The 144179-nt window shown below is 44.2% G+C and overlaps 2 protein-coding genes across 3 annotated transcripts in view; both read left to right on the top strand.

Moving 5' to 3' along the window:
- The window catches only part of ATP6V1C1 (ATPase H+ transporting V1 subunit C1), a 38189-nt gene extending 34161 nt beyond the window's left edge, over positions 1-4028 (top strand). For both annotated transcript variants that reach the window (XM_024756610.1, XM_024756611.1), the window contains 3 exons: positions 181-278; positions 1485-1611; positions 3397-4028. In XM_024756610.1, the coding sequence (XP_024612378.1) occupies positions 181-278; positions 1485-1611; positions 3397-3492 (321 nt within the window). In that variant the 3' untranslated portion in view covers positions 3493-4028. The remainder of the gene's footprint in view (positions 1-180; positions 279-1484; positions 1612-3396) is intronic.
- A 49566-nt stretch (positions 4029-53594) lies between these two features.
- On the top strand, positions 53595-142924 carry BAALC (BAALC binder of MAP3K1 and KLF4). Its single transcript, XM_024756596.1, has 3 exons — positions 53595-53754; positions 126849-127015; positions 141651-142924. Exons 1-3 carry the CDS (start codon positions 53595-53597, stop codon positions 141759-141761), a joined length of 438 nt encoding a protein of 145 aa, XP_024612364.1. The 3' UTR covers positions 141762-142924.
- Positions 142925-144179: the final 1255 nt, after the last annotated feature.

The following is a 144179-nucleotide window of genomic DNA, read 5'->3' as shown; positions in this document are numbered from 1 at the left end:
AAAGTATCCAAGATAATGAGAATAATGAAACATTTTTAAAGTGAATTATAATGTGATTTAATGCTCCTAAAGATTCTTACTGGATAGTTGCTCCTTTAAAAATACTTGATTTATCTGATTTCTAACTGCCATTTTCAGGACAAATTTTTGGTGATTTTTTTTTTTTCTCTCTCTCTCTAGGGACCACTTGTACGGTGGCTGAAAGTGAATTTCAGTGAGGCGTTTATTGCGTGGATTCATGTAAAAGCGTTGAGGGTTTTTGTTGAGTCTGTTTTGAGGTAAAGGAAGTTAATTGAGAAACTTGGAACTAAAGAATTTATAGATCCCTTTACATTGGACCTCTTTATTAAAACACACAGTCTACTAATAGGAAATTGATTTGGAGAAACCAAAGGGCCAGTTGTGAGGGAGAGATTGTCAGTGTCATACTGCTTATTACGTGCATGTTGGTCTTGTCCCTTAATACCGGGTTTGAAGAAAGAGATCACGCTGCTGTGCTCTCTGATTCTTCTCTTATTATGTACTTAAGTTAAATGTAGATTATGAAATATTAGCCAGTGTTTGTTTAAAAGAAGATCATTCACATATTTTTTATGTAGTTTGGTACGCAGTATACCTAACGATGCCTTATTTGAAGTCCTCATTTCAGTTAACCTAAAATATTTTTTTATCTTGAGGTACTTAAAATCTCAATCATCTTGTGATCCTCTGTACATGTTGCTCATATTAGAAATATATCAAAATGTTTATCTGCAGTCATGCTCACTATTTGTAAATTTCTTTGAATTTTCATAGTAGATACGGGTAGTAATCTCATGTTGTTTATTATCATGAAAGCCCTCCATGTTCTTGGGTTCCGAATCCATGGATTCAAACAACCGTAGGTTGAAAATATTCGAAAAAGAAGCTCCAGAAAGTTCCAAAAGGCAAAACTTGAATTTACTGAGCACTAGCAACGATTTACATAGCATTTGCATTTTACTTACAACTAATTACATAGCATTTACATTGTATTATAGGTAATCTAGAGATGATTTTAAAGTATACTGGAGGATATGTGTAGGTTATATGCAAACACTACACCATTTTATTTAAGGGACTTGAGCATCCGTGGATTTTGGTATCCATAGGGGTCCTGGAGGCAATTCCCTGCAGATACCTAGAGACACTGTACTAAGTTTACAGATTACCACTGTCTGCTGAGGGTATTCATAGATTACCTTAAAAATTGAAGAGTAATTAAAAGTAATTCCTAGTAGACAGTTGGCTCTCATCCTAAAGAAAGATTTCTAATGGACATTGAGGACCAGAGAAGGTTTGAGTTTCTGTGTATATTAGTTGAACTTGTAAACATGGTCATTAAAGTGAGGTACCCTTTCCCCATTAACTGTGATTAAAGAAGAGTATGAGAGTATTTGCTTTAAAAAGAAAATCTCTGCATATGTTTGCTTGTGTTACATCCTGTATTTCTGCTTATTTATAAGGTATGGCTTGCCAGTGAACTTCCAAGCAATGCTCCTTCAGCCCAATAAGAAAACAATGAAGAAACTAAGAGAAGTATTATATGAATTGTATAAACATCTAGATAGCAGTGCAGCAGCTATTATTGATGTAAGTATTTATTAGACAACCTGGTAGAAGAGGAACTGGATGAATTTCAGAAAAAATTATTGGAAGAAGATAAGAGGTTATTTAACCTTTTGAAAGTTGCTTTAAGATTCTCAATTTGTTAGTAATTAATTTACCTGATAGCTTAGCAAATAATTTACCTTGTTTACCCCATTTTACTAGTTGCTTCTTGGTATTTCTAAAAGCCAGTTGTTACCTTGCTGTAGATCCGATGTTTTTTTGTGTTTTGGGTTTTTTTTTGGCTGTACGCGGGCCTCTCGCAGATCCGATGTTTATATCTGCAGAAATACACACACAACCAGTGATACTAGTTATTACAAAAGTTATAAATTGCAGAGAGCAAGAAAATAAGTAGTCATTGTAACTTTATTTGGTAGAAGTAGTGGAGTCAATAGATGAGCATTTTAAAGGGAACTATCATTTCTCTAAAATGGTATGTGTTTATGTGTTCTTTTTAAACAGAAAGATACAAATAGTATGTGTGCTTTTCGTTGTTGCTGTTGTTTAAAATTGTAATAGGCTTTTATGTTTTTGTTTTCCAATATCTTGCTGATTTTTTTCTCTTTAGTTTAGGACGGCAGTATTTCACATGTGCATTAGTTAGAACCCATGAAAAAAATCAGGGTTTCTTGATAGAAGAAAATGCAGGAAATGACTCTGCATTTTGTAGAGTTGATAATATGTGAAGTCTAACTGTTCGATACGTAATTTCCTACCAGTAAATTCTTACAACATGCATAGGTAATAAGTGGTATCTGTAAAAATCACACTTGGTTTATTTTTATCCAGCATTTTATAAGCCATGTGTCTCCTAAACTCAGTACACCAAGCCTGAGATTAAAGAAGTAATTTTATACAGTATGCATAAGAAAGGATGGTGGGGTGATGGTTAAACACACACAGGCTTTGAGGGCAGAGAGTGCTTCAATCTGGCTTTACTATTCACTCTGTTTCCTAGGGCAAGTCAGCCTTTATTTATTTATTTATTTTTAAAGATTTATTTATTATTTATTTATTTTTAAAATTTTATTTTTGGCCGCGTCAGGTCTTAGTTGTGGCATGCGGGATCTTCCTTGAGGCATGCAGGATCTTTCGTTGTGGCACGCGGATTTTCTCTTCTCTAGTTGTGGCGCGAAGGCTCCAGGGCCCGTGAGCTCAGTAGTTGTGACACACGGGCTTAGTTGCTCCGTGGCATGTGGGATCCTTAGTTCGAGGATCGAACCCGCATCCTCTGCATTGTAAGGTGGATTCTTTACCACTGGACCACCAGGGAGGTCTCAAGTCAGCCTTTCAGAGATTGTTTTCTCATTTGCAAAATGGAGTTAGCAATGCCAAACTCAGATTAGATTAGCAAAAATATATAAACTTAGCCCAGAGTAGATGTTCATTAAGAAGGTACAGGCATACCTTGTTTTGCTGTGCTTCACTTTATTGAAATTTACAGATAATGCACTTTTCAATTTACAAATTGAAGGTTTGTGGCAACCCTGCATTGTCAGATGATGGTTTGCATTTTTTAGCAATAAAGTATTTTTGAATTAAGGTGTATGTACATTGTTTTTCAAGACATAATGCTGTTGCACACTTAATAGACTGTAGTATAGTGTAAACATAACTTTTATATGCACTGGGAAACCACTCGCTTTACTGTGGTGGTCTGGAACAGAACCTGCAATATCTCCAAGGTATGCCTATGAATGGTAATACTTTTTTTCTTGTTTAATTTCTTTAAGTACTTAGTTGAATAATCATCTGATTTTTCAATAGGCTCCTATGGATATTCCAGGCTTAAACCTGAGTCAACAGGAATATTACCCCTATGTGTACTACAAGATCGATTGCAACTTGCTGGAATTCAAGTAAAATGAGCCCCCCAGATAGCCCTGCCCTCATGTCGGTGTCGGTGTTTGCTAACAGACATAGGTTGTAGTATGGCTGTACTTTTAACTCTCTCTTACCCCTTGCTTGCTTCTCACCCCCTTTCCTATTCGCGTTCTCTCGTAGTGGTCCATTTGTCAACATTTTGTTTTTAAAAGGAAACTATATGTCTTGTTTCTTTTTATTGATCAGGTCTGTAAATGTGTACTAAAAAAAAAAATCAGAGTTTATTTATAAACAGAATAGTTTATTTAAAAAGAAGGTCTAACTTCATCGATATTGTGGTATGCATTAATTCCATTTGTTGCTGTTGTGACAGAAGCCTTGTGTACAAGGGAATGGTGTAAACAGTTATACCATTTTGTTCACTGTATTTAGTAGACATAATTGTTTAATAGTTATTGAATCGTGATGTAAAGAAATGTGACAATATTCAGGTATGTGCTTTCTGAATGTTTCAAATTACAATCTGTGAGCACTTGACACCCACAGGAGAGAATAAAATTACCTGTGCAAAGGTGGATTGTGGTGTGTGTAACTTCCATAGATTACGGTTCAAGTTTGAAGATTATTTTTGAACACATGGTGGGTATTTACATTTGGACACTAGACTTTCAGGTCTCTCAATTAGGAGGTAGGGCCAATTTTTGAATAAAGTATAGTAGAACTCTGCAGTTTTAGTCATTTGTTTTGTCTAAGTATTTTACATGGTTCCTTTTTAAGATTGTTAATTTTGCCTTCATCTTGACATTGATGTCATTTCTGATGTAGTCTGAAAAGAGGCATTGCTAACCTTACAAACCTCTGAAATGAGACTTAGGTTAGCATCCCGAGTGAGCTTTTAGAAGAGGATTTTGTGGCAGTGCTCCCCTTCCTGTGCCCTCCCAGGCTTGTAAATGGGAGAAAGAAATTTACGTTTTAAGGGCATTTCTAAACTACCGTATTCCACCTAGAAAATTAGCCTCTCAAATCTGTTTTATTTCAAAATTGTATACTGTTATGTCAAAAGTAATTGTTAACTTCAAACAAATCCAGACTTCTATGAAGTAAAACATGAGAGACGAGCCCTCTTAGCCCCTAAGTTTTTTCTTCGCAAGGAAGTTACATAGTTTTTCAGGCCTTCTCCTGTATCTCTACAACATATATATCCACACAGTTTATTTTTAAATAAAAATAGGATCATATCACACATATTCTGTCACTTGCTTTTTTTGCTTACTAGTATAGCCAGGGTATCTTGTCAGTGTGTCTAGAGCTACCTCATTCTTTTAACTGGCTACAGTGGTTTTCTATCATGTATTTGTGTCACAGTGTAGCTAACTGGATGGATATTCACCTTGTTTTTGGTTTTGCTCTTACAACCGCTGATGCGGTAAACATCCTTGTCTTTGTTTATTCGTAGTAGTATTTCTGTAAGAAAGATCCTGGAAGTAGGGTTGGTAGGTCATAGGGTATATATATTTAAAGTTTTGACATAACTGCCAAGTTATTGTCAGAATTCTCAGTTCAAGACATGATTGGAATGCAGTTTTATTTTCAGTTTTTCTTTGGATAAGAGGAAGCTGAAAAGTTTTGGTCTTGATGTCAACAAATTCTGGTTTTGTCTTCTTTTGCAAGTGTTCTTTGAGTCTTAGTGTTTGTAAAACGGGTATAATCTCTATCATGGGGGGATGTGTTTTGATGATTAAAAGATTGTTAGGCCCACACGATGACTGGAAGGTTTTCCTTAGTCTTTAAGTATTATTGTGATAGGAGTAGGTGGGGATTGTGTCAGGTTTAAAATTCCAGCATATGTTTGGAACTATGGGACTTTGATTATCATTTCTCTCTGGGACACAGAGCAGCTGCGTGAGTAGCTCTGCAGCCAGACTCCAGCTCTGCTACCAGTTAGCCCTGTGGTCTCAGCGCTCGCGCCCTCCTTGGTGGAATGGGGTAGGTAGAGTGCCCACCTCATAGTCTGTCGGGTTGAGTATCCAGCGGCCCATCCAGTGCTTGGAGTGGTGCACGAGGAGAGCTTGATTCATGGGCGGACGGTCCTAGAAGAGGGCCAGTAGCTCCTTTTCCACTTGTGTTTAACCTGGGAATTTCAAGGCGTGAGTCATTGTGGAGTCTGAAGGTTAGAAAGAAGTAGTGATGTGTGTGTGTGCGCGTGTGTGTGTGTGTGTGTGTGTGTGTGTGTGGTGGGGTAAGGAATACAGTCTGTGTCTGTAGCGCAGCGTTAAAGCAGTTTGAGAGTCTCCGAGCTGCAGTCCGTGTTGATGGCAGCTGTCATTTCTGGGAGGGCCTGCTCCTGTTGCTTGCCTTGCTTTGTTTGCTCTGGAGTCTGCTGATTCTCCTCTAGGATGGAGCTCAGGTAACTCTGAGAGTCATTAAACATTTATCGAGTGTCTGACAGAGACCATTCTGCTGGTGCTCTCACACCCATTACCTCCTCCCTCCCCCATGGTGTTGGTGCTGGGAGGACCAGCAGTCCCCGTGGTACTAGGAGAGGCTTAGGGTCAAAGAAGTTTAAGTGATTTCTTCATTAAAACTCACAAATTTTGAGTTGGAGTCAGAATTTGAACCTAAGATTTCTGATTGCTGGGCTCTTTCCTTCCTGTCGTCTCTCCCATCTTTACTAGGCGCTGAACAAGTGAGGCAAACATATTCCTTAACCTTAGGCCAAGACAGACAGTGATGTAGAAAAGGCATGGGGTGTGGGTCATCAGATACCGAATTGTGTCACTGTTTGTCCCAGAACATTTTGTTAGTGAGCGGTGACGATGTGTCCAGGTATTCCGTGCTAGTTTCTGTAGACTACGTTATTCAACCTAGAAGATTTTCCTACATGCTGGAGTTGCTCTTAAACAGGCACCGTGTGTTCTGGGTAGAGCACGCTCCATGCAGCTTTTTGAATGAGCACATATCAAGTAGTACCTTTAAAGTAATACTTTGTATGTAACGAACACTCGGCAGACGTGAACTTTTCCTTGCTCTCACTTTAAAATTAAATAGTCCCAAGTGTTGGAAATAAAAGAAATTGATCTAGATATGAGCTTATTCTCCTTCATTCTTGGCTGCCTCTTTAAAAAAAAAAAAAAGACAAAATTAAGGTAACATGCACAAGGTTAAAAACCGTATACACAAATATTATGAAACAGCTTATAATGAAAACCTTGCTGACCTTTAGAAAAAAATGTGGTTATTGTTTCCTGTTAACATCAGTAAGAGATGGTTTGTCCTAGAAAGTCTGTAATAGTATTATGTTCTAGAGGAAACGTGTTGAAAACTTTCCTAATTTAGTTCTTGTCTCTAAATTGAAGTTTACCCATTTCTGTAATATAAACTTATTTATGGTTTTTATTTTTCTAGCATAAATAGCTTTAGATTAATATATGAATGTAATTCTAGCTTTTTTAAAAAGTAATATGACACATCAGAACTATTTTATTTACTGGCGGATTATCCTTAGAATATTCTTAGATCCGGGCCCAATGACTTGTGAGAGAAAAAGGAAACAGAATAAAACCATGGAAGTGATTAGCAGTAGAGAATACCCCCTGGGATTGTTTAGCTAGAGAAGAAAATGAAACTGAGGAGAAACAGGACAACACGCTTCATACCAAGAATGGTCAAAATAATGGGAGATGAAAAAAGTTTACAAGTCCTGTTTGTGTTTGCTTGAAGCAAAAGGCAGTCAGCAAACACAAACAGGACATTTCCTGACAGCTGCTCAGTATTGAAATTGATTATATCCACAGTAGTTCTTTACTTGCAGAATTAAAAAAAAATGCAAATTCATTGCTAAACTGTATAGAGCTGTGGTTTACATTCTTGAGTACATCTGAGGAATACTGTATAAGAACAAACACCCAGGAGGCTCAGATGCTAGTGTCAGCCAATTGCAATCTGAGACTGCCTTTTAAAGATCCTTCTTCCTGCCTCCCGCCCCCATATGGGGTTGCTGACAGAATTTTTGAGCATCTTGATGTCTTATTCAGATAGTGATTCTTCTCTATTTCACACGGACCACACTTAATAGGATCATCATGGATAAGTCAGTTTTTCCTACCCTGTCACCGAAAGAAGCATCCTACATCATTGATCAGTAGAACCAGAAAGTTCTGCCTTGGCTGGAACTGACCAATGTAGGTGTCCTTTACCCCTGCAAGGCCATAGAATATCAGGTTGAAATTTGCAAAAGCCATCTAAAATGATCAAAGTCACATTTTTATCTTTTAATTGAAAACCCACTTTGGGTGTGATTTATCACTGCCTATAAAGTGTAAAAGCACAGCCATAACACAGAGGTTTTTTTTTTTCTTCAGGTTTTTATTATCTGTTTTATGCATATTAGTGTATACATGTCAATCCCAATCTCCCAGTTCATCCCACCACCCCCACCCCTCCCCCCGCTTTCCCTCCTTGGTGTCCATATGTTTGTTCCCTACATCTGTGTCTCTATTTCTGCCTTGCAAACCGGTTCATCTGTACCGTTTTTCTAGATTCCACATATATGCGTTAATATATGGTATTTGTTTTTCTGTTTCTGACTTACTTCACTCTGTATGACAGTCTCTAGGTCCATCCACGTCTACAAATGACCCAATTTCGTTCCTTTTTATGGCTGAGTAATATTCCATTGTATATACGTACCACATCTTTATCTGTTTGTCTGTCGATGGGCATTTAGATTGTTTCCATGACCTGGCTATTGTAAATAGTGCTGCAATGAACATTGGGATGCATGTGTCTTTTGGAATTATGGTTTTCTCTGGGTATATGCCCAGTAGTGGGATTGCTGGGTCAAATGGTAATTCTATTTTTAGTTTTTTAAGAACCTCTGTACTGTTCTCCATAGTGTCTGTATCAATTTACATTCCCACTAACAGTGCAAGAGGGTTCCGTTTTCTCCACACCCCTCCAGCATTTGTTGTTTGTAGATTTTCTGATGATGCCCATTCTAACTGGTGTGAGGTGATACCTCATTGTAGTTTAGATTTTCATTTCTCTAATAATTAGTAATGTTGAGCAGCTTTTCATGTGCTTCTTGGCCCTCTGTATGTCTTCTTTGGAGAAATGTCTATTTAGGTCTTATGCCCATTTTTTGATTGGGTTGTTTCTTTTTTTGATATTGAGCTGCATGAGCTGTTTATATATTTTGGAGATTAATCCTTTGTCCAACACAGAGTTTTAAAGAATGGTTTGTATGAGGAAACAACAGAAAAAGGATATTAATATAAAAGTGGAAAATCAGTTGGATGTGGCAAAGATTATTGTTCATGTTAGACCAAAAGAGGAATAAACTGTATGTACAACACTGCCTTGAACTTGAAAGTAGGGTTTTTTTTAAAACCAGAGGATAAACAGAAACTCCAGAATGTCAAATCCAAAGAGCAGTGCTCATGACACTGTTTCCTAGGTATGTGGATGACTCCGTTGGATAGTTCTGTGATAAATCAGTCTTAATTATCTTTTTCACAAACACAACTTGCCAGATTTTACAGTTAACTACTGGCATACATATTTGGGCTGATTCTCAGAGTAATTACAGGTCAATACAGGTTTTAATGTGTTACTAGAAATGTAAAGTAACTTGTTTTTTAAAATAAAAATTGTGACCACACAGGTACTTCCTTTTACCACAAGAGGGCACTCTGGTGCCTTTGAAAAGCAAACAGTTTCTTCCCCTCACTCCACCCATGGTTGGTTATGAAATATACAATTTAGAGAAGCTCATTGTGATTTGTAATATTTTGTTACAAGTGTTTATTAACTTAATCCAGCCTCGTGTGTGTGTGTGTGTGTGTGTGTGTGTGTGTGTGTGTGTGTGTGTGTGTTTGTAGAACCCAAACACCTTTCAGGTGACTGGTGCCAGTCAGTGACAAAGTTTTCACCAAAAATAAAATGAAAAAAATAAGTATGTCTATGTGTGCATGTATAATCACTTATCTAGCAAATAATTATTGAGCACATACTATGAACCAGGCATTGTTTTAGGTACAGGGGATATGATGCTGGGCAGTAAAAAGGCACGATGTGTGCCGTGATGGGCCTTACAGGCTAGTAATCTGGTGGCAGCCTTACTTGACAAAATGTTAACTTGGCGACCCCAAATGAGAAAAAGTATTTTACTGATCTGTCAAATCCAGAGTCTGAAAACATACTTAAGGATATCTGTCCAGAAAAGTCAACCTATAATATCAGTCAGTGGGTGCAGAATAGAGCCATGTTTTTTCAGATCTGACCACATGGCTGGTCTGGCTCAGCACTGTCAGAGATTTTTCTATGGTGATGGATAGTCTGTATCTCTGCCGCCCCGTGTAGCCTCTGCCACATGTGGCCATAGATCACTTGAAATGTGGCCGGTGTGAGTAAGGGGTTGCATTTTTAATCTTACTTAATATTGATTAACGTGGATAGCTACAGGTGGCTTAGTGGTTACCACACTGGACAGCGCGTGTCTGGTTGGACACATTGGAGTAATGAACTGTTCTGCCCTTAAGTTTCCAGTATGCCGCATACCCTTTGGCTCTCTTTGTTTCTTAACTGGCAGAGCCAGCCTAGCTTCTTTTCACTTTGATTGCCAGATTTAATTTCCCAGGAGAGGAAAGGATTGCTTTCTGAATCATTGTTGATGGGCCTCAGATTGCTGCACAGACAGCTTTCTCTTTGATCACAAAAGACAACTACATATACTTTGTGCCTTTATGTGCACGAGGGTAAACCAGTTGCAATATTGAAACACCACAAGCTGTTTCTGATGGGAAATATTGAATCAGCGGAATTGAAAACACAGCTGTGTGGCGCTAATGGGAATGTAATTTCTTCTGTCAGTCAGTGCTCTCTTAGTGTTCATTGTGTGCAGGGCAGTCACCATGCCACACTCTGCAGGGAGACTTCAAGGGGATGATCAGTACATGTTCTTGAATGACACTTTCTGTCTCTATTGACTCTTTTAGGAATTTAAGAGGTTCATAAAATAGTGAACAGTTCAGGTCTCCAGCGAGAAGTCTAGCACTTTACAGAGCAGCCTTGGAAAGAGGCAAGTTGTGTACGAACGGGAGGGCACCCTGTACGTGGGTGGTTTTCATCAGTGATGTGTTGGCAAGGATCTTGACTCATCCTTGAGCCCAGTGGCAGGACCGCTGGCCGCAGGAGGTAGGGGTGACACCCAGAGCCAAGCTCCTCCCTGCCCCAGCCTCGTGCGCACACCTCTGCTCTCTGCTCCTTGTCTCTCTCATCCTTTGCATCCAGGCACTCCAGCATTCTCGAAGTTTCTCTTCCTCCTCCACTCCCAGCCCTCCCTTTCCCCAGCCTGCTTTGACAGCCTCCTAACTGGCCTTGTCCCCAGCCCTGCTCACCCTCAGTCCACCTGAGCACCGCTGCCAGAGGAATGTCCACTCACCGCTCACAGACCTGAAGAGCTCACATACCCACAGAATAATGTCCCTTTGTGCAAACTGGATGTTTCCTTCTTCTTAATTTAGCTTCTCTACGTGTTTTCCAAAAGCAGAATATTGTTTAATGTTTGTTTTTTTAATTTGACCCGAGTCTCTTTGATGGGGAATTTAGACCATGGGTGCTGGTGAGGAATGTTCCAGTGGTCTGCTGTCTCTGCTGGCCCCTCGGAGCCAGACACACCTGCCACGTTCAGATCTGTGCTCCCTTCTTGAGTGATCTTGGGGAGCCTGACATCCTGGGGTCTGAACCCATTTCTTCATCTGTAGGAGAGAGATAATTATAACACTGTAGGATTATTGTGAGGATTAAACCTCATGGTATGTACCAATTTCCTAGCGAGATACATGGCACAGAGGAGGGCGCATGGCAACATGTTAACTGCTCTTTTTATTGTTAGTATTATCCTTTTTTTAAAAAAAATAGTATTTGATGTTTGTTTCCTTTTTGTTTCTTCTAATGTGAATTGAAATCAGTTTCTCTTTAGCTACATCTATTTATTTTTAAAGTACATTGCTCTTTTTTTATGTTTTTTAAAATTTATTTATTTTTGGCTGCGTTGGGTCTTTGTTGCTGCGTGCGGGCTTTCTCTAGTTGTGGTGCACGGGGGCTACTCTTCGTCGCAGTGCGTGGGCTTCTCATTGTGGCTTCTCTCGTTGCCGAGCATGGGCTCTAGGCACACAGGCTTCAGTAGTTGTGGCACGCGGGCTCAGTAGTTGTGCCTTGTGAGGTCTAGAGCGCAGGCTCAGTAGTTGTGGTGCATGGGCTTAGTTGCTCTGTGGCACGTGGGATCTTCCCAGATAAGGGCTTGAACCCGTGTCCTTTGCATTGGCAGGCAGATTCTTAACCACTGCGCCACCAGGGAAGCCTGCTACATCTATTTTGAAGCAAATTCCCCCATTAAAAACCCACCAGGATCATGTGACTGGCAATTCTACTCCAAGGTACAATCCCCAGAGCACTGAAAACATACATCCTCACAAAAACCTGTACACGAAGGTCCATAGCAGCATTATTTATAACAGCCAGAAAGTGGACACAACCCAAGTGTCCCTCAACTTATGATGGATGAGTGGATAAACAAATAGTGGTATACCTACCCAATGGAATATTACTCAGCCATAAAAAGGAACAAAAAGCCATAACATGGATGAAACTTGAAAACATTATGCTAAATGAAAGAAGGCAGACACAAAAGGTCATATATTTTATGATTCCATTTATATGAAATGTCAGGAATAGGCAAAGCCAAAGGTACAGAAAGATTGATGGTTGGCAAGGACCAGGGAGAGGGAGGGGTTAGGGTTTAGGGTTAGGGAGGGGTTTGGGACTGTCTGCTATTGGGTATAGGGTTTCTTTGTTTGGGTTTCTTTTTTGGATTAGATAATGGTGATGGTTGCATAGCTTTGTGAATATACCAAAACCCACTGAATTATACATTTTAAAAAGGTGCATTTTATGATATAGGTATTATTTCTCAATTTAAAAAACCTGCCAAGATTTCTTAAATTTTCTACAAATTCTTTGAATTGTCTGCTCATGTGTTTATATCAATGTAGTTTAAAAAACTTACTTTGAATTCCGCTTAATGAAAGACGTGGAGTTTTGCACTTCAGGTTTTTATTCCTTTCAGTACTCTTGCTATTTATTCTGAGGTCAGTGTCTTTATTTTTTGTGCTTTCCTTTGTTCCACTCATCATCCCAGTTGCACTTAGCTGCAGAGGCAGCAGACCCCACCTCCATTTCCGGGGCTGTCGCACATCTGTTTCAGGGAACTCTGATATCACCAGTTGTCAGGACCACAGTCAGCACTCCTTCCTAGCAGTCTCTGAGGAGAAGGTAGACTGTGTGAGACTTGACTGATCTGATGATCTCTCTCTCTCGGTTTAGTATATAAGTCACTGACAACTCCTCTAGATAAGATCATCCTTAGTTCATTCATTCACTCAGCAACCATTCACTGAGGGCACACATTACAAGTTCCTTGAAGGCGGAATGTTTATTAGGTGTGAATACATGGCTGGGGCAAAGAGGTTGAATGAGAAGGACCCTCCCCACCTGGAGCTGACCTGCTCTGACCTGCTCTGGTGGAAAGGCAATAAACCCATCATAAACAAGTATGATCTCTCACCTCTGACCTTGTGAGGTGATAGTGACCTGGGCTGGGAGGGGGTGAGGAGAGCTGCTTTGGATGGGGTGGTGACCTGCCCTAGAAGACGCCAGGCACCCGAAGAACTACGGAAAGGCTATCCCAGGCTGAAGAAACAGCAGGTGCAAAGGCCTCTACAGGGAACTAGCTCAGAGGGTTTGAATAGCAGAAGGTCAGTGCAGCTTCTGACCAATAGCTTAGCGAGTGAGGGCCAGTCCACCATTATAAGCCAGGAAGGGTCTTACAGACCATGGTGAAGAACTTAGATTTGGTTCTAATAACAGAGGGAACCCGCTGTGGGCTCTGAATTATATTTTTCAAGAACCTCCCAGCAGTGTTCTTACGCATGTGTTTGTGACCTCCATTTCTTACATGGTGTTTGGCAGTCGTCAGCACTGGGTTCATCCAGTGCGTGCATTTATTGAGAACATTCTATGCCAGCAAGTATGCCAGACTGTGCACCCCAAAGCTGTCCACCCCGTCACTCTTTAAGAGTGCTCTGCAAAAAAAAAAAAAAAAAAAAAAGTGCTCTGCAAAGAGACTCGGTGCTCTCCTGCAAAAGTCCACGAAGATCCAGGCAGAATTTAGTAATTTGTAAACTTTATGACTAACGTCTCTCACAGCTGCCCTGATTTCTTCGAACTCCTAGTCATCACGTGTTCATAAAGTTAGTTGGCAGTTTAAATCCTGTTTGATACATAAGGAGCACACTCCGCAGCCCTTTATCAGTAGCCAATAGATGGCAACAGGGGTCTTGAGGGGAGTGGGAGGCCCTCTGGTTTTCTTCTCATTTCCCCAGTATGTCTGTATGGCTCATTTCCACATTCATGACGGGGGAAAGTTGTCCTTTTGCTTCAAGCTGTTACAGCCTTTTGCTGGGAGACAAGAAGCTATGATCACCGCTCATTAATTTATTAGATAAATCTATCATATAGATTGTTGCTACTCTCACTTCTCTCTTGCCCTCTGCCTCTTGTCAGTTAAGGTATTCATTTGGCTCAGCTGTTATCGAATTCCTGACATTCTTTCAGGAGCAGTACTGTAACTTTGGAGAGGTGTGACCATTGGGATATATGAATTGATTGCTTGAGAAGTGCTAGTGTTAGTTCTGGAATGGGGCCTGTCTAATTAGGTACTCAAGTTGAAAGGAAGTGTCAAGTTTTCCACAAAGCTTTACAGATTTTAATGGGCTGCTTGCCCCTCGTGTCAGAATTTCTTTTCTGAAATAAATGATTTGGAAAGGTCTTATCTTTGCACTCAGGCACACAGCTTCAGTTCCTCCTGTCTGGGAAAGTTAACTCTCCTGTTCAGTCAGTCTCCCACAACTCCTCAAATCCCACATTGAAATTGTAAGGCCACAGTAACGTTTATTAGACTTCTCCTTTTTTTTTTCCTTCTTTGATGCCTTTGCTTGTCTTTCATGCCTTATTTTGTTTGGTCACAATCTTTTAACATTCTGGATCCCTTTTGACTGTTTCACCTTGGTGATTCTTACGTTTTTTTTTTTTTTAGGAGTTAATTATTATTATTTTTTTGCTGTGTTGGGTCTTCGTTTCTGTGCGAGGGCTTTCTCTAGTTGTGGCAAGCGGGGGCCACTCTTCATTGCGGTGCGCGGGCCTCTCACTATCACGGCCTCTCTTGTTGCAGAGCACAGGCTCCAGACGCGCAGGCTCAGTAGCTGTGGCTCACGGGCCTACTTGCTCCATGGCATGTGGGATCCTCCCAGACCAGGGCTCGAACCCGTGTCCCCTGCATTAGCAGGCAGATTCTCAACCACTGCGCCACTAGGGAAGCCCGATTCTTCTGTTTTTTATTTTGTCTTCCTTTTTTCTCCATTTCAGCACCCCTTTCCAATGAACCTGCTTTATTCTTCTGTAAGGACTGCAGTTTGCAAGTTGAAAGGCTTACTTGCCTGAAACTTCATGATGCTAAGCGGCCATTTCAGATCCTCTCTGAAGCTGAGGCGGATGAATGGTAAAATCATGCAGTGAGGCAATGGAGTAGTTGGGATTCTCCAGAGAAACAGAACCAATAGGATACTCACATAGATACTCTGTGAAGAGATTTATTATAATGAATTGGCTCACACAATTATGGAGGCTGGAAAGTCCCAGATCTCCAGAGCTGATGTCCTAGTTTGAGTACGAAGGCCATAAGCTGCTGTAGAATGAGGAAGATCTGATGTCCCAGCTCAAAGGCCGTGAGGCAGGAGAATTCTCTCTTACTTGTAGGAGGTGAGCCTTTTGTGTTATTCAGGCCTTCAGCTGATTGGATGAGGGAGAGCAGTCTGCTTTATTCAGGTCCACCCATTTAAGTATTAATCTCACCCAAATACACCCTCAGAGAAACACTCAGAATAATGTTTGACCAACTATCTGGGCACCCAGTGGTCCAGTCAAGATGATACATAAAATTAATCCATTATAAGCAGCTCTCCCTTACTCAGTAACCACACAGTCCTGGGCTTGGGGTTATTTGTTGTTAGATATGTACAGAAGTTGAACCAAAATAAGGACTAGAATCTCAGTCCAGAGCTGGAACATTATTTTTAAGTTTTACAACCACTCTGGTTTTACAACCTGGTTATGTACCCTTTCCCATGTTTTGTACATGCTTTTTTTTACTGGTCTCTGTCTCCCATTCCTCATAGGAATTTTTCCAAATCTTCCTATTTTTCTTTCCTTTTTTTTTTGCGGTACACGGGCCCCTCACTGTTGTGGCCTCTCCCGTTGCAGAGCACAGGCTCCAGACGCGCAGGCTCAGCGGCCATGGCTCACGGGCCTAGCTGCTCCGCGGCATGTGGGATCTTCCCGGACTGGGGAACGAACTCGTGTCCCCTGCATCGGCAGGTGGACTCTCAACCACTGCGCCACCAGGGAAGCCCCAAATCTTCCTATTTTTCAAGGCCCCTTCCCAACTCCTGCCCCTTTGATCTCTGCTTAAGATCTGGTCTCTTCTTTCACAGATGGGAGAAACTGAGACTCAGAGGTCAGTTGCTTTGCCTAAGGCCACACAGCCACTGAGCGGTCAAACCGGGTTTACAGTAAGCCCTACATACAAGCGAGTTCTGTTCCAAAGCATGTTCATAAGTCCAGTTTGTTCATAAGTCCAACAAAGTTAGCCTAGGTACCCAACTAACACAATCGGCTGTATAGTACTGTACTGTAATAGGTTTTTAATGCTTTTCACACAAATAATACATAAAAAACAAACACAAAAAATAGAGATAACATTTTTACTCTTACAGAACAATACCTTGAAAAGTACCAGCTACATCACCGTTGCTTTTACACTTGCGTCTGGACATCCTGGGCTTGAAATAGGTACTGTACTACTGTATTCTCTACAGTACCGTACAATAAAGTACACAAAAGCACAGCCACTTGGAGCGGATGCACACGTGACAGTGCACGTCAGACACATGAACTAACTTTCGTGACTGGACATGTGAACACACGTTCGCATCTTTGAAAGTCGCAGCTTGAAGGTTCGTATGTAGGGGACTTAACTGTAATTTGAAGTGATTGGACTTGTTAGTCCTAAGAGCGTGCTGGGTGCGAGGTATCATGCCAAGCGCTAAACACCGTCGCTTTTCCAACACCTCCGGACTTCTCTCTGCCTTTGTCGTTCCCATTCCTGGAAAGGTATGTCCTGTTCCAACCAGTATTTCCCTGCTCCCGCTACATGTAACACTCTGCTTGATCTTACTGCCCAGTCACAGGCATCTGGCACTTTGCTCCTGTAATGTTCGCTTCTTTCTTGTTTTTTTTTTTCCCCTTGGTATTATATAAGCATAATTCTGTTCTTTCATCCTAAAAACTCTCCCTTGACTCTGTGTCCCTCTACAGCTACTATTGCTCTCTCCTTTTCCTTTTACTGCCCCCCTTTTTTTTAAATTCCAGATAAACCCTCAGTTTTCCCATCCATGGAAAAACTATTCCTGGCAAAGTCATTGAGAGCATCCTGTTTCATCAGATGTAGTTTCTGCTCTGCTTGACTCCATTGCATTTGTCACCATTGACCACTTCTTCCTCCAGAAACTATCATTTCTTCTCTTTTCTTGCACTGCTTTCCTCCATTTTCTGCCCGACCCTTCCTTCCGTGGTTCTCACACTTGGTTGTACATCAGAATCACCCAGAGGGCTTGTTAGACCACAAGTTGTTGGCCTCACCTCCGCCATAAAAAGAATGCAGTGTTGCCATTTGTGATAAGGTGGATGGGCCTAACTGAAATAAGTCAGACAGAGAAAGATAAATACTGTATGATTTCACTTACATGTGGAATCTAAAAAACAAAACGAATCAAAAAACATAACAAGGGCTTCCCTGGTGGCACAGTGGTTAAGAGTCCACCTGCCGATGCAGGGGACATGGGTTCGTGCCCCGGTCCGGGAAGATCCCACATGCTGCGGAGCGGCTAGGCCCGTGAGCCGTGGCCGCTGAGCCTGCGCGTCCAGAGCCTGTGCTCCGCAATGGGAGAGGCCACAACAGTGAGAGGCCCGCGTACCGCAAAAAAAAAACAAAAAACAAAAAAAACAAAATGTAAACAGAGTCATAGATACAGAAAACAGGTGGTTGCCAGAGGGGAGGAGGGAGGGGGGAGGAGAAATAGGTGAGGGAGATTAAGAGGTATAAACTACCAGTTGCAAAATAAAAGCATTCAATTTTGGATTCACTCTTCTCATGGTATTTTGCTAGTGATCATTCTGATAGCAGGGCCTGAAGTGGCTAAGAGCCTTCCATGTTCTAGTGTGATCTGGGCTGGGGAGGCCTTTGTGTCCTGGCTTGGAGGGGTAGCAAGGAGTTGAATCCTGAGCAAGTACTCCCATTAGCCTCCAGATACAAATGTGGAACATTTCCCTCCTCCAATTCCATCACCTTGACAAGTGTCTAGGGACCTCCTCTCCTTGAAGAGGCTTTATGCCTGTCCTGGGACATTGAAGTGTAAGTGAGAAAAGGACCAAGTCTTGGACACAGACAGGTGCCCCCTGTCTAATGGTGGGGTGGAGGATGGCTAGTGGATGACAGACAACCTGGTATCAGGGAGGTTGTGGCTTACATTGTTGGTTGTCTCTCCATAGAGTTGTTCAAATTCCTTTTCCCTTCATACCCTGTTGGAAGAACTCACCTCCTACAATGGAGACTGAATATGCCAGACATTCCCAGCCTCCACTGCAGCTTGGGGAGGGTAGGTGACCCAGTCCTCATCAATAAAATGTAAAGAGAAGACTGCTGAAAAGTGTCTAGGAAAGATTTTCCTCCCTGCTAAAGAAATATGCACAAGAAGAACTCTTCTCTCCCATCTCCTTTCATTCTTCTTTGGATGCAGTTATATGAGGATGTAATGCCTGGGAGCCATGGCAGCCATATTGCCTCCACGAGTTGACAGTCCTAAGAAAAACCCCAATCCTCTGAGATAGCAGAAGAGAGAGCCTGGGTCCTTGATGACATTAAGCTGCCAAACCAACCTTAAGAATTCTTTCTTAAGACTTCACGTACTTCCTCGGCAGTCCAGTGGTTAAGACTCTGCCCTTCCACTGCAGGGGATGCAGGTTCGATCCCTAGTCAGGGAACTAAGATCCCACATGTCATGCGGCGCAGCCAGAAAAGAAACCACTTCATATAAGATGACTAAATGTCTTCATTGTTAAGCTATCTTTAGACAGATATGTTGCTTGCAACCAAAAGGGTGGATGGAGGCTGAGGATGTTGACTTAGCTCCTCAGCCAGAGACCCTTTCATGTATAAGGGCCCCTTGTCTCGGGCTCTGCTGACCTCTCCATTTCCCCTCTCATTCCTGTTGTCCTCCTAGTCTCTGCCCCCAATAGCCTGGACAATCTTTTTCTAGTCTGAGGGTATAAATATCTGGCCCATACTCATGATTTTTCTGTGCTCTGAATTTTCTCAGGGCCTAGGCTTTTTTTTTTTTTTTTGCGGTATGCGGGCCTCTCACTGTTGTGGCCTCTCCCGTTGTGGAGCACAGGCTCCAGACGCGCAGGCTCAGCGGCCATGGCTCACGGGCCTAGCTGCTCCGCGGCATGTGGGATCTTCCCGGACCAGGGCACGAACTCGTGTCCCCTGCATCGGCAGGCAGACGCTCAACCACTGTGCCACCAGGGAAGCCCGGGCCTAGGCTTTTAAAACTAAAAACAGACTCTTTTTTTTTCTCCTTCCATCATGGTATTTTTCAATTTACAAAATAGTCTAGATGCTTAAGTGGGGAAACATCCAAGAGGATGTATATGTTGTAGTGGAGGGCAGGGGTGGGGTGGGGCAAGGTGATGGTGATGGTGGAGAGGATGAGGCAGATAGAAGAAGAAGGAAAGAAAACAGTATCATTTACTATTTTAAGCCTTGTATCCATTTTTAAAACTGTAGCCTTTTTAGAGAAGCTTGTGGTAAACATTCATAATATTAATATTTCAAGAAGGACATGGGTAAAAATCACAAATAACATTTAAATTTTTTTAAGCTTTGCCCCTTTGTGATCTGTGAAAAAGGTAAAGTCACTTTCAAATCCAATAAGTACTCTTCATTTGCTTCATCCATTTAAGAAATATTTTCAGAGCCTACTGTGTGCCAGGATCTAGGTGCTAGGGTTATAGCAGTGTACAAAGCAGAAAGAAATCCCTGCCCTTAAGGACTTTACTTTCTAGAAGGGGAAGATAGACAACCAACAAATCAAGTAAAACAGAGAATGTAAGAAGATGACAAGTGCAATGGAGACAGAAAGCTGGAGATGTGGGGGGAAGGGTGTAGTTATAAATGGGATATCAGGGTTCCTGAGAAAGTGAGAAATTTGAACAAGGGAGATGAAGGAGGGAGCCATACAGATACATGGGGTGGGAGCATCCCAGCAGAGGGAACAGCAAGTGCAAATATCCCTGAGGCAGGAGATCGCTGGGCATGGATAAATACAGTTTATGTCAGTGTGGCTGGAATGGAATGAGTAATGGGCAAACTAGAAGAAGAGCAGTTCCCAGAGCTAGTGGGGAGCCAGACTGGGGAAGGCCCTGCTTTGGACAAGGGGAGCTTAGAAAAATGCCTTTTCATTGATCCCCTTCCAGAAGCCCGACTGGCTAATGCTGTGTCCAGTAGAATTGATTGTAGGGGGTCCCAACCTGCCTCTTGGCTTATTTGATGCTATCTATGGTAGACAGCGAAGCAGAATCCTGCTTTTAAAGCTAACTGCCTGCCCGTCAAGCACCCGATGTGTATGGATTTCCGGAAAATCTTGAAAATTCAAAAGGCATTGCCACAGATGGCTGGGCAATGGAATTTTCTTTGGATTCATCTGAACTCAGCTTCTGGTACATTTCCTCTTCCTCAAAGGCTACAGTAACATTGAATATATGACAGCGAATATTTTTTTGCTGTTGCAAAACACAGGAAACCAAAATTTGCATTTGAAAAAACTTGGTAAAATAATAATATTTAATCAAAAAGACATACAGTTATCATCGCTTATTTTAAAAGTGCACCTCTTTGCTTGGCCTCTTCAGTGCCCTCAACCCTCTATGCGTTCATAAGGCCTCTCCACGATCTCCATGAGTTTCCCTTTGGGTAACTTTTCTCTCCACCTTTCACAGGAACAGATTTAGCTCTCAACCTGTTCATCTCTCCCTTCGCATTTTATCTCCGTGGGTCTTTCTCTTGGGCATGTTGGTGTCAGCTGGGGGCTCATTCTGGGGAATCCCGTAGGTTTGACAGCACTGAGAGCAGCTAGAGCTTCATTTCTTCTCCCAGCATCCATTTATTGACCCCTTAAGGAATCTCTCTGAAACTTTGACCTGGTGGGAAATCCTTGAAATGATAGGGCTTCTAAAGGACAGCCTGTTTCTGCCCTCATCATCAACACATCTGCCCTCAAACTGTTTTTGGCAGGTGAACAAGGGATCTTATAATTCCACAGTCTCAACGTATTTCTTTTCCACAATCTCTGCACTCACGTATTGGTACTGTGCTCTGGTTAGAAGTGCCCACCACCAGCTCCTCATCAACTACGCACTGAACCCTGGTAGTCTTGAATGGAGTTCTGAGTGTGCTCAGTGGGACAAATATATCATTCATTCATTTCCAGGGTAGACATTTGCTGAGTGGCTACTGTGTGTTGGTCACTGTTAGCTGTAGGAGATACAAAGCAAAAGAAGAAATTCTGACTCTGGAAAAACTAATGGGTTGGTTTGTTTTTTTTCCTTTGGCAATGTTGAAAGGACTCAAAATATTATTTACTTTGCAGCTCAGGGGTCCATTTTGGACCTTTCCTTGTGGATAGAGGGTCTTTCATTCTTCTGAGGCCGGAGGACATGGAGGCAGCTGCTTAGGTTAGGGTGCTGACGATGACCTGGGAAACTGAGACTCAGAGAAGGCAAGTGCAACCTTGGGGCCACCTGGTGGTCTGGTGATGGTGCTGGGACGGGCACGAGGCATTGCAGGGGGAAAATACGTGGAGATGCTGCATTTCTGAAGTACAAGATCGGCTGAATTGCTGTCAAGCCAGAACATCTCAGAGCAGGTAGGGAGGGGTTCCAAGTCCGCAGATGTTCCAGAAAAGAGAAAGCTCACTCATTTCCTTCCTCCTTTTACCTGCCATGCTTCCTTACCCCAGGACCTGGAAGGAATTCAGACTCTCCCCATCCTGGGGCCTGAGGAGAGGACTGAGGACTTAATACACGTAATGTGCTTGGAACCGCGCCTGGCACAGAGTGCTGTATATGTCTGTCTGTCTGTTGTTATGTTATTATTATAGTTCTCAGATGACCAAACAGATGGACCTGGACTTTTCATTTGAGTAGCCACTCATCAGCAGTGGGAGTGCTGGTCTGAATTTTGTGCAGATGGCACGTCTCTACTCCAGCCCTTGCCAATGTCATGTGACTGGATCCCTCCACTGCCGATTTTAGACCTTACTTTCTAAAGCACGGGTCCCCAAGCCCCAGACCACAGACCAGTGCTGGTCGGTGGCCTGATAGAAATAGGGCCGCACAGCAGGAGGTGAGCAGTGGGCGATCGAGGAAAGCTTCAACTGTATTTACAGCCGCTCCCCATCAGCGGCATTAGATTCTCTTTTTTCTTAAACATTATTTATTTGGTTGAGCCGGGTCTTAGTTGTGGCAGGCAGGCTCCTTAGTTGCAGCTCGCGGGCTCCTTAGTTGTGGCATGCATGTGGGATCTAGTTCCCTGACCAGGGATCAAACCCGGGTCCCCTGCATTGGGAGTGTGGAATCTTATCCACTGTGCCACCAGGGAAGTCCTGGCATTTAGATTCTCACAGGTACGAGAACCCCACCGTGAACTGCGCATGCGAGGGATCTAGGTTGCAAACTCCTTATGAGAATCTAATGCCTGATGATCTGAGGTGGAGCTGAAGCAGTGATGCTGGCACTGGGGAGCGGCTGCAAATACAGATTATCATCAGCAGAGAGGTTTGACTGCACAGAGACCGTAATAAGTCAATTGCTTGCAGACTCTTATCAAAACCCGATCAGTGAGTGGCAAGTACAAACGAGCTCAGGGCTCCCGCTGATTCCTGCACTATGGTGAGCTGTATAATTATTTCATTATATATTGAAATGTAATAATAATAGAGATAAAGTGCACAATAAAGGTAATGCGCTTGGATCATCCCCAGACCATCCCCCCCCCCGCCCCAGTCCGTAGAAAAATTGTCTTCCACGAAACTGGTCCCTGGTGCCAAAAAGGTTGGGGACGGCTGTTCTAAAGGGTAGGAGGTGGAGGGAGGCTCCCAGGCTCCATCCCTTCCTCAGAGCAGGGCAGAGTGGGGACAATGAGGTGTCTGCCACGGGTAGTTCTGGTTGGTATCCATGCAGCAAAGAGCCCCCAAGACACCTCAGGTACAGAAGGGCAGCAAGAGGGGGCTCAGCTCTTTGGGAGGAGATGAGGAGGATGGAGGCTTCTATCTGGGGGGGAAGCTCTAGAGTACTCAAGAAGCATCAAGAAATCCCAACTTACCGCACTCTTGGAGAGCATGCCCTGTTACTATGGAGAGGGCTGGTTTTCTCATGGTCTTAGCAGTGTGGGATGTGTTGTCATGGTTAACCAATCCTCCTGAGCCTTTCCAGGACTCCTAGAAGGTTCCTAGGAGTTTGACTGAGAATTGAATGGGAAAAAACCCCAAAACCAGGTAGTTAGGGCTCTCCTGACAGTAGGGGGCTCCAGTTACCCATAGGACAAACATAAATGTTTGCATTGTAGGAGATTTGTTTTGGTAGCGTTATTGGAAGTAGAGTTTAAGATACATGCTTAAATATCTTTTGCAAAGGATATCTTAAAGGGCTGTCATTATAGAAGGTGCTCAGAAAAAGTAAGACCAGAGCCGTTATTCACAGTATCTAGTATCTGTCAGATATGTAGCATGAGATAATTATTGAAAATTTATAATATCATTATCATCAACACTTATAGAAGGTTTAATAAGTGTCTGTACTAAATGCTTTACATTCATTATCTCATTTAATCCTCATAACAACCCTGGGATAATAATAACTGTAGGTAACCAGAGACAGAGTCATGGTCAACTGCCCAAAGTCACACAGGGCTCTCCCCAAGCTTGCTTTCTTTGAACCACTAGAACTTACTGCTGGGAAATCCTTCTTTTCCTTGTGAATAGTCACAAGTGTCCTGGAAACCAGCCAAGCCTTTATAGGAAGGCTCTTGTTCTGGGCTTGGAGGGAGAGAATATTTATCATACTGTGGGGTAGAAAGAAAAACAGGAAATGGTCTCATTTGTTTTGAAATCTGAAACTAAATGTCAAGTGTTCAAATCATTTCAGCGAAGTGGATTTTTGTTTCTTTTCATTTGGCCATTGCAGGTCTGTTTTGTGTGTGTGTGTGTGTTGTGCGGAGGGTCCATGTTTTCAGACCCAAAGTTCCCTTTACCTCTCTTACTGGTTCAGGATCAGACCAGGAGGCAGGGAACCCGGATTCCAGCCCCGGCTGCCCTCTGGCTCCTGGAATCTTCGTTTTCTTGCGTGTGGAAGTAGGGGGATAGCACCACCTCCCTCAGAGCTCAGGTTGGCACGTCAAGTGTGCACAGACATGCAGCATCACTGTCGTCAGGAAGATGCAGAGGGAGAGCTGAGGCACTTGGCAGGGAGTAGCTGTGCGCGAGATCCACGCGGCTTCCTTTTGAGGGGGCCTGAATGAGGGAACGGGCATGCTTCTGAGCGTGGAAAGCTCTGCAGAGGTATATTTTTGAGACTGATGCAAAATCCCAGGCAGTGACGTTCTAGTGACTCAGCCCAGTGGGTGGAAGTGATTTTAAATAATGACAGTATCAACCGTCTTCCTCTTCCCGCAGTGTCACACACCATCAAACACAAACTCTCTGGCTCTGCACCCACCGAGTCGGCTAGTCTCTGCGGGCCGGAAATGCATGGAACTACGCATGTAGGTCACAGTGCAGCCCTCACAGCCAAGGGGGTAAAACTACACATCTGCCCAGCAGTGTCCTTCCTTCTCTTCCCCACAACCAAGCCCAGATAAACAAGGGGTGATAAAAAGGTCACCTTGCACATTCCCCAGATTTGGACAGTCCTTTCAGAGTGAAGTGGGGTGTAATTTTAGCCGTCACCATCAGCGAAGAGGCCACTTGATTTAATTAGAAAGGGAAGCCACCCAATTTCAGTTAAAACCATTTAGAAATTGGTAGCATTTTAGAGAGAAAGCAACTGCCATAATTGGATCAGGCAGCTCACAGATGTCTCTTTTCAGACAGAACAATAGGGGAGTCAGCTCAGGAAAGAGGGTGTGCAGGTCATGGCGGGTTTGGAGCTAGTGAGTTTCTCTGCGACCAGCACAGAGATTGACTCATGGAACCGAAACAGTGCCTGGCCTCTGGGTCCCTGCGCCGCTTATGTCCCCCTTGACCCCCGGGGGCCTCCGGAGGTGAGGGGCCGATCAGGGATTTTTCTGGGGCTTCAGAAGGATTGCAGGGACCCTTGGGCTAGCAGTGGGAGGAAAAAGGAGGGTGGTTTCTTAGGAGAAGAGAGCTCATGAATAAAAATGAGTTAGAGATGGAAAAGATGAGACTGGAAGAGAACACTAAGCACAGAGGCTATTGTGTGAGTCGGGTTGCAGGGCTAGAAGCCTTGGGGTGGCTCACTCCAAACCCTGAGGCCCCAGATTGGGAGATGCATGACTAAGGAACATTCACTGTGTACTGTCAGGACAAAAGCAAATGAAAAACAAGAGGTTCCATCTTCCCTGTTGAAAATAAAGGAAGAGATTTCCCTTTCCTCCTTTTTCTTTGAGTACTGACTTCAGAAAGCTTGTCATTGTAAGTACTTTCTTCCTTCTTTGAGAGATATATAAATCCTTTTAAAGACTAGATTGGCATTTTGTCCCTTTTATGACCCAGGGATGGCTTCCTCGGGCACCTCTTTGAAACGCAAACACCAAGGGAGATGGCCCCTGTCTTCCAGCTTAGGTGGGAGGCCAGGCGCCCCCCTCCCTCTAAATTGCAAAACAACCTCCTGTCAGGAAGGAGGAGAAGTTTGTTTATCCTCTGGATAAGGTCAGTTAGCTAACTAACTGGTCACCCCAATTACCACGTAAAGTTAGGATGAACTGAGTATGACCAATGGTGCTGTCAAGTCCTCTGACTTGAGGACCAGTGGTGGTTTATCCTGAGAACATGTATGTCATGGGTTGTATCTGTGTGGCTCTCTAAAAGGGTGAGATTTCTGTCTGCCTCTGTAATCCGTGGTGGATTGCCTGTGCCGTGCATCAGCTTCTGGTTTAATGCTTGTTCAATAACAAAACGGATTTTGTTCTCCACTACCTTTGTGGAGAGAATTTCTGGGTTGGGAGAAGATTTTGTTTTTAGTTATATTTTCGCAATAGTACCCACCATATATCTGTTCTGTGCCTGACCTCCTGCATGAAGTCCATATTTGTAAGTACAGTGTACACCACCTTGGCTTTTTATAGCTAAAGTTCTCTCAAAGGATCCAGCATTTTCCAATAGATGATCTTAAAGCTTACTGAAGGATCAGATATTCATTTTGTGATGGTTCCTGAGAGTAAGGGACTTGTCCAAGCTCATGCAGCCTGGAGAAAAACAAGGGATTGTTAAATTCCTGGACTCCAGGACTCTCCGTACCTGCTGCCATATCACCCATCCTACAGGAGCCCACATTATTTGGATTTTCACTGTATTACACTATTATAATTTCTTTTATAAATCACTTACAATGTTCAGATTTCCCCCAAATGCCTCATCATGGTCTGCTTCATCACATTTGATGAATTTTAGAAAAGCAGTTTGATCCACTTCTAAGTAGGTGTGTGAGAGAAATGAGTGCATATTTCCACAGAATGACTTGTACATTCATGTTCATAGCAGTTTTATTCACGATAGCCAAACGTGGAAAGAACCCAAACACCTATCAACAGGTGTGTAGATAAGACAATTGTGATCTGTCCATACTGTGGAACACTACTCAGCCATTAGAATAAATAAATGGTTGATACATGCAAAAACCTTAGTGAGTCTCAAAAACATTATACTGAGCTAGAGAAGCCAGACACAAAAGAGTATATACTACGTGATTCCACTTAGATGCAATTCTATAAGAAGCCAACTAATCTATGGTGATAGAAAGCAGCTCCGTGGTTTCCTGGGGTGGAAGTGGCTGAGACTGACTGCAGATGGGCACGTGGGAACTTTGGGGGATGGTGGAGATGTTCTACGTCTTGATTAGGATGGAGGTTGCACAGGTGTATCCATTTATCAAAACAACCTGTATACATAAAATGGGTGTAGTTAATTGTATATAATGTATACTTCAGTAAAGTTAATTCAAGAACTAATCCTGATTTTCTTCACGCACAAAATTTGAAATAAAAAAATGCAGTTTGCTTTCTCATCCCAGGTGACCTGGTTCGTATGAAGATGGGAGCATAGCCCTTCTGCAGAGCCCTCTGAATACGTCACAAGCTCAAACGGGCGTTAAGGTTATCCTGGTCCATCCGCCATCTCTGAGAAGTAAACAGGGGCCTGGCTCGTAATAACACGCAGCTGGGAGTGGTGTGTTCCCAGCGTTCTTCTCTGTGGGAAAGCCTGCCCTGTCAGAAGAATAAAGCGCGGCCCACAGCTAGCAGGGCTGGTGAGGAATCATGATGCTTTTATAGGAAGGAAAGGGCTGTGATTCACACCTGTCAGAGTTGATGGGAAAATTAAGGGCTCCCTTCCCCAAGGAGGGGCAATAGAACTCTCTCTTTAAATATTACATTTCTTTAAATAAAAAGAAAAGTCACTTCAGCTCCTCCCCACTGATTCATTTGGAAGAAACACCTGTCAGTTTTTGTATTTGGTTAAGTCAAATCCTTCCTCTGAACAAGGCAGTGCAGGGGGTAGGAAGATCACCTAACTCTTGCTGGTGTTTACTTAATGTAGAGAGAAAACACGCCTCTCTCTCCATCACATGAGCCATCGCTCCAGCTAGGCGAAGGCAGGGACATCGCCCTTCTCTGACCGGGTTACCACCCTCAATTAAGGGTCAGGCAGAGAAAGGTGGGCCTGAATTGTAATTCAGTGTTTCAAAACAGACATCATGGAGCCGGCAGATTATCAGATTGGGAGCCTAGAGAGATTTTTAGAGGGCTTTGTACATTCATCAGATTTCCATCTGTCTTAAGTGTGGGCTTGCATGAGGGTGTGGGGGAAGAAAGTAACGGAGCAGAGATTTGAGTGATGCATCTACAAACCAAGGAACACCGAGGATTTCTGGCCATCACTGGAGAGGAGGGAAGCACGCAACTGGTTCAGCCTCAGAGCATCAGAACAAACCAATCCTGCCAGCACCTAATTTCTGACTTCTAGCCTCCAGAGCCATGAGAATACATTTCGGTGGTTTTAGCATCCAGTTTGTGGTACTTTGCTCCGGTAGCCCTAGGAAGCTAATACAGGAGCCCTAGCAGGAGAAAGAGCTTGGTGTGTCTGGAGAAAGGTCAGAAGGCCGACGTGGCCGGAGGTGATGAGTGAGGAGAGGGCCTCCATAGTGCCCCCCTGCCTGGGCTGTGGGCTGCCCCCAGGTGGCCACTGGGGGATCCTTCCAGCCCCACACGCTGGCCTCTTGCCATGGAAAGAGCATGCAGATTGAGTCACAGGAGCTGGGTTCAGCCTCCCGCTTCCTCTGCTTGTAGCTGTGTAACTCACATTTCCACTTTCCTCGTCTGTAACACGCGAGGATGTTCATGACGAGCTTGGCCTGTCCATCTCTTGGGGTGCTAGCGAGGAGCAGCAGAAGTGTTTGAAAGCCTGCTGTGAATCCTGCACCAGGGTGTCAGATGCAACTAACTAGTCCTGCTGGTTCAGAGTTTCAGCAGAGACCCCCCAGAGGAAAAGAAAATAGGATGCTGCATATCTAGGCCTCACTAAGAGATTATGAGATCGGTGTGGAGACCGCTAGCCCATCACCTGCCTGGAGACTAAGTAAGATGAGGCTGGGGGACCCAGCAAGAGACAGGCAGGGAGGAGTTCTCCAGAGTGAGAGCTGTGCAGGAATGGGGGGCAGGTGCTTCTCCCCTCACACCCCCCGGTCCCCACAAGAAGCCTAGTGAAACTCAGAGGCTTCAAGACGCCCACAGAGAGCTCGACAGGTACCCTCCAGAGTTGGAGGGATAAAGGGACTGATACTTGAGCCACTGATACAGAGACTGGTTGGAGTGGCCTAGGGTGGCGGGCCGAGGAAAGGGGTGCGTTGCAGTGAGCTGCACACAGGACCGCAGGGCTCAGGAGGGAGTTTCCATGGCAGCGGGGGGACCCTCAGAAGAGAGCTGTGCTGAGTTGCCTTGAAAGGGACTCTGCCCAAAGGACCATCTGCAAGGCAAGGTGACCCCAGCAGAGTGACTCAGGGTGGGGTGGGTGGCAGAAGCCAGGGCTGGGAGCCATTGTACGTGGGCAGCTTGAGGAGCAGCACCTGTGTGCAGTGCGTCCTCACAGCGGGATCTCCGGGGGATCTGCAGAAGCTCCCCATGGGAACGAGTAAGCGTCTGGGCAGGACATACCCAGGCACTGGTTCCAGACACCCGCGCTGATCAAGCACTCTCCTGGCATTCCCTGTCCCCCTTCTCTGCTCCAAGTCTGGAGGGATCAGAAGAGGATTTGAGCAAGGTGAGGAACTGGGGAGAAGTCCTCCATGTTCCTCCTCCTTTATTTTGAGCTTCTTAGCCTGAGTCAGGCCTGAATTGTAAACTGGATGTGGGGTGATTGCTTTGAGGTAGACTGAACTGGACTTCCAATACTCGAAAAAGGAGACTATTCATTAATAAATAGAATGACTGGAAAATCTATGGGACTTTTCTTGGAATTTATCCGGGGAGAGGGAAGAACAACTTGACAGCAGTTGCTTAAAGAAGCAGTGGTCAGAATCAAGATGTTTTTCTGTTCATACCATACTGAATTTTCCTCTCTTAACAAAGAGCTTCTAGTTAGATAAATTAACCTTAGAACCTCCTTTCCTGGGAATAAAAGGATCAACAGAGCCCACTCTCTTCATTGTGTCTAAACACATATTCACATAGGGACATCTTTTAAACAATTATTAAATACGGGGTGCTAGAAACCATTGTTCTCTTTCATTAATTTTATTTAGGTTGAATCTTGAGTTAGCAATAGGAGAGGCCTAGGGTTTCAGATTTCAAAGCCAAGAATTTCAAAGACTGAGGTTGGAAAACCCCGTTCCCAGGAGTTCTGCAGGGGCAAGCCAGCCACCTGGATGCAGGCCCCTGCGGGGGTAGCTTGCCTGAATCTCCTACTGAGGCCTGGGGGCTAGTGAGAGTAGGGCTTTGGCGGCAGGTTTCTGTGGTCCCCTTCCTCTGTCCTCTGTCTGACAATACCCCAATCACTCATTTGGCACTTATATCCTGTCATCCTGTCACGGTTCATTGATTTTTACTGTACGAATACTAACTCTTGGACTAGACCATAAACTCCTTCAAGGTAGGAGTCTTGCTTTGAACATTTTGTGTCCCCATTTTATCATTCTTTCCAAACAACGTATGCCAGGTAAGGTGCTGGGGCTGGATATGGAGTTGAGACCTGGACCACCTTCCCGGAGTTCAGCCAGGGAGATTGGTAAGTAAACAGAACTCTGGCTGTGTTTGCTCTGGGCTGTGCACTGGTAGTCCAGGGCCATCTCATATTCTCCCTTCTCCACCTTTTCTCTTGGAAACCATCCCATACCTGAGAGGCTGCTTCCTCTCAACTTCAGAGGTGGCACCTGTGGTCCAGGCCACAGGTATTAACAATCCTGAACTAATTTCCCCACACACACAGTGAGTGGACACGTGACTGAAGAGGTGGGCCCGCTGAGGGAGCCTGCTTTCCTGCTGAACTTGAACCCAAGAGGTTGAGGTAGAGGCTGCTGCAGTCAGGATGCCTGAGCCTGTACGTTCTCCTCAGGTTCTAGTCTGAGCTGAATTTTCTATCAACCAATAGAAAATACAGAGAAGCGTTATGAGGGAGGGGTGTTATGGGATCACGTATGATTACATGTCACAAATGTGTGTCTGATGGCTTCTAGGAGGAAGTGACACCCGAACCAAACCTTGAAGGACCAGCAGGAGTTAACCAGAGCTGTTGCTTGCAGAGACTGGCAGGTCTGCACTTGCATCCTGACATCAGAGTAGGTGAAATTCCAGAAGCCTTGAGGGTGTCTGCATTCCATTCCAGTGCTTCCCCCAAACATCTGTGGAGGGAAAATGCTTTCAGGAGATATTACTAGATAGATGTGCAGAGAGAAAACTGTGAACAAAATTCCTGAGAACAAAATTGCTCTACTTTCTCCATTGCTGGGTTTTTCTGAGCCTTTAATATGTTAGTGTGCATACAACAGAATGCTTTGCCTGCAGAGCACAAATCATGCTCTCTCTTGAACAGTTTTGGATAGTTTATGAAGTGCACTTCTCCCTGAGGTGTGGATAAATCATTCAGCAACACTCACATCCTGCCATCCTGGGTCTAATTGGCTACACTGTCATAAAACCAAATTACATGGTACCCAAGACAACATAAACACACTATTGCAAATAATAGCAGGATAGATTACTGTAGACTTGTCAATAGTTCCTGCACATTTCAGCCTTTCTCTGTTTTGTATACAAATGGCTCTCACGCAGCATTATTCTGTAGCTCATTGGAATACAGTATAGATGGCTGGGTTCAGTGCAATGTGTGATGAGGGTGTATGCATATTGGCTTAGTGGAAACCTCCAAAAGATAAAGCCATTTCTATTAATGATGCCATGGGCAGTTGCAGAGACCCTGAATGGACAGGCCGTGGCAGGAACAGGGAGTTGGGGTTTCATCCTCAAGGTAATAGGAAGCCTTTGGAGGCTCTTAGGGGCAATAATCAGGCGTATTTTAGGAAACCCATTCTCAGGGAGACGGGATTTGAAGTGGGGGGTGTTGGTAGAGACAAACTAGTTACCAGCTAAACAAACTAGTTACTAGCTAGACAAACTAGCAAGCTATTTCAGTAATGGGGGATAAATCATTTAGGGGTTGACTTACGGGAGTGGATTGGTCATGGAGGAATGGAGGGAAGGCATGACAACCTGAGAAATATTTAGGACGTAGAACTGGGGATGGACTTGGCTCTGGAGCAGCTGTGAGGGTGAGAAGCTGGGGTTGGGGCAGGTGGGAAGATGACCCATGACTTCTGGCTTGTTTAACAGAGTGAACAGCTGTGGCCCTCCAGTTACCTGACAGCCTAGCCCAGTGGGAGCAATGCAGAATAGAGCTCAGTTTGCATCCTGGCTCTGTCAACTACTTCGTATTATAGTTTGTGCAAGTAAGCTCAGACCTTGCAGCCTTGGTTTCTTCACCTGTGAAGTGGGATGATACTATCTTGGCAGTATAAAGTGACTGGCACATGGTCGATGCTTCAGAAGTAGAAGCTACTGCTCCTGAGACAGCGAACACAGAAGGAGGAGCCATTGAAAGAGAAAGACAGCGAGTTTCATTTTAGAAACACTGCACTGGAGCTAACTTGGGCAGCCACGTGTGGGTGTCTGGTAGGATAGTAGATATAAAGGTATGGAACTCAGGAGAAAGGTCTGGGCTGGACAGAGAAACCGGGGGCCATCAAGCTTTTGGAATTAGACCAAGGGAAGGAAGTAAATGAGAATAATCTGAAAGCATATGGAGAAAGGGGAGAAATGGAAGGCCTGAGAGAGAACCGTGGGAGTGTCGACATTCAGCAAGTGAGCAGGAAGGAAGGGGAGCTGACAAAAAGGCTTGTCTTGATGAGGAATCAGAAGGAGGGAAACTGGAGTCAGAAGACCTGGGTTGGAGTCTCAGCTCTGTCTCGTTTACTGGCTGTGCAATCTCGGGCAACCTCTCTAAGCCTCAGTTTTCTTATCTGTAAAATGGGAACGCTACCGATAATGCTTACCTCAGGAGACTTTGGTGAGTTAAGGTTCGTCAAATTGTTTTTTAAGCTAGAAAGCCTGATAAGTGGTTCCATGTGATCAGTTTTTTCCCCATAGACTGAATCAGCCTGGGTCTCAAAACGAGGTAACTTCAAGAGGGACTCTGTGACTCTGGCCTCACTCGCTCAACAGGACTTGCAGCCCACGCAAATTCCTCCTGAGCACTTCTGGGATTCCCAGGCAGGGGGTGCCACCAAGGAGTCTCTTTTGCTCTGAGCAAGGGGTCCCAAGCTCATTCTGAGGAAATGGATCCTTATGCACTGGCTACTCATGCTCTCCCACTTGACCCCGTCAGCCTGGCTACACCTGGTGGGGGATAGGGGGTGCGCTGTGCGCCCGGGGCAGCTGACTGGCCAGCAGCTCCCCGAGCCTGCCCGGGGGCCAGGCGCTGGAGACCCTGACCTCTCCCATGTGGAGGTCTGGACCCAGGTGCACCAGAGGGAGCCCAATGATGCCGAGGGCTGGGAGCCTTAGCGGCGAGGAAGGGTAGCTCCTGGCGCACCTCCCAGCAGAGGGGGCAAGGGTGCTGGGCGGGGCTGCTCTGCCTCCTGCTTCTCCAGCTGTTTCCGTTTCCTTTCTTGCTAGCGTCTTTACAATAAATCCCCACGGGTCAAGGCGACCTGAGAGTGCTGATGTGTCTTGCAGCTAAAGGAGCCTAACTGTCACGGGAGAGCCTCAAGATCCGTCCTGAGGGAGTGGAATTTGCTCAGAATAAAGTGCATTGGCTGGTTGGCTACTCCACGAATGGAAACGTGGTTGTCTATTGCTGCAGACTGTAAACAAAGCCATGGTGCCTCCACACAGCAGTCAACCCTGCAGCTGGAAACAGAGCAAGGAAGTTCTTTACGTACCGCCGTGGACGGGTCCACAGGACATGTTCCCAAGGGAAAAGTGTGAGGTTCAGAACAGTATGTATAATCTATTGCTTATATAGCAAAGTGAAATCCATAAACTACCTTGGGAATATCACACATCATCTAATGACATTGGTTGTCTATGAGGAGGGGAGCTGGGTGACGTGGTAGTGGTGAGAGAAGGAATTCTCAGCGTAATAATTCTAATAACTCTTCTAAATCTTTAACGCATGAAATTAAATCACCTACTTAATCATATCAGAAAAGAAATTTTAGAATATGGCATATGAAGTCGAGCCGTCCTGGGTTTGAGTTTGGCTCCATAATTTATTGCTGTGTGATACTGAACAAATTATTCAACCTCTCTGAACTCGGTTTTCTCATCTGTAAAATAATAACAGTAGTGCCTGCCAGATAGGACTGTTGTTAACACTCCACCCTGCTGGGCACATAGTAGCCATTCAACTTTGGCTGGCTATTGGTGTCATTGCCAATTTCCTCACAGGGATTTTCCATTTTCCTCTTAGCCTGTCCCATGCTTCTTAAGCTACAAAACTTCAAAGCGGCACTTTTGTTTGCATCTTTGCTCTTTTGTTTTTCCAGTACTCTCTAGAATAAGGGCCATTGGAGACCGGCCCTGGTAAATTAGAATCAGCCTCTGCTGTACCCAGATCAACTCTTCTATGTGAAATGGGCTCAGTGTCTTTGGACCCAGCTTATGCCTGACTCTCTCTTCCTTAAGAGTGAGTTCTTCTCCCAGCCCCTCCTTGGTCCCGCCTGCAAAGAGTCTCCCGACAGCCCATCTCAGGGATTCTTTAAGCACTTCTAAATTCCCAATGAACACGGTCTACATTAAACTATTATAACATTAGTAATTATTATGGCCCCCCACTTCCCATCATCTTCAACCACATTATCTTGTGCACTGCAGTCACTGAAGTGTGACCAGGAGTCCAGCACAGCAAAAAAATGGGTTTTTCAAAAAATGCTAGTATTTTGCTACTTCTTGATCCCTCAGTTTTAAGCAGTATCTACTGACCTTCCCTTAGAGAAGATGAGACTTTAACTCCATTCTTTTCTCTTCCCACAGCACACACGTGGACCCTGCCCATATAGTTACATCATAATTTTGTTTAGTTTGATAATCAGTGTTTATCGATTACATGGTGATATTGAAAACGGAGCCATGTAGTAAGTCTAGATTACTTTTTCTTATACAACTTTTCATTTTCCTTAGGAATAACTTTCTTCGTTTAGTTTTCTATGTACTTATCAGCAGTTTCACTTCAAACTGTCGTTCTTTAACTCTCCCCTCAAAATGTTTAGATTTTGCTATCAATTCTATCCTCTTGAAGAAATCTCTTCCAGAGCCTTCAGACCTTTGCCAGTTTAGATCTTTTCCAGTCCACCCTTCAGACCTGGTGGAGCACTGTCTCCTGGGAGTTCCCTTCCCTTCATCCTACGGATTCTCTTCATCTTTTTCCTGGGGCCTGAATTCAAACTCTTCATCTTTCCTGTTTTTGTTTTCTCCTTCTTGAGAAGAGTGTATGAAAGGTAAAATTTCAAGAGGGTGCAAGTGAAACTGCCTTTATTCTAACATTTAATCGATTGTTGGGAATTTTAAAAATCTAGACAAAAATAACTTCTTCAGAATTTTTTTCTTCCAATTTTATTGAGATGTAATTGACACACAGCACTGTATACGTTTAAGGTGTACAGCATAATGATTTGACTTACATACATCATGAAACGATTATCACAATAAGTTTAGTGAACATCCATCATCTCATATAGATACAACATTTAAGAAATAGAAAAAAACATTTTTCCTTGTGATGAGAACTCAGGATTTACTCTCAAAAACTTCTGGAGGGGCGGAGTCAAGATGGCGTACTAGGAGGACGCGGAATTCGCGTCTCCTCAAAACTAGGGCACCTATCAGGCACCGGTGGGGGACCACGGACACCTAAGGGGACAGGAAGAACCCCCAGCGACTGGGTAGGACATGGGGCATGGGGGAAGTGAAGGGGGAGAAGTGGAGGCGGGACGGGACTGGCGCCCCTGAAGGGCGGCTGGGGGAGGGGAAGGGATCCCTCGCCCGAAGAGGGAAATTGGGGAACCACTGGGAGGACAGAGGATCAAAAGGGAGTGTGGCCAGGTTTCCCCTGCCCACTTGGGCCCCCAGGAACCTGCTGAGATCCCGGGCGTGATCCTCAGCCCACCGAGGAGGTCCAGCTGCGCGGGTCCTGAGGGAGTGGGAGGGAGGGAAGGGGGAGCAAAAGTAAAGGCTGGACCTCCAGGACCGGTACCCCTGAGGGGCGGCTGGGGGAGGGGAGAAGTTCCTGTACCCATTGGGACCCACCCACGGTTAGGGGTCCAGTAGCGACGGGGGAGACCCTGGCGGACACGGTGGGGGAGGAGTACGAAGAAACAGAAGGGAACGAGTTTTTCTCTGGGTATATGCCCAGTAGTGGGATTGCTGGGTGATATGGTAATTCTACTTTTAGTGTTTTATTTATTTTTATTTTTATCTTTATTTTATTTTTAGCAGTACACGGCCTCTCACTGTTGTGGCCTCTCCCGTTGCGGAGCACAGGCTCCAGATGCGCAGGCTCAGCGGCCATGGCTCATGGGCCTAGCCGCTCCGCAGCATGTGGGATCTTCCCAGACCGGGGCATGAACCTGTGTCCCCTGCATTGGCAGGTGGACTCTCAACCACTGCACCATCAGGGAAGCCCCTACTTTTAGTTTTTTAAAGAACCTCCATCCTGTTCTCCATAGTGGCTGTATCAATTTACATTCCCACCAACAGTGCAAGAGGGTTCCCTTTTCTCCACACCCTCTCCAGCATTTGCTGTTTGTAGATTTTCTGATGATGCCCATTCTAACTGGTGTGAGGTGATACCTTATTGTAGTTTTGATTTTCATTTCTCTAATAATTGGTGATATTGAGCAGCTTTTCATGTGCTTCTTGGCTTTCTGTATGTTTTCTTTGGAGAAATCTCTATTTAGGTCTTCTGCCCATTTTTGGATTGAGTTGTTCGTTTTTTTTAATATTGAGCTGCATGAGCTGTTTATATACTTTGGAGATTAATCCTTTGTCCAATGATTCATTTGCAAATCTTTTCTCCCATTCTGAGGGTTGTCTTTTCCTCTTGCTTGTAGTTTCCTTTGCTTTATAAAAGCTTTTAAGTGTCATAGGTCCCATTTGTTTATTTTTGTTTTTATTTCCATTACTCTAGGAGGTGGATCAAAAAAGATCTTGAACATAGATGCAAAAATTCTTAACAAAATACTAGCAAACAGAATCCAACAGCACATTTAAAGTATCATACACCATGATCAAGTGGGGTTTATCCCAGGAATGCAAGGATTCTTCAATATATGCAAATCAATCAATGTGATATACCATATTAAGAAAATGAAGGATAAAAACCATATGATAATCTCAATAGATGCAGAAAAAGCTTTTGACAAAATTCAACATCCATTTATGACAAAAACTCTCCAGAAAGTGGGCATAGAGGGAACCTACCTCAACATAATAAAGGCCATATATGACAAACCCAGAGCCAACATTGTTCTCAGTGGTGAAAAACTGAAACCATTTCCTCTAAGATCAGGAACAAGACAAGGTTGTCCACTCTCACCACTATTATTCAACATAATTTTGGAAGTTTTAGCCACAGCAATCAGAGAAGAAAACGAAATAAAAGGAATCCAAATTGGAAACAAAGATGTAAAGCTGTCACTGTTTGCAGATGACATGATACTATACATAGAGAATCCTAAAGATGCTACTAGAAAACTACTGGAGCTAATCAATGAATTTGGTAGAGTAGCAGGATACAAAATTAATGCACAGAAATCTCTTGCATTCCTGTACACTAATGATGAAAAATCTGAAGGAGAAATTAAGGAACACTCCCATTTACCATTGCAACAAAAATAAAAAAATACCTAGGAATAAATCTACCTAAGGAGACAAAAGACCTGTAAGCAGAAAACTATAAGATGCTGATGAACAAAATTAAAGATGATACAAACAGATGGAGAGATATACCACGTTCTTGGACTGGAAGAATCAACATTGTGAAAATGAATCTACTACCCAAAGCAATCTACAGATTCAATGCAATCCCTATCAAACTACCAATGGCATTTTTCACAGAACTAGAACAAAAAATTTCACAATTTGTATGGAAACACAGAGGACCCTGAATAGCCAAAGCAATCTTGAGAAAGAAAAATGGAGCTGGAGGAATCAGGCTCCTGGACTTCAGACTATATTACAAAACTACAGTAAGTAATCAAGGCAGTATGGTACCAGCAGAAAAACAGAAATATAGATCAACTGAACAGGAAAGAAGCCCAGGGATAAACCCACACACATACGGTCACCTTATCTTTGATAAAGGAGGCAACAGTATACAATGGAGGAAATACTGCCTCTTCAATAATTGGTACTGGGAAAACTGTACAGCTACATGTAAAAGAATGATATTAGAACACTCCCTAACACCATACACAAAAATAAACTCAAAATGGACTGAAGACCTAAATGTAATTCCAGACACTATAAAACTCTTAGAGGAAAGCATAGGAAGAACACTCTGACATAAATCACAGCAAGATCCTTTTTGACCCACCTCCTAGAGAAATGGAAATAAAAACAAAAATAAACAAATGGGACCTAATGAAACTTAAAAGCTTTTGCACAGCAAAGGGAACCGTAAACAAGACGAAAAGACAACCCTCAGAATGGGAGAAAATATTTGCAAACAAAGCAACTAAGAAAGGATTAATCTCTAAAATATACAAGCAGCTCATGCATCTCTATATCAAAAAAACAAACAACCCAATCCAAAAATGGGCAGAAGACCTAAATAGACATTTCTCCAAAGAAGATACACAGATTGCCAACAAAGACAAGAAAAGATGCTCAACATCACTAATCATTAGAGAAATGCAAACAAACTACAATGAGGTATCACCTCACACCAGTCAGAATGGCCATCATCGAAAAATCCACAAACAGGACTTCCCAGGTGACGCAGTGGTTGAGAGTACATCTGCCGATGCAGGGGACGCAGGTTCGTGCCCCGGTCCGGGAAGATCCCACATGCCGCGGAGCGGCTGGGCCCGTGAGCCATGGCCGCTGAGCCTGCGCGTCCAGAGCCTGTGCTCCGCAACGGGAGAGGCCTCAGCAGTGAGAGGCCCGCGTACCGCAAGAAACAAAAAACAAACAAAAAACAAAAAAACCTGAATACTCTCTTACTTCCTGCACATGCAGACTGGAGTTAGCACACAGCACGACCCCAGGATACCCAGAGACCTCAACAGCGTGAACTGTGATGAACTTGGACCACTGCCACTCCGCTGGGAAGTCCAGAGTACAGTTTCCGGGAGAATATATCTTGTAGATCATGATAACAAAACAACTCAGTTTACAGAGCCACAGTTACACCACATCATGAACCACCACTGCCAACTAAAGGAGCCCAGCCAGCTGCCGCCACTGCCCAGTGAGGGCTCCGTGGAAGATGAGGCACTTCCCGCCCAGAGAGATGAGAGAGATTTAGTCCAGAAACTGAAGGTCCTCAGACATGAATTTTCACTTCAGCAACCCCAAGCTGGTCATTGCCACATGGAGATATCCAGAGAAGAAATATTTGAGTATCACTTGCCGTGTGCTGCAGGTTCTCTTCTCTCGGCTTCTGGGACACCACACCTGTTTGGTTTTCCTCCCACTCTCTGCCCTGCTCTTCTCAACTTTCTTCTCAAGTTCCTTTTCCTCTACCCATCCTCTACAGAGTGGTTTCTTCAAGGTTTGATCCCAGGGCATCCTCTCTTCTCCCTTCTACACTCAGGGAATCTCTCACTTTTGTTCTTGGCTCCGACACCCACCTTCCTTTGACTTGCCATCTTCTCTATCCAGTTGCCTCTTTATCTCCCAAGCATGTTTAAGTTCAAAGGAGCCAAAATGGAACTCTTTCACTGGGAGATTTTTGATTACTGATTCAATCTATTTACTAGTAATTGGTCTATTCAGATTTTCTATTTCTTCCTGACTCAGTTTTGGTAGGTTGTATAGTTCTAAGAATTTTTCCAATTCTTCTAGGTCATCCAGTTTGTTGATATATAGTTATTCATATGATCCTTTGTTTTTCTGTGATGTCAGTTGTCATGTCTCCTTTTATTTTTATTTATTTATTTTTAAATATTTATTTATTTGGCTGCTCGGGTCTTAGTTGCGGCATGCGGGATCTTTAGTTGCAGCATGTGGGCTATTTTAGTTGCAGCATGTAGGATCTAGTTCCCCGACCAGGGATCGAACCCAGGTCCCCTGCATTGGGAGCATGGAGCCATAACCATTGGACCACCAGGGAAGTCCCTAATGTCTCCTTTTACATTGATAATTTTGTTGATTTGCAAAGCAGAATTCCTGATATTTTTCTCTAAATTTATTCCTCATCAAGTCTTGTTACCAAGTTCAAGCTCATACTGCTCATTGCACGACAGGCCAATAAATTGAGAGATGAGCTGTTGGGGCAAGGAATAGCGACTTTATTTGGAAAGCCAGCAGACCAAGAAGATGGTAGACTAATATCCCAAAGAACCATCTTCCCCGAGTTAGAATTCAGGCTTCTTTCACACTAAAAGGGGCGGGAGTAAAGTCCTGGTTCCAGCCAGACTCCGGAGGGGATGTATTAATTTCTTCCTTCATGCAGCCATTCCTGGTAGGACTGGCCAGAGTGTTTCCTGTGAGCTAAACAAAGGTATTTTAGCTTAATGCTCATTATCTGGGAGGCAGGGGTCCTAGAGATGGGCTATTAAGTATAATTTAAGTTCATAGGCAACATCCCTTTAGTGATTAACTTGTAATAGAATACAAAGTTTCTTTCCTGTTATAGTCTCCCACATCTATCCAAATATGCAAGCAGAAATCAGAGTCGTTCTTGTTTTCTGCCTCTTCCTTACCCCGACATCCAGAGCATCAGCCAGCTTTCTTGACTCTTCCTCCGTAATGTGTCTCAAATTGATCCATTTTCTCCATCCTCATTGCTACCACGTTAGTCTATAAGCGACTGTCATCTCTTGCCTTGACTCTTGCAAAAATGTCCAAACTGGTCTCCCTACTTTTTCTCTTGGCTCTCTAAAATCTGTCCTCCACACAGGTGATCTTTTAAAAACCAAAAGTTATTCTCTCCTCTGATAAAAATACTTTGCATTGCTCTGAAAACAAAATCCAAACTTCTTACCATGGTCTACAGCAGACACCATGGTTTTTCTGCTGGGCACCTGTTATTTCTCTGGGTGCATCTACTTCTTCTGGGTACCAAGTCTCCTGCCAGGACATTGGAGCCCTAGAGGTGCCAAAGCACATATCTCTCTTATTTTTGTATATGTTTCATCTGGTTGGTTGAGTGCAAGGGAGGGAACTCTATGCCCTAACAGCAAACATCTTTTGAGTGAAACTATTGTCTAGTTTTGCTTACAGCCTCCTCCTTTCTATAGAATTTGGACACAAGTTCACAGAGGAGGGGAGTTTGGGAGACCAGGGGCATGAGGAGGGCAAGAGGTGACTTTTAATAACAGCACTGGGACGCAGTAGGAACCATCCCTCTTTCTGATAGCAAAGACCTTGCTCTTTGAGCCAGCTTGCTTTCCCCAAATCGTCCTCCCAAGAGGCTTCTCAGCCTCTCAAGCAAATAGAGCCACCCAAGCCTATGTCTAAATAGATTTAGATATATTTGAACAACTTAGCTTTACACTGTTCCCCACCACAATCACCTGCTTTTCGAAAACTCTGTAATCACTCCAGGCCCTGCCTTTCCCCCCTAAAATATCTGCATACATGTTGGAGGGACCAAAAGAAATACACTGTTCTTTCTGTATGGGGCTTATTAGTAAATGCACCTAAAAAAATCCTGAAGTTCTATTCTTATTTGAGATGCTTTGTTAAGAGTGAAAACACCTGCTCTCTGGCCTGTGTGATAGCAGCAATTCTCTGAGATTTGGAAGTGAGTTGCTTGCTGGTAGCTGAGAACCTGAAATTCACATCAATTCATTCAGCCTTATGAAAGAATCTAGCAGGAGGTAAAATCAATTAATGCAGATAATTCAAACATTCTACCAGCCCACACATAATGTTTTCCTAGCTTGTTTCTCCCCAGCGCTGCCAGGATCACACCCTATGCAACACAGATAATAAACAAAATCAAATCGTCGCTCTCATATTTGTGGCTTGTTCCTGGATTTGGTCTCCTGGTTGTTTATGAGGGAGTTCTAAACTGTGGAAGGAGTATTTTTCACCCTATTTCCAGTAACTGTTCTATTTTTCTCAATCCTAGATAGGATTACTCACAGCATAGACACTGCTTGGAACTGGAAAATTTCTCCCACGGCCTTTTTAATCTTCATTTTTCTCCTGTGAACAGTAGGAGAACACACGTAGCTTTCCCGCAGTGGGGTTGCCCTTGGAGAAGACCTTGCAGGCTCTCCACCCCGGAGCCATGACATACGCAGCTACTTAGATGTTTGCAGGTCGCCAGCCCAGGTGAACAGCTCTCAAGTGGGAGATCAGCATTGTGATCAATGAGTGCATGGACTTTGGTCATAAAGACCTGGGTTTAACTCTTGGCTTTGGTGTTATGGTTGACATTGGATAAGACACTTAGCCCCCCTAGGTCTCAGTGTTCTCATCGTGACAATGGGGCTTTTAATGGCACCTACCTCTTAACATTGCTGTGAAGAGTAAATGAGCTAATCCATGTTCAAAGTGCTTATTATACAAAGACTGGGACATATAAGTTCTCTGTAAATGTTGGCTATCATTAGTCACAGGAGCTGGGTGAAGGACTGCTGTTCCCCCGAGTATACCTGTTCCAGCCTGGAAGCCGTCTGTGTGCAGCCAAGGGCCATCTGATCCACCGTCTATCAGAAAGGTGTTCTTGTGGGGATGGACACCAGCCAGTAGGCCCCGTCAGTTTCCATGGTCACCTCTGGGTGCAAAAGGCAGCTGCCTCTGGGCAGAAACTGGTACCTGTCTATGAGCTCTCTGCCTGTCTGGCCAGAAGTGGAGACACCAAAAAAGGGAGAGGGGCCTCTGTACTTTTGGAGTCCCACTGGGGGTTAACTTAGCTTGTCCCCACTCTTTGTCTTGCTCTGAGGATGCCAGGGCTTTAAGGACACTGTGAGAGAGCAAGTCCAGGCAGCCCAACAATGTCAAAAACTGGACAGAAAGAAGACCCGGCTGTCACAGTCAGTCAAGGAACAACAGTGACAAGAATAAAACATTTTTAAGGATTAAAATCATAGCTGCCATCTTCTGAAGACTTGCTATGTGTTAGGACTTGTGTTCAGAACTTTCCAAGCACCGTGCCCTCTTTCCAACAACACTGTGAGGCAGGTACCATGCTTATTTCCATGTCATAAATGAGACCAAGGCACAGGAACATGCTTGTGGTCTCACAGTTAGTAAGTGTCAGAGCCAAAATTTGAACACAGGTTTGTTTGAGGGGGAAAATGCACAAAACATTCTAAATCCTTGGTTTACCTACCCCCCAGCACAGGCAGAGTCGGGTGAACCTCCCTAACGGACAGCGCACCGGGAGCTTCATGCATCTGGACAAATTCTGCCTTCAAAATGCCCCATGGGCTCTCTCGGCTTCTTTTCATCAGCTCCTGAGCTGCCAGCTCTCTGCCGAGGCAGTGCTTTCACTGGATTATTACAAATGAAAGACCTGATTGTCTGTCCTGCTCTTTTTTTTCCTTCCCCTATTTACTATAATCAGGAAGTCATGTTTTTCATTTAGGGTAAGGCAATTACTTTTCTGCTGACTGAAGACTAGCAGAAAGCAAACTGAGCCTCATTTCTACATTAATTTTATGGGGACAGGATTGAGAGATGGCCTGACTTTCCAGGGTCTCACCCCCTCTCTTCTAGGTCTATTCCTTATCTGATGAAGGCATCAACCACAACAGCCACCACCGAAATGGCATTGACAGTGTAAATGACTGTGGTCCTTTTCCCCTCACCTGGGAAATGATGAATAAAAGTTGCCATCTGCTGCCCTGAGCTCTGCTGTGGTGTGATCTAACATTTATACTTAGGTCTAGTTAACGGTCTGCCTCGCCTGAAGGAGAAGTGTAATAGATATGAAAATCAATTTTTTCACTTGCCTGGGACTCATTTTTATTTGCTCTGCCTGTAGAGGCAAGCAACTCTTTGCAAAGGGAAATGAATAAGACACACCACCTCTCTTCAGTGATCAGAAGTCCAGGTTAACTGTGATATGATTAAGCAAACAGCAAACAAAAATGGTCTGAAAGTGCTTTCTTTTCTTTCAGAGAAAGAATCTCAATTATCTAGCCTACTCTGTGCTACGTGAACATTTCTGAGAACCTTCAAGAGCCCCAAGAAACAAGTTGCCTCCATTTTCCAGGCCACGGTCAGAGGTGAGGAGAACATTCTGTTTCACATCTTTGAGCTTTGCCTTAGAAACGCAAGCCCCGGAAGTGCAGAGGACGATATTATTAATTCAGCCAGTACAATGTTAGAAGACGTAGATCATGATGACTCTAAAGGTTCTTAAGAATATGTAATGCTATGTGGGTATTCTATCAAGACCTTCTCTGGGTTTTCAGAATTCTCTTTGGAAGTAGTTCTGTGTGAATATGCCTTTCTGGATCTATTCTCACCTCTAATTCAGTACCCCTCTTTTCCAACTATCACAATCTACAATTTGAAGTTGTTCTGACAATTAAAAAACTCACCCATCCACCTCATCATCACCAGATTTTCCTCTCCAGGCCATTTCCAGTAGAATGTGGCTCATATTCCTTTGTGAAAGAACAAATTGGTTATTCCTTACATCTTACTAATGAGCAGTGCTACACAGAAAGGAAGCATAATGAAATCAAAAACTCGGAAATACCCGCAACTGCTTTGTCCCGGGTTTTTATTTGGGGTATGATAAAATGCCACGGGACACTGATTCAGGCACTGAGACAGATTTTGAAGTTATTGAAAGAACTTGCTGAATTTCTTTAGAATTAACCCAAAGGAGCAGACCTCTCTTCTCATGAGAATTATTTGGTTTAAAGATGAGTGGAGGGAGAATTTGTGTTTCATTTCACATTTAAATTTCATTTCCTTTATAAATGTTTTGTGGTATCATATTTAATTACTTTTATTTTCCAAAATTCCCTTTTTCACATTTTCTAACCTCCTCAACCAAGTCAAAAACCCATTTCCCCTTTTGCCATTTTAATATTGATATTTCAGTTTCCCTTTCCTGTTTCCACCCTGGTTGTCACGTTTACCCCATCTGTCTGCATCACCTGAAGTCCAGGTGCATTGTACATTTCCCCCGGGGCATGGAGTCATTCTTCAAAGGCGAGAGATGCATGAATGGGCCCACGTCAACTGGCACTTGCTGACTTTTTTTACCCAGATGCAGAGAATGGTATCAGATTTTGTCGTTTGGGGCGCTAACCTCAAGCTCTTCCTTCACGACAAAAATTACAGTTTGTAGAATAATGAGGACCTGTCAGCTAGCCAAGACTGGGGACTGGGAGGGGTGCTCAGTGGAAGCTGCTTTAACATCCTCCAGAGGGAGGGTAGGGGCTGCAGTTCTGGTTTGCTCTGCTGAATCTGGAGCAGTGGAGTCCTTGCTGAGGGCTGGCATTCAGGCCTAAAGAGACTTACCTGGGGTCCGCCCTGGAGGCCAGAACTATTGCTGCTATTGCTCTTCCTCTGTATTACTTTTTTTCACTTGGAAAATTGAAACTTATAAGGCGGTGAATCTATCTTTACTCATTTTCAGATGACTGATCCTGATGGCAGGTTTGGGGTCCTGTGGAGCTTCTGTTCTGAACCCTGACCGCCTCACCCAAGGTCTCCTTTCCCTGGCTCACCAAAGTTTGGGCAGAGCCAAGCCCAGTGCTCCAGTTTCCACAGAAATGAGTCAGGGGTGGTACCCACCACAAGGGGTGTTAAAGTCTCAGATATGTTATTTTGAGAATCCCATCACGTAACAAATACTACTCAGCAATAGTTTTTGTTGTTTTTTTTAAGGTGTGTAAGTTTTATTGAACCTCCATACTGTTCTCCATAGTGGCTGTATCAACTTACATTCCCACCAACAGTGTATGAGGGTTCCCTTTTCTCCACACCCTCTCCAGCATTTATTGTTTGTAGATTTTTTGATGATGGCCATTCTGACAGGTGTGAGATACTGCATTCAGCAATAGTTTTGAAAGGCATAATCGACTTCATTGCTCTGGATGACTTTGGCTAAGGCTTTCCAAAGTTGCAACCATCCCCACTTTAAAATAATTCATTCTTTTGTTTGTTTTTCAACTTGACGGAAAAAGATGACTAATCCATGCCAGTCGAGTTCTAGATTCTGAACAGATGGTTTAACATAATTTATTACACTTTATATATTACATTTAATTTATTACACTTATTCTGAAAGTTTTGGGAGAAAATTCAGTACCAGCTAGAGAGTCGTAATTAAAGGAGCACAGAGCCAAGCAGAGGCTCCAAGCCCCTATTGAAACTTCAGCTCTACCAGAGACAGCACCTTCTTCTGTGACTCTGGGTGATTCCACAAACCTCTCTGAGCTATGATTTCCTAGTTGGTAAAATCGAAGGACTGGATCAGCTGATCTCTAGGTTTTTCTGGGTTCAAAATTTCTCTGAATTTATGGCACTACATAATAGCCAGAAGAGATTCCATGAAAAAAATAGACTGTTCCTCTGTGATAATGATTTGGTAGAGATGGTGGTAAGAAATTTTGTTTTCAGGAAGGTTGATAGTAGTAACATCATAAAGTGAAGGAAGGAAAAGAATAAAAGGCTACTATTTACCAAACTTTTGCTGTGTGCTAAGCAAATTCACAGACATTACCTCATGTGAAAACACATAATTTCGGAGATTTCCTCTGTAAGGGAGAAAGATGCCATTGTTTCTCCTTTCCCCCAAAGTGCAGTGATAGGTAACATTGATGAGTGCTTTCTATGTGCCAGGCACTCTTCCAAGCCTTTACACCTACTCACACAATTCATTATCCCCATTTACAGATGAGAAAACTGAGGCATAGGTGATAGTAACTTGTCCAAGGCTATCCAGTTGGTAAGTGGCAGCGTCAAGCTCCACACTCAGACAGTTGGGCTCTAGAATCTATATTCTTAACCACATCCTCATACTGCCTCTTGTCATTCATTCATTAAGCAAATATTTGATGAGCATTGACTACATGAAGGCATTGAATTAATCTTTCTTAAGGATTCCAAGCTAAATGAGACAACACCCTTGTCCTTGAGAAGCTTAAAATATACATGGTAGATGTTCAGAAATGTGTGTGCAATCAGTGACCACACTTAATCCGAGAACTTTACAACTATCTCCTGTTTTCTGGAAGTGTTTGCAATTCCATTCACATCAGTGGGCAGTACCTGGCAAGAGGGAGCCCTGCTCCAGGCCCCTGTTCTAGAGGCCCTACTCTGGTTTTCTCTAGGGGCCAGGAATCCAGGGGCCATGGGCTGCCTCCACCTGGAGTCTGGGCCCCAGCTCCTTCTAACCTCCCTTCTGGGTATCCGGGACCTTGCAATTCCCTGCCCCAAAGGCCCTGACCCTACTTCCAGAGCCTGCATTGGAAGCAAGCCCCTTGAGGGCAAATTGCATCCCCCAGTCACAGACTCCTCAGCCAGCGGGTGGCCAAAGGCAGCGATCTGTAGGAGGAGAGCGTAGATGGAACGTGGACTTGTGGGTTTACAGCGACGTGTGTCCACAAGGACTCTTGCAGAGCAGGACTGACTTGGGGGCAGGGAGAGGAGTCACAGACTGGGTCAGCTTGGCCTGCTCTGCCATGTTCGGCGCAGAACTTCAAAGACTCCGAAAATTCTACTTTAGAACCTGGGCTTTCAGGTCGTTATGAAGATAACTTGTCGAGATAAGAGGATAGAACATATTTTTCCTAAGTGTGCTAACTTGGTTTATAAACCTTTAAAAAGTAGATATATGGTATGAGGGTTTCCATTTATACTTTTACTCAGGCCCCTTAGCCTGTCCACAGGTTTTGAATGGGGAGTTGTCTGATCTCAGCACTTTTTAGGGGTCCTTCTACTTGGGGTTTCAAAGTCCTGCTGCTGCTGTCTCTACCATCAACCCCCACGTCTCCCAACCGGCTACCTAAGGGCCCTACAGTAGAAGCTTCTTGGCCTCCATGGAGCCTCACCTCGTCCTCCTCCCCCATCAGCTCCCTCCCACACAGTGGGTTCCATGTGCCACTATTTCAGTCACTTCCTGGTCCCTCTGTCTTTGCACATTACCTCTTCCCAGGCTTGGCTGAACCCTCACTCATCTGGAACTTGCACCCGGGTAGCTGAACTCTGCTGAGGAATCTCCACAGTCAGCAGCCTCAACTGGGCTGAGGACTGCCCCCCAAAACCTACAGCTCAGTCTTCCAGTCTCTGTAATAATGATGGAATCCTTCTCTATTTTTCTCAGTCTCTGAAATCCTCCTCCACCCACTCTCAGTGGCTAACCTTGCTTCTTACTTCACAAAGAAGATAAACCCCATCCCTTTGGAGAACCCTCAACATCCTAGTTCCAAATCTGAAATCCTCCCAGCCCTCCTCCTGCACTCCTGTTACAATAGTACAGATAGAGGTGCCCTCCTCCCATGGGGGCGATCCCATCACACTTCTGTGGCTCTCCCCCTCCTACCCCCAGGTTTCAGTATCCTCACCTCCTCCTCTAGCCCTAAACACGCTCTAGTTTCTTCAATTAAAAAAAGAATTCTAATGTGGACTTTCCCTCCAGCTGCTACATTGCTGTCTCATCCCTCGCCTCTCCTTTACTCTTGAACCCACTTCAATTTGGCATCCACTGCCAACATTCCACTGAACTTGACCTCCCTGATGTTAGATCCCACGGTCCGCTTCTCGGTCTCCGTGTGATGCAATCTGCCTTTTGTAGATGCACAGTCAGAACTCTCTCCTCTCTCAAGATCGTTGACGTGCCACGCTCCTCTACGATTTCCCCTCTATGGCCTTTGCTGGCTCTTTCCCTTCACTCACCCTCCAAATGTTGAACATCCTCCGTGCTCACTACCAGACTTCTCTTCCCATGCTACCTCCCTAGGATCTCACTGACTCCTCTGGTCCCAGCCTGGACCTCTCTTCTGGACTCCAGCTTTGTATTTATCTAACTGCCAACTTGACATCTTCCTACACATGTCACCTGGGCAGCTCAAAGTCAACGAGATCACAATTTCACCGCACCTGCTCCCTAATCTGACTCTGATGATCCCCATTCCCGCCTCTTTTCACACTCACCACTCCAGCTTAGCCGCCTCCCAGAGCCTCAGGAAGCTGGGTTGGCAGAGTACCTTCCTGGGGTGTTAATCCACATGGGCACTGAAACATCGCTGGAATCGATCAGAAACATGAGGCCGGTTTACGCAGTTTTCCATTCCTGTCTCTGGTCACTGGCAAAATGTCAATTGGCCCTATTCCCAATCGGTACATATGTTAGATACCTTATTTAGAATCTGAATATGTGACAAGAAAAAATGATTGTTACTTATGATCCTCCACTGCCTGGTAATGGAGGATCTTTCAAAGCTGAATGTGGACAATATCTTCGTCCTTCGAGTCTTTGATACGCCTGAAGAAAGTGTTAAGCTGTGGTTGAAATATCAAACGAGGAGTCAGATGCTGGGACAGAGGTAAGTTGCTTCTCATAAGAAAGGGAGCAAGACGGGGGACAGGAGAGATTGAGCTGCAAGGGGTTGGGGGCGGGAGGCAGGAGCTGGGGAGGTTGAACACTAGAAAACAAGAACAGGGAAGGCCAAACTATTTGGCCAAGCTATTCAGGTATATTTCATATGCTGATATCTCCTAAATTAATTTTCTAGCTGAGACCTCTCTCCTGAGTTGTAGACTTAGAGCCATGTGATAAGGAGAACTAGCACTTATAAAGCCACTTGTACTATATTCTGGCAACTAAGCTAAGTGCTTTACCTATGTGAACTCATGTCTCAGAGGCATTGCAAATTCAACCAAAACGGTATTCCTCATCTACCTGCCATTTCCAGACCTCTCCATGCAGATAACAATACTAGTTTGCCTCTAGGATTCCTCTTCTCAGTACCTGGCAATCCTATCCACCCAACTCCTCGCATCCTCCCACATCATCATCTCTCTCTGCAAGCCTCCTAATGCTCTCCCAGGACCCAGTCTGGCCTCTCTGCCACCCGTTCTCCACCTACCTCCAGAGTGACAGTTCACTAAAGCAGATCTGATGCTGGCAGTGCATGGCTTCAAGCTTACCAGTGTTTCCCATTGCTTTTAGGATGAAGTCTAAATCCCTTTCTGTAGTCCTTTCCGTGCCTGGGCTGGCCCAGACTACTCCTGCAACTCCTCTCATGCTCATCTCATTTCCTTTGCTCACAATGCTCTGGCAGCTGAAACAAGGTTGAGAAGACCTGCTGGGGCGTCTTAAAAGGAGAAGCAAAGCCTGCAGAGGAATGGCCAGCCTGGGCCCTGGGGTTTGGCAGGCTCTGGGCTCAGCGTGAGGAGGAGGAGCCCCTGATCTTGGCTCAGTGAGTCTTTGCTCACTTCTGCATTATGGATCCTGATTAGTACCTGCCGGAGGGACGTCTAACAGCTCTGTGCTAAACTAGATCTTCTTTAGTCCACATTACTCATTCCTACTATGTGCCAGGAATGCCCTGGACTTAGCCTACCTACTAGATGCTACATACTGAGTGCTATAGACCATGTAACCTAGTCTACATTCTATCCATTATATAGGATATAATGAATACTATACCTATATTCTGTATACTTTATAAGATATAATAACAGTACACATTACAGTATATATACAATTGGTAATAAACAAAATGTATTAGATGGGTATTATATCTACTAGCAGTGTTTTGCCATAATAGGTATTTAGTAAGTATATGTTGAATGAGGGAACATAATAAAGGCCATATATGACAAACCCACAGCTAGTATCATACTCAGTGGTGAAAAGTTGAAAGCGTTTCCTCTAAGATCAGGAACAAGACAAGGATGCCCATTCTCACCACTTTTATTCAACACAGCAGTGGAAGTCCTAGCCACAGCAATCAGATAAGAAAAAGAAATAAAAGGAATCCAAATTGGAAAGGAAGAAGTAAAATTGTCACTGTTTGAAGATGGTATGATAATATATATAGAAAATCCTAAAGACCCCACCAAAAAAACTATTAGAACTAATAAATGAATTCAGTAAAGTTGCAGGATACAAAATTAATATACAGAAATCTGTTGTACTTCTATTCACTAAAAATGAACTTTCAGAAAGAGAAATAAGGAAAATAATCCCATTTACAATTGTATCAAAAAGAACAAAATACTTAGGAATGATTCTGATCAAAGAGGTAAAAGACTTGGAAAACTAGACATTGATGAAAGAAATTGAAGATGACACAAATAAATGGAAAGATATACTGCACTCATGGTTTGGAAGAATTAGTATTGTTAAAATGACCGTACTCTGCAAGGCAATCTACAGATTCAATGCAATCCCTATCAAAATACCAATGGCATTTTTCACAGAGCTAGAACAAATAATTCTAAAATTTGTATGTAAACACAAAAGACCCCAATAGCCAAAACAATCTTGAGAAAGAACAAAGCTGGAAGTATCATGCTCCCTGATTTCAAACTATACTACAAAGCTACAGTAATCAAAACCGTATGGTACTGACACAAAGCGACCCATAGATCAGTGGAACAGACTAGAGAGCCCAGAAGTAAACCCATGCTTATATGGTCAATTAATCTATGACAAAGAAGCCAGGAACAGAAAATGGGGGAAAGACAGTCTCTTCAATAAATAGTGTTGGGAAAACTGGACAGCTGGATGCAAAAGAATGAAACTGGACTACTTTCTCAAACCATATACAAAACTAAACTCGAAATGAATTAAAGACTTAAATGTAAGACCTGAAACCATAAAACTCCTAGAAGAAAACATAGGCAGTATGCTCTTTGACATTGGTCTTAGCAATATTTTTTTGGATCTGTCTCCTCAGCAAGGGAAAAAAAAGCAAAAATAAACAAATGGGACTACATAAAATTAAAAAGCTTTTGCACAGCAAAGGAAACTACCAACAAAATAAAAAGGCAATCTACTGAACAGGAGAAGACATTTGCAAACAATTCCAATATCCACGATATGCAGAGGACTCATACAACTTAACATCAAAAAAAATTGAAAAATTTAAAAATAGGCAGAGGATCTGAATAGACATTTTTCCAAAGAAGACAAACAGATGGCCAACAGGCATATGAAAAGATGTGCAACGTCACTAATCATCAGGGAAATGCAAATCAAACCCACAATGATACCACCTCATATCTGCCAGAATAGCTATCATCAGAAAGACAACAAATAACAAGTGTTGGTGAGGATGTGGAGAAAAGGGAACCCTCAGGAACTGTTGGTGGGAATGTAAGTTGGTATAGCCACTATGGAAAACAGTATGGAGTTTCCTCAAAAAATTAAAAGTAGAACTACTATATAATCCAGCAATTTTACTTCTGGGTATTTACCAGAAGAAAACAAAACTACTCATTTGAAAAGATATATGCACCCCAGTGTTTGTTGCAGCATTATTTACAATACCCAAGATATGGAAGCAATGTAAGTGTCCATCAACAGATAAATGGATAAAGAAGATGTGGTATATAGACAATGGAATATTACTCAGCCATTAAAAAAGAAATGAAACCTTGCCATTTGCAACAACCTGGATGGATCTAGAGAGTATTGTGGTAAGTGAAATAAGTCAGAGAAAGACAAATACTGTATGATATCACTTACATGTGGAATCTAAAAAACAAACCAAACAAACAAGCTGAAAACAGACTCATAGGTACAGAGAACAAAAGAATGGTTGCTAGAGGGGAGGAAGGTGGGAAGGTGGGTGAGATAGGTGAAGGGGATTAAGAGGTACAAACTTTCAGTTATATAATAAATAAGCCACGAGGATGTAATATACAGAATAAGGAATATGGTCAATAATATTTTAATAACTTTACGGGGACAGATGTTACTAGAATTATCATGGTGATCATTTCATAATGGATACTAATGTCAAATACTATGTAGTACACCTGAAACTAACGCAGTATTGTACATCAAATATATTTCAATTAAAAGTGTATATATAATCTTGAATGAATGAAAACAATACTTACTCAACACTATGGCATTCTGACAGAGCCTCGTCATTGAGGATTTATTCTTTCAACCCTTCTTTCTTAGCTGTCTCTTTAAGGCAGTTTCCTTCTTTTACCACGTGTCCTGCCTCCTTTGGGACAGGCAAATTCTTTGGCTTACCCAAGTCTGAGCTCTAAGTGTGCGCACATGGAGCACGCAGAGCTGAGTGTGCACCTGGAATATCAAGGCCCTCAGTGGGTTTGGAGGGAAGCCTGCCACACCTTCCAGCCCCATCCAGAGAGAGTGTTCCGGCTGCCCTGCGATTCCTGAGAACAAAGTTCGAAATCACAGAACTGGAAAGGGTGTTAGTGACAGAGAGTCCAGCCCAGCTCTCTCAGAAATTATAGGCCCTACTCTCTGCTCCTCAGACCAACTAGGACAGGCAGGGGGTCTGACTGCTCCTTAATTCTTCGTAGCAATAGTTTCTCCCCTGTTTCTGGGCTGTCACCAGCTCCACTGGTTTTGAACAAGTGGCCAGAAAGCTTGGGGTACCTTCCAAAGCCCCCAGGATGGATGAATGGAACAAAGGTGGAAGGAAGAAAGGGAGGGAGGGAGGGAGGTTGGGAGAGACGGATAAATAAAGGGGTAACCCTAGCCGGCGAGGCTGAACCCCTCGCGGAATCCACCCACTCCCATACCGCCCTCCTCCTGTTCTCAGGCCGCCTCTCTTGCGTCCCACGTCCGGCTGGGGCGCACCGAGGGAGCATGCGGGGAAGCGTTTGACTTGGCACGGGATTGGGGGTAGGGCAGCAAGGGCTTTGAGGGACGCAATGCCGCCGCCGCCGCTGTCGCCGCCGCCTCTTCCTCGCCGGCCGGGGCTGCGCCGCCGGGGCTGAGCCGCCCTAGAACCGCGAACCGAGCGGCCGCTGGGCGCGCCAGCAGCGCAGGAGGATGGGCTGCGGCGGGAGCCGGGCGGATGCCATCGAGCCCCGCTACTACGAGAGCTGGACTCGCGAGACGGAGTCCACATGGCTCACGTACACCGACTCGGACGCGTCGCCCAGCAACGCCACCCCGGACAGCGGCCCCGAGGCGGGCGGCCTGCACGCAGGTGAGTGCGCCTGGCTCCCGCAGACCCCCAGCGCTGGGAGGCTGGGGACGGGAGGGGGAAGCGGGAGGGACGCGGGGCGCTGGGGCAGCCCAGTGCCCCAGAGAATTCTGTGCGGAATGGTGTTGGTGGTGTTGGGGCCGGGGGAGGAGCGGGGAGGCGGGAAACAGCACCTGTCTGCTGACAGACTGACCGACCCAGGCCCAGGGAGCAGCGCCAACCAGAGACCCCTACAAAAGGCTGAGCTAATCCCCTGGGCCTCGCGGAAACCCCGCACCTCTTGGCCTCCGCCCGTGCCTGCTCATTGGCCGGGGCCGGGTTGGGTGGGAGGACAGCCCGCGCGGCTCGCACACCTATCCCGCCGCCCACCCAGGCTTCTCGCCCGCTTGGACTCGCCTCCGCTGGATTTTGGCCCGTTTCCTCCTCTGGCCGCCTGGGCACTCTCTCCCTTGATTTATAGACTGGTCCAGATTACCTGGGTGGTTTCTTCCTCGTGGCTTCCCCCTTTTCTCCCGTGTCTCGAGTTTTGAAAACCAGAATCCCAGTTCAGGGCAAAATAAACAACGGCCGCCCCATCACTAGTTCTGCACTTCAGCTTACTTTTCAGGCAGTTGTTTCATAGCAAGGACTTCCTCTCTACCCCACGGTGCCTCGATGCTTTATATGAGGCAGGGCATGAAAGCGGATTACGACTATAAATTAAATACTCTTACCATTCTGGCAGAAATCTGATAGAAGGATATGCGAAGAACTTTCTGGACCTGTCACAAATCACATTTTGTTTTTTCTTTTAAAGCAGACAGTAATAATTGTAACGTAGAGATGAAAACAGACTGTTGCCACAGACTGACCTTTAATCATAAACTTGTTAGTGACGTTAAACGGAAAGAAACTCACTGCTTATTACATGGATGTTGTCAGAAGCCAGATCAATATTTGTATAAGAATGTTTTAACTATTTCCCTTTATGTTGCTGGCATTTTTAAATATTGAAATCTAAAATAGAAAATGAGGTTAATTTGAAGAATAGCATATATTATAAGGAGGAGGAGAGAAATCTCAACTACTCCTAACACATCAGTAGTCCTAAATTCCTGCCTCCTAAATAAGAGCTGTCACTTTAATCCTGAGACTCTGTCTCCATCTTTTAGGACCAAGCTGGGTCCTTTTTCACATGAACTTTGTGATTTTTTTTTTTAAGCGAGAACCGTCAGTGAAAATTGTGCAAGGCATAATACTTCATTTGTCTCTAATTTTTCTGACTCACAGTAGCAATCATAATGGTTATTTTGTATTGCTGATGCTTTCAGTGGGCTTTCAAATGGTGTTGGCTGAATTCAGTGTCAGAATGAGGATAAGACATGAGCCTTCAAAATAGACCTGGTAAATGTTAGATGGAACAACATTTCCTGAGGAGGTATGGTACCTCTCAGGAGACACTCAGAAAGACCAGAGCTGCACTCCAAGGAAATAAGGTTAAAAACATCTAATGTGGAAAAGAACAAAGTACAGCTTCAGGGAATGGTTGCCTTGGTGACTGGAAGTATATAGTGTGTGTGTGTACATGTGTATGAGTGTGAGAGAGTTATTATGGGATGACTAAATATGTACATATTTATTTGTTTCCAATGCTTATTCATTTATTACTCTGCCATCCTGAGTCATGTCCCATCATGCATCATGAGATCTGGCTCCCGCAACAGGTGGGGTCCGGGACAAGCATGCTCATTCGTGGTACCCTACCAAACATGGGACAGCCCTGCCAGGCAAGTGGTCCTGAAGACCTGAGTCATTCACAGGAAGGGCTCGGCTCCAGTCTCAGAACAGCGCCCTGAAATTGGCAAGACACTTAGATGGGCAGGATCATTTCAATTCCCTAGAAATTTCCATCAGCCTCAGAGGAGAGGAACATTTCTGAAGATCAAGATGGACTCAAGCTGTCCCTGGAAATCCATTGGCATTCCCTTTAGAGCCTTTAGAAAAAATGTCTTCTTGATTCTTGTGGATTTTCCAGACTAGCAATTTGTCATCTTTGGTCAGAGTGGGTCATTGGAGAAAGTGACCGTTCTCCTGGGTTTCAGCCACCCTGCGAGATTAGCCAGAATCCTTTATTTTTTTCTTCCCTCCTGCTCCCCCAGCCTCACCCACCTGCTGCCAGTGCACCACCTGTGAATTCAGTTCCAGTCTTCTGGGGGGCACCCACTGGCCCGCAGTGACTGTGTGGTGATGAGAAGCCAGAATGCCACTTTTTCCTGTTTCCATCAACTCTTTTCTGATGGGGGGACAAAAGGAAAAGCTGGATTTAGGGGAATTCAGGTTGTAAAATCATCACTAAGGCCTTCATGACTAGAACTCTAGAGCTGGAGAGGCTCTCTGAAGGTCATCTGTTGAAGGCAGATGGGATTCAGTTAAGTTGCCCAGTCTGCACTGCACAGCCTCCCAGTCCTTTCACAGTTCTTACCCCCAGCTCCCTCAGTCCTCAAGAGTCCTTTCTTTCTGGGCCCCTGGTCACTCTCCTTTAGTAGCACATTGAAGCCACTTTTCTTCTAGCCCTCCCAACCTCAGGAGCTCTGAGGGCAGGGAGTGGACTAATGCATCTTTATATCTTGTGCTTAGCCAGTTACACTGTGGAGCCCCCAGCTGGGATTTTCTTGAATGCGTAGGCTCTCCGTTTAACCCTCCCCTCCCCTGTCAGCGCTTCCTAGATTCCCTCCCCCTTTGCTCTGCCTTGCATCCCTTGCTGCCGATGTTTTCCCACTTGAATGAGTTTAACCTAGATTCCTCCAAGTGTCTTTCTGAGCCCACAGCTTTTCTTTAACAAGTGCCCCCAGCTTTGCCCTACCCCATTGAAACCCCTGGCCCAGCTCAAAGATGCCATTTCTTCTGTAGCGCCACCACCCCTCAACCTCAACTCCACACCCATATCTACCAAAAAGCCCTATTTAAGCACATCTGCTTGTAAACCTCATTTCTATTTCTCTTAGTCCAGTCCAGATTGAGGTCACGTCACATGACAGGTGTTCAGTATTTGTTGAATGAATTCTGCATTTCACCGCAGGAAGGAGGCATGTTTTTCTGCCAGTTCCACGAAGGAGAGAGTTTCTTTCCTTCTTCTCCTTACTTACAGGATCCTTACATGATCCTGAGCCTTTGATCTCTGTGTTTGGGGATCACCTCCACTTGCCAGCAGAATTCGATTTTTAGATTTAGCTATTATGTAGGCTGGAATTAAAGACCTAACTGAAGCCGCAGTATCTGATATGCATGGCTTCTCTGTGTCATCGAAGCCTGTCTCTCTGTCACAGGAGGAAATTAAATTGGTCTGGTGTGATTTAGTTCTCATAACATCAGTTTACTGGATTGATTTTTACCTCTGTGGTCTGATGGAGGTCTCCTATGGAGAAAGGGGGTCTCTGAGGTTGCTCTACCCCAGCCTAGCTCAGCCATTCCATACGTGAATAACTTCCTAGCTTCACCTCAATTTAATCACGAGTCCCTTAAATTACATCCTTAAAGATCCCCTTTTCTTTCTTTTTTTTTTAAACCTAGTATAGGACATAGACGATTTTAGATAGTCTATAGATTTTTTCTTTTTGGCTTCATTGCGTTGGGTCTTCGTTGATGCGCGCGGGCTTTCCCTAGTTGCAAGCGGGGGCTACTCTTCGTTGTGGTGCGTGGGCTTCTCCTTGCGGTGACTTCTTTTGTTGTGGAGCACGGGCTCTAGGTGCGTGGGCTTCAGTAGTTGTGGCACGTGGGCTCAGTAGTTGTGGCATACAGGCTTAGTTGCTCCATGGCATGTGGGATCTTCCCGGACCAGGGATCAAACCTGTGTCCCCTGCATTGGCAGGTCCCTCCCCTTTTCTACTGTTAGTATTTTTCTAATGTCTCTAGAGAATAAAACATTTCAAATTTCTCTAAAATGCTTCTATTTTATAGTTTTAAATTGCTATAATAAGTGCTTTAGTGAATGCAAGATGGAAGATTGCAAAATTAGACTCACAGCAAAATGATTTATCTAAATCAATTGAAATATGTCAGGTGAAATGAAGAGCACTTAGTATTACCATTAGCTAACATTTATTGATATCTTACCAAGGGCCAGGCACTATACTTAGTGGCACTTTATGTAAATCATCTCTCTTAATCCTCACGAGGGGGGATGAGGTAGAACTATTGCTATCCTTCTTTTGCAAGTGAGGGAATGAGGCTTAGAGTGTGCAGTAACTTTTCCCGATCCAAGACTCGAATCCAGCTTTTTCTGAATCCAAAGCCCGCACTCCTAAATCCTGCCCTCCTGATGAATGGGGGGATCAACTATAGAATTCTTGATTTGACAGTGGATGGAACTCAAAGTCTAGTGTGGTCTCTTGGCAGTCTAGTCTGGTCTCAGCACAGTTTTCTTCTGCAGCATCTCTGAGGAAGGGATATCTCTTCCCTAGGGATGGAGGTCTACCCATACCTTTGTGGAGCAGTTTCACTTGCAAGAAACTCTTCCTGCTGCCTTGTAATTTCCACCTGGTCTCACATAGATCGTTCCTTCAACATTTGAAGATTGCTGTTGTATTTTCTCTCACTGTTGGTCCGCCAGGCCAAACACGTGCAATTCCTTCAGTCATTTCTCAGACTTCTGTGGGACTGACCATATTTCTACAAATTCACCATTTGGTTTGTCAAAGTCCCTCTTGATACAAGGGACCTATGCTGCTGACGTCAGCTGAAGAGCAGAAGGAAATATGAGGTCTGTTATGATGTGGACGCTGACCCTTTCCCGATGCAGGTAAAACCAGGTTAGGATTTGTTTGTTTTCCTGCTGTTGTTGTTGCCACGTTACCTTGATGACTCACATGAAGCTTGCAATTAGTTAAAACCCTTGGATCTTTCTTTCTAGTCACATTTAAGTTCTATGACATCAGTGACATTGTCTGGTTTTCACTCTACATACCCAGCACCTGGAACAGTGTCTAGAATATAGGTGACACTCAATAAATGTTTGTGGAATGAGTGAATTTTTTTCCCTAATGAATCCTACATTTGTACTATTGATTTCCATATCCCAAATTTGGGATTTTTACAATTCTTCTTGTTAAAACTAATCGTGTTGGTTTCAGTTTCATGTTTAAACTTACTGACCTTGACTCATTTGGGTAGTGCCATGAAGACAATAGTCTAGGTCTTCGTTGCCCTCTGTTGGAAGTCTAAAGATAAAGGACATTTATTTGCTCGTTTGTTTATTCAATATACCGCTGGCACAAAGATGAGTGAGATATGTTCCTCGACCTGAAGAACTTAATAGTACAGGGGACACAGGTGGACACACTTCAGGTCAGCATGATGCACACTGGAACAGCATGAAGGAAGGGTGCTGGGGGAGTGCAGAGGACTGAGTAGTTCATTTTGCCTGGGGAGGGGCCAGTGTGTACAGACCCCTGCAGGAGGCTTCCCTGCAGAAGGAAGCAGGACTGCTCCTGCAGACTTGCACAGCCGGTTACCCTGATTCCCTCCTTGAGTGAGGGCACCTATGCAGAACCCACCAGGGGCTTCCTGGTGGATAAGCCTCCCTGCTTCCCCCAGCTCTCTCTATATACCTGTTACCACTTGGTTATATTTTCAAACAATTTTTTAAATTGAAGTATAGTTAATTTATTAATTTACAATGTTGTGTTAGTTTTAAGTGTACAGCAAAGTGATTTTATATATATATAATTTTTCAGATTCTTTTCCATTATAGGTTATGACAAGATATTCTAGCAATTACTAAGGTCTTCCCCCGTGGGAATGACTTGCTCCGTTAGTTAGGTAAGGTGTCTTTCCACTGGCCATTGTAGTCCTGTGCCTAACGCTGGGCCTGGCTATAGTAGGACCTCAAGCAATCTCTCTTGAATGAATACATCTCCTAAAACTTCTGTGTCCATTTCGTTCTTCGTGCAGTGCCCAGAGTTAATGTTTTCTTTCCTCAAAAGTTCCATCTGCTCGTCCTTTTCAGGTTCTTGTCTACCTGATGGGTTGTATAGTAAGAAAACATCCCCACCTCTCTACACCCCCTTTGCCAAACACAAGCCCCTTTGTTATAAGGGTGGTTTTGCAAAAATCACTTCAAGAAACAGGTGGCAGCAAACCCGGGCAGTTCATCAACATCTAGGAAGTCTCACCTCTCATGGCCCTGGTCTCTTGAGTAGTCACCCATCCTGCCCCAGGCTCTCCAGGTGCTTTGTCCAGCCCAGTGAGAGCAGGGGTCATACTGCACTGCCGGGCTTGTTCCCGTCTGTGTCTCGGGGTAGCCTGTGAGCTCTGCCAGGTTGCGGACTGCGTGATTGGCATTTGCATGCCTGGTACCTACCACATGTATGTTGAATGACTGTAAAAGTACCTAGGTGGATGAATGATCCAGCTAGGCAAGTGAGTTTTGTCTGTCTGTCTTGTACCGTCTTTCCTGAGTCCTATCTTAGATGATTTTGTCTTGGACATTAGTCCAGTGAACCGTGTCTTCATTGGACACTAGATAAAGCTATTCTGGCTCTGATCAGAAATGAATTTAAGGCTCCAGGCTTGGGCCCCAATGCGAGGAAGAGAGTCCCCTCTCAATCAGCAGGGAGTCTTTTCGTGCACTCAGCAGTTCCCCAACCCCTGGAGGTCCTGCCTTCACCCTGGGATCTGTGCACCTGTGACCCTCAGCCCCTTCCCACAGATAAGACCATTCTGTCCTTGAGTGAAGCTGGGAGTCTGAGACTGTTGTTCCTTACCCATGGTGTCTGGGCTTTCATCCCAGGAGCCCTTCTGTGTCAGGCCCATGGCCTCTAGCCCCTCTCAGAAGACTATTTGACCCTGCTAGGACTCTTACAGAGGCTCTCTGGCTGGTCCCAATGCCACCTTTGCTTCCATCTGTAGAGGGGACTGGGTGGGTGAACCCTGAGCCACATTGTGGTCCAGCCCCTTCCAGCTCAGCCACCAGCAGAGTTCACTTCCTCACGTGCTGCCCTCCCACTCTGCCCCCCGCCCAACTGCCTCCTTCTCTCCGGAGATAAAGCTCTTTCAGAATGTTGCTGTGGGCTAAACTGTGTCCCACCAAGTGTATATGTCGAAGTCCTAACCTCCAGAATGTGACATTTTTTGGTTTTTGTTTTTATTTTATTTTTATTGAATTCAATTTACAATGTTGTATTAGTTTCTGGTATATAGCAAAATGATTCAGCTATACATATATATGCATATTATTTTTCATATTCTTTTCCATTGTGGTTTATTACAAGATATTGAATATAGTTCCCTGTGCTATACAGTAGGACCTTGTTGTTTATTTTATATATAGTAGTTTGTATCTGCTAATCTCAAACTCCTAATTTATCCTTCCCTCACCCTCTTTCCCCTTTGGTAACCATAAGTTTCTTTTCTATGTCTATGAGTCTGTTTCAGTTTTGTAAATAAATTCATCTGTGTCACATTTTAGATTCCACATATAAGTGATATCATATGGTATTTGCCTTTCTCCTTCTGACTTACTTCACTTAGTATGATAATCTCTAGGTTCATCCATGTTGCTGCAAGTGGCATTATTTCATTCTTTTTTACGGCTGAGTAGTATTCCATTGTATATATGTGCCATACCTTCTCTCTTTATTCGTCTGTTGATGGACATTTAGCTTGTTTCCATGTCTTGGCTATTGTAAATAGTGCTGCTATGAACATGGGGGCGCATGTATCTTTTCAAATTAGAGTTTTCTTTGAATATATGCCCAGGAGTGAGATTGCTGGATCATATGGCAACTCTATTTTTAGTTTTCTAAGGAACCTCCATACTGTTCTCCATAGCGGCTGCACCAATTTACATTCCCACCAACAGTGCAAGAGGGTTCCCTTTTCTCCATAACCTCTCCAGCGTTTGTTATTTGTAGACTTTTTAATGATGGCCATTCTGATGGGTGTGAGGTGGTAGGTACATCACTGGTGGTTTTGATTTGCATTTCTCTAATAATTAGTGATGATGAGCACCTTTGAGCACCTTTTCACATGTCTATTGGCCATCTGTACGTCTTCTTTGGAGAAATGTCCATTTAGGTCTTTTGCCCATTTTTTTTTATTGGGTTGTTTGCTTTTTTGTTATTGAGTTGTATGAGCTCTTTGTATATTTTGGAAATTATGCCCTTGCCGGTCTCATTGTTTGCAAATATTTTTTCCCAGTCCATAGGTTGTTTTTTCATTTTGTTTATGCAAAACCTTTCATTTTATGTAAGCAAAAGCTTATAAGTTTGATAAGGACCATTTGTTTATTTTTGTTTTTATTTCTATTGCCTTGGGAGACTGACCTAAGAAAGCACTGGTATGATTTATGTCAGAGAACGTTTTGCCTATGTTCTTTTCTAGAATGTGACGTTTTTTGGAGATAGGGTACTTACAGAGGTAATCAAGTTAAAATGAGGTAATTACAGTGGGCTCTAATCTAATGTGACTGGTGTCCATATGAAAAGGGAAATGTGAACACACAGACAGACACTCAGGGACAATGCCATGTGAAGATGAACGCAGAGATTGAATGGCCAAGGAAGGCCAAAGATGGCCAGCCAAGCAGCAGAAGCTACAGGAGAGGCATGAAACAGATTCTCCCTCACAGCCCTCAGAAGGAACCAACCCCACCAGCACCTTGATCTCAGACTTCTAGCCTCCGGAACCGTGAGACGATACATTTCTGTTAAGCCGACTGGTTTGTGGTACTTTGTTACGGCAGCTACAGAAGACTAATAAACATGTATTTATGAGCACAGACACTGAACATTTGGAAATAATAAGAGAGAGGATTTCTGTGGTCACTACCTCACACTTCCTTCAGAGATTGGGTCTCTTTCCTTGTCATTTATATTCAAATAGCATTTATTGAGCATCTACTATAGGTGAGAATTTTTCTCTTGGGATGTTAGCTTACATAACTCTCTAAAATAACCTCAGAAATCATTGCTATCACCATCTACCAGATGAGGAAACGAGGTTCAGTGAGATTAAGAGATTGAGCGGTTTAAACACAACACTGTAAATCAACTACGATAAAATTAAAAAAATAACAATACTAGTAATAAAAGAGATTGAGCGGGGTCACCCATCCAGGAAGTGGAAGCACCCAGCTCAGACTCCAGTTCTCTAGTTTCTAAATGCAGGGCAGTACTAACAACTAAGCACAAATTTAGGGCCCTCCTCCACCCCATCTGGTTTGGCTTTTTTGAAAACATGAGCCACTTGGAGTGGGAGCCTCCTGCCAGCATTCTCAAGGATGAGGACAGGAGTCTTTGGAGAGACACGTGCAGCTTTGTGACACCAATGACACCCCCTGCCTGTGCTGAGTGTCCCCAAGTAGGGCTGCCGGGGCTGCTCAGAAAATCACCTGCATCCCACTCAACCTGATGGGCTTGTTAAAGATGGAATAGTCTTTGGGCAGAATAAGATTTTTTTTCTGGTTTCAAACGAAATGGGTGCTCCTCAAGAAAATCTAGAAAGTGCAGAGAAGCACACAGAAGGAAATAACGCCTCTGTAACATTTAGGTTTTGTCCTTAAGGTCCTGCATCTAGGTGTATACGGTGCACATTGTATCTTCTGTAGGGTTTATGTTTAAAGTTCGAGGGGGCATGGGAAAAATATCCCTCAGATTGCTTGGAAGCTCAAAGGCCAAGAAAAACAACTTTTTTGTTTCTTTGTGTTGAGGAAAATATTTAGAGGTCGTGGCAGCCAAAGTCTAGTTTGAATGGGGGAAGAGCAGGGGCCAAAGACCCTGGATCAGCGAAGGGATTTTTCTCCCTGTTTTCTTTCAGCACTAAGCAAACGTAGTTGAATTCAGGTAAGTTATGTACTAGGCTAATGTGTAGTGTGAGTCCATTGTGTGTAACCCCTCCACCTCCCCCTTTCACCTCCCTTCCATCCCCCACAACTGGCTCGGGCTGAGGTTGCTGTTTTATATTCTGCCTAGCTGTTTGCTGGGGTTTAGAGTTGCTTTATGGGTGTAGAAACATGGGGTGTGTGTGTGTGTGCGTGTGTACGTGTACCAGCTCTCTGTCTGAGTCACAAATGCCCATGAGGTCGTGCAGGTTGGCTGCCCAGCGTTGGGGTTGCTACAACCCCATACACTGTAGCTCATACACAGACAGAATAGATACGGAGTGTCTGCTTACATCTTGCCATGTGGCTTCTGTGTAATGAAGCAAAGCCAGAAGCCTGAGTAGATTTTCCTTAATCTAGCTCTATCTGCTTTACAAATAGTGCCAGTTTTTCCTAGATTCCAGGATTAGGTTGTCCATTAGTCCTTACTTTGGGTAATGTTGTGAGTCTTGGTTTTTTTCTGTCTTCATAGGCATTTTAATGGGCATTTGGGCAAGGCTGAGTCAGCGGCTCCTAGCTAGATGCCCTTCAGCCTGGAAGTCCAACCCAGAGCCTCTAGGCCTTTTCCTCCAAGCCACTGCACCCACAGCTGTCAGACAGCCACACCTACGGGAGGGACCACTCAACCAGATCTGATCTCTGTTTACAATCTCCTTCTCATGTGACCATGTCCTAACTTTTCTCTTCTTCATCATCATCATCACCATCATCATCAACAACTTCCTTGTTATTTTGCTTGGAGATAGTATAGTTCAGTGGTTAAGGAATTAGACTTTAACAACAGACATTTACCAGCCGTGTGACCTTGAGCAAGTTTCTTAGCTTTTCTGGGTTTCAGTTTCCACACTGTAAGATGGGAGTCATCACAGAATTCATGTACTCACAAATATGAAGGGCATAGTTTCTTTCTTCTTTTTGTTTGTTTGTTTGTTTTTTGCGGTACGCGGGCCTCTCACTGTTGTGGCGTCCCCCGTTGAGGAGCACAGGCTCCGGACGTGCAGGCTCAGCAGCCATGGCTCACAGGCCCAGCCGCTCCGCGGCACATGGGATCTTCCCGGACCGGGGCACGAACCCACGTCCCCTGCATCGGCAGGCGGACTCTCAACCACTGTGCCACCAGGGAAGCCCTCTTTCTTCTTTTTATACAAAAGGATTTATTAAAAAACCAGTAAGACCCTACTATATCATGACACGATCACCCTGGGCTTTTAACACAAGACTTGCTCTACAATACTGGGGAGGGCAGGGCATAAAACACAAATTGATTCTGAAGCATAGCAATTAAGAAATAAAGCAATGAAAGCAAATTTATTTCAATGAGAACTCAGAATTAAACTCCAGAGGGACCCAACATCATACTTCCAGTTCGGGGACTTGATACAAAAAATTTAGTTTGAACTGCTATCAGCAGGTGGCAGGGGCCACCTTTAAGTGAATCTTCAATTTGGAAAATACTGCTTCACCACCTGTTGGGGCTAAGTTGCAAATGGAACAATTTAGTATGGTTTGCAGCTGTTTTGATGACCACCTCACCTGGATACTTTCCCATAACCACTGTGCTGGTCCCCACCTCTTGCGCGAGCTCTTACTGCAAATCCTCCTCTGGATCCCCACTGTTGCTGTCGCTGATGATGTTCCTTCGATATAGCTACTTATATCTCACATTTACTAAGACCATCATTGTGGTATTTCTTTTCCATTATCTTCTTCACTGGTTCCTCTTCCTTAAAGGTAATAAAGCAGAATAAGGGCATAGCGTTTCAGTGCTGCCCATCCTGGCACCCAGGATCCCCTGCCTCTTCAGTCTCGCCAATTGCGAACCCGGGGCCACCCCTCCTCTGTTTCTGAGTTGCTTGGCATTGCTGTTGAAAGCCGTGAGTGTTGGCCATTGCATCCAGTAGTGATTCATGCCTAGAACCTCAGTGTCCTTACCAGTTCTTGGCAGTTCTGTTAGTTCCTTATTAATGTGCTGTCTTAGTCCCCATGTAATGCTCCCGATATTATTCTGTTCTTGCCCTCTGAATGCTAAAACAATGGAAGACTTTCTGTGAATTCTCCCATCTCTTCCTCCAGTCACCTATTGTATATCCTTCTTGCCGCCTCAGCATTTTTAAACATCTTTAGCCATCTTCTCTCCTCAGATCTGCCTGTTTGGATTCTAGGCCCACTGACGAGGTTGTTCCTTGTTGTAACAATAGATGAGGCCATCACAGGTGGTTCCGTATTTTTTCTGCTCTTAACGAAAAGTCTGGAGATTGGTAGCCATGCTGCTCAAGGCCGCTATCAAGGACCCAGGCTCTTTGAGCTTATTGTTTTGCCATCCTTGTTGTGTGGATTTCATCCTCATAGTTGCAAGTCGCTGTGGCATCTTATTTTAGATAGGAAGAAGGGGGAAAGGTAGAAAGAAGCATTCCACCTAAGTTTTCTTTTTAATCTGTAAAACAGTAGCTTTCCCAGAATCCAGTAAACTTTGCTTGCATGTCACACTGGCCAGAACCGTGTTACACGGCTATCACAGGCCTCAAGAGCCTAGGAAATCAAGACTTTTAGCTGCGCTCATGACCCCCTAAAAGTAATGGGTCCTTTTGCAAAGAAAAAACGGGGAGAACCGATATTGGGTAGGCTGCAGGCAGGTGCATGTACCTTTCATCCAAAGACCATGTCAGAGGAGAGAAGAGTAGCAGGAGTCAGGGGAAAGGAGAAAAGGAAGTAGAGAGGGGAGAGGCGTAGGTCTGCCAGAAACCAAGACAACATAATTACTAGTGTTAAGATTTTGCTGTAATAATAATATATAATAATAATAATTGTGTGTTTTTAGCTTTCCCATGTGTCAAGTGAATTCATAAAGGTGAATATTTGCTGAAAAAGTTACATGTGCCAATATTGAACTAATCTCAGAAATACTGCAGTAATAGCCCAAACTGAAATCTTTTTAAATGGTCTTTCGACATCAGACTCTGTGCTGTGTACACACGACGCGTGGTGGACATTTCCTTGTTTTCCACTTCATTTTCTTGCAAAGTTAACGCCAGCCAGAAACTGATGTGCCAGCTGATCCTCTGTGGTACCTATTTCCAACTAGTGGGAGCATTTGTGCAGGTTTACTGTGCAGGGTCGCTCTGATGCCCGGGCTGGGGGCTTCTGCTGGAGAAGCAGCAGACAGCCAATTGTCTAATTTAAAGAGTTGACAGTATTTCCTGTGAAAGTTTTAAAAAAATCACCCTGCTATTGTCTCCAGGTCTGGTGGACTTTAGGGCACAGGGAAACCAAAAGGATTTGTAGAAAATAGCAGGGCTGTTTGGGAAACTGGTCGCCATAACAACAGGGCACAGCACAGCAGCAGTTACAAGGGAAGCGGCGATGGCCAGCACCCTTCACAGGAGGGACGATTCAGGTTTAAACACCTCCATAAACAACAGTTGTGTTTGACAACGAGGCGTCCATAAATTATTACGTCCAAGAGTCACTTTTCAAGGACTGTCTTCATAGCAGCCAGGTTCAGATTTGCTTGCTGGGGAGATAAGTGATGTGTGTGCCAACACTAAGGAGCATAGCCACTGCCTCGTGAGCGTGGCTTCTGTTAACTGAGTGCCCAGCACGTGCCAGGACTTGCTTATAAAGTATCTAATTCTGTTACCCCCATTTTACAGATTGGGGGAAGTCAGGGAGGTGAGGTACCTTGCCCAAGGGCTGCACATCAGGTTCTCTTGGGGAACCTAAAACAAAGCCTGTACCCCAAACCTGGGGCTTCAAATATGGTAGATGGGTGGGGCCAAAACTCCTGCATCTTTAACAGCTTCTTTAGGTCAACACTGAGAGGCATTCCCTCTGTCTGTGGTGGAGCCAAGATTCTGCATTTCTAACAAGCTCTCAGGTGATGCTTGGACTTCTCTTAGAGAAGGGAAGTCCTAGATCAGAGCCTGGCAAACCTTTTCTGTAAAGGCCCGGATAGTAAATATTTCAGGCTACATGGGCCACTGACCTCTGTTGCAACTACTCAACTTTGCTGTTTTTAGCACCAAAGCAGCCATAGGAAGAGATACATAAATGAGTTTCTTTGATTTCTTCAGTGATCTCTTGATTATTTAGTAGTGTATTGTTTAGCCTCCATGTGTTTGTATTTTTTACAGATCTTTTCCTGTAATTGATATCTAGTCTCATAGCATTGTGGTCGGAAAAGATACCTGATATGATTTAAAGTTTCTTAAATTTACCAGGGCTTGATTTGTGACCCAAGATATGATCTGTCCTGGAGAATGTTCCATGAGCACTTGAGAAGAAAGTGTATTCTGTTGTGTTTGGATGGGATGGCCTATAAATATCAATTAGTCCATCTTGTTTAATGTATCATTTAAAGCTTGTGTTTCCTTATTCATTTTCATTCTGATTGATGTGTCCATTGGTGAAAGTGGGGTGTTAAAGTCCCCTACTATTATTGTGCTACTGTCGATTTCCCCTTTCATGGCTGTTAGCATTTGCCTTATGTTTTGAGGTGCTCCTATGTTGGGTGCATAAATATTTACAAGTGTTACATCTTCTTCTTGGATTGATCCCTTGAACATTATGTAGTGTCCTTCTTTGTCTCTTGTAACAGTCTTTATTTTAAAGCCTATTTTGTCTGATATGAGTATTGCTACTCCAGCTTTCTTTTGATTTCCATTTGCATGGAATATCTTTTTCCATCCCCTCACTTTCAGTCTGTATGTGTCCCTAGGTCTGAAGTGGGTCTCTTGTAGACAGCATATATATGGGTCTTGTTTTTGTATCCATTCAGCCAGTCTATGTCTTTTGGTTGGAGCATTTAATCCATTTACATTTAAGGTAATTATCTCTATATATCTTCCTATTACCATTTTCTTAATTGTTTTGGATTTGTTTTTGAGGTCCTTTCTTCTCTTGTGTTTCCTGACTAGAGAAGTTCCTTTAGCATTTGTTGTAAAGCTGGTTTGGTGGTGCTGGATTCTCTTAACTTTTGCTTGTCTGTAAAGGTTTTAATTTCTCCGCTGAATCTGAATGAGATCCTTACTGGGTAAAGTAATCTTGGTTGTAGGTTCTTCCCTTTTATCACTTTAAATATGTCGCGCCACTCCCTTCTGGCTTGTAGAGTTTCTGGTGAAAGACCAGCTGTTAACCCTTTGGGGATTCCCTTGTATGTTATTTGTTGCTTTTCCCTTGCTGCTTTTGATATTTTTTCTTTGTTTTTAATTTTTGATAGTTTGATTAATATGTGTCTTAATGTGTTTCTCCTTGGATTTATCCTGTATGGGACTCTCTGCGCTTCCTGGACTTGATTGACTATTTCCTTTCCCATATTAGGGAAGTTTTCAACTATAATCTCTTCAAATATTTTCTCAGACCCTTTCTTTTTCTCTTCTTCTGGGATCCCTATAATTCGAATGTTGGTGTGTTTAATGTTGTCCCAGAGGTCTCTGAGACTGTCCTCAATTCTTTTCATTCTTTTCTCTTTATTCTGCTCTGCAGTAGTTATTTCCACTATTTTACCTTCCAGGTCACTTATCCATTCTTCTGCCTCAGTTATTCTGCTATTGATTCCCCCTAGAGAATTTTTAATTTCATTTATCGTGTTGTTCATCATTGTTTGTTTGCTCTTTAGTTCTTCTAGGTCCTTGTTAAACGTTTCTTGTATTTTCTCCATTCTGTTTCCAAGATTTTGGATCATCTTTGCTATCATTACTCTGAATTCTTTCAGGTGGACTGCCTGTTTCCTCTTCATTCGTTTGGTCTGGTGGGTTTTTACCTTGCTCCTTCATCTGCTGCATATCTCTCTATTTTCCCATTTTTCTTAACTTACTGTGTTTGGGGTCTCCTTTTCACAGGCTGCAGGTTTGTAGTTCCCTTTGTTTTTGGTGTCTGCTTGTGTAGGCTTCCTGGTGGAGGGGACTGGTGCCTGTGTTCTGGTGGGTGGGGCTGAATCTTGTCCTTCTAGTGGACAGGGCTGCGTCCGGTGGTGTGTTTTGGGGTGTCTGTGAACTTATTATGATTTTAGGCAGCCTCTCTGCTAACAGGTGGGGTTGTGTTCATGTCTTGCTAGTTGTTTGGCATGGAGCTTCCAGCACTGAAGCTTGGTGGCTGTTGGGCGGCTGGGTCTTAGTGTTGAGACGGAGATCTCTGGAAGAGCTCTCGCTGATTGATGTTGCTCAGGGCTGGGAGGTCTCTGGTGGTCCAGTGTCCTGAACTCAGCTCTCCCACCTCAGAGGCTCAGGCCTGACACCAACCAGAGCACCAAGACCCTGCCAGTCACATGGCTCAGAAGAAAAGGGAGAAAAAAAAAATTATAAAATAAAATACTTAAAATAAAAAATTATTAAAATAAAAAATGTAAAAGAAAAAGAGAGCAACTAAACCGATAAACAAATCCACCAATGATAATAAGCGCTAAAAACTATACTAAGATAAACATAAAAATCAGAAACAAGTCAGTCGCAGACAACAAACCCCAAGTTCACAGTTGCTCCCAAAGTCCACCGCCTCAATTTTGGGATGATTTGTTGTCTATTCAGGTATTCCACAGATGCAGGGTACATCAAGTTGATTGTGGGCATTTAATCCACTGTTCCTAATGCTGCACAGAGAGATTTCCCTTTCTCTTCTTTGTTCTCACAGCTCCTGGGGTTCAGCTTTGGTTTTGGCCCCGCCTCTGCGTGTAGGTTGCCCTCGCCTCTGCGTGTAGGTTGCCCTCACACTTCTGTTCTCGCCCAGACATGACGGGGTGAAAGCAGCGGCTGACTAGGGGGCTGTGGCTCATTTAGGCTGGGGGGAGGGAGGGGTACGGAATGTGGGGTGAGCCTGCGGTGGCAGAGGCCAGTGTGATGGTGCAACAACCTTAGGTGCACTGTGTGTTCTGTTGGGGAAGTTGTCCCTGGATCATGGGACCCTGGCAGTGGTGGGCTTCACAGGCTCCCAGGATGGGGGCAGGGGGGGCAGTGTGTGGATAAGTGACCTGTGCTTGCACACAGGATTTTTGGTGGCTGCAGCAGCAGTGTTAGCGTTTCATGCCCGTCTCTGGTGTCCAAGCTGATAGCCACAGCTCGCACCCATCTCTGGAGCTCATTTAGGCGGTGCTCTGCCTTCTGTGGGCAGACAGGGAAGGAATCCGCTCTCCTCGAGCATCCTGAAGCAATGGTCTCTTGCCTCTTAGGCAGGTCCAGAGCTTTTCCCGGACTCCCTCCTGGCTAGGTGTGGCGCACTAGCCCCCTTCAGGCTGTGTTCACGCAGCCAACCCCACTCCTCTCCCTGGGATCTGACCTCTGAAACCTGAGCCTCAGTTCCCAGCCCCCACCTGCCCTGGCAGGTGAGCAGACAAGCCTCTCGGGCTGCTGAGTGTTGGTTGGCACTGATCCTCTGTGCAGGAATCTCTCCGCTTTGCCCTCTGCACCCCTGTTGCTGTGCTCTCCTCCACGGCTCTGAAGCCCTACCCCCCCCCGCCCCCGCCCACACCCTCATCTCCGCCAGTAAAGGGGCTTCCTAGTGTGTGGAAACTTTTCCTCCTTCACAGCTCCCTCTCAGAGGTGCAGGTCCCTTCCCTATTCTTTTGTCTTTGTTTTTTTCTTTTTCTTTTGCCCTACCCAGGTACGTGGGGATTTTCTTTCCTTTTGGGAAGTCTGAGGTGTTCTGCCAGTGTTCAGTAGGTGTTCTGTAGGAGTTTTTCCACATGTAGATGTATTTTTGATGTATTTGTGGGGAGGAAGGTGATCTCCACATCTTACTCCTCTGCCATCTTGAAGGTCTCCCCTCTATTTGATGAGTTTCAATTAATTGCACTTATTATTATTTGTGTGTGCCTCAACTGTTCCATTTTTGACTAATGGGAGCCCCTTGGTTTGATTCCTTTTTACACAACTCCAGTAGTCTTCGATAGTCCTTGCTTTCTGGTATGATGTTTTTTTTCTAGACTTATATTGTGTTTTTCCTGTGCTAGACTTGGAATTAACCATTTCTCTAAGGAGTCCTTGTTCCTTTAATTGAAATATGATATTTAGAGACTACAGCCTGGGCACCTGGGGTGCTCATTGCTATTGGGTTGGTTGTTGTTTATAGACCTTTTCAGAGGACAGAGCTAGGAGTTGTTTTCTTTTTTAAAGAGATGATATATTTGTATTGATATTATCAATTCAAAATGTTCAATTGTAGGGCTTTTCTTATTTAATTATTTTTTTTTGCGGTACGCGGGCCTGTCACTGCTGTGGCCCCTCCTGCCGCGGAGCACAGGCCCCGGACGTGCAGGCTCAGCGGCCATGGCTCATGGGCCCAGCTGCTCCACAGCATGTGGGATCTTCCTGGACCGGGGCACGAACCCATGTCCCCTGCATCGGCAGGCGGATTCTCAACCACTGCACCACTAGGGAAGCCCTTTTCTTATTTTTTTTATTTTTGTATTTGTCCTTTTTTTTTTAGGTGCTGAAAATCTTGGTTCCTAACAACATTAGAAGTACTTATTTACTTTTTATATATCTAAAAATATGTTACTGAAAATATTTTTAGATTTTTATGGGATTTTGTCCTTAAGGTGTAGTACAATAGAAATATACAGTTAGATTGCTATGTTTTACAGTAACTTGAAATAATTTCTTGCTGTATCGTTAAGCTATCAACTTGCCATAGAGGTAGGTTATTTGTTTCATTTTGTGGCCAAATTGTTGCTTTTTAAAACTTCAGTTTAATTTTGTTTTATATTTAGGTAAAAAATTTACATGGGTCCAATGACAAATCTACAAAACAAGCTACATTTAAGAAGTCTAACTTTTATTTCTGCCCCATCTACTCTGTTCCCTTTGTCCTCCTCTAGTTTTGGTTATCTTTTCATATATTTATACAATATATACATACACACACACACACACAACACACATACACATACATTCACATGCTCCCTTTTAAAGATAAAAAATAGCATACTGTACCCTCTGTTTTTTCTGTATGTTGGCCTTTTCACTTAGTATATTCCAGAGATCACTTCAGAGCAGTATATAGATAAATTTCTCATTTCTTTTCATAACTACATATTGCTCAATTGTGTGGATATGTCATAGTTCATCGGGGTTGTTTCTAGACTTTTGTCCATGTGTTTTCTCACTTTTGCTAGTGTGTCTTTAGGTAGATTCTTAAAAGTGGGATGACTAGGCCAAAGGCTGAATGCAAGCAGGTACTGCCAAATTCCCCTCCACAGCACTTGTACTATGTTGCATTCCCACCAGCAGTGTCTGAGAGTGCCTGTTGTCCCATAGCCTTGCCAACGGAGTATATTGTCCAATTTAGGGTTTTTTTGTCACTTTAATGGGTAAGAAATTGTCACTTAGTTTTTTTTTTTTTTAATTTTATTTATTTACTTTTGGCTGTGTTAGGTCTTCGTTTCTGTGCGAGGGCTTTCTCTAGTTGTGGCAAGCGGGGGCCACTCTTCATCGCGGTGCGTGGGCCTCTCACTATCGCGGCCTCTCTTGTTGCGGAGCACAGGCTCCAGACGCGCAGGCTCAGTAGCTGTGGCTCACGGGTCTAGTTGCTCCGCGGCATGTGGGATCTTCCCGGACCAGGGCTTGAACCCGTGTCCCCTGCATTGGCAGGTGGGTTCTCAACCACTGCGCCATCAGGGAAGCCCTGTCACTTAGTTTTAATGTGCATCACTGTGAGTGAGGTCACTGTCTTTTCATATGATTATGGGCAAATTGCCTTTTTCCTAGGTGTATACAATCTGTTTACATCTCTAGGCCTCTTCTTTTGACCATATTCAGTAGTTGGGAATCTTCATCCTTTGAGGATGACTGAGATATTTTGAAGAGCAAAAAGTCCCTAAAGTTATTTGGTGAATGAAATTGTTGGGTTTTTGCTCTCAGGTGGAGCAGCTGGGGCTGGCTGGGCATCTTTCCTTATGAGTACAGTCCCAGGGCTTCTCCATATGGTCTTTCTGCATGAGCTAGTTTAGGCTTCCTCACAGCATGGTGACCTCGGAGCAGTCAGACTGTTTACATAACTACTCCGAGCTCCAGCACATGTCCCAGCTGAAAAGGCAGAAGCTGTATTACCTCTCGTGACCTAGCCTTGGAAGTCATGTGGTGTCATTTCTCCTGCCTTCATTTGCTTACAAGTGAGTCACCAACCTGCCCAGATTCAAAGGGAGGGAATTAGACACCATCCCTTGATGAAAGAACAGCAGGGTTCTAGAAGAGCCTGGCAGTTTTAAGAACTGTTAAGGGTCTGATATTTTACCTGACAAGTTGGCCTGTGACAGTGTCTTGGAAGCTGGTTAAGACATGAAACTCCTGGGTCAGAAACAAAGGACTTGAGCACTGTGGCACAGCAAGCCTCGTGCGAGTTAGCATTTTCATCAGTTCCCTTTTTCCCCAAGTCTCACAGGGGTGACGCAGATGGGTCCTGCGCCCACAGTAGATGGCGTTACAGGAGATTTCTGTGCCTACGAATCCACTGAAGCTCTTCTCCCAAAGAGCGATATTGTAAATGCAGAGTCAGCGCTCATTGCCCTTGGCCTCTCTGCAGCTTTCAGCGCTGTCTTGATCTGGCTAATCTCCTCTGCCCACACCCTCCTCCCCACTTTGGAAATCGACCTTCTCCCTGAGTTTTCCCGCCCCCGCCACTGGTGAGTTTCCCTTCTACCTCTGATTACATCTTCTCTGCCTCATTCTCCCTTTCAGGCTCCTCTTTCCTGGTTTCCCTTCATGCCCCTCCCATAGGTGTGTGGCTCTTCATGCCCTGTCCTGGCTCCCTTTCCTCATTCAGCATGCTCACTGCTGGGGAATCGTCACATTTCCAACTGCTCGAGTGCCTTAGCTCAGGGCCTCCTTAATGTTCACCTTTGAACAGCCTCCCATCGACCTTCCTGCATGTGGGGCATCCTGATGGTGAGGCAGGCATCCCCCTCCTCTCTCGTTGTCCCGTGCTTGTCTCTCCCTTAACCACAGGCTCAGCTGAAGTTTCAGATTTCTCAGCCAGTGAACAACCTTCTTTTCTCCCTTCCTTCCTTCCTTTCCACCAATATTCTTCAGCACCCACTTGGGCGGTAGGAGGCACTCTTTTAGATATCGTAGCAGTGAACGAGGCTCTGCTTTTGGAGCTTACATTCAGGTTGGGTGTAATGGTGATGGGCAGAGAAGTAAATCACCAAAGTAATTTCAGATATTTGTAAGCACCATGAAAAAAACCAAGGTAATGAAATAGATGGAGCTTGGGTTAGGGTGAAGGCTAACAGATTGTGTGGTCGGGGTAGGCCTCTTTGAGGAAGTGGTATGTGAGTTAAACTGTGAGTGAAAAGCAGGGCTGGCCTTGTGAACATTAGGGGCCAGCGTGCTCCTGGACAGCCACCAGCAAGTGCAAAGGCCCTGAGGCCGGAATGAGCTTGATGTGATGGAGGCACAGAATGAGGCCACAGTGATTAGAGGGAACTGAGAGAGGGGAATAGTAGGAGAGGATATGTGTAGGGATGGAATATGTAGTAGCACCTTGTGGGTGACGGGCAGGAGTGTGGACTTCGTTCCCGGGGCAGTGCGAGCAGGGCTGGGATTACTCCCATGGAGGGTCTGAGCCTCTCGTTTACTTCTGACCTTTCCTTTCTTCAGTCATTCCTCACACTCCTGCCAGGATCTTTCTGGAGCATGGATGTGATCCTGTCACTCAGACCCCCAAATGTTTCATGAGCCCTGTTTCCCGCTGGACAAATGATGAAAATTTTCAGCATGGCCTTCTAGGCCCTTGGGCCTCTGGCTTGAACCTTCTATCCCTACCATCTCCACACTCTTGACCCTCACTGCTTCCTAGGCCTGCCCTTTCCTTTCTTCTTTATGTCTTTAGTCTTGCTTGCTCAGATGGAACATTTTACCTTCACATTTGCTCATCGCACAAATCCAACTCCAAAGCCACGCTCTCTGCAAAACCTCCTAACCGCCCTAGGTTCTCCCCAGGATAGAACCAATCTCTGTTCCCCTACTTCCCTATTTTTCTTCTTTTTCTTCTAATCATTATTTCCACTGCTCTCTGGTCAGCCTTGGGTGCACGTGCACGGGTCCGTCCTTCTGCAGGAATGAGGGCTTCCTGGGGGCAGAAATTTTGTCCTGCTCATTGTCTGAGAAATAGGAGCTCCATTAATGTTTTCTGAGATTGACAAGATAGGCAAACACCAGTTTGTTATTCTCTCTTGCATTCAAAGAAGATGTTGGGCTGTTGCTTGGCTGTAACACAGTGGGGTTTCGGGCGTGGCTCCACGGGCATTTAGCTGTGTGGTTGTACGGTCACATAACTGTGTGCTGCAGTGACCTCATGACTGCTTTACTACATGACCACATAACTGCATAATCGCATGGCTGTGCAGTTGTTTAGCTGCATGAGTATATGGAAGCATAGCTAGCCGGCCACAATTTGCACAGCTGCATGGCTGGCCAGCCACTTTGCCATATGGCTGTGTGGCTGCATGGCCATGTGGTTCCATTGCTTTGACAGAAAAACTTCCCTTTGCTTTTCTATGAATTGCATCAAGATTTCTACCAACATTCTGAGGTTGGTTGGGTTTTCCATAGGGAAGCCATTGGCATTTGGGGTGGGGCTGCTGTGTGCAGTCATAACCATTAACCCTGCCACCAAATTGCAGTATGGTTCTCATCATCAAGACAACCCAAAACGTCCCCGTGCCTTTCCATACTCCCCATCTCCGCATCTGTTAAGACCGCTAGATCATGAGGACAGGGGAGTAAGGTGAAGGAAAAGTTACAAAGAAATTGTACGGTGCTTTGTGACTGCCTGGAGGGGTGGGATAGGGAGGGTGGGAGGGAGGGAGACGCAAGAGGGAAGAGATATGGGAACATATGTATATGTATAACTGATTCACTTTGTTATAAAGCAGAAACTAACACACCATTGTAAAGCAATTATACCCCAATAAAGATGTTAAAAAAAAAAAAAAGAAATTGTACTCATCAGAAAAAGCTTAGAGCTGAAAGGGATCCACCTAATCGTTAAGCACAAGTCCTGAAGTCTTTATGAGATAATCAAGACCTGCGAGCTTAAGGGCCTTGCCTGAAGTCCCACAGCTTGTCAGCCACAGGACCCAAACTAGAAAGCATTTTTAAAATCTGTGATCTGTAAAATAGCGATTTACTTTTTTTGTTTTGGCCGTGCTGTGCGGTTTGCGGGATCTTAGTTCCCCAACCAGGGATCGAACCCGGGCTCCCATCAGTGGAAGCACAGAGTCCTAACCGCTGGTCTGCCAGGGAAGTCCCTACTTGTTTTCATATAACAAATACTTGTGTATTTTACTTACTTTGGGCCAGATACTGTTCTAACCACATAACAAAACTCACTGAATATTTGTAGCAACCCTATGAGGTCAGATTACACCCACTTTGCAGATGAGGCCACACAGCACTTACTTTCTTTATGCCACTTAAAAAAAAAAATACAACGCACCCCCAGAATGTCATGGGGAGGATCAAGTTGTGTAATATATGTCAAAGACTCAGCTCTCGGTAGTGCTCAGTAAACGCCAGCCATCGTTCATGACGGCTGTGACTTTGTCCCCCTGTGCTCCTCCCCGTGCCCTTCCCTCCTCTAGGTTATACAATTTCAGCTTCAGAGGTGCTAGATCTAACTGTTGTCCGAGTAGGGCCGCCATTGTTTTTTCCCTGAAACGACACACATTGTGGGTACAGGACACAGATATATCTTGGGAGAGGAGGTCATCTTTTCACAAGTGCCTTTAGGGACCCAGAATTTAAACTTCTGCCACTCCGTGTCATGCTTGGTTCTTAGAATCCACTTGCTTCTGTAATTACAGAAGCACTTGTTTCCAACCGTCTCTGCTCCTGAAACGCTCAGGGCTACCCCGTGGTTGTTTTTGTTCAGAGAGTGAGAGAACAAGAGGCGACGGAGGCAGATAAAAAAGGAGGTAGAAACTACATATTCATCACTGAAGAGAGAGCCCTGCTTTCCCAGACTGCTTTTTTCAGGCCTCAGGAATACTTTCTTTGTTGCCAGGGACCTCCTTGAATCAGGGCTTGAAATGAAGATGTTGTCGCAGGGGAGCACCTGAAAACAGATTCCGTGTTTTGGAATATGGGCAGGACACTTGGCAAGCAGGTTCTCCCATTGCCAGCAGGTTGGGGAGAGGGAGCTAGTGATTTATTGTTATCCAGAAAGATCCAATTTTAGTTTTTAAATCTCCAGAGTGGTTTATTCAGATAAATATATTTGAATGTGTCTCTGGTTTGTTGAATTTGTTCAAACCCAATGAACACATTAACCATTAATGAGGTGCTTGGGCATCTTTGAAAGCCTGGTAATAATCCTCTTAAGAGAAGATCATATCTATTTAATCTCTTTCTCTGTGTGTAATGCTGAATACAGCATCTAAAGTGGATTTATACTCCACAATGCCCAAAGTGACTTAGCTTACTACAGTCACAGATACATTAAGGATGCTTACATCCAAATGCAAGTCTTACAGGTTAATTCGAATGGTTGGTTCATAAGACAAATTGAGAATCTAGTTCTGGATGAAATGTAATCCTTTTGCCCCTATGAATCTCTTGACTCCACAATTATGCCTCAAATGATGTCATGAATATTTATTTATTTTGTTACCTAAGTTTTAATTTTCTTTGGTGCAGGTTTTGCTATTGGGATGATATAGAAATAGACATTACTGAAGGGCTTGAGACTAAGGCGAACCAATTATTGACATCCTCCTAGTCATCGAAGTGTCCCTACTTTTTACCCTAAAAAATGAATGAATTAATTTATTCAGCAGTTATTTAGGGAGCCCTGACAAAGTGCAAGACATGGTCCTAAGCACTCAGGATAGATCTATGAAGAGCCCTTGTGGAGTTTACAGTCAGAGCAACTCTGTCCAGTAGAACTTCCTGTGATGATGGAAGGTTCTATGTCTGCATTGTCCGATACATTAGCGACAGCTGTGGGTCATTTGGAATGGAGCCAGTGCAGCTGAAATTTTTATATTCTTTAACGTCAATTTAAATTTACATAGCTCATTGTAGCTAGTGGCTGTTGTATTGGAAAACACAGGTAGAAGAAGAGGTAGATTAACTGATTCACACAGCTAATGAATTACAAGCATTGTAAGTGCTACAGGAGAAGCCAGGTACTATGGGAAAATAAAACTCGGAAATGTAACCTAATCTAAGGGTCGGCTAAGACTCCTCTGAGATATCGATGTTTGTGTTAAAAACTGAAGAGAGGGCTTCCCTGGTGGCGCAGTGGTTGAGAGTCTGCCTGCTAGTGCAGGGGACACGGGTTCGAGCCCTGGTCTGGGAGAACGGAGCAACTGGGCCCGTGGGCCACAACTACTGAGCCTGCGCGTCTGGAGCCTGTGCTCCGCAACAAGAGAGGCCGCGATAGTGAGGGGCCTGCGCACCGTGATGAAGAGTGGCCCCCGCTTGCCACAACTGGAGAAAGCCCTCGTGCAGAAACGAAGACCCAACACAGCAAAAATAAATAAATTAATTAATAAACTCCTATCCCCAACATCTTCCTTTAAAAAAACAACAAAAAACTGAAGAGGGCTTGGGATTCACCAGGTTTGGGTTGACATGGGAACATTTTTAGTGGAAGGAACAGCATGTGCAAAGGCCTGGGGCAGGCCTCCAGCCAGTGCAGCACAGTTGGAGCATCTTGAGAGCAGTGAGTGAGAGGAGTAGGCAGGTCTGGATCACACAAAACCCTGTCCGCCGTAATAAGGATCTGAGATGTCACCCGAACAGCAGTGAGAAGCCTTGGAATTGTTATGACCAGGAGAGTAACTTGATCCAATTACGTTTTAAAATTTTTTAAATATTTTTCAGTTATCCATGCGCATAGTTCAGAGTCAGTCATTTCTGTAAGGCTTGTTATGAAAATCAACAACCCCCTGTTACAACTTCCTAGTTTTTCAATTCCCAAGGGGACATTATTTTCACCTCTTTCAGCTGATTCTCTTGATATTTACTTGTCTCTAAATAATATGCAGATCTTGTCTTGATGTTTCAGTTTAAGGCCTGATCTGTTAATTATCTATATGGAAGGTGAGGATTTCTCTCTTTCACCCCCACCTGCACCACTCCCAATATAGTTGTACATAGTTTGGTTAGATCAGTGTTCACTGTTTCTACTGGTACATTTTGTTAACACTGTTTACAACTGAACCATGTAATATACTGTGATTACTTTTCCTTTCACAGAATTTTTTTTTTTTGCTGCACTAAGAATTTTTTTTTTTTTAATTTGAACTCATCACTAATTCACATTAAACTGTCCTCCGGGTGTGCAAATCTCCTTTCAACATGTTCAAGCACATTAGGAATTCTTTCAGTTTTTTTCTTTTTGAAGAAATTGCCCTTGGAGCTTTCTGACCTGCTGCAGTCCTGGGCTAGCTGCTCTCCAGGCGAGTGGCACAGCTCTTGGTTCAGAATCTGCCTTCACCATTAATCTGAGGATCCCCTTGGCCTCTCTTTTGTGTTGAATTCCTGGATCCTGTGTCTTCTTTCTTGGTTGGTTCTTTTATTTTGGCCCAAAACATCTTCAAGTACCTTCCTATGTGGGAGGTAACTTTTTGTTTTTTAATTAATTGATTTATTTTTATTGAAGTATAGTTGATTTACAGGGAGGTAATGTTTTTTGAGACCTTGCATTTCAAACATCTCTTTATGCCTTCTCTATTTAATTGATAGCTTGGCTGGATATAAAAGTCTAGGTTGGAAATCACATTCCTTAGGTTCCGAAGTTGCTGTTGACAAATCTGATGTCATTCTGATTTGTGATCATTTGTATGAAATTTGGCATCCTCCCCCATCCCTACGCTCCCCACCCTGCCCACATCCCCCTGCATACTCTTTCCTCCCTCCTGCAAGACTTTAAAAAAAATCTGGAACCTAAGAGATTTCAATTATGGAAACATTTTCTCAAGTTATTTTTTCTTGTAGACTGGTCCTCTATTTTTCTTATCTTTTCTTTCCTAGTTTACATCTCTTTGGGGTTTTTCTGTTTAGTTTTATTTTTCCATTGGGTTTTTAAAATTTCTTACACAGTTTTTAAAGGATACGGTCATTTACAGTCATTACAAAATATTGACTAAATTACCCACGTTGCACAATACATCCTTGCAGCCTATCTTACATCCAATAGTTTGTACCTCCCATTCCCCCAACCTGATATTCCACCCCCAGTGGTAACCACTAGTTTGTTCTCTATATCTGTGAGTCTGTTTCTTTTCTGTTATATTTACTAGCTAGTTGTAATTTTTAGATTCCACATATAAGTGATATCATACAATATTTGTCTTTCTCTGTCTGACTTATTTCACTCAGAATGATGCCCTCCAAGTCTATTTCCATACAGTTTTCCACAGTGGCTGCACCAATTGACATTCCCACCAACAGTGTACGGTGGTTTCCTTTTCCCCAGATCGTTGCCAACGTTTGTCATTTGTGTTATTTTTGATGATAGGCATTCTGACAGGTGTAGAAGAGATATCTCATTGTGGTTTTAATTTATATTTCCCTGATGATTAATGATGCTGAGAATCTTTTCATATGCCTGTATACCATCACATTTCCTCTTTGGAAAAATGTCCATTCAGGTCTTCTGCCCATTTTTAACCGGGTGTTTTTTATATTGAGCTGTATGAGCTGTTTGTGTATTTTGGAAAGTAATCCCTCTCAGTCATATCATATGCAAAAATTTTCTCCCCTTTAGTAGGCTGTCTTTTCTTTTTGTCAGTGGTTTCCTTTGCTGTGCAAAAGCATTTAAGTTAAATTAGGTCCCGTTTGTTTACTTTTGCTTTTATTTCCTTCACTTTAGGAGACGGACCCAAAAAAATATTGCTGCGATTTATGTCAAAGAATGTTCTGCCTATGTTTTTCTCTAGGAGTTTTATAGTATCCGGTCTTACATTTAGGTCTTTAATCCATTTTGAGTCTATTTTGTTTATGGTGTTAGAGGACAAAAACAGACGCATAGATCAATGGAACAGGATAGGAAGCCCAGAAATAAACCCATGCACTTATGGCCAATTAATTTATGACAAAGGAGGTAAGAATATACAATGGAGAAAAGACAGTCTCTTCAATAAGTGGTGCTGGGAAAACTGGACAGCTACATGTGAAAGAATGAAATTAGAAGATTCTCTTTGGTTTTTTGCTCTATTTTTTGGGAGACTTCCTCAACATTATCTTCCTACTTTTCTGTGGAATTTTCATTTTTCCTACCTTACTTTTAATTTCTAAAACCTCTCGGTTTTCTGAATGTTCCTTTTTTTGTCGCATCCATTCTCATTTTTTACATGCAGTAGCTTTTTGGTGATGATTTTAATTAGGTTGTTTCCCCTACAGTCTTCCTTTCTTCCCGTTTATTTTTCTCTTGTTTGTTTCTCTGCCTGTTGTTCATTTGGAAGTTTTCAGCCCTTGGCTGTTTGCTCATATATAAGGAGAGACCACTAAGATTTTGGAAGCTCCATGCACAAAGTTGGGGCTTGAAAGTCTGTCCTTTTCACTGTGGAGTATCTGGCTGGGTCATTCCATTGAGGAACTCTTGATGTTTGTATTTTTAGGCCTTTTTGAAAGGAGGGAGTGATCAGATTCCACTGGGCAGATTCTTCCAATTTCCTGCATGGAGGGTATCTGCCTGTTTGAGTTGGGGGAGAAGTCTGGTGTCTCATGCGCCCTATTTTCAGTTTAATGGCCCTGACCACCATTGTTCTAAGTGATCCTCAGTCCAGAAATTTTCACCAGAAAATAACACTACAACCTCCTTCAGGGTGGAGGAGGGTCAGTCATTCAGATCTACTATGTTGGGGAGAGCACCTGGGATTCTAACTGCTTCTTAACCTGATTTCCCACAAATTCCTTCTCTCTCACTTCCAAAAGTCTCCACTGTCTCTAATTCCTGTCTCTAATTAAAGGATATGAACCACGTTCATGCTTCTCAGCTTTCCCATCTTCTGTTTAGGATTCATCTTTCTTAGACGGCTAAGCCAGTGACCACATGCTTATGTCCTTTCCGGCTTCCAAAATTTTGTATTATGTTTTCTCTCCTCTTCTCTTCGTCCTTGTGGGTTTATTCCATTAAAAAAATCCCTTACATTTGTTTTAGTGGGACTTGGGAGTAGAATAGAGCTAACTGCAATTGCAGTTATAAAATTTTCCATTTAAAAATTGGAGTTCAATGAGCCTGCTTAAAAAAAAAATAAAACCTCGGTTGTAGTAGAGAAAAGGGATTTGATGGTTCTGGTGGTTTTGTATCAGATGAGGTAGTGGATAGAATTGTGTCTCCCGGAAAGATATGTTCAAGTCCTAACCGCTGCCCGCCCCCCTCCCCGCCCAGTGACCCTAACCTCTGAATTTGATCTTATGTGGTCATAGAGTCTTTGCAGGTGTAGTCAAGTTAAGATGATGTTATACTGGATTAAGGTAAACCCTAATCCAATGACTAATGTCTTCATAAGAAGGAAATTTGAACACAGACACAAAGAGAACACCATGTGAAGACAGAGGCAGAGGTTGGACTGATGCATTTACCAACCAAGGAACGCCAAGAATTGCCAGCAGCCACCAGAAGCCGGAGAAACGCATAGAACAGACTCTTTCTCAGCGCCTCCAGAAAGAACCAACTCTGCCAACATCGTCGTTTCAGACTTCCAGCCTCCAGAACTGTGAGAAAATAAATTTCTGTTATTTTAAGCCACCCAGTTTGTGGTACTTTGTTAACGGCAGCCCCCAGAAACTAACACAGATGAATATTGTTATGTAAGTTAGTGTTCTTAGAAATGAAATGTGCTTTGAGAAACGGAAGGTGATTTTCCCTGAAACAGGAATTTGTTCTCTACACCATTTGTTATCTGGAAGTTTCATGTAGTATATGTCTTAACTTTTCTTGAACACTGTCAAATTGTCATTATGTAGCACCCCAGTTTGGGTTCTGCCTCAACTTTGCTGCAGCTGCTTTATCTCGGAATTGTTACTCCAGGATTCGTTTAAGTGTGAACGACTAGGCTTTCCTTTAAATCCAGTTTTGCTGTCCTTACTCTCTCTTTGGACTTCTGCTCTGCTTCTGCCCCTGTTCTAACCCCTGCCCCTGTCCTTGTCTGCTTCTGCATCTGCATGGGACAGTGTATAGCTCCAGCAGACTTTTCTAGACTGCCTTTAAAATAATTGTCTGGGGACTTCCCTGGCGGCGCTGTGGTTAAGAATCCGCCAGCCAATGCAGGGGACACAGGTTCGAGCCCTGGTCCAGGAAGATCTCACATGCCGCGGAGCAACTAAGCCCATGTGCCACAACTACTGAGCCTGTGCTCTAGAGCCCACGAGCCACAACTATTGAGCCTGTGTGCCACAACTACTGAAGCCCGCACACCTAGAGCCCATGCTTTGCAACAAGAGAAGCCACCGCGATGAGAAGCCCGTGCACCGCAACGAAGAGTAACCCCTGCTCACCACAACTAGAGAAAGCCCGCATGCAGCAATGAAGACCCAATGCGGCCAAAACTTATAAAAATACATAAATAAAATTAATTAATTAATTTTTTAAAAATTGAGGAAAATTGCCCGCCCCCAATTGACAAAAAGCTATTATGAATTCAGTAATGCTTTTAAATGAATTTCCTTTTTTGAGTTCACCTACATTTGGAAAACAGTAGTTAACATGTGAGACATAGCATTTTTTCAGGCTATAGGCAATGCTTAATATGTACTTGAATTTGCAGACTTTACCATAACCCACCTGGGCAGTGGTTCCCAAATATGGCGTATGGACCAGTATCAGTCCTGACCAAGTTATCATTGGCTTGCAGCAAAACGAGAAACAGAGCCAGTTTAGTGAGATTTTCACAGTGTCACTGAAGTGTTAGCCCTACAAGGGTAGGGGCCATGTCTTCTTCATATGGTCACTGCTGTATCCTTAGCCCCTAGTACAGTGTCTGCCACAGAGTAAATGTTCACTGTTTATTGAGTGAATGAAAAAATTAGTCAATTGAAAAGACAGTTCTTTATTCTGATATTTCTTAGTGTGATGGTATATAGTAGTTTGATTCTTTCAAGCTTTATTTAGCAAAGTAAAAAGTCCAAAGCCCTGTTTTGTTTCCTGCATCAATTAGGCTTAGGTTTAATTGTGAAGAAGAAACCTGAAAAGTAGTGATTTAAAACAAGATGAATGTTTATTTCCCTCCAGGGCCAGTATGGCAGCTCTTAAGTCCTCAGGAACCCAGGCTTCCTCTAGCTCACTGCTCTGCCATGAGCTTACTGCCTCGCCATGCCCAGGTGGCCTTTAAACTTACGGTCCAGGCATAACATTCACATTCCAGATATCAAGATAGGGGAAGAGAGGCTTCCCTGGTGGCACAGTGGTTGGGAGTCCGCCTGCCGATGCAGGGGACACAGGTTTGTGCCCCAGTCCGGGAGGATCCCACATGCCGCGGAGCGGCTGGGCCCGTGAGCCATGGCCACTGGGCCTGCACCTCCGGAGCCTGTGCTCCGCGGCAGGAGAGGCCATAGAGGTGAGAGGCCTGCGTACTGCAAAAAAAAAAAAAAGATAGGGGAAGAGAAAGGAGAAGGACCTGCCTCCTTCCTTTAAGGAAACTTCCTGGTAGTATCCTATATCACTTATATCTTATTGGCCAGAACTTAGTCACATGGCCACATCTAGCTGCAAGGGAAGCTGGGAAAAGTCTTTTAGCTGAGTGGCAACATGCCAAGCTAAAAACCAAGATTCTGTTACTAAGGCAAAAGCAAAGGATTAACATTAGATGGCAGCTAGCAGTCTGGCCATGATTCCCCCAATTTTTTCAGATCATTTTAAAAATATGGGAACCACTGCTGAAGGAGGCTTCCCCACTTCATGCAATTATACAGGACAGAGCTGGTCAGAATGTGGCAGACTGTTTTACCCTCTTCGGTTACTCACTTTTCTCATCGTGCAGCACACTGGGGGTCTCATCCCTGTGACCCAGCATTGGGAACCTCTGCCCTGTGCTGTCTCAGCTCCAAAGAAGTTGAGATGGGAGGGGCTGGTGAGGATGGTTCAATCTCTGCATATGATTGGTTTCCTTCCAGTCTTTTCCGACTGTGGGCTTTCAGTTCCTAGGCTACCAATTGGCTGGGGTTTTATCTTGCTTAAGTCATGATCCAGGAAGTTTTTCATTATGCCTCAGTGTAAATCAGTATTTCAAAGGAAGAATTGTGGATCAAAAACTTTTGCTTTTTGAGGATGGAGGCTCTGGGACCCTGTCCTCCCTTTCTACTGACTACTATCCCTTTGCTAGGCTTGAATGAGTTTGAGCTGATGAGTACTGGTTTCTTTTCCCCATGTGTTTCCAAGCCTTGTGTGGGAAGAAAGTTTAGACAAAATATTCTTTTACTCATTTTACAAAGGTTTTCCTTTGGGTTTCTGTTGTTCAGATGGATAGTCCTCAAACTCCAGAAATAAGATGGTGGGGATATTTGGATCTGAGAATTTCAGTTTCTTTTGGTAGCCACCTATCCCATGCAAAATTCCCCACCTCCTCAACAACCTGTGTCCCTCTGGAACCTGAGTTTCTGGTTTTTACTCTGCGTACAGCTGCCTAATATTCCCACAAAGTGAGTAGGGCAAAGGTGATACTTGGAGTCACGGAGTCCAGAGTTCTAATCCTGACTTTGTCTCTTACTAGATTAAGACTCTGGGAAAGTTACTTGAACTTTCTGAGCCCTGGTTTTCTTATCTGTTGTCCTGGGATAATAAGAGCACTTACCTAGTAGGGTAGTTGTGGGTATTAAATGAGAGAACATACCGTAACTGAAATTTATTGAGAATTTATTATGTGCCACACAATATTCCAAGCGCTTTGTATGTATTAACTTGTTGAATTCTCCATGAACTTTTTGAAATAGGAGCTATTATTGTTCCCATTTTTCAGAAGAAGAAACTGAATCACAGAGAAGAGAAGTAGCTTTCTTATGGTCATTCTGTGTTCCTGGCACATAGAGTGATGGTTTTCATTAGTATACTCAATGGTGGAGAAATTAGGAACCATCTGGTCTACCACTGTCATCAGAGCTCAGCCTGGAGCTGCTACTTAGTAGGGTGATTTTGTACTGGCAAAGGAATATGTCAAAGTGTATTTCTCAAAATGTTAAAACCTTAATTCTCATACAAATAGTGAGCAGGTGTCACTCTTTAACTCATTAATAAGGGTCACAGCAGGATGATAAAGCCAGGTCAAAAGAGAATATGCGGGTGTGGTTATTAAAAGGGCAACAGGGATCCTTGTGGTGATGAAACTGTTCTGTACCTTGACTGTGGTGATGGCTACATGAACCTACATATGTGTGAAACTGGATGAGACTAAATACAGATGCACAAATGAATACAAGAACAGCTGGGGAAATCTGAGTAAGATGGATGGATTGTACCCATGTCAGCACCCTGGGTGGGATCCTGTATATAGTTCTGTGTGAAACTGGTAAAGGACACACAGAGCTCTCTGCATTATTTCTTACAACTGTATGTGAATCTACACAAATAAAAAGTTTAATTTAAAAACAAAATATAGTTCAGAAAAAAATATGAGACACTTTTTTTCTTTTTAATAGGCGGTGGAAAGAAGGAAGCGGAAATAAAGTTACTAAATTAAATATAAAACTCGTTATATCCTATGGGGCAAAAAAGAAAAAAAAACATTGTCTTTGGGGTTATCCTCTCTAGCAAGTGAAAAGAAACACATTATCAGTTCCCAGAATTATAAAATATTTGGGTCATGACCAAATGTGCGAACAAAGTTGCATACTCTAGAACAGGGTTTCTCAACCGCAACACTATTGACATTTTGGGCCTGGAAAATTCTTTCTTGTGGGAGGCTGTCCGGTGTATTGTAGGACGTTTAGCAGCATCCCTGACCTCTACCCACTAGATGCCAGTAGCTGCCCCCCAGTTGACAACGAAAACGTCTCCAGATGTCTTTAGTGGGTAACGTCATCTTGGTTAAGAACCACGGTATTAGACTCTCAGGGTCCATGGAGCCTGAAGACCTTTAGGTGAGCTTGTTAGGAAGTGTTCCTAGCAGAGATGACATTTATCATCTCTTCCAGCTTTTGGGTAATTTTTCTTCACAAATAAAACTACCAATTACAGGGTCACTGTGCTGGACAGAAGCACAATGAGCTCTACCAAGAGTCACAGACTTTTAGCAGAACAGGCGCCTCAGACATTCCCTAGGTCTGGTCCAACCTCCTCATTTTCCAGCTGTGAGTGGAGATGGCTTCTCTAAAGGCAGACAGCTAGTTCCTGGCAGAGTGCATTCAGTTAAGCTCTCTCTTGTTCCAAAATGGATTTGAGCCAGTCACTGTGGAGTCATTACAACTCTGTGAGCATCAGTTATGGGCTGATGTGCTGGAAATGGTACTGAGGTGGATGGGGGTAGTCGAGGGTCATGGTGGCCTTAGGGTCTCAGGGCTTAGGCATGTGTAATGAGGACTAGAATTCCCAGTTCCTGATCAAGGAGGGGTGGCTGTACCCACTGCTGGAGCCCTGAGTTGTTGCTCTTGGCCAGAGAGAACGCGAGGCCCAGGCCAGGTCCTGGGAATCCTGGCAGCCCAGGAGAGAATGATAAGAGAGGGGGATGCGGAATTGGGGAGCTGTGAAGAACAAGCGAGAGAAAGGAGCAGATTTATAGCTAAGAGATAAGGGCAAAGGTAGGACAGAGTGGGCTAGTGGGAGGAACACAGTTCCAAGATGGAGAACGGAAGACAGTGGAGCCCAAGGCAGAGAAAGCAACCGCACCGTGTTCAGAACCCAGAAGTGCCAGTGGCTCGTTGTTACTAGTCGTCGTCGGTCCTTAGGGAGCTGACTGCATGGGAACCTGAATCCAGGTCTTCCAGGCTGCCTGCACCAGGGCTCATGCGCTTGGCCACGGGGAAGATACGGCCTCTGGAACGGGGGTTTGAATGCTAACCTCCAAAAAATCTTGGCAGAATCCAGGCCTGGCTGGCACAGGGTCTGCTTCCAAGATATTTTAGATGCAGGGCGTCAACCTCACCACAGTAGCAGTTCAAGGAAGAGGCTTCCAACTTCAGCATCCTTCAAGATCTTCTGTCCTTCCTCGTGACTCACTACAGGGTCCGGAGAGAAGTAAACTAGAAAATAGGGACCAGTGGGAGAGCCACCCTGCCCCAGGTGTCAGGAGGTCCCTGCAGTAGGTGGACCATTTAGGCTTCAGTACAGCTGCCACAGAATCACTAGCAGTGGTCAGTACTTTTTCAACACAGAGCTTGGGGTGAGTACTGCACCTACCAAGCCCCATCACCCCTGCTGCATACTGCCCCACTAACCGAGGTGTATAATTACTCAAGTTGGTCCCAGGCATAGAAGTCATGGTTGTGTCGTTGGAATACCTAAGTTTGCAGAGCACTGTTAGGTACTAACCGAATTCCAATGTGTGGTCCCTGAAAGCAGGAGGGGAAAACTTCCATGATGCCAGGTATATTAGTTTCCTGTTGCTGTTGTAACAAATTACCACAAATGTAGTGGCTTAACTAACACGATTTATTACCTTCCAGTCTGTAGGCTTGAAGCCTGATGCGGTCTCACTGGGCTAAGGTGTCAGCGGGGCTGCTTTCCTTTCTGGATGCTCTAGGGGAGAATTCATTTCCTTGCTCTGTCTGGCTTCTAGAGGCTGCTCACACTTCTTGGTTTATGGCCTCTTCCTCCACAAAGCCAACGAGTGAAATCGCATCTCTCCACACCTTCCTTTTGTAGCCAGGTCACCCTTTGAGTCTTATTCTTCTGCCTCCCTCTTCTACTTTTAAGGACTCTTGTGATTACACTGGATAATCCAGGATAATCTATTTTAAAGTCAGCTTAAAATAGCAACCTTAATTGGAATTAGCAACCTTAATTACATCTGCAACCTTAATTCCTCTTTGCCATGTAACCTAATACAGTCACAGGTTCTGGGGGTTAGGAGCAGACATTTGTGTTGTGTGTGGAGTGGCATTATTTCTGCCTGCCACACCATGTCCCCAGTCAGAGTTGTGCTCGAAACCTTGAGATCTGCCATTCATTGAGTGTCTTTTGTGTGTCAGACAGTAAAGTAGGTGCTTTATAAAGTATCTCATTTAACCTGTCAACATTCAAGCCCTAATTTACAAGTGAGAAAATGCTGGCTCACAGAGGTTTAGTCACACAGCTGGTGACTGTGGAATTCAGTCTGTATGTCCTCCAGTCCATGCTGCCTTCTGCTACCCTTTGCTCCTCTCAAACAGGCCCAGAGGCTTCAAAATGTAAGTATATGTGGGGTTGATGGACAAAAACACAGTAAGAAGTCACCTCTGAACTTGAAGCCAAGGAGAATCAACTTAACGTAGATGAGAGGGGCAGCCAGAAGCGGTGACTCATCCAAAGAGTATTGGTGACTATTCGACTGCAGACAACAGAAGGCCATGGTGGGGGCAGGCTCGGGAGACCTATCTGGACTAGAGCACAGAGGGCTGTCATTTACTTTGTTGATTTATAACTTGCCTGACGTAGGGCTACCTTTGGAGTCTGATCAAAGCAGGATCTGTGTCATAAGAATGTCTCAGTTTTTTATCCAGCCCTCTGTAAAGGGAGGGCACAAGTGTCATGACAGAGAGTAGAGCAATCTTCCTGTCCTGGGCTTCACCACTCCAAAGCCTGGCTGGAGTAGCTTCAGAAGCTTCTCATTCTTTGTGCTCTGTTCTGTACTCACCAAGCAACTTTCTGCCTGATTTGGTCTTTTATAGCTAATTGGCTGTCCTGCAAAACCGTGATTTTAATCCTCAGCCAGGCCCTGATTACTGCAAGTCGACCATTTGACTCAATCTAGATTGGCCTCGTCTCTCATTCCTTTCATTGACCCTGCAAACCTTCACCGCCCTGCAGACCCCCGTTCCCATCACTGGCCCCTTCCTCTCAGGGGAGCATAGGGCCTCCTACTTCTGCTGAGAAATGGACCAAGGAAATTCTTCAAATTATCTTCTCCCAACTTTTCTGTTTTTTTCCCTCTGTTTTCAGCTTCTGGATTGTTGTTGTTTTTCTCCTTTCTGATGTTTTCCCCCATTTGTTTGGAATTTTCGCAATCTCTTTTCTATTCTACTGGTTATCCTAAAGTTGTAACATGTACACTTAATTTATCAAAATCTGAAGTTTATAAATACCTTTTCTTGTTCCTGTGTGAGCTTAATTCCTTCCTAGGGAAAAAAAAAAAAAAGACACTGGTGCTTGAGAGTAACACGTGGGGCTCTGTCCCGGGCCTCAAAGTTAAATGATGAAACTTGTGACCAAAGACACCTCAGTGAGTGATCTGGGGAGTTTGTAAACTGGAGTCTGTTGATACCATGTATCTTTCCTCCCCCAAGCAGGGCCATTCGAGAAAGGATCCAGTCACCTGTCACCAGCTCTGATTTCTGCTAGTCCTTTCTCTTTGATACTAAGTGTGTTAGTTTTCTAGGGCTGCTGCAACCACGTACCACAGATGGGATGGCTTAAAACAACAGGAATGTATTCTCTCCCTATTCTGGGGGCTAGAAGTCCAAGATCACGGTGTCGGCAGGGTGGTTCCTTCTATGGGCTGTGAGGGGGAACCTGTTCCATGCCTCTCAGCTCCTGGTAGTTTGCTGGCAATCTTTAGGGTTCCTTGGCTTGTAGAAGCATCAGCTTCACTTCTGCCTTTATATGGTTTCTCCCTATGTGTGTTTGTATCCAAATTTCTCCTTTTTATAAGGACATCAGTTATCATGGATTAGGACAATTACCTCAGCTTAACTAAGTTAACTAATTACATCTACAACAACCTCCAAATAAGGTCACATTCTGAGGTCCTGGGGATTAGGACTTGAATATATGAATTTTGGGGGGGGACACAATTCAACTCATTGTACTAATAGAGTAAGTATACTAATAAATGCAGTAAGTTTAACTATAGTAAGTATACTAATCCCTTCTAATGCATTTGTGAAAAAATCCACATCCGAAGGGTACTTTTGAACTAAGGGTTTAACCTCCATGGTACTAATGAAGCATACTTTATTTTTTTCCAGCTTTATTGAGATATAAGTGACATATAACATAAACTTTACATATATCATGTAAGTTTAAGGTGTACAACATGATGATTTGATATATGAATATTGCAAAGTGATTACCACAATAAGGTAAGTTAACACATCCATCACGTCATATAGTTACCTTTTTTTTTTGTGGTGAGAACGTTTATGGTCTGCTCTGTTAGCAACTCTCAAGTATATAATCCAGTATTGTTAACTATAGTCATTAAGATGTGTCAGTACATTAAATCCCCAGAACTTATTCATCTTAAAACTGGAAGTTTGACCACATTCACTCCCCACGCCCACCCATGACAACCACCCATCTACTCTGTTTCTATGAGTTCAGTTTTTTTAAGATTCCTCATGTAAATGAGATCATAGAGTATTTGTCTTTCTCTGTCTGACTTATTTCCTTTAGCATAATGCCCTCAGGACTCATACATGTTGTCACAAATGGTAGGAATATTTTCTTTCTATGGCTGGATAATATTCCATTATGTATGTATATGTACGTACTATATTTTCTTTATCCGTTCATCTACCAATGGACACTTAGGCTGTTTCCATATCTTGGCTATTGTGAATAATGCTTCAATGTACAGGGGGTGCAGATATCTCTTGAAGATAGTGATTTAATTTCCTTCAAATATATCCATAAGTGGAATTGTTAGATAATATGGAAGTTCTAGTTTTAATTTTTTTGAGGAACGTCCATACTGTTTTCCATAATGGCTGTACCAATTTATATTCCCACCAACAGTGCACATGTGTTCCCTTTTTCTCCATCCTCGCCAACACTTATTTCTCTCTTTTTCTTAAATAATGGCCATTCTAACAGGTATGAGGTGATATCTCATTGTGGTTTTGATTTGCATTTCCCTGATAATTAGTGACGTTGAGCACCTTTTCATTTACCTGTTGGCCACTTGTATATCTTTTTTGGAAAAATGTCTCTTTAGATCTTCTGCCCGTTTTCAAATTGGGTTGTTTGTTTTTTCTATTGAGTTATGTGAATTCCTTACATATTTTAGATATTAACCCCTTGTCAGATACATGATTTGCAAATATCTTCTCTCATTCTGTAGGTTGCCTTTTCACTCTGCTGATGGTTTCCGTCACTGTGCAGAATTTTAGCTTGATGTAGTCTCACTTCTTTATTTTTGCTTTGACTGCTTGTGCTTTTGCTGTCAAATGCAAAAAATCCTCACTAAGACGCGTGTCAAGGAGCTTTCCTTCTGTATTTTCTTCTAGGAGTTTTACAATTTTAGGTCTTACACTGAAGGCTTTAATCCATTTCGAATTTTTGTGAGTGGTATAAGACAGGGGTCCAGTTTCATTCTTTTGCACGTGGATATCCAGTTTTCCCAGCATCATTTACTTAAGAGACTACCTTTTCCCCCAATAAAGCATTATACTTTAGTTTATGCCAGGGCTTCTCGACCCAGCTGGCCTGCATTACTGCCTCATACGTGGTCTGGGAAAACAGAAACCAGTGTGCCTTTTACCAAGAGCCAGGTGTGCATCCTTCCAGTGCCGGGACTCTGTTCTTGAAGGTCAGCTGCGTTTCCATGGAGCACATCTTAACCTCCAAGCAATAGCTTGGTATTGCAATTCCAAAGGTACCATATGTGCTTACCTAGAGGTCTATTTTATTGGGTGCACCTGCCTTAAATTTGTGTGTGTTTGTTTCTCCTTCTCAAATACACCTGTGGGAAACAATGTCTCTCTTAGAAATGGTTGAATGGTGGAGCATCTCAATCGCTGAATTTTGGGGGGCACTAGAACTGGAATGGAAACCCATCCCTCACCTCTGAAGGGAGGAGAGGAGATTGGAGCAGTTTACCGCTCCCTGCTTGCATTGTTCAGTTAGCTAGGAAGCACCTTTCTGCAATTCTAAGAACTCTGCAGGTTGTGAGATCAGCTTAACAGCTTTTAAGAGGGGAAAACACTGAGAGGATAAAATATGGCATCAATTTAAAAATATACTCTAATATCAGAAACAAAAATGTGCTGTTTGGAATTCAAGATGTACACTATTTCCTTTTGGTTTTAATTGATGTATAGTTGATGTACAATATTATATGTTCCAGGTATACAACATAGTGATTCACAATTTTTAAAGGTTAAACTCCATTTATAGTTACTATAAAATATTAGCTATATTCCCTGTATTGAACAGTATGTCTTTGTAGCTTATTTTATATATAACAGTACTTCTTAACCCCCTATATTTATTACCTCTCCCCACTTTCTTCTCCCCACTGGTAACCGCTAGTTTGTTTTCTATATCTCTGTGTCTGTTTCTTTTTTGTTATATTTACTAGCTTGTTGTATTCTTTAGATTCCACATATAAGTGATATCATATGGTATTTGTCTTTCTCTCTCCTCTGATTTATTCACTTAGCATGATGCCCTCCAAGTCCATTCATGTTGCTGCAAATGGCAAAATTTCATTCTTTTTTGTGGCTGAGTAGTATTGCATTGTATATATATACCACATCTTTATCCATTCATCTGTTGATGGACACTTAGGTTGCTTCCATATCTTGGCAGTTGTAAATGCAGCTATGAACATTGGGGTACATGTATTTTCTCAAATTAGTGTTTTTGTTTTTTTCAGATACATACCCAGGAGTGGAATTGCTGGGTCATATTGTAGTTATATTTTTATTTTTAATTTTTTTTGGTGGCTTAAAAAATTATTTATTTTATTTTTGGCTGCATTGGGTCGTTGTTGCTGCGTGTGGGCTTTTCTCTAGTTGCCACGAGCGGGGGCTACTCTTCGTTGTGGTGCACAGGCTTCTCATTGTGGTGGCTTCTCTTGTTGCAGAGCATGGGCTCTAGGCGCGCGGGCTCAGTAGTTGTGGCTCACGGGGTTCGTTCCTCCGTGGCATGTGGGATATTCCCAGACCAGGGCTTGAACTCGTGTCCCCTGCATTGGCAGGTGGATTCTTAACCACTGCGCCACCAGGGAAGTCCTATTTTTAGTTTTTTGAGAAACCTCCATACTGTTTTCTACAGTGGCTACACCAATTTACATTCCCACTAGCAGTGTACGATGGTTTCCTTTTCTCCACCTCCTTGCCAACATTTGTTATTTGTGTTCTTTTTGGTGATAGCCATTCTGACAAGTGTGAAGTGATACCTCTTTGTGGTTTGGATTTGCATTTCCCTGTTGATTAGTGATGTTGACCATCTTTTCATATGCCTGTTGACCATCTGCATTTCCTCTTTGGAAAAATGTCTGTTCAGGTCTTCTGTCCATTTTTCAGTTGGGGACTTTAGTTTTTTGATGTTGAATTGTGTAAGCTGTTTATATATTTTGGATATTAACCCCTTATGGGTCATATCATTTGCAAATATTTTCTCCCATTCAATAGGTTGTCTTTTCATTCTGTTGATGATTTCCTTTGCTTTGCAAAAGCTTTTAAGGTTAATAAGGTCCCATTTGTTTATTTTGCTTTTATTTCCTTTGCTTTAGGAGACAGATCCAGAAAAATATTGCTATGATTTATGTCAGTGTTCTGCCTATGTTTTTCTCTAGGAGTTTTACGGTTTCTGGTCTTATATTTAGGTCTTTAATCCATTTTGAGACTGTTTTTGTATACGGTGTTAGGGAATGTTCTATAGTAATTTCATTCTTTTACATGTAGCTGTCCAGTTTTCCCAGCACCACTTATTGAAGAGACTGTCTTTTCTCCATTGTATATTCTTGCCTCCTTTGTCAGAGATTAATTGACCATAAGTGTGTGGGTTTATTTCTGGGCTCTCTATCCTGTTCCATTGATCTGTGTGACTGTTTTTGTGCCAGTACCATACTTCTTAAAAAAATTTTTATTGGAGTATAGTTGATTTACAATGTTGTGTTAATTTCTGCTGTACAGCAAAGTGATTCAGTTATATATATATATATTTTTTTCATAGTCTTTTCCATTATTTTTTGTCACAGGATATTGAATATAGTTCCCTGTGCTATACAGTAGGACCTTGTTGTTTATCCGTCCTATACATACTAGTTTGCATCTATCTGCTAGTCCCAAACTCCCAGTTCTTCCCTTCCCCACCACCCCTCCCCCTTGGCAAGCACAAGTTTGTCCTCTATGTCTTTGAGTCTGTTTCTGTTTCATAGATATGTTCATCTGTGTTCTATTTTAGATTCCACATATAGGTGATATCATATGGTATTTGCCTTTCTCTTTCTGACTTACTTCACTAAGTATGATAATCTCTATGTCCATCCATATTACTGCAAATGGCATTATTTCATTTTTTATGGCTAATGTTCCATTTTTTTTCTGGCTGCACTATGTGGCTTGTGGGATCTTAGGTCCCTAACCAGGGATCGAACCTGTGCCCCCTGCAGTGGAAGCGTGGAGCCCTAACCACTGGACCTCCAGGGGTTTACCATACTGCATCTTTTTTAGCCATTCATCTGTCAAGGTTGTTTCCATGTCTTGGCTATTGTAAATAGTGCTGCTATGAACATAGGGGTGAATGTATCTTTTCAAATTATAGTTTTGTCTGGGTATATGCCCAGGACCAGGATTGCTGGATCATCTGGCAACTCTGTTTTTAATTTTTTGAGGAACCTCCATACTGTTTTCCATCATAGATGCACTAATTTACATTCCCACCAAAGTGTAAGAGGCTTCCCTTTTCTCCAACATTTGTTATTTGTAGACTTTTTAATGATGGCCATTCTGACCCACGTGAGGTGGTACCTCATTGTAGTTTTGATTTGCATTTCTCTAATAATTACCAATGGTGAGCATATTTTCATGTGCCAATCGGCCATCTTTGGAGATGGCCATCTTCTTTGGAGAAATGTCTATTTAGGTCTTCTTCCCATTTTTCTTTTCTTTTTCTCCCCCATTATTTATTTATTTATTTTTGGCTGCATTGGGTCTTTGTTGCTGCCCGTGGGCTTTCTCTAGTTGCAGTGAGCGGGGGCTACTCTTTGTTGCGGTGCGCAGGCTTCTCATTGTGGTGGCTTCTCTTGTTGTGGAGCACAGCCTCAAGGCGCATGGGCTCAGTAGTTGTGGCTCGCGGGCTCTAGACTGCAGGCTCAGTAGTTGTGGCACATGGGCTTAGTTGCTCCGGGGCATGTTGGATCTTCCCGGACCAAGGGTCAAACCCGTGTCCCCTGCATTGGCAGACGGATTCTTAACCACTGCACCACGAGGGAAGCCCCTCTGCCCATTTTTCGATTGGGTTATTTGGGTTCTTTTGTTATTGAGTTGTATGAATTGTTTTTATGTTTTGGAAATTAAGCCCTTGTTGGTCACATTGTTTGCAAATATTTTCTCCCAGTCCTAGGTTGTCTTTTCCTTTTGTTTTTGTTTTCCTTTGCTGTGCAAAAGCTTATAAGTTTGATTAGGTCCCATTTGTTTATTTTTGCTTTTATTTCTATTGCTTTGGGAGACTGACCTAAGAAAACATTGGTATGATTTATGTCAAAGAATGTTTTGCCTATGTTCTCTTCTAGGAGTTTTAAGTACCATAGTGTTTTGATTACTGTAGCTTTGTAGTATAGTTTGAGGTCTGGGAGTGTGATTCTTCCAGGTTTGTTCTTTCTCAAGATTGTTTTGGCTATTCATCTTTTGTGTTTCCATTCAAATTTTAAAATTATTTGTTCTAGTTCTGTTAAAAATGCTATTGGTACTTTGATAGGGATTGTATTGAATCTGTAGATTGCCTGGGGTAGTATGGTTATTTTAACAATATTAATTCTTCTAATCCAAGAACATGGTGTATCTTTCCATTTGTTTGTGTCATTTTCAATTTCTTTCATCATTGTCTTATAGTTTTTTGAGTACAGGTCTTTTACTTTCTTAGGTAGGTTTATTTCTATGTATTTTATTCCTTTTGAGGTCTGGGAGTGTGATTCTTCCAGGTTTGTTCTTTCTCAAGATTGTTTTGGCTATTCATCTTTTGTGTTTCCATTCAAATTTTAAAATTATTTGTTCTAGTTCTGTTAAAAATGCTATTGGTACTTTGATAGGGATTGTATTGAATCTGTAGATTGCCTGGGGTAGTATGGTTATTTTAACAATATTAATTCTTCTAATCCAAGAACATGGTGTATCTTTCCATTTGTTTGTGTCATTTTCAATTTCTTTCATCATTGTCTTATAGTTTTTTGAGTACAGGTCTTTTACCTTCTTAGGTAGGTTTATTTCTATGTATTTTATTCTTTTTGATGTGATGGTGAATGGGATTGTTTCCTTAATTTCTCTTTCTGATAGTTCATTGTTAGTGTATAGCAACAGATTTTTGTGTATTAATTTTGTATTCTGCAACTTTACTGAATTCATTGATGAGCTGTAGTAGTTTTCCAGGGGCTTTTTAAGGATTTTCTATGCATAGTATCATATCTAGATGTACACTATTTCTGAGTATCTTCTAAGTGCTGGTGCTAAGAGTATAGTGTAGAGCAAGCTAGACACAGTCCCTGTCCTCATGGGGCGTATTCTCTAACACTGGAGACAAACAGTAGCCAAGTCATTAATAAAATAGTCACAAGTGTGTAAACGGCTTTGAACTTGAAATGCAAGGCACCATGGGAGTGGACACTTGTGGGAAGCTTGGGTTCACTACTTTGTCTCCTTCCCCACTTACTACATGCCTGGAGAGTGGGGCCCACCCTCCATTTCCTTTTTATATGAGTCCTCTTTTCTTTCCTCTGCTTGTTGCCAGGGTCTTGTGTTAGCACTCACTGTAGCCCACATGCCCAGCTCTATACTTGCACATAATTTAAATGTTTGTTCAGTGAGATTGAAGAATGAGATGTCAAGCCCCTTCAGGGCAGGGACCAAGCCTCATTGGCCTGTGATTCCCCCACAGCATCCATCAAGTAACAGCACCTAGTGATCACTGTCCACTGAAGGAATGTCCAGGAGTCACCTCCTGCTTCCCTTTGGGGAAAGTCAGCTAGCATATCATAAGGCACCTGCCCTAGTGTCAGGCCTGCTCTAGCTGCTTTATTAGATGAGGAAACTGACACTTAGAGAAGTAACTTGCTCAAGATCATTTAACAAATAGGTGATGTTGAGGGGCTTGGACTCCAGCTCTGTCTGACAGTAAAGCCAGTTCCCATGACTCTATAGCACCTCAGCATCAGACATAAGAGGCCAAGGAAAATGTGGTGAGTCAATGAATCTGGTTCCTTTTGAAAATTCCAAGGGGCCTTGCTTCTTGTCACCAAGCTCCACTTCCATTGCCCAGGGATTGTTTTCTGTCTCAATGCCTCCTCTTCACCCAAGCTAATCTTCCTGCTGCCCTGGAGACTCCTGATTAAATTTGCCTAGGAAACACCTTCTTGCGTTCTCTCTGCCAGTGCACATACCGGAATGTCCACACCCCAGAAATAGAGTCTGGTGTTTATTCCCCTTTGGCTGTGGGTAAATTGACTTGTGACTGAGAGAATAGTAGTGGGTAATCTTGAGCCAAAACTATTTGGTATGGTTCAAAGTTATGGGATTTTCCAGGTTTAATCCAAAGATCCTCAGGTCTCACTGGCCTCTGGCTACAGAGGAGCTCACAGGAAAAACAAAGAGCCTGTTTCACTGTTTCTCACCACTGCTTACTTGTTTTCTCGGCCCCCTAGCCCTTTGCAGTCTCCCAAAGTATTTCAGGGTGTCCCCAAGTTGGGACTGGCCAGCTGCTGTTCTGCTAGCCTGGGGTCCTGTTTTTGCTTTTGGGGATTTTTTTTTTTACTTTCTGTTTTAGAAACTGCCCCCTCATTTGCTGTCCTCACTCTCCACACCCATATCCCGGGCACTGGCATATCTTCCAAGTAAGTACCTTTATTTTTGCAACTGGGCATCACCGCCACTTCCAGTGGGCACTGAAGTCCCCTCTTAGTTATGGCCACAACCACTAAGACTCTGAAGAAGAGGTTCTCAGTTAGGCAGTTTTGCCCCCTAGGGGACATTTGGCAAGGTCTGGAGGTATTTTGGGTTGTCACAACTCGGGGTGGTGCTGTAGGCATCTAGCGGGTAGAGGCCAGGGTGCTGCCAAACCTCCTGCAATGCTTGGGACAGTCACCCCAGCGAAGAATTATCCATCCCCAAATGTCAATAGCGCTGAGGCTGAGAAACCCTGCTTTAGGCCCGGGATGTCCAGAATGAGCAGAGTTATATTATCAAGTAGGAAAGAAGACTTCTCTCCCATTTCTGTGTTATGCTGTAATCTTAGCGGGGTCCCCCAGTGGTGTTGTTTGTACCCTATGACTTAGACAGAGTTTTGACAACAGCTTTCTGAGTTTTTGCTTATGCTCCCTTGGGTCAGGTTGTGGACAGAAGACAGATCTCAGGGCTAAAGGCTGATTCTCTTTAAAATTGCTCCTCCCCTCCGACCTTGAGGCTTGGCTCTTCTCCTTACTGGGTGAGGCCTGCTGGGCCTGGCTCCTCTTCCCTTAGGGTGAGTTATTTTGGGGAGGCTAATACAAATATGCTGCTAGCTCCCACCAGTTGGTCCTGACATGTCTGAACTCCAGTGCTGGTCCCAGCTTAAGCGCGAACTTGAGAGCATCTTTTGTGAGTTGATGTCCAGTCAACTCAGAACAGAACTTGGATGAGTGCTATTGAAGATCTACACCGTGAGTCAGTTAGGATTCTTTTGGTGGCAAGTAATAAACAAACAGATCAATATCCACCAAGAGAAAACTCTAAGCAAAAAAGGGATGGGAATTGGCTCAGGTAACAGAAAGGCCAGGTGTAGGACTGCCTTGCAGTGAGACTGGGTTCAAGGCTTACATGATGTCAGGGACCCCATGTCTTCCTCGCCGTCTCTCAAGCCCCTTATTCTGTGTGGGCTCCATTCTCAGAAAGGGTCTTCCCTCGCACTGCCACAGCCCCACCTCAGAGCTCCCAGATTCAAGTCTAGTGGGAAAGAGAGCTTCCTCCATTAGCTCCTGCAGAGGTCCTGAGAGTTTCTGGCTTGGGTCATGTGATACCCCTGAGCCAATCCCATGGTCCCTGAGAATGCAGAGTGTTGATTGGCTTTGCCCTTGGTCACATGCTCCAACTCAGATGACCCAGTCAGAAGGTGGGAGGGTGAGGTTACTGGGAAAAAGATACTGTAGCCCTGGGGGACAAGCTGACTGCAGTGGTTTAGAATCTTAGGTTCTATCAAAGGGGCTGTGGGATTACTACGGAGATCAGGGGGAGAATCTCTAATGAAGAATATATCATTTTAAAATGAGAAAGGATTGATAATTTTATGCTTAAGCAAACTGGACTGCACGGTGTGGGGAGCATGGGTTCTGGGAAGGTGCAGGGAGTTTAAAGGAACCTCTGATGGAAAGGAAATATTGCCTGCATGTTCCTCCAGTTATACTCTTTATAGAGTCCCCTCATTTGACACACCCTCCCCTGCCTCAACCTTTCAATACATGAAATGTATAAACACTTTGTTTGATATTTGCTTGATAATATGCCACAATGTATTCAACTGTGATGAACACTTATATTTTTCTATATCTTAATTTATTCATGCTTAGAAAATTTTTTTCTTAAAATTTCTTGTGAAATCTCACATCTTTATTTTGTTAGGCAACTTTCTAAAACAATGTTTCATTATTTTCTTTGAAAGTCAAAATGTGGCAATTGGGGCTTCCCTGGTGGTGCAGTGGTTGGGAGTCTGCCTGCCAATGCAGGGGACACGGGTTCGAGTCCTGGTCTGGGAAGATCCCACATGCCGCGGAGCAGCTAAGCCCGTGCGCCACAACTACTGAGCCTGCATGCCACAACTACTGAGGCCCATGCTCCGCAGCAGGAGAGGCCACTGCAGTGAGAGGCCTGTGCACCGCGGTGGGGAGTGGCCCCTGCTCACCGCAACTGGAGAGAGCCTGCACGCAGCAACAAAGACCCAATGCAGCCAAAAAGAAAGAAATTAATTAATTTTTAAAAATGTGGCAATTGAAGTACTTTTAATTTCCATTAGACTTTAAACTGCATTTCTTCAACTTCATACCCAAGTGCTATTTTTAAGCATATCTTTTAAATAAAAGTCAATTTTAAAGAAAAAAATGCCTTTGTACCTGTCTCAGTATAGTAGGGAGGCTTAAAAGAAAGCAACTAGTCAGTACCTGACATGTAATAGGCTCTCTATAAATAGAAACTCCCTTCTGATTCTTTTTGGGACCATTAAAGATTCTGATGAAGGAAAAAAAATGGACTATATCCACTATAGTTTGTAGAGATGGTGATATTCATGTTTTCTAAGAGGCTATAAGAGTTAAACCTATGTTATAGTTTCATTTTAAATAAAATATGTAATTTAATAATTAAAAATGAATTAGAGAACAAATTGTGTGCAAATTTGTTCCAAAATTATGGTTATATTTCCCATGCTTTATTTAAGAAAAGCATAGTGTTTTTTTCTTAAAATGAGAGCAAAAACTAAAATGCCAAAGCTCCCTTGAGATCTTTTTTCTTCTTAGGTTAGCAGAAGTAGCTGGGCAAAGTGACAGACTTTGTTCCCTAGGGGATGAACATCCTAACTAGGGAGAGAATACCTTGGCACTTGGAATAAACAAGGAACCATTTAGTGCCAAACTGGGGGATGTTGATGACAGGTGTGGATGTTGTTGAGCAAGCACTGGTCCGTGTCGTCCCTCACCACGTTGGAAAGGCGAAGGAGGGAAGGAGAGCCCTGCAGGGAAGAGATCACCCTGAGCAGTGTTACCGAGCAGTGTTACCGAGGTGTTACCGAGGTGGGCGTGAGCCTGGCACTTCTGGGGAATATAAGGACGCCAGCCTACCTGGAGGGTAAGGTATGTAGTTAGAACCAAGCTGTGTAATGACAGTGAGCCCACACAATGGAGCTCTTTAGAGCAGGGCAGAGGTGTTTGGATCTGATTCAGGACGGCAATATGGTATGAGGAGGAAAGCCAGGCTTCGGGAAGATTCGTCTTTCTGTCATGATTTAGATGTTCTGGACAGTAGAGAGAGACTGGAATCAAGGAGGCCAGCTGCCAGCTATTGCAGTAATCTAGAGGAGAGGTGAGCCGGACCTCTCCAATGGGAGCAAAAGGAGAGTAAAGAGCTATTGGGGAAGATGCATAAAAGAAAGAAATGACAAAGCTTAGTTTCAGACTTGATTGTAGGGAAGAAGAAAAAGAGAAAGGAAATAACAAGCTTTTAAGACCAGAGGCTAGAATAGAAAATTCATGGCATAACTGACATACATGAGAGAGTCAGGAGGGGAACTGGATTGAAGGTAATATGGTGAGCTCCCTTTGCATACGCCAAGTCTAACGTGACCTGAGGGACTTCCATGTAGAAAAGTTGAACTGCAGCTGGTTCTGCAGGACCGTGGGCATCTCCTCCTGAATCTCACCAGAGAGTGTAATAGGCCTAACCAAGTTTCCTTCCTCCAGTCTCATCCTCTTTAATCCATCATCTTCCATGTCATTGAACTTTTCCTCATATTTCCACTATGCCCATAATTTGGTTTTCCAGATTACTAATTCAGTATGGATCTAGGGATATTATAAAGTGTTGCAGTGGATTATGACTGGAACTCCTTTTGTTTATCCCTAAGGAAAGCAAGTAAAGGATTTAGATTATTTTCTAATAATTTAGGAGTGTTGAACGTGGTTTCCTTCAGTCTGATGTCATTCTGAGACTGGAGCACGAGGATGACTTGATATATAAGGACTGCAGTGATTTGTATGTCTGACTTTCTCACTCAGTGTGAGTACCTGTTGGGTGAAGACTGTAACTATGTCTCTGTGAGGCACCAGAGTCTGGTGAAGTGTCTGGCATGTATTGGGTTCAGCAGGTACTGGTTGAGGTGAACTGATAGCAGCAGAGGGTTGGATATCGGATGTGAGTTAAATTGAAGTTTAACTCAGTTGAAGATGAAGTTGAAATTGAAAGTGAAGATGGATGTAGTCTCTGAGAGAGGAATATATTACAACAGAGCGGGGAAAAGATTTTTTTTGTTTTTTTCTCAAATTTGGAAGGTGCTCTTTAATTGTGTTGATGCTCATGGGTACCATGGAATAGGGCTCTATCATTGTGTGTATCTCCAACTTCAGTGATTTTGGCTTCTGCTAACAACTGCATAATCAAACCAGATGTTACAATTGGGGAGATACCCAATTCCGTTAAAATTCCTCTGTTGGATGCAAGAATAACTCTCATCCAGAAGAAAGGATCTGCAGAATCTGATGACATGATTCCAAATAGTGGCATCTGACAACATAGTAAAAAGATTATAGCAGTCCATAGTACCTTCTCTCTAAACTGGGTTTTCCTTCCAGGTTTCTGAATTTCTGGTTAGAACTGCACAGAAAGGTTTGATAACTTCTAAAAATTTGATGCCCGTGGCAGCGGCTAGGGCGGCCCGCTGGGCCCCAGCGGCCTCGGCGCTGCCTTCAATCGGGTCCCACGGCTCAGGCCTTGGCGCCCTGCCACCCTGCACAGGCTCCACCTCGGAAAGGACTTTTAGAGTAGCCATCTTCTCAGTGAAGTGTCAGCCGCCATGTGCTGATTTTTTTGGACAGCAACAGCAGAGCCAGGGGTCAGTAGTGGCCTGAGTATGCCAGTCCCAGGACTGCATCTGTCTAAGTCCCTGCATGGCCTTGGGCTCATGAAGTTTTCCCACAGGGCTACCTACCTTCTGGTGTGTTCCTGAGGTCTGATCCAGATACTTCGGGAAACTTGGAGAAAAATCCGTTTTGCTATTGTTTTACAATGAAGAAAATCCCTAGAAGGGATTTTGATTTTTCTCAGGCTTCACATCCCTTGGTTCTATCATACCAAACTCAGCAGAACCTGTTTCAAAATGGAATCCGTGCATTTGGGATGGAATCAGGTCACACAAGCAGGTTACTGACTTTACAGATAACGTGGGCCAAACCCTTCCATTGGAAGAGCCACCTCCTTCTGTAAATATCGAGAACGGTAATATGATTTACAGCAAAGCCAACTGCACCTACTCCTGGAACCCTGCAGGAACTTGTTGAGGGTGGGAAGCTTGAACCTGACTTCAAAGAAGAAAAAATTAAGCTTAAACCTGCTTTTAAAACTATCCAGGGAAAGATCAGAGACAGGAACTGGGGATATAAGGGCCAATTAGTGCATTTTAGAAATACAAAATCAAAGCAGCCCCACTGGAGTTTTTATTTCTGCTTCTGATAGAAATCTCACGGTATCTGTCTTATGTGACTGCTACAGAGGGATTTTAGATCTCACCAACTACTTAAACGTTCACAGTGAGCTGTAGAAAATGGCTTGTGAAGCTTAATCCTGTCCATTCTGGCTGTGTCCTTTTGAAATTGTTACTGAAAACTTTTTCATCTAGACTGTGGTTATAGTTGATTATCCTAATTAATTTACTGTTTTCCTTTTCTGCCCCTTTCTTTCTAAATGTTCAGTTGCACTTGTCAGGTGTGTATTTTGGCAAAAGGCATCTTTCTGAAGTGGCATAATTACCAGTCACGGCCTTCTGAGAGTGGTTTCCAATTTGGTGACTCCAGCTGGGAAGATAATCACCTTAAAAATGCATTCAGAGGGCTAAGGGAGTCTCCAGAAGGGCGCAGAGCCCCAAAGGCAAGGCTCTCCTTGTTGGACTTCCTGCCTCCAGGCTCAAGCCCTTCAAGTGGATCCTCCACACTGTTCTCAGGCTGCCATTGCCCACAGGACACTGTCCAAACTCCTTGACAAGGTACCTATGACCACCCATGATTTGGCCTCTGCCTCCCTTTGGCCTATTTTTGTACTTTGCCACCAACAGTACCTCTTGGACATCTTTCTTGCCTGCATCCTGAATATCTCCACCAAAGGGCAAGGACTGACTCTCTCCCTCCTTCACTGCTGCATCCCAGCCCTAGAGCAGAGCCTGGCACGTCGGAGAAGTGCACTAAATATTCATGAACTGCTGGTCCATGGCCTGTTTTCTCTGGCTCTGTGCATTTCTCTTCAGCACAACAAAGGCCCATAGCTGGCCACGCACCAAATGATCTGTCCTTCTAAAGAAGGTGAGGCCCAGTGAGGGCTTGTGGATACTGTGTTTTATCTTTTATCCCTGTCACATGTGTCACATATCAGCCCTCTGATAACATATAGTAAAGAGACCCTAATGTACCAGCCAGCTCTGTAATCTGGGGCTCCTGCATTAGCTCAACCTTCTGACCTCTTGATGGGCTCCCTGGGGCCCTGTAGTCTCTGGGTCCTACACCCTTTAGGAGTTGCTGTGCCCTGACTGGTTCTGGGGCAAAGTTGTAGAATTGCCACAGTTGATCTTTGATAATACTCTTTTTCCCCATCTCTTTTCTCCATTTTCTTTCACCCACCTAGTACCCCCGCGTCCCTTTATTCTTAAGAAAAGATCTGATATCAGCTCTTGTTGTGCCTGGGGGTGGGAAGTTGAGAAATCAACCCTGATTGTGTGCCAGGCCCAGAGCCAGGCTCGCCTACCCTTTTTCCCTTTGATCACCAATCTTTGATGCAGATATCATAATTCTCATCCTTTACCCAAGGAAATTGAGGCTTAGTGATGCTAAGTAGTGGGGCAATGACAGAAACAGAAGATGGGAACAAGATGTCTTTGGAGTCACACAGATCTGAGTATTGAGTCTTGGTTCCGCCATTGGCAGGCTGTTCGTCTTTGAGCAAATTTCGTGGCTTCTCCGAGGCAGTGTCCTAGTCTGTAAATGGAAATAGTTATAGCAGAGAGTTTGATACTTGGTAGGCCAAAAAAGGAAAAAGAGGTGAACGTTATTATTAAGTCACTTTGGAAAGGTCACACAGCTTGTAAGGGGCAGAGCTGGGATTTGAACCCAGGCCTGCCTGGCTCCAGTGCTGCCCCACTGTAGCACGCGTGTCCTCGACGTACAGCCAGCAGGCCACCAGTGACGCTTGCTGAATGACTATGAACTTAAGTCATTCAGCTCACAGGCACTTAGGGCCCCAAGAAGTTCAGTCTCGAAATGGAGGCAGATTCAGAGATATGGAATGAAGGGAAAACAAGCAATTCAAGTCCTGCTCTATCTTACAAGAAAAGTATCCCAAAAGAAGGAGTTTTTAAAATCTTTTTCAGCTTTGCCGAGGTTTAAATAACTCTGCTAGATATTAAAAGTGTACAACATGACTTGATACATGCGTACATTGTGAAAGAATTTTCCCCCATCGAATTAATTAACACATACCCATCACTTAAGTTCTACTCTCAGCAAATTTCAATTATACGATATGGTATTATCACCCACTGTAATACTATCACCTGCCCATATAGTATTTATATGGTGATTATAACAGTCACCATGTTACACATTAGATCCTCAGACCTTATTCATCTTATAGCTGAAAGTTTGAACCCTTTTACCAACCTCTCCCTATTTCCCCCATCTTCAGCCCCTGGTAACCACTTTTCTACTCTATTTCCATGAGTTTAACTTTTTGTTATTATTGTTAAGATTCCACATATAAGTGATACCACGCAGTGTTTGTCTTTCTCTGTCTGGCTTATTTCACTAAGCAAAATGCCCTCCAGGTTCATCCATGTTGTCACAAATGGCAGGATTTTGGAAGGAGTTTACTTTTGATGCACAACAAAACCTCTTTTTTTTGGGGGGGGGGTGGTATGCGGACCTCTCACTGTTGTGGCCTCTCCCGTTGCGGAGCACAGGCTCCGGACGCGCAGGCTCAGCGGCCATGGCTCACGGGCGCAGCCGCTCCGCGGCATGTGGGATTTTCCCGGACCGGGGCACGAACCCGTGTCTCCTGCATCGGCAGGCGGACTCTAAACCACTACGCCACCAGGGAAGCCCAACAAAACCTCTTTGAAATCCTCTGACTCAGACATTTTTTACAAACCAGGCAGTGGCTCCCTTCTCTGTAAATCTCTCTCCTTCCTCTTTCTGTCCCTGACATGGCTTTTCTGTTTCTTGCTCCTTCTCCACCTAGACCCTAATAAGTAAATCAACTTAATGTCTCCTTGTTCTTTGATTTCCTTTCTACCCATTAATTACCTGGATTCTTCAACTCAGAAGCAAGCCATGAGATCATTCTAGCATGCAAGAGTCCTCTCTGCTTTTAAAAGATTGGGAGAGGTGGAGAGAGGTGAATTTAAGTTACCATGCTCTCTCTCCTGGAACTAAAATTTAAACCTTAGCACTAATCATAGTATAAAAGATACTGTCCCCTGGGCAAGGAATTTCAAGTATTGGTGGAAAAGAGGGAGCACTTTGGAGGCTGGGGGGTTCTTCTTCTTCTGAACAAAGCTGGCCCTGTAGACCTTCCTGCCTGGACTCAAAAGGCCCAGGGGTCAGGCCCTTGGCACCTTTCCCAGGCCCCACCATCAAAACTCCCCTTCCCTGCAGTGAGGCAGCCATCTGTAGAGAGGGGAAAGGAAGGGCCTGTGTGACTCACCTCTTGCCTGTACCGTCACCAGCCCCCAGGCAGCATTGCCCAGTCTGGTCACCAGCCCTTCCTGTAGGTGGGTACAGGGTGACCTTACTGGGCTGACGTTGTGGGAGAACTGCTTTTGCCAGAGGGCTGTGACATTCATGATCAGGGGAAGCCATCCCTCCTTCCTACAGCACGAGCCCCCAAAGGGCAAATGGAATCTGGGGAGACCTACAGTACTGCCTTCGGGTTTGCACGCAGCCCCCAATCCTGGAAAGACGGCAGCCTTGGGAGCCCCTGGGAGTCACAGTAACCTGAAGAGGAGTGTAGGGTGAGTGGCTGGCAGCATCTGACACGTCTCTCCTGGGGGCTGATGATACTGTTTATGTGAGCTCTTTCCTCTACTCCCTGACACCTCCACAGTCATTGGAACTGCTGGCATGTTGCACGTTTGCACTTGCTTCCTTTGGAATTCCGGCTGTTCGGTACATCAAGGGAGAAAACACTGAATACACAGAGGTCTCTATGGCAGCCTCTTCCTGAGTGATGATACGAGCTCTGGCAACCTGCTCAGTGGTTCGCCACTCTTCCAACAGACACTTCTCGAATGCCTAATGCATGCCAGATCTGGTCATGAACAAGGCAGGCATGGTCCTTGGCTTGGGGGAGCAAACCACACTAGTGGGGCAGGCAGGTCTGGAACAAAAAATCCCAACAGTGATGAATGCTTCAAAGACGTACAGGGTGCTTTGGGAGGGAAACAGGGGAACCCAAGTCAGTGTGAGGGAGGAGTCTGGGAAGGCCCCCCGAGGAAGTGACGCTCAGGTTGAGACAGAATCAGCCAGGCCGAGGGAAGAGCATTATGAGTAGAAGGGAGAGCGTGTGTAGGGGGTGAGGCACCTTTTGCACACAACAGGGCAGGAGCATAGCAGACATGAACCTGTGAAGCCCAAGGAGGCAGGAGAACCCACCAAGAGCCTTGTGGGCGTGTCGGGATTGGGGTCTTTCGCCTGAAGGCGGTGAGAAGTCAGTGGAGGGATCGGCCAGGATTAGATTCGTGGTTCTAAGAGATTGTTCTGGCTGCTTGGGAGGAATGGAGTCCACAGGCCACCAGCCCTTCTCCTCCTCGTTTGGCTGCTTCTCTCTGTCCTCTTGCTTGGACCACCAGATGCCGGAAACCCCCTGGCTTTGTGAGCGTCCCTGGAATTATTTTCCATCCCCAAGCAAGTAGTCATGTTCCCACCTGGAATAGATATTGTCCAAGGCCAACTGGCTGCATCCCTGAAACGGGAGGTGCTGAGTGTAGAAAATGAGTGTTAGGGAATAGACGCTGAATTTTCCATGGGGGACCAGCGGGCTGAGCACCTGGCAGGAGGACAGTATCAGGGGTCCGACGGGTAGAAAATGCACAAATGTAGTTTAATTAAATGTACTCATCTTCCGGCTGTCTGTGCTTCACTGTGACCTTGATGCTGCTGGCAAGTTACTTGGATTCTGAAGTATTCCAAAGACCTGCTCCACCCTGGAGGAGTAAGACCTCTCTGAGCTGTGGATTATCTATAAAACAACAAACCAAAAGCCTTTCATTTATTTCGATGGCACCATACATCTCCTTGTTATTGCCTAGCCCTGAAAAGGGAGAATATGATTCGTTGTAGATTTTTTTTAATGATGTGAGTAAACACAAATGCATGTGAAAGCAAAGGTTCTAGAGTCTGACTGACATTGGGTAGGAGCCTGGTATTGACCTCAAGCAGGTTACTTAACCTCCTTGAACTTCAGTTTCCTCTTCTGGAAAAAAAAAAGGATGGGGGGAGGATCATAACACGTCCTCTGAAGCTTGGTGTGACAGTAGAGTTGGGAATCAAATTCCAGACCTATGCTCTTAAGAGCTATCAGTTATTTCAGGAGCCTTTCCATCTTTATATCTTTTTTTTTATTTTTTGCGGTACACAGGCCTCTCACTGTTGTGTCCTCTCCCGTTGCGGAGCACAGGCTCCGGACGTGCAGGCTCAGCGGCCATGGCTCACGGGCCCAGCCGCTCCGCGGCATGTGGGATCTTCCCGGACCAGGGCACGAACCCGCGTCCCCTGCATCGGCAGGCGGACTCCCAACCACTGCACCACCAGGGAAGCCCTATCTTTATATCTTTAGCTCTGAGCATGGAGCTGGCACTTATCGGGAGCCCACAAATGTGAATTTCGTTTCGTTTCTTCTATTACCCTTCATGCCCAAACCGCCCAGTCTTTCCTTTTAAACACTGCTCAAGAATCCTCTCTCCTGTGAGGACTAACCACATCTGAACTCAGTCACATGAGTAATCCCCAGGTTCTCACCAACAACTATAATTTGCTCTATCCACATTTACTGTTAGGGTGCCTCAGTGAACTGTCTGACTGCCCCACAGAGAGTCAGACATCTCATCCCTTGATTTTATTTTATTTATTTAATATTTTAAAAAAATTATTTATTTGGCTGCGTCAGGTCTTAGTTGTGGCACGTGGGAACTTTGTTGCCGCTCGCCGGTTTTAGAGCGTGGGCTTAATTGCCCCGCAGCATGTAGGATCTTAGTTCCCCAACCAGGGACTGAACCCGCATCCCCTGCATTAGAAGGTGGATTCTTAAACACTGGACCACCAGGGAAGTCCCTCACCCCTTGATTTTAAAGTGGTTGAACTGCCTTTATAGAATAGGCTAATAGCAATGCAGTGATTCTTGTGTATCGTCCTTGTTCTTGGGCGTCGTTATATTTGATTACCATTTTTGATAGCATATTTGATGATTAAATGTAATCTAACAACTAAAAATTAAATAGCCAAATATTCTGGGAGCTCCCTGGTGGTCTAGTGGTTAGGATTTGATGCTTTCACTGCCGTGGCCCAGGTTCAGGCCCTGGTGGGGGAACTGAGATCCTGCAAGCTGGTTAAATGTAATCTAACAACTAAAAATTAAATAGCCAAATATTCTGGGAGCTCCCTGGTGGTCTAGTGGTTAGGATTCGATGCTTTCACTGCCGTGGCCCAGGTTCAGGTCCTGGTGGGGGAACTGAGATCCTGCAAGCTGAGCAGCACAGCCAATAAATAAACAGATAGCCAAATAGCCAAATATCCTGGGTGGGTCCAAAGCCGTTACCAAGGAGAAAAGACAGAATATGACCTAGCTCTGTTTTTTTAAAAATCATTTTTATTTCACAAGTAATATATTTAAAAAGTAGAACTGTAATAGATAAGTCCCCATAACCACCCTCTGATCTTGGTCCCCTGTCTTTTCCCTAGAGACAAACATTGTTATCAGTTTGTTGGGTGTATACACACCACACACACACACACCCACACACACACACACCCACACACACACACACATATATACATATAGATAGATATATTTATACACATCTATATGTGTGTATGTATCATTATGCAAAAAAATAACAATAACATAGTATGTAATACAGTTTTTTCTTTCCTACGCAAAAGCTGTCATTTGTACATATTTATCCTCTACTTGCTTTATTCCATTCATTATTATATACTAGACTTCTATCTACATAAATCTGTATACTTTTAAATTATTGTATAGAATTCCACAGTATAGATAAAACACAGTTAATTTAGTAATTATCCAACTGATGAATGGCTACGTTGATTCCATTTTTCACTGTTATGGGGATGTAAAGAACATCCTTGACAGGCCTCTGGTAAGTGTTTTTCTACAGTAGATACTGATGACTGAAATTGCTGAGTCATGATGTGCACACATTTTACACTGGCATAGATTCTACCGATTGTCCTCCAAAATATATAGTTCCGTTTGCCCTCCCACCAGTAATAAATATATGAGAGAACTCATTCACTGACACCCTTTCAACATTTAATATTATCAGACTTCTTAACTTTTGCCACTCTGATGGGTAAGAAATGATACCTTGTTATTTAAAGTTTGCATGGCTCTATTTTCCAGTAATTCTTAAATAAGCTATTAAATTTCCAGTTAAATTACAGAAGCAGGAAAGATCCAGGCAGGCAAGTCTTTTATATCCCCTAAGGACAGCCCAGTGCTAGTAGGCACAGGGGAGGCACTCAGAGATGCTAGAGGACTGATAGATTTCTTTGGATGATTTTAAATGTTCAGGATTAAAATTTCAATTCAATTGACCTAAATCTCCTAATTCTGATTGACCCAAATATACTCCTTACATGTAATAAGGCTTTACCACGAAATTTCTAATGTCCACCTAAGAGAACAATTTAGTACCAGCTACAGCTGGCCTGGAAAGAGCCTGCTGAAGAAGCTGGTTGTACTAAACTTAGAAAATGTCAAGGAGTTTAAAACAAAAAACAGGAAACCAGCTGCCACTTCCTTAAAGGGCTAACCACCCCAAAAGTGATTGAACCAAGGCAAAAAGAGAATTGCATTGGAAGACTTTTTCCCTGAGGACAAGTTTCGCCGACTAAGCAAGAGTCTAGGGCAGGCCATGAAGACTCACATGGAGCCAGCCACGTTTGGAGCAGTGTGAGGTGTAAGCCCCCCAGGTGTTTTTAAATCCCTGACTGATTAGATCTGCAGACTCTGTGGAAAGCAGCCAGGCCACAAGCAGGATGCCTGTCTGGACACATAAGGAAATGAGCTAAGAAAAAAAGATCAAAGTAAGCCTCCCCATTCAAGCTTACTTACCAAGAAATGGGATCACGGAGGGGCAGGGCCGTGGCCAAGGACTGCCCCAGCCACTGGAGGAGTGTCCTCCTCCCACCCGAGTCGTGGGACCTTATCCTGAGGCATCGGTGCATCTCCCTGAGAGAGCGTTCCATGGGAAGGACACCGCTTGTCAAGGTGCCTGTGGTTGCTCAGGTGAACAGTTCCTTGGAGAGGCAGTTTCAGCCTGAGTAAGAAGGTGGGCTCCAGACTGGGCCACGTGGATGAGGAAGGCAGAGTCAGATACATGATGGATCTGATTTATTGTCTTCTAAGTGTCCTCTGCCTTGCCTCACCCTCCATCTCTCACAGAGAATTGTGTCAACACCAGTTCAAATTCTTGTCTTCCTTCTCCCATCAATGAGAATTCAATCTTTCCCTCCATCCTCGGGATCCTTTCTGGTGTGGAACTCGGGGAGTTAGAAGAGACTGGGAGAGGCAGGAGGAAAAGGAAGGTGGGTGGGGGGAGGACTGAGCTGAGAAACTGCAGCCCTACTGGACTATCAGTCGCAGGTATAAGCCCAGCACCCAGCATAGCGCCTGGCACATAGTAGGCACTGAATAAATATTTTTCAAATGTTGGGATAATTGAAAGACGGATGATAGAAGAATAAGTGATCTATGAAGAGGAAGAAGCAGATGAAGGAGGAATGAGCCTGAGTAGAAATGGTGTGATAGATAAGGGGGAAAATGGGACAGGCTTAGGGTATAATCTCATTTCTTAAAAACGATGTGTGTCAATGCAGTGAAAAATGTTTGAGGACATAGTAGGGAAAACGTCAACTAACAGCTCTCCCTGGTTGGTGGGATTATGAATAATTTTCATTTTCTTATATTTTTCTTACCAATATAGTCAAGTTTTCTACATGAAACATCTATTTCTTATATCAGCAAAATAGAAACATTATTTTATAAAAGGAAAAGCAAGGTGTTACAGGCTGAACTGTGTCCCCTCAAAATTGGGATATTGATGTAACAACCAGTACCCTCAGAATGTGATTAGATTTGGAGATAGACCTTTTAAAGAAGTAATTAAGTTAAAATTAGGTCATTTGGATGGGTCCTAATCCAGTATGACTGGTGTCCTTCTAAGAATAGGTGATTAGGATACAGATAGACAACGGGGTGACACAGGGAGAAGACAGCCATCTACAAGCCGAGGAGAGAGAGCTAAGAAGAAACTAGCCCTTAAAAAGGAACGAAATTGAGTTATTTGTAGTGAGGTGGATGGACCTAGCGTCTGTCATATGGAGTAAGTCAGAAAGAGAAAAACAAATACCGTATGCTAACACATATATATGGAATCTGAAAAAAAAAAAAAAAGGTTCTGAAGAACCTAGGGGCAGGATAGGAATAAAGACGCAGACGTAGAAAATGGAATTGAGGACGTGAGGAGGGGGAAGGGGAAGCTGGGACGAAGTGAGAGAGTGGCATGGACATATATACACTACCAAATGTAAAATAGATAGCTAGTGGGAAGCAGCCGCATAGCACAGGGAGATCAGCTCAGTGCTTTGTGACCACCTAGAGGGGTGGGATAGGAAGGGTGGGAGGCAGACACAAGAAGGAGGGGATATGGGTATATATGTATATGTATAGCTGATTCACTTTGTTATAAAGCAGAAACTGACACAACATTGTGAAGCATATACTCCAATAAAGATGTTAAAAAAAAAAGAAGAAACCAGCCTTGTTGACACCTTGATCTAGGACTTCTAGCCTCCAGAGCTGTGAGAAAATAAATTTCTGTTGTTTAAACCACCCAGCCTGTGGTACTTTGTTGTGGCAGCCCTAGCAAACTAAAACACAAGGTAGACATTTTTAAAGTCTAAGATTCAATATACCTGTAACTTTTATAATATTGTACTTCAACTATACTTCAATTAAAAAAATATTTCTTTAATACAAACAAAAATAACTAGTAAACTTATAGCCACCAAAAAAAAAAAAAAGAATTATTCAAGGAAAGACAAAGAGGACAGGGAAGGACATCAGAGACATGTTTTGAGCAATTTGGGGGGAAGGCTTCAGAAAAGCATAAGGTATTGTTATGGACATAGCAGTATTGCCTACCTTAGAAACAAGATCTTTTTTTTTTTTAACATCTTTTTTTTTTAACATCTTTATAGTATAATTGCTTTACAATGGTGTGTTAGTTTCTGCTTTATAACAAAGTGAATCAGCTATACATACACGGACCTAGAGTCTGTCATACAGAGTGAGGTAAGTCAGAAGAGAAAAGTAATATCTTTGATGGGCGGGAGAACTGAATTTTCATTACAGAGTTGAGACAGCTACACGGTAATTAACGCAGAGATATGGCCCTCACCCACCCTGGAGAATCTGCTCTGTAATGATCTCAGAGCAGAGGTGGAAGCCGCAAGGAAGGGAGGTGCCACTGAGGGATCAAAGAGAGAGGGAAGGGTAAGACTGACAGGTTGTAAGGGCATCAGTAGGGAGAAGAAAAGTGAGGTTTTGAGTTTTCCTTTTGGGCTGCCTCCCAGTTCTCTAGCTTGTTTGCTGTCTCCTGGGTGTCTCTTTGGGGAGAGAAGAATTCAGGCCTGATTTCACCAAGGACAGATGGGACTTTCCTTCCTTCTCGTGGTCCTTTCCGTTCCAGCTGTTGCTGTCAGCAGGCGTCTTTCTTGCATGCTGCTGGGTACCACGGTGGCGGAACCATTTCCACCACCAAGCCCCACGGCCAGGGGCAGATGTGACAGGCTGGTGATTCATCTCCAGTGCCCTCCTAGTCAGGACCCCATGACCTTTGGGGACTGTGAGGCTAGTGCTGCAGATGTCCGTATAGACTTGAAATCATGTTGTGGCCTCTCCCATTGTGGAGCACAGGCTCCGGACGCGCAGGCTCAGCGGCCATGGCTCATGGGCCCAGCGCTCCGCGGCATGTGGGATCTTCCCGGACTGGGGCACGAAGCCGTGTCCCCTGCATTGGCAGGCAGACTCTCAACCACTGCGCCACCAGGGAAGCCCTCTCCCTGACTATTGCTGTTCAAATCCAAATGTGCTTCATTCTCTCTAGACAGTATAACATTCCAAAATGTGTTGCTCACCATTTTTTAAATTACAGCTTCATTGAGCTGTAATTCATATACCATACAATTGACCTATTTCAAGTGTACGATTATGTGGTTTTTCGTATAGTCTCAGAGCTCTGAAACCATCCCCACAATTTTAGGACATTTTCATCACCTTAAAAAGAAATCCTGTGTCTATTAACAGTCACTCCTCATCCCCGCCACCCAACCACCCCAGCTCCAGGCAACCACTAATTTACGTTTCTGTCTATAGATTTGCCTCTTTCTGAACGTTTCATGTAAATGGAATCATACCATATGTGGCCTTCTGTAACTGGCTTCTTTCACATAGCATAATGTTTTCAAGGTTTACCAATGTTGCAGCATGTATCAGTATTTCATTTTGTTTGCTGCCAAATAATAGTCTACTGTAGGTATATACCTATTTTATTTATCCATCCATCAATTGGTGGGTATTTAGGGTATTTCAACTTTTTGTCTGTTATGAATAATGCTGCTATGAACATTCATGTCTTTGCGTGGACGTATGTTTTCATTTCTCTTGGGTATATACTTAGGAGTGGAATTTCAGGGTCGTATGATATCTATGTCTAATCCTTGAAGGATCTGCCAGGCTGATTTCTAAAGTGACTGCACCATTTTACATTCCCACCAGCAGTGTATGAGGGTTCCAACTTCTCCACGTCTTCGTGAACACTTATTGTCTTTTTTGTAGCCATTCCAGTGGTTGTGAAGTGATACCTCATTGTGATTTTGATTTGTATCTTCCTGATAGCTAGTGCTGTTGAACATATTTTCATGTGCTTATTAACTATTTGCATATCTTTTTTGGAGAAATGTCTATTCACCTCCTTTGCCTATGTTTTAATTGGGTTATTTGTCTTTTTATTGTTGAGTTGTATGGGTTTTGGGGAGTAAGAATCCCTTACCAGATACATAATTTCAAAAATTGTTCTGTTCTGTGAACTGTCATCTCACTTTACTCATGGTGTCCTCTGGAGTACAAAAGTTTAAAATTTTGATGATCTGCAATTTGTCTACTTTTTGTTCTTGTTGCTTGTGCTCTTGGGGTCATTTTTAAGCAACCATTGTCTAATCCAAGGCCGTGAAAATTTATGCCTATGTTTTCTTTTAAGTGTTTAATAGTTTAAGCAATTACGTTTGGCAATTCTTTGATCCACTTTGGGTTAACTTTTGTATATATTGCAAGGTGGGGTTCCAATTTCAATCTTTTGCGTGTAGATATTCAGTTATCCTACACACTTGAAAAAAAAGTTCTTTCCCCATTGAATTGCTTTGGCACCCTTGCCCAAAATCAATTGACAGTAAATGTAAGGGTTGCTCACCATTTTTAAGGATTTTCTTATACTAGCCATACAAAAAGTTTCGCATAAGCCTCTTACACATTATGTATGTTCAAAAATTACCCATCAGATTGAAGAAATGACAGCCACCTTCCTATTCTAGTTCATTTTGAAAAATGAGGAAACATATTCTCGGTAAGTGGCTGGGTAGTTGCAGTTTATTTAATTTATAACTCAGTTCACACAGAATTACCATCACCTATGTGTTCTGAGCCTGAGCCCAGATAGTGTTTGATGAGCCAGAATTTTATCTGATGTGACAGTAGGAGATTCTTCCCAAACAGACTGCTAATGACTTATACTTTGGATTTTGATCATTGAGGGAATGACTTGCAGGTGGTTTCAGTGACTTTGAAATCTGTGATCACCTTCACTGAGGGCTGAGGAGGAATTGCCCCTTGTCCTGCTCCCAACATGGCTTCTGGCTATCATCCTTAACTTCTATGCTCTGCCCCTCTCCCAGCTCCATTTCCAAAATAGCAAGAAACTGGCAAGAAGTCCTTGGCTGCAATTTGTCATCAAGCTTTGGACACAGCTGTTTGCCATCTTTTGGCAAAGTCAGTGATTTGGCTTGTCTTCTGGGTGGAATGAACATTTTGTGAAGGGTGTCCACAAAAGACATACCCTAGGGGCACACAAATGTCCCTCAATTTACTACCACTGTGGAGAGAAATAGAGATGGACATTTTTCAGGCAACCTTCAAAACCAGTAGGAGTGTTGATCTCTATGGCAGGAGCCTAAAAGTGTTGTCTTTAGAATTCCCTGCTTCAGAATCACTGGAGGTGAGGAAGGATGGAAAGAACTCGTTAAAATGCATGTTCCTGGGCCCCTACTGAATCAGGAGTTCTGGGGATTAGATGTAAGGATCTGTATTTTAAAAGACACTTCAGTTGGCTCTCATGCACACTAAAATTTGAGAACTGCCTGCTTGGGAGTTTTTCCTCAAAGGAAATGTGAATACTTACTAAGACCACAAACTTTGGAAATATACGTAACCTGAGTTAAACTTTGGTTTTTCTCTCCTATAAAATAAGGGTCGCTCCTCCATGCACTAGGCATGAGAGGGGTGGTGTGGAGTAGAGATGCAGATAGAGATCGGTGTCTAGTACAATGCAACTGTCACAACAATGTCCCCCCAGTCTGGGGCACTTGGCACCCAGTAGAGTTGCCAGATAAAATTCAGGACACCAATTAAGCTTGAATTTCAGAAAAGCAACAACAGTGTTTCAGTATTAAGTGTGGCAGCAATCCTGAGGTGAGTTGCCAGGGTCCAGGGGTTGGTGGGACAAGGTCCACAGAAGGATTTGGGACATTGTTCCTTGATTGATAGCCTCTGTGTCTCAACCTCTAGCCCTTCCAGATGTTCTTTGAGCACCTCGGATCATTCAAATGAGTCACTTTTCTACTTTAATTCACCGGTGTCAATTTTTGTTGCTTGCAGCTATGCACTCTGACTGATACAGCATCTGTACCCCCCTACTCAGCAGCTTACCATCTGTTCTCTCTTCCCACCACTCCTCTGAGCTCTCCTTGAAGTCTTCAGGAACCTCCTAATGGCACAACCTCCCTGGATTTTCTTGGTTCTCTGCCCTTTTCTGGTGGAGGAGTGTATAGAGGACACGGTGCACCGGTGGAAACCCTGCCGGGAGGGAGCTACAAAAATAAAGACCCGACCTCAGAATGCTGCTGAAGAGCCTCCACCTCAGTAGCTAGCGATGCCCATTGGCAAACCCAACTAGAAGCCAGTGGGCAAGGGAGCCTGTTAATATGGTGCTTTCAAGCCAGTGTTCTGGGACCTGGAGCAGGGTGAAGGGGAGGGGAGGGTGAGTGTGGAGGGGCAGACAGAACGTATCCAGCATGCAGGGTATACATGCTGTCTTAGGTTTGGTTCTCTAGAAGCAGAGCCCGACATGGGGATTTTATGTGAGTGACTCCTAGAGATGCTCCTTGGAGGAGAACCGTGTGAGGGAGGGAACAAGGGAAGCAGGATGGGCCAGGGACGGGAGCTGGGCAAAGATGCAGTTTCAGGACCAGTCTAGTCCTGGCCTGATCCCCTGAGTTGCTCTGGAGAAAAGTTGCTTTGTAGAAATTGTCCTGCTCAGGGGCAAGGGGGCTGGGCTGTTGTACACACACCTCTCCCCCACCTATCCCACCTACACACTTTTAGACACTTATCAGCCATGGGCTGTACCTGACATAGTCAGCCAAGCCTCTGCCCGTGAGGGGGCCTCCTTTGGCCAAGGACAAGCCTTAGGAGAAGAGGGCAGGCATGAGCTATCAGCCACCAGCATCCACCGCAGCCGGGGGATGCGTGCAGGGGTCGGGTAAGTGAACCTTGGCGGGGGCACCAGTAGCATCTGTCAGAAGGACATTGCCTCCTCGTTATCTCTGCATGGTGAGGTAAAAATTATTTTTCCTTTGTGCGCTTTTGTAGTTTACAGGTTTTCTAATATTGAGTTTATTATTTTTGGAACTAGAAAATACAAGTCAAATTAAATCCATGCAGCAAAACCAGCTGATTTATTGCAGGCAGAAGTAACAGTAAATGACCCCATATTCCTGACCCCCTGCAGCGAACCCTTGGCCACACGGAGCAGATGAGCCTGCTCGCTGGCAATGCCAGCCCCAAGCCTGGCCCTGTCTCCCTGCTTATGGTCAGAGCTTTCCTGCTTGTGTATCAGCCTCAGTGGGCCAGTCTTTTAGCACTTCACAGGGCCTGATTGTGTGACTCATAAATCAAGAATGTAACTAATATGGCTAATGGAGCGAGATGCCATGAGGAGACAAGGCAGCTGGTGTTGGACCATAAGTAATAATAAGTACAATGTATGTGCCAGACACGTTAGAACCTTAATATATATTGTCTTGTTTAATCCTTAAAACAGCCCGTGAAGTAGGCATTGTTCTTCCCATTTAATCAATGAGGAAGTCCCTAGATTGGGGATTAAGAAACCAAAGTTCTTTATTTGCCAAGCAGAAATAGAGACACAGGCGTAGAGGACAAATGTATGGATACCAAGGTGGGGAGGGAGGGTGGGATGAATTGGGAGATGGGGATTGACATATATACACTACTATGTATAAAATAGGTAACTAATGAGAACCTACTGTACAGCACAGGGAACTCTACTCAGTGCTCTGTGGTGACCTAAATGGGAAGGAAGTCCAAAAAAGGGGATATATGTATACGTGTGGTTGATTCACTTTGCTGTACAGCAGAAACTAACACAACATTGTAAAACAGCTATACTCCAATAAAAATTAATATTAAAAACAAAATGAAACAGAGTTCTAACTTTTGTTCAGTTACCAATGAAAACTGAAAACACTAGACCAAATGAGTGACTTTCCAGCGGTGTTTCTAGAAGCCCTGGGGCTCAGTAGAGAGGCCCAGGGAATAACTGGGCTGCTTAGAGGGAAGGACTGCCTATTTGTACTTCAGCCGCAGCAGCTCTGCCTTGATCTCTTTTAAGTGTTGTCAGGACTGGCTTCGTGGGTGTGCAACCAGTGCAGCCCCACAAGGCCTGCCGGGTTCAGAAGGGGCCTGTGCTTAGGGTTTAATGCTCTGCAGTCGCCATCTTGAAATTCTTAATAATTTTGTCTTTGAATTTGTGTTTTGTATGTGAAATACTATGGAACGATGGCACGTGTGTCAGGGGCTTGGAGCTCTAAATCATGCCTGGTCCCACTTCCTGTCGCCTCTCTGCTTCCCTCGATGTGTTCTCCACTGTCTGCTCTTGGCCCCTGGTGCCCTCAGCCTCCTCTTCCTGCCTTGCCACCTTCCTCCTGGGTCAACAGCTGGGTTACCTTGTGGGGGAAGGGGGAAGGGAGCTGTGTTCCATGTCCTCTAACCCCCTTCGGGGCCTGGCCACGGGCAAGGGGAGGACTGGGGTCAGGTTTGCATCTTGAAGTGTCTTAGGGTGGGACAAAGTGGGGGTCATCTGGACGCAAGCTGGAAGCACCATGGTGCATTCAGTGGATGGCTCAGGAGGGCCTCTTACCTGCCCTCAACCCAGGTACCAAGTTATGACCCACAGAGAAAATGGTAACATCCACATGGCCCCTTGCGGTAAACAGTCAAGGCAATACTGGCCAATGTTGAATTCCACTCAGCAGCCCCAAGGGCAGGAAGCACCCTACACTTAGGTAAGCAAGGTATCTGCCTTGGTCTTGTGCTTTAGAGACCCCCCTTTCTGCCCACCACCCCCTTCCATACAGGGCAGGTTATCCAGGGGCCAAGGGATCATACCTACAAAAGCCTGCATCCCTCCTTCAGGACCAGTTGCCTTTTTTCCCCCAGTGCATCACAGACAAATATGTGATCCTATGTGCGTGATTAATACACAGCTCACAGCACTCGTGACTCACCATGTGAGTTTTACAGCACTGGTACTGGTCTTATACCCTCTTCGATCAGACAAGTTCAATCTTGGGTGTTCCAGCAATGTCAGATGGCCATAGGTATTTCCAAATGCTTGTGTTCAGTTTTTATACTTATCCCACAGCAGACCAGTAACAACAGTTTGCCTGGACCAAAATGAGAAGCTCTATTTTATTTATATTTATCTATCTATCTATCTATCTATCTATCTATCTATGCATGCCATGCTGCATGGCTTGCGGGGTCTTAGTTCCCAGAGCAGCGGCTGAACCGGGGCCCACAGCAGTGAAAGCACTGAGTCCTAACCACTGGACCACTAGGGAAGTCCCAAAGCTCTGTTTTAGACTCTTCTGTGGGTGCCAGGACCCTGGAATTACCAGCCCAAATCACACCAAACCTGCTTCCAGGGTCTTCATGGGCCTCTTCACCTGATTCATTCTCTGGGTTTGCACTCCCCTAGGCCAAGGGACAGCTGTTTGCAGGAGCAGTGGGGATGGAGATTGAGTGTGTGTACTGGGGTGTCTATACACATGCATTTGAGGCACTGTTGATAGAGGATGGTGGGAGGATGGGAAGAGAAGGGGGGCAGGCTGCCAGCTGGTGGAGGAAGAGGGGCACAAAGATTTGGGGCGAGCCCAGCTGAAGGAATCCATTTCTCTGCACATCTGGAACTTAGTCACAGTGCATGCCAGTCAGGAAACTTTGGACCGGGCATCTTCTATTGTGACTTAACAATGCTTTGAATTCTGACTTCTATCCCATGGCCATGGTCGAGAGCCTGCACTTTGCAGAGCAGGTGGGTGACACGTGGACATGTGTGTCCTTTGGATCATTACCCCCTCAGCTGCGTTGGGACTGCTGCCTCATTAGTTCTGCTCCTTCCTCCCTTAGTATGTCAGATACACTGTGCCTGCCTCATGGCAAATAATTTCTCAACACTCTGGGAAAGGATTTTGTTTGTTTTCTTTAAGTTTCGTTGAAAGCAAACCTAGGCTATCACCCCAAAAGTAAGATAGGCAAATGACTTGACAATTATAAAACACATACACGTAATTAGCCAACAGGCACGTAAATAATATCTCTAGTAAATTAAGAAGTATAAACCAAAGCGATGAGATAATTTATTTTGCCTCTTAAATTGGCAAAGATAAGAAGCAAGAAAACGTTCAGTGTTTGTGAGGGTTTTGGGAACATTGCCATTTCATATTACTGTTAGCAGAAGGGCAATAGGGTGATTGGAGAAAGACTTATAGAGATAAATCTGGCAATGAATTGCAAAAGACTTTAAAATGTGTATATCTTTTGAAATCTTGAAGACATTGTTGCATACTTCCCTTACTTCTGTTACTTGCTGATGAAAAGCCTGATGTCAATCTCATTCTTGATTTTTTTCCCTCTTCTGAAACTTTTGTTATCAATGACATTCTGAAATTTCACTAAGATCTCTCTGGGTTGCGTTTTTCTTTTTATTTGTCCTGCCAAGTGCTTGGTAGGCTATTTCATATACATTTTTGAAATTTTATTGAAGTATAGTTGATTTACAATGTTGTGTTAATTTCTGCTGTACAGCAAAATGACTCAGTTATACATATATATTCTTTTTCATATGCTTTTCCATTATGGTTTATCACAGGATGTTTAATATAGTTCCCTGTGCTATAGAGTAGGATCTTGTTGTTTATCCATTCTATATATACTAGTTTGCATCTGCTAATCCCAAACTCCCAATCCTTCCCTCCCCCACCTCTCCTCCCCCTTGGCAACCACACGACTGTTCTCTATGTCTGTGAGTCGGTTTCTGTTTCATAGATATGTTCACTTGTGGGGTATTTTAGATTTCACATATAAGTGATATCGTACGATATTTGTCTTTCCCTTTCTGACTTCACTAAGTATGATAATCTCTAGGTCCATCCATGTTGCCATTATTTCATTCTTTTTTTATGGCTGAGTGACATCCCACTGTATATATATATGTCACATCTTCTTTATTCATCTGTCGATGGACGTTTAGGTTGTTTCCATGTCTTGGCTATTATAAACAGTGCCACTGTGAACATAAGAGTGCATGTATATTTTTGAATTATAGTTTTGTCTGGGTATATGCCCAAGATTGGGATTGCTGGATCACATGGCAACTCTATTTTTAGTTTTTTGAGGAACCGCCATACGATTTTTCATAATGGCCGCACCAATTTACATTCCCTTGGTAGGCTATTTCAATTTGGGCTTTCATGTCTTTCTTCAGTTCTGAGAAATACTTAGTATTATTTCTGTGAGTATTGCTTCTGCTCAATTTTTTTCTGTTCCTTCTTTCTGGAACTCCTCTTAGATTAAGGTTGTAATTTCTGGATTTCTATTCTTTGTTTCTTTCTTTTTTTTTTTTTTTGAGGTACGCAGGCCTCTCACTGTTGTGGCCTTTCCCGTCGCGGAGCACAGGCTCTGGACGCGCAGGCTCAGAGGCCATGGCTCACGGGCCCAGCCGCTCCGCGGCATGTGGGATCTTCCGGGACCGGGGCACCAATCCGTGTCCCCTGCATCGGCAGGCAGACTCTCAACCACTGCGCCACCAGGGAAGCCCTATTCTGTGTTTCTTAATGTGTTTTTCATACGTTCACTTACCCCTTCCAGGAGAGTTCCTTGGCTTGCTCTTCCAGTTCACCAAATTGCTCCTTAACTGTGCCTGTCCTGCTATTCAGCTTCTCTGTTGAGTTTTTAAACTTCATTTCAACAGTTAAAACTATTATTTCAGGGGCTTCCCTGGTGGCGCAGTGGTTAAGAATCCGCCTGCCGATACAGGGGACACGGGTTCAATCCCTGGTCCGGGAAGATCCCACATGCTGCGGAGCAACTAAGCCCGTGCGCCACAACTACTGAGCCTGTGCTCTAGAGCCCGTGAGCCACAACTACTGAAGCCTGCGCACCTAGAGCCCGTGCTCTGCAACAAGAGAAGCCACCGCAATGAGAAGCCCACACACCACAATGAAGAGTAGCCCCCGCTCCCCGCAGCTAGAGAAAGCCCACGCGCAGCAACGAAGACCCAACACAGCCAAAAATAAATAAAATTTTAAAAAGCCGAAACTATTATTCCAAATATTTCTGATTGAACCTTTTTGGTCACTCTTGTCCTCATATTATCTTCCCTTATTTTTCTGAGCAGATTAAATACACTTACTTAAAATTCTGTGCTACATTCTGTATTAATTCCATTTCCTTTGAGGTCTCCATTATAGAGTCTGTTGTCTCTTTTGGTGTTGACCTTCTCCAACTGTTTGTATATTCTTATTTTTGTACTAATTTCTGTCACTGAAATTTCCTGTTACAACATCAGCTGCATCTCTTTAAGAAGCCAGCTTGGAAGGCAAGGATGGAAACAACTATTGGCTTACTCTACTGGTACTGTTTTCAGATAGCAAGGCTTCTTGGCATGACTTTTCTCTTTCTCTCAGGTGTCACTAGCCCCTGAGAGCACTGCCCTTCTCTCTGAGCCAAGGCCCTCTCTGTGCTGTTTCTACTCAACTATACTTCTGACACCAAATGTGTGGGTTTTTATCCCCCAAATCAACCAATTCTCCAACTCTCCAGATACCAACTGGGTGTCCTACTACTCAATTCAGTTCTGACACTAACTATCTGGGGTTAGCACAGACTCACAGGTTAAGGGCCCAGTCCCCCAAGACTGCCTCTCCCCCACTTCAGACACCAGGTGCAAGTCCCAGGCTGCCACCTGTACTTCTGACCAGCTGGCTATAAATCAGGGTTCTCATACCCCCTCCTCAGGTTCAGTAATATGCTAGAATGACTCACAGAACTCAGGAACACTTTACTTATGTATACCAGATTATTGTAAAAGATATTATAACTGATACAAATGAACAGCCAGATAAAGAGGTACAAGACCTCCAAAAGAGTTCCAAGTGCAGGAGCTTCTGACAAGCTTCTGACTTCATGGAGTTGGCGTGTGCCACCTTCCCAGCACATATATGCTTTCACCAACCTGGAAGCTCCCCCAAATGTTGTCACTTAGGGATTGTTATGGAGGTTTCATCATGAGGCATCATCAGTTACTAACTCAATCTCCAGCCCCTCTCCCCTCCCCAGAGGTTAGAAGGTGGGGCTGAAAGTTCCAAGCTCCTAATCAAGGTTAGGTCTTCCTGGCAACCAGCCCCCATCTGAAGCTATCTAGGGCCCACCGGGAGCTGCCTTGTTATAACAAATAGGGCTCCTCTGTGTCCTATCACTCATGAAATTCCAAGGAATTTGGGAGCTCTGTGTCATGAAGTGCGAGCAAATACCAAATGTTGTAACAAAATATGCTGCTGTCACCCCTGTTACTCAGGAAATGGCAAGAGTCTTAGGAACTCTATGCCAGGAACTGGGGACAAAGACCAAATATGTATTTCTTTTTATATCACAATGTCCTACCCTCACAGACTGCTCCGTCAGGCCTCAGCTGGTGGAGGAATAGAATGACTGACCTACCTGGCTGCCCTTGGCCTCCCTGTGGCCATGACAGAGCCTCTACTGGCTTCTCGTCTCCCACTTGGCACTCGCCCTCACGCTCCCTGGACCGCGTTTTATCTTTTCAATCAGATACTCTTTATCCATGAATTTCTCTCTGTAGTCCTCCTCTTGCTTGTTTTTTTTTTTTTTTTTTTGGCCATGCCACGTGGCTTGTGGGATCTCAGTTCCTTGACCAGACCAGGGGTTGAACCCATGCCCTTGGCATTGTAAATGCAGAGTCCTAACCACTGGACTGCCAGGGAATTCCCTCCTCTTGCTTTTCAATTAGGCTATATTTAAACTTCATTCTATCATTTCTTGGCATTTCATGGAAGGAACACATGCTCAGTCCAATACCTTGAGGTGGAATTATGTAAAAAACGATATATAAACTTCAAACCAGTAACCCACTTCTAGGAATTTATCCTAAGGAAGTAATTAAGAATAAAGCTTTAACCCCAAGGAGTTTCATCATAGTAACATTTGATATGAAAAAGTGAAAACAGATATCCAATTAGAGGGGTTTAGTTAAATAAATGGTGACACATCCATACAATGACAGAGTAAGTCTGTGAAAAATAGTATGGCAGAATATTTAAGGGTATAGAAAAATGTCATTGATGTATTAAGTAGAAATTTCAGGTTACAAAATTATTTTAAAGTCTCATTTTTGTAAAAAAAAAAAAACCACACATGTTCTTATAGAAAATGGTAGCTCTGCATGGTGGGATTTCTGCTTGACTTTTTTTTCTTGTTTTTGGCTGTCTTTTTTTCCACACTCTTGGAGATTGTTTTCAGTAACTGCTATGCGCAAGACTCTAGTCGCATCCTCTGCTTCCCTCCCCCAGGTGGGCTGGAAGATGGCATGTCCTCCAACAGTGTGCCCCGATCGACAGCCCCAAGTGGAATATCCAACCCAGAGAAGAAGATGAGCTGTGGGACCCAGTGCCCAAATCCCCAGGGCCTCAGCTCAGGCCCCCTGACCCAGAAACAGAATGGCCTCCGGACCACAGAGGTAGGTCGCAGCCACAGAACAGACTTGGGACCGGAGACAGGGGGAGAAGGTTGCTTCAGGGCAGAGCCAAGCTGAGACAGCACCCAGGGAAGGAGCAGTGACAGCTCACCTTGCCAAAGGAAATTCTCCACCCACCTGTGTGAAAATTGTTGCAAAGAAAATAGCAAGGCTCCCCCTCCCACCCCTGCCTTGAGGGTTGCTGTGTTTTGTTGAATCAGCGGAAATGGGTCCTTGATATTAGCGCTCTAAAGGAAGTGTGTGTTTGTTTAAATACAGCTTTGTTCAAGGACCTCCTTTGCTGTCGCAGCTCTCAGCCTCTTGATAGTGAGGTCTGTACTGGCTACGGGAACTAGTCTCAGGCCAGGCAGTCGGCCATCGCAGGGGTTGGCAGGGAAGAAGACCAGCGTGGTGGGAGACAAGCCTGGTGTTCTACCTCACACCCTCCAACCAGGTGGGCAGTGGGAGGGTCTGCAAGGGGGGTTCTTGTTGCAGAATGTGGTGACAGCATCACCCTACACTGTTGCTGTTGGAGATGAGGCAGGGCTACGGAGTCCCTGGACCTACCTGGCATCCTGTCTGATTCTTTCTTTTCTCTCCTGCTGCCCCGACCGCTCCTTAGCAGACCAGCGCAGCTGTCCGCCGTTCCTCCCTCATCTTCCCCATCCCCTCTAGCTCCCACCTTCAAAGTCCACTACTTACCCAATACTCCAAATCCATTTTTCCCCTCTCCCCTGTCAAAACTTACTGGTCCTGTCCCTCAGGCCAGCGCCGTCTGTTTTCGAGGATCCAACTGGGTTATCTAACGATGGAATTCTTGCCCACATCAGTGAGTTCCCTTTCTAATCTTTGGTCAGAAAACCTGTTGCAAATTCAATTAAGTAAGTAGCTTTGCAGGAATCACTCAGTCTCCCAGAGTCTCAGGTTCTTTATCCACACAATGGAAATAGTACCAAGATGAGAGAACAGTACCTGTTCTTTGTGAACTGAGAGGTGCTGTGAGAAAGGCAGTAAGGCACCCAGCACCACAAGCCAATTAAAGGAAACACTGATGGTGGCTCTTCAGACATGTAGAAGGTCATGGGTGGGGGGTAGATCTGAGGGCAGCAGTGGCCTTCCTGGTGTCCTGTATTGCCTGCTTTGTCTGTGCATAAGCTGGCCTTCTAGAGGCCCAAGCATCATTGCCATCTCCCAAGGCAGTCTGGGCCCCACAGAACTATGCTCAGAAGCTTGGTCATTGCTCTAGGGCAGGCCCTGACTTTTGTACCCTAACCTCCTCCCCACACTGTGCCCTCACCTTTTGAGCCAAGATGTCCCATGAATGGGAGGAAGTGGCTTTGCCTGTCACATGCTTGCTTTCCAACCTCACTTCCGTCATCCATCACTTTCAAGTTGTGTTCTGCAATTTACAAAGTGCTTTTAGTTCTAGTGGCTCATTGAATCCTCCCAAGAGCATGTAAAGTAAGCGTCATCCCATTTCAAAGACAAGGAAACTGAGATGCACTTGATTGATGACATGAATAGGTCATATAAGTGCTAGAGATGAGTGTTGGTAACTTTAAATTGAAACAGGTGACTATTAGAAAAGTGGAGCGTAGAGATCTTAAAGTACTTTTTTTGTCAAAGAATAATGTATCAGTCAGCTAATGCCACAATAATGCTGCATGACAAAGCAAATCAACATTCAGTGGCTTAGAACAACCATCTTTTTCTCCTCACAGTCAGCCACAATTTGAATGGCTAGGCCTGACTTCAGGCTCCAGGCTCCAGGTCTAGCTCAGTCTGTTCTGTGTATTTTATTCTGTGAATCAGGCTAAAAGAGCGGCAGCTCTCCGAGGTATATTATCATGGCTACGGCAGATAGCCCAAGAGGGCAAACGCATTTCATGTCTCTGCTCACACCATACCATCTAACCTCCTATTGGCCAAACCCAACATCAGTAGGACAAGGCAGTGTACTCTGTCCCCAGTAGAGAGACAGCAAAGGATTAGGAGCAATAGTGCGATCTACCACTTATAACATATATATAGAAAAATGTACAAGTCTGTCATAAGTCCAGTGAATTTTAATAAGGTGGCACACCCGTGTAACCATCTTCCATATGGAGACACAGAACAGTATCACTACTCCAGAAATCCCCTGTGTGCCCCTCACCACGGTGACTGGGATGTGCCAGTCACTGTCCACACCCCAACAATATAACCACTGTCCTGACGTCTAGCATCACAGACCACTTTTGTTTATTTTTGACTTTTATAGATGGCATCATACAGTATTTGCTCTTCTGTGTCTGGCTTCTTTTGTTCAACATTATGCTAGTGAGAATCATCCATGTTGTTGTGAGTTGCAAAAATTTCCTCATTTTCATTGCTATGTATATTTCATTAAATGAATATACCACAATTTAACCCTTCTACTTGAAGGACATTTGGGTTGTTTCCAGTTTGGGGCTATTGTGAACAATATAGCTGTTAACATTCTTGTACCCTTAGGTGGACATTCACTTCTCTGGGGAATATATATATATATACCCAGGAGTAGAATTCCTGGCTCATAGGATGGGGATATATTTGGCTTTAATAGATACTGACACAGTTTTCCAAAGTGGTTATACCGCTTTACATGCTGACCGGCAGCAGATAAGTTCCAGTTACGGACCATAAGAATTTAAGGCCAGTAAGTCGTGCTTAGTCCTGTCTTTCTTAGGCCCGTGAGAGCAGCCTTCTAGGTGCCGCCTGGGGTGCTAAGCACTTCCTTGTATTATCTCACTTGATCCTCACAATGACTCTACAGTGTGATATTGTTGTCTCCAGTTCACAGATAAGAATGGAGACTCAGGCGGCTCAGGAAAGCTCTCCGCACACCACACAGGCGTGCACTCTGGGAGCTGGTCTGGTAGTTAAAACGGGGCCGGGTGGAGCCAGCCCGCCTCGGACTCCAGCCACAGTGAAAACTGTGTCACAGGGGAGTGAGGACCACGCACCTCACCAACACAGCACCAGGGGGCAGATGCCACACACTGATAAGCTGGTCACAAAACCAAATGTGAAATTTTGTTTTCACGATTCAGTGAACAATGCTGTGTTGTAAGTATTTCCAAAATAAGATCAGGGAGCGGATAGCTTCAGTTTTAAGCATTCAGACAATTGCTGAAATGCATCAGGGGTCTTCCTGTCCTGAGACCTCACCAGCCACCAGGCATCCTGACTTCCTCAAAGGCAAAGGTTTCTACTTAAGGTGTCAGCTTACAAGACAAGTCAACCTCTGATTGAAGCTTCTGTCAGCAGAGCTATCTCGTACCAACACAGATCTCAGCTGCCTAGAATCTGCCTAAGGAAAAGAATTTTCTTCCTATTCCGTCCAGGGCCTTTGACATACTGTCTCTTCCTAGCTTGTTTCATACTCCAGGCTAGAGCTTCCTGCGTTTTCTGTGCCTGGCTCAGGCAGCGTCTGGCTCACCTCTTCTGGTCCGCCTTTGCTCCCCCCAGGATGAACTATTAGCACCTCACCGCGTTCCCCTGGACATCATCGGGCCACTGGCTGATGGTTCTTGGGCACTTTTTTAAAAGCTTTCCTTCTCCAGAAGAACCCGTTCATAAAGCATGCATCCTCATGCACGTGTCTACACAGTGTTCCCGTTCCGATTTTTTTTTTTTTTTTTTTTTTTGTGGTACGCGGGCCTCTCACTGTTGTGGCCTCTCCCGTTGCGGAGCACAGGCTCCGGACGCGCAGGCTCAGCGGCCATGGCCCACGGGCCCAGCCGCTCCGCGGCATGTGGGATCCTCCCGGACCGGGGCACGAACCCGTGGCTCCTGCATCGGCAGGCGGACTCTCAACCACCACGCCACCAGGGCAGCCCGCGTTCAGATTTATAGACCAAGTTTGTCCAGTCACTGGGCCTGGAAGATTTCCTCATCAGGTCCTATAAGCACTCTTCGGATTCCTTCATCTAATGTTCATCCACTGAGTGCCATCTGGGTGCCAGGCACTGTTCTGATGCCAAGGATCCAAGAGTGGAACAGGCACACATGCCCTTTGCTCTGAAGCAGTTGCCAATTTTTTTTTTCTTTTTTGATGTTCTAGAAAGGCACGATTTAATAAAATAGAGTCCTTGGTCTCAAGGAGTTCACAGTCTAGTAGAAGAGACATAGCAGTGAATACACTATTATAACACAGTGTGGTAAGTGCTATTATACAGGGGGTCATGTGATGCTGAGGGAGCCCCCAGGAGGGGCACCTCTTGTGTGCTCAGTACAGCGCCTGGCACTTAGCAGGGGAGCAACAAAAGTCTGTCAAGGGACTGAATGAATAAACCCAACCTGGATGTCAGAGAAAGCTTTCTGGGGGAAGAGAAGCCATATCTGAGAGCAGGAGAAGGAAGGGGGAGGGCTAGCCAGGTGAAAGTGGTAGACTAGGGTTGGGACGAAGGGGCACGTGATATAGCAGCGGAATGTGCCTTGAACTCTCCCAGGTTCTGGAACATGTGCCCAGCTCAGGATGTTGTGCATAGTAGGTGCTCAGTGAAACCCCGGGGACCCTGTAGGGTCTTCTGTTCAGGCCTCTGTTGTGCAACTTCAGGAAGCAGCTTCTACCACTCCCTTGCACTGTGTGCACAGGGCAGTCACAGCCTGCAATGCAGGTGCTGCCTTTGGAGTTGAGCAATGTGGTGCTACTTCCTCGGAATCCAGATGTCTCTGTCTGTCCTTTTTGATGCTGTCATCTGGTTCCACCGTGCTTAGTCTCCCTGTTTTCTGCAGTCTTCTCAGTACACACCCTTGGCTCCTGCAAAGCCAGCAGCTGCCAATTTTAATGGTGCTGAGCCTGGGGAGGCAGATAATACAGAATAAATGAAGATAGATTTGAAATGGTGCTGCGAAGGAAAGAGAAGGCCCCTGGAAGGGGATAGCAACTACTCGATTTAACATAGATGTGGTCCACAGTTCAGAGCACTTTCCAAAGGGCCACGAGGGGCAGCTGGCTTTGCTGATGCCTGGGAGCAGCTGGGAGCAGCAACGTTCGGAGCCCTTCTCCACTCTCTGTCTCATCAAACAAACTACATCTTCTTTCAATTTCCTCTGGCCCCTGTCTCATGCCCAGCGTTAATAGGTGCTAACTGGCAGAAAGATTGTGGCAAAAATGATGTCTCACAAATTGGAACTGTCTCAGTGGGGCGCTCTTTCTCTAGTAAACCTTGATTTGCTCCAGTCACTTGGGACCTTTCTGACTGTGCAGCATCTGATAAATCGACTGTCTCCTCCCCCAGCCTTCCCTGAGCTCAACAAACAAGCAAGGGGAAGCTCTGTAGCTGCTTGTTCTCTCCTGCTAATTAATTACTCAGGAACTCTGGGCTGCCTCCAGACATTTACTCTCCAATGTGAATGTGCCGTTTCTTCAGGCTTAGGACTCTTGTATTTCTCCTCCAGAGGTATAGCCTCAAGTATTCAGCTAAGGTAGAAAAGTGGATGGATGGTGGATGTAGCTCAGGGCAGACGAAGCTCTGAGTCTGTGGCGGGCCTCCCAGTGAGCCTTCACGTCTTCAGAAGTTGCATCTCTTTTAGTTGCTTTATTATTCTTGGCAAAGTGTCCGGACCTTGCCAAAGAAATTAGCTGATGCCTGGACTGATTCTCAGCTAAGTAGCCTCATCCTTCTGCGCTTCCTGCCCACCCCTCCCCCGCCGCCCCTCCAGTGTCTGACTGTCAGCAAGTCTTGGTGCGGTCCAGGAAAGGTAGGTGAAGCCTCAGAGACGTGGATGTGACCAAAGAGGGAGGCCTAATCCAGAAAGGAGGATGGGACCAGCCCAGAATTTCTCCTGGTTGGTGGTAATATGAGATCCGTGAGGAGAGTTTGGAAAGTAAATATGAGTCTCTCCTAGAGAAACAAAAACATGACATTAAAAGGAGAGTGAAGAAAAGAAACCATTGAGGACAACCAGAGAGGGAAACCTCTTAGAAGGACACTTTGGTGCATATTCTAGTTTAAGCCTGGGAAAAGGAAGCAATGTAGCAGCATAGGGATGTGTGTGTGTGTGTGTGTGTGTGTGTGTGTGTGTGTGTGTGTGGTGATTTCCACAATGCATCTATATATCAGCTGTTACCTTATGTAGACGAAGAATTGCAAAACTCAGTATTCACCTGAGGGTCTGCAGAAAAACCAATTCGATTAGAAGACTCTCAGGGCAGAGACCTTCTTCTTCTTTGTATTCTTCCCTTGCCCCCTGAGCCTGCTTCAGGGGTATGCACCTAGTGTGTACTCACTGATTGTTGCTTGAATGAGGTCGGCCTAGGACTTCATTAAGATTAGAAAAATTGGGACTACCCTGGTGGTCCAGTGGTTAAGAATCCACCTGCGGGTTCGATCCCTGGTCAGGGAACTAAGATCCCACATGCCCCGGGGCAACTAAGCCCGCACGCCACAACTACTGAGCTCGCACCTCAACTAGAGTGCCTGAGTGCCACAGACTATTGAGCCCATGCACCCTGGAGCCTGGGCGCCACAACTAGAGAGAAGCCTGTGCACTGCAGCGAAGAGCCCATGTGTCGCAGCGAAAGATCCTACAGGCCTCAATGAAGATTCCTGCGTGCCACAACTAAGACTGGACGCAGCCAAAAAAAAAAGATGAGAAAAATTTCCCACGGCTCCACTCCCCACTCACCCCCTTCCCACGTCCAGCCTCCCACCATCTTTAGTTCAACTCAGCACCTCTGTTGACATTGGCCTCAAGCAAATTGCTTTAGCCTAAGTGACTTCAGTTGCCTCCTCGGGAAAAGTGAACACAGCTACATTCCTGGCCATGTCTCAGGGATGGTGCAAGGAACAATCAATCACGAGCATGATTGAGATCCTAGGAAAGTTCTAGAATGTTTAGGCAGGGCAATGCAGATTGATGACTGTTCTGTTGGAGCCCAACTGCTCTTCTAAAGCAGGTTCTACTGCCTTCCTAGTATTTGATCTATCTGAGGTTTAAGTTGGGAAGCAACAACTCCCTTTGGCATCCGATACCTGATAAATAAAAACCCCTAGACTGAGTTAGCCTGAATTAGTACAAGTGGCTGTGGTCTGCACAGGATTTGCTTGAGGTTTGGGAAGTTCTTGACAGTTTTGCCTGAGGCATAGTCTAATCCCTGCCTCTGGAGGCTAGCATCCTGGCCCTTGGTGGAGTTGCTAAGATCAAATGTTTCCTGAATGACCTCTCATTAATACCAATAAAGCAGCAGCAAATAAATTCATGGAATTTGGGAACAGCTCAGAGTCTGTTATTGTGTGTCTCCTTTTAATGGGACTTGACTGAAAAGAAGAAAAATGTCTTGAGTTGCAGCTGACAAGGCTCAGGCTTTAATCTTTTAGGAAGGCAGAGAGGAAGGAACTAACATTGTCAAGAGTGTCTGCTGTGAGCCAGACACCCTATATAGATGGCATCCTCTTTAACCCTCACAGCGCTGAGTGGTAAGTAGCATCATTCCCCAGCTGGGAAAACCGGCTCGGGAAGATTAAGTGTTCGGCCAGCGTGGCAGAGGGAGTAGTGACTTGGCTGTGCTGGAGTTCAATCCCAGGTCTGTCTGCCTCTAAACCTCATGATCTCCCTTCTCATTTCCTGAAGCAAAATGGTGGAGAATTTAGTGTGAGCACTGGCAGTTGTGGGAGGCTGGGTGTGAGGCCCACAGCCCACGTCCAGCCTCCCACCATCTTTAGTTCAACTCACCACCTCTGTTGACATTGGCCTCAAGCAAATTGCTTTAGACTGAGTGACTTCAATTGCCTCCTCGGGAAAAGTGAACACAACTACATTCCTGGCCGTGTCTCAGGGATGGTGCAAGGAACAATCAATCACGAGCATGATTGAGATCCTAGGAAAGTTCTAGAATGTTTAGGCAGGGCAATGCAGACAGGTTCTATTCCCCAGGATTTTTTTCTGTTTCTTTCTGAAGATGAATCTTCACACACATGTTCTTCATCAAATTATTTGTCAGAGGTCGATTATGTGATGAGCACTAAGTTAGATGCTGAGGACACTGTGGTGAACGCAACAGACTGGGTCCCTCCCTCCTTGAAGTTTTAATCTGATGAAGATGTAGAAATAAGCAAGTAAACAAGCAAATAAATATATAATCCAAAGTCTGGTTAAAGGTCAAGAAGAAAGTACAGAATACCGGGAGAGAGAATAAGGCGGCCCCGTACTGTGTCTGCTTAGAAAATCCCTGCAACACTCCCTAGGAAATGACTGGCTGTGGTTACCTCTGGTGAAAACACAGTGTGGCCAGAGCATGGGAACAAGTGTTACTTCTCACTGTGCTTTTTCTCTACTCTTTGGATTTCTTTTACCATAATTATGTATCATTTCTATAATTAAAAAATACTAGTTACGCAGAAAATTGGTGTCTGATAAATCATGAACTCAATAAGCCTTTTTTCTTCATTGTCTAAAAGGAACTGTGAAAAGGTTGGTGCAGCCCTGTGTTAGGTATATTTGTGCAGTCAAATTAAAGCAGAGAACATCGCTCTTTCCATTTGGGAGAAAATGAGAAAAGGTGAGCTGACTTAGCTGCCCTCTTGGGTCCGGGCCTCCTTCCACGAGAATGAGCTGGGTGGTTGACTTCTAAACCCCAAGAGAAACACGTCCATCTGCCAGGAAGTTATCACAGTCAATCTGGTTACCTTTGAGAAATGACAGCTAATAAATGACTTTTAATTAAAGAGGCAGTATCAAGAGGACTAAAATCTATGATTCTAAACCTGTGGAAGTTAAAATGAGGCAAGGGAAGAATAGAAGAGCTGTAAAACCAGGTGAGAAACAAGAGTGTGGCCCATTAACAAAAATCAATGGTGATAAAACTCACAAAACAAGAATTTTATTTTATTTTATTTGCGGTACGCGGGCCTCTCACTGTTGTGGCCTCTTCCGTTGCGGAGCACAGGCTCCGGACGCACAGGCTCAGCGGCCATGGCTCACGGGCCCCGCCGCTCTGCGGCATGTGGGATCTTCCCGGACCGGGGCACGAACCCGTGTCCCCTGCATCGGCAGGCGGACTCTCAACCACTGCGCCACCAGGGAAGCCCAAAACAAGAATTTTAGAAGTGAAATTAGCAGACAGCTGCAAAAGGAAAAGGTACTAAATAGGCTTCTCTCAGCATTGAGTTGGGAAGTATAAGCTTTTTTTTAAGCCAGTAATTGCAATAGGGACACGTTTTCTTTTCCTGTCATTGAATAAAGAGGGTTGGCTGTTAAATTAAAAGGTTTGGCTGGCTAAAAACCACATCAGAGGAGAAAATATCTGTGTCATACAAAAAATGCCATAGTCCCAGAGGTACAAATGGTGTAATTGTTCCGCGTATCTATATAGCTCTTTTCTCAGAGGAGGGCAAAGCAACTTCTTTCTTGGAACTTCTAGAGAAACTATCTGGCATTGTGGTTCTCTTTCTCATTCATCTTTGTCCCTCTCATTTGGGCTTCAAATCTGAGGTTTCCAAGCTGTGACTAGATTTCAGCAACTACCAACCTCCTCAATCATGCTGCTTTAAAAAGGGTGGGCGCCTCTCTGAGGTCTCAGACTCGGAAGTTTTTCTTTTATAAAACACTTTCAAGTCAATGCATTGTTGTTCTGATTGTTTAATTTGCCAAATTAAATACAGTGTAATTATTTGAAAGTGGATTTGTTTATGGCTTGGAACCTTCTGTGCCCATCATTAGAATACAGAACTCCAGTTTGTTCTTTATCCAAATGTGGATCTTGTAGAGTTATTACTATTATTGGTATTTAGAAGTAGTCGTAGCAATAGTCATGGTTTCAGTAGAACAAGAAAGTTTTTGGTTTAAATTTGGTATGTTTGACTGACATTATTTTGCGAATAGAATTAATGTCAAAAGCCATATAATTGGGGCGACTAACTGTCCTGGTTTGCAGGGGCCTGAGGTGGTTCCTGGAATGTGGGACTTCGCGTTTGAAAACGGGACAGTCTTGGACAAGCCAGAAGAAGTTGATCACCCTGTTAATGCTAAGTGACATGCTTAATTCTCTCCCCCCCCCAAAACAAACAAACAAATAAAAAAACCCACTAAGAAGTAGGCATTATCCCTGCTTTTGGATAAGGAAATTGAGATTCAGAGGTTAAAGCAATGTCTCATGCAGCTAACTAATGGCAAAGCCTCGTGCCAAATCCGGGTCTGCCTGGCCCCGAACCTTGTCCTCTGAACATCTCCATTGTCAGGCTTTTGCTACACAGATTTAAGAGATTGCCCCACTATACTTGAGATGCAAACCATACATATTCTGTGGCTGTTCTGGGAATGACTATTTTGTAGCCTTTGATTCTTAAACAGGCTGAAAAATTAAGAATCATCCAACTATTGAATGTTTGCTTGAATTTTTAAGCTTACGAAGGCAGACTGAAACTTAGAGCAGAGCACTTTCTGTGTAGAATCTTTAATAACTTTTTGTGAAATCGTGCCAATAACTCTAAAGAAAGGCAGTTATGCAGTTCAGAAAGTTTACATTTCCATTCTGGAAAGCTTTCTTACTGCCCACTGGTTTGAGGGGAATGCTGCCCTCAACTTGGCTCATTTCAAATAAGGCCTCTGTGTCTCTATTCCATGTCCCAGTCCTCGAAGCTTTTATGCAATAACACCCGAAATGGAAATCAGGTGGAATTAGCCTCATAATTGCCACCGTTTTCTTTTGGAAACAAAATTGGTTGTGGGACTTTGTGAGTTCTCTGCTTTTAGGAGGAAATAAACCCATAAAAGTCACTGCTAGGCCCTAGTGCCGGTTCAGGCCTGGAGGAGCTGAGCGTTAAGACTAAGTCCTTAGACAGCATTGACTTCTGATTTTTTTTTTTTTTTTTTTTCAGTACGCGGGCCTGTCACTGTTGTGGCCTCTCCCGTTGCGGAGCACAGACTCTGGACGCGCAGGCTCAGCGGCCATGGCTCACGGGCCCAGCTGCTCCGCGGCATGTGGGATCTTCCCAGACCAGGGCACGAACCCGTGTCCTCTGCATCGGCAGGCGGACTCTCAACCACTGCGCCACCAGGGAAGCCCTGGTTTTGTTTTTAGTGGCTTCACGACCTTCCATCTGGTCATCTTTAATATTTAATATTTTGTCCCTTTTTCTAGCCAATCAGCTCTATTAAGTCAAATACTAGAAACTGTATTTCCCTAAATCTTTTTGCACCTAGAAAAGGGCTTCTGCCTCAAATGTAATGATAAAGATAATAACTAATGTCCTCTGATATGCAAAGCCAACTTTATACCTAATTGTGCATCATGGGCTGCTCATGACTATATGTCATTTTCTAAAATGGACTTAAAACAAATGGGATAAGTATGTGTTGTAGGGTGGTAAGTGGAGGAAAATATGGAATTAAATTTTAGAGAAACTGGAATTAAAGAAATATCACTGTTTCTGCTGTTCAGTAGAAAAGATTTTATAGAAGAGTTGGGCTTTCGGAAGCAATGGAATGTAAAATTTTTGAGAGATTTGGTGTTCCAGACATGGTATGTGGATTGGGAAACAGGATAGTTTAAAACAATAGGCCTTGTGTGTTTTCACTGGAAGGCAGAGGCAGATTTACCATGAAGCTCAAGCCTCAGAGCTCCATTTAATTTTAGATTTGAAATCTGACCTTCTCTTAAAAAGAGTCCCTAGGGCTTCCCTGGTGGCGCAGTGGTTGAGAGTCCGCCTGCCGATGCAGGGGACACGGGTTCGTGCCCCGGTCCAGGAGGATCCCGCATGCCGTGGAGCGGCTGGGCCCGTGTGCCATGGCCGCTGAGCCTGCGCGTCCGGAGCCTGGCTCCGCAACGGGAGAGGCCACAACAGTGAGAGGCACGCGTACCACAAAAAAAAAAGAAATGCATGGTGTTTATTCGTTCATTCATCCATTTATTCAACCAAAGTTAAATGGAGGGCCTCTTAGGTCTCAGACTGTGCTAGGCACTGGGAACTTGAAGAGGAAAGCAATGAAATCATATCTCATGAAATCAATGGAGAAGGCTAAAGTTGCATATAGTCAAAATGATCCTTAAACATCCCTCAAATTACCCATAGAGTATTATCTTAGGTCAGGGTCCCTGGAAGCAGAGCCCGCGATGAGGATTCTTGTGCAAGTAAGTGAGTGAAAGCATAGTCTCAGGTGAAAGAAACCCTTAAGGTAGTGGGAAACAGGGTAGGGCAGAGTTCAGCAAATACGTGAGCTCAACTGAACAGCTGTAGTGCAGCCTCAGCCTGATCCCAAAGGGAACTCCAGAGCATGAATGGCATCATAGATTTATACCCCCTTGAGGCAAAAGGACCAGCTTTTATATTCCCAATAATCAGGCATTGGCTTTAGGCTGTCTCTGGAAATTAGGGTATAACCTCTTCGGCATTTCTGGATGAGGTGACTCTGATCAGATGAGGGCAAGTCTCAAAAGAAGGGTGCAGCTCTGAGTGATTAGCGGCCAAAACACAAAGCAGCTGAGGGTTGGATGCACCAGCCAAGTACACGGAATCTGAAAGGGGCATCAGCAGCGGCTACTACACAGGATACATGTGCCCTGTTAAAAACCTGCATATCATTTGCTAATAAATACAACAGAGCAATTTATTTTTCTCCAGTGGTGTGATAGACCACCATTTCTTGGGATGCACTGCAGATGAAGTATTGATACTTGGCTTATGTGCAGGGACCACGTTGTATGAAAAATCTGCATCTATCAACACTAGACTCATATCCAGAATGGGGAGATGCTCAGGCTGTGGGAGATGCTCCCACAGATCTGAGACTGACTGTTTTCCAGGAGGCTGACTCTGAGATGTCATTATATGAGATGTTCTTTGGGAAGTGCCCTGTCAACACTGCGGGAGGGAGGGCCGGAAGCAGGAGCGGGCAGAGGGAGAAGTGGAGCCACAATGCAGGCCCGCTCACAGCCGCGGCTGACCCCGCCCCATGGGAAGCTCTGAAGCTAAATGGCAGGTCAGAGCTGTCCTGCTTTGGGTCAGATGGCCAGGCGTTTATACCCCTGCATCGGGCCACCTAGGAAGGGAAGGCCCCGGGTGAGGGGTTTCTCTGTAGCTGAGGCCGCCCTGAAGGGACAGCTGGAGGCTATTTGCCTGCTGCACCCCCTGCAGCTGGGCAGAGGGCCTTCCTGGAGTGGGGTTGGGGGCACACATCTCTGTCCATCCCCGACGGAGACAACTCGTGAGGCCAGTCTCGGGCTCACTCCGCGCACACATCACTGAATGGAACGGGCACAGAATGACCCCCCGGCCGTCCACCTGTCTTCTCTTGAGGGGGGAGGGGAAAATTGTGCACATATGCTTGAAGAACCTGCAGTTCTTGAAAACTGTAGTATTTAATATAGATTCTGGACTTTCCTCACTTCTAAGTGGATAATCTACAGATTCAGAGAACAAACTAGCGGTTACCAGTGGGGAGAGGTAAGGAGGGAGGGGCAATATAAGACTGGGGGAAAAATGGGTTATTATGGGATTACATGAAATCATGTATGTGAAACTTCTGAAAATTGCAAGGCACCATGGAATTTAAAGAATCTTTCATTCAATAAAAAAATTGAAAAAAAGAAATGGATAATATATCCTACTCTTTACTTATTATACTTGTCAAGTCTTTTTTTCCCCTCATTTTTAGTTAATGACAGGCATTGTGCTAAGTACCTTACATTCATTACCTTAGGTAATCCTTATAATAACATTATGCGTTCGGTACTATTATTATCCTCCATCTTATGGATGAGGAAACTCATCTAAGGGTTAGAGAGGTTAGAAAAAACTTGCCCACAGTGAAGTCAGTGTTCAAACCAAAGTCTGTCTGACTCCAAAGCTCAAACCCTTAGCTGCTCTACCAAAGCCAGCTGTGAAACCTCTCACATTGCCCTTTTTAAAAATAGATCTTTATTGGAGTACAATTGCTTCACAATACTGTGTTAGTTTCTGTTGCACAACAAAGCGGACCAACCGTATGCATACACATGTCCCCATATCCCCTCCCTCTTGAGCCTCCCTCCCACCCTCCCTCTCCCACTCCTCTAGGTGGTCACAAAGCACCAAGCTGATCTCCCTGTGCTATGCTGCTACTTCCCACTAGCTATCTATTTTACATTCCATAGTGTATATATGTCGATGCTACTCTCACTTCACCCCAGCTTCGCCCTCCCACCCCATGTCCTCAAGTCCATTTTCTATGTCTACCTCTTTATTCCTGATAAAGAAGATGTGGCACATATATACAATGGAATATTACTCAGCCATAAAAAGAAACGAAATTGAGTTATTTGTAGTGAGGTGGATGGACCTAGAGTCTGTCATACAGAGTTAAGTATGTCAGAAAGAGAAAAACAAATACCGTATACTGACTCATATATATGGAATCACATTGCCCTTTGATGGACCTTTGCCAATTCATTCATCCATTCATTCAACGGTGCTTTACCGAGCATTTCTATGCCAAGCTCTGCTCTAGGTTGGTATTAGAGATTCAACAGAGCAGCCTATGAAAAGGAGTATATGTGCATGTGTCCTTGTGGGTCGTTCTTCCTGCATCTGTGTGTGTGTGTGTGTGTGAGACAACTTCAAGAGATTAATGCAAATGTCAGGACCTTTGGATATTTCCTAGTAACTCAATTCACTGTGTTTAAACTTTTTAACAGGCTAAAAGAGACACTAAGCGGACGTCTGGAAAAGAAGTCACCATTAACGTCGCAGACAGCATCCGACAGGTGGACAGAAGTCGAAGAATCACAAAGAACTGCGTCAACTAGCAGAGTGTTCAGCCAGTTGAAGGGCAGAGGGACTTCTTTGGTGCCCTTCACATCCTGGACCCCATCACGGAAACTTGAAGACGTGGGTAGCCCTTGCTGTGTGGGAACGCTGCTGAGTGCCTTGGGAGACTGTCTTAGCCTGTTGGGACGTTCTCAGCCTCCTATTTATCACGTAAATGTATTGGCAGAGTACTCCCATAGGGTAATAAACTGCAAATGTATGTTAAGTTTGCCCCTTGCAACTGCTGCAGTGTGGTCTGATGGAAAAGTGGCGAGCAAAAGCACGGGCCAGTTTAGAAAACAGAGAAGTAGAAGGGGTAGGTTCCTGGCTGAAAGAGGCACAGTCGGTTCTGAGCTCTCCTGGCCATGGTCGTGCGCACTGTTTCAGGCAAGCTTATTCTTTCATTCTTCCTTTTTGAAATACCACCATCTCAAAGCTTACTGTGTTCACTTAAACGTTGGCTTTCACCCAACTCTAAACCCACATGTATGAGGAATCAAGAAACAGGAAAACTCTCTGTTACCCTTGTTTCCTTAGCTCAGGATGAGGGATTCAGATCCAATTTTACACAAACTAACCCCACCAACACCCATGGTATGTCCCAGGGAGGGCCTCTGTAATACAGTCACACCCATTTCTGTCTCATCTGCTTTCAGCATCCCCCCAGGCCAGGGTCCACGTCAGCCTCTGAACCATAGTATCACGGTAGTGGTCACCTCGGAGCCCTCAGGGTTCAGCAGACATTGCATTTTTCCAGCTTTCCACTTCCCTTTGCTTGTGTTCTTGAGTGTTTTCTCTCTCGAATAAGGCCATTTGCAGTTGTTAATCAAAGACCAGGCTCACAAGAGGGAGAAAATCTGGAACATGTTGGATTCCCTTTGGCCTCTCTGCACAGCCCAGGACTGTGTCATTTGGTATCTGCAAAGGAATTGCTTTAAAAAGTCAGTAACTAGTTGGTGTGCGTTCACATGGACATTAGATCCACATGCACTGTGTTAGAAATCTGTAGCTGAGGCAGTAAAAAAAACCAAAATTGGTAGGAATAAAATTTTCTAGCATTTCTTTAAACATGTTAAGGTGGAGGTATTTTCCTCCGAAGTAATATAGCATGATTTTTAAAGGACTGTCAACATGCCTGGAATTAGGAAAGGTAGGACTAAAGTTGTACCGAATGATACCAATAAACTCCATGTTTAGCAGAAATAGGTAGTCTGATGGTGTGTATTTATCTATCATAGTCCGGAGAAGGTTAAAAATTCAGATACTTGGCCTCTTTACCTGCCAACTCTGTTATTCCTCAAACACAAGTGGGCAATGTCTGTCCCTTCCTTCCTTCCCTCCTTCCTTCCTTCCTTCCTTCCTTCCTTCCTTCCTTCCTTCCTTCCATGGATTGTATATTTATTCAGTAAACATTAAATGCCAACCCTGTGTCAGGCACCGTGCAGATGCTGAGAGATCTGGAGTCTGGCCAGTCACGGTTGTATATCCTGAATTTGACGGTGGGCTTAATAACTAGGGCCTGGCTTCGACGCTGGGGTATAGTGTATGGTGTGAATTGCTCTGCAGTGTAATTTTAATTTTATAGCCAGGATAGGTTTCTGTCCTCAACTCCAGATATGGGCATTCTCCTAATCCCTGTCCAGGCCTTTACCGTGCACAAAACTGCACTTTCCCAAACCTTTGTCATTTTGTGATTCTTTGAGAAAGGGCTTTTAGGGAACTTCATGTTCCGAAACTTTTAAATATAATAATAAAGCAAAACCTGTGACTTCCATGACCCCTCTGGTATGATTCAGCAGGAGCCACCCACTGCCAAAGTTTGGCATTGATCCTGCAAGTTCAAGGGCTTGCTGTCCCAGGGCACCTGCACTGTGTTTTTGTGCAGAGTGTTTCTTCACCAGTCACTAGCTGACCTCGTTCCTCTTTGCAACTTTGTTTTTGCATCACTTAACTGCAGCTTCTTGTTTGGAATTTATCAACTTGAGAGGGTGTCTCTGTCTTATATAGAAACAGTTTCTCACTTCTGGAGGAGAGGAGAATGAAGGGCATATATGATCCTCCCCTCTCCAGAACAATCTGGATTTCACCAAGACCAGAAGTTAAACCATGTTACTGGAAATTCATCTGGCAACTTTTTCATGTGTGTATGATACAGGAAGCGATTCTTACCGTCCTATTAGCATAACACTTTCTATTGCAAAGTTTGTGTCAGTAAAGTCATCAATTTCAAACACACGGACAGTTACAGAGAATCTTTACTGGAATGTTAAATTTGTGTGTAGAGCTGGTTAGATTTTTTGTTTCTTTCAAACAAAGGGCTTTTAAGTGAATCCTCCAAAAAGCCTTGTGAAATAGGTAAGGGGAACACAATTAGCCCCCATTTACAGTTTAAAAAGTATTTATGGTCCACGCATCCA

Source organism: Neophocaena asiaeorientalis, unplaced genomic scaffold (genome assembly GCF_003031525.2).
Source record: "Neophocaena asiaeorientalis asiaeorientalis breed wild unplaced genomic scaffold, Neophocaena_asiaeorientalis_V1.1 scaffold29, whole genome shotgun sequence".
In the NCBI taxonomy this organism is placed as follows: domain Eukaryota; kingdom Metazoa; phylum Chordata; class Mammalia; order Artiodactyla; family Phocoenidae; genus Neophocaena; species Neophocaena asiaeorientalis.
This window is presented reverse-complemented; position numbering and strand designations above follow the sequence as displayed.

Excerpts from the sequence above, each read along its gene's own strand:
- BAALC (XM_024756596.1), top strand. The coding sequence starts at position 53,595 with ATGGGCTGCGGCGGGAGCCGGGCGGATGCCATCGAGCCCCGCTACTAC. Across the intron at positions 53,755-126,848 it reads GGCGGGCGGCCTGCACGCAG|GTGGGCTGGAAGATGGCATG; the intron begins GTGAGTGCGCCT and ends TCCCTCCCCCAG. Across the intron at positions 127,016-141,650 it reads ATGGCCTCCGGACCACAGAG|GCTAAAAGAGACACTAAGCG; the intron begins GTAGGTCGCAGC and ends ACTTTTTAACAG.